Source organism: Panicum virgatum, chromosome 9N (assembly GCF_016808335.1).
Source record: "Panicum virgatum strain AP13 chromosome 9N, P.virgatum_v5, whole genome shotgun sequence".
In the NCBI taxonomy this organism is placed as follows: Eukaryota; Viridiplantae; Streptophyta; class Magnoliopsida; order Poales; family Poaceae; genus Panicum; species Panicum virgatum.
In genome coordinates, this window is record NC_053153.1 from 64,254,703 (window position 1) to 64,396,681 (window position 141,979).

Consider the following 141,979-nt stretch of genomic DNA (forward strand, 5'->3'; position numbering starts at 1 on the left):
TGCCTCGAATAGACAAAATAGTTGATGACGCTGCGAACAGTCAGATGATGTCACTTCTGGACTGCTTCTCCGGCTATCACCAGATTTGGATGAGAGCGGAGGATGAGGAAAAAACAAGTTTCATTACCCCCTTCGGCACTTACTGTTTCATAAGAATGCCCGAAGGTCTGAAAAATGCCGGACAATCATTCTCAAGAATGACCTCGAAGGTCCTAGAACTGCAATTAAGAAGAAACATCCTCGCATACGTTGATGATATCGTTGTCATCAGCGCAGCTCGACAAGATCACATATCAAATCTTGCAGAGACCTTCGCTAACCTTCGAAAGGCCAACCTAAGCCTTAATCCCGAGAAATGTGTGTTTGGAGTGCACAAAGGCAAGGTTTTAGGATGCCTGGTCTCCACCAAGGGCATTGAAGCTAATCCAGACAAGATTGCAGCTCTTCACAACATGCAAGAGCCACAGTCAGTAAAGGACGTCCAAAAACTTACAGGCAGAATTGCGGCACTAAACAGATTCATCCCGTGCTCAGCGGACCGAAGCTTACCATTCTTCAAAGTCCTCCGAAACTCTTAGATGTTCGAGTGGGGGGAACAGCAAAGAGAAGCTTTCAGCTCCCTTAAAGCATACCTTCGGAACATGACCAAGTTAACCTCACCAGAACCAAAGGAAGAACTCCTACTCTACACCTCCGCTTCTCCAAAAGCTGTCAGCGCAGCCCTCGTCGCCGAGAGGGAAATCGATGGCGCTCGCAAACAATGCCCTATGTACTTTGCATCAGAGGCACTGGCTGGCTCCAAGCTGCACTACTTAGAGCTCGAAAAAATTGCTTATGCTGTCATCATGGCCTCCCGTAAGCTTCGGCATTATTTCGAAGCTCATAAGATTATCGCTATCCCAGATCAACCACTACACGACTTATTTCACAATAGAGAAGCTTCGCACAGAATCTCGAAATGGGCATCAGAACTATCAGAACTGGTGGTAGACTTCGAAAAGAGAACGGCAATCAAGTCTCAGGTCTTGGCAGACTTCATTGTAGATTGGACATCACCCGAACCCCGAGAGGAAACACCTATCGAAACCTGGACAGTACACTGCGACGGAGCCTGGCAAAATGAGGGTGTCGGGATTGCAGCAATCCTCACTTCACCTTCGGGAGCAAAAATAAGATACGCGGCCTGTCTAAGCTTCGATCAGTCGACACCTTCGACAAACAACACCACCGAGTACGAAGCTCTTCTGCTTGGCCTTCGCAAAATGAAGGCACTAGGGCACCAGAATTGTGTCATCAAGACAGACTCGAAGGTCATCACTTATCACATTGAGAAAGAGTCCGAAGCCAGAAAACCTAAACTCATCCAGTATTTGGAAACAGTGAGATCAATGGAAAAACACTTCAAGGGCTTCACAATTGTGCACATCCCTCGTGCCCAAAACGATGAAGCTGACAGGCTAGCCAAAGCAGTGGCTAGAAAGCAACAACTCCCTCCAGATGTTTTCTTCGAGGAAATCTACACACCTTCGGCCAAACAGAAGAGGGAAAGTAGAATCAATGCAATCTTCAGCGAAGATTGGAGGGCGCCAATAATGGCGTACCTTCGGGGGGACTATGAGCCCACCGATGAAGCAGAGGAAAAAAGGCTCTCTCAAAGAGCAAGGGGCTACATCATATCACAAGGCGAGCTATACAAGTCGGGGGTAGTAACCCCCTGGCTAAAATGCATCACAGTGGCCCAAGGCATCGAGCTCCTGAGAGAAATACACGCGGGAACTTGCGGGTCACACATAGGCATCAGACCTCTTGTGGCAAAGGCATTCAGGCAGGGTTTCTTCTGGCCCTCTGCACTAAAAAACGCCGGAAAAATTGTCAAGACCTGCGAAGCTTGTCAGAAACTTGGCCCTAAATCAAACAGTCCTTCGGAGCCCCTACAACTGATACCTCCTGCCTGGCCACTCCAGCGCTGGGGAATGGACCTTGTAGGCCCTCTACCAACAGCCCAGGGAAACTACAAATTTGCAGTTGTAGCTGTTGAGTACTTCACCAAATTGGTCGAAGCCAAACCCCTAGTGAACATCACCTCCGAAGCCGTCAGAAAGTTCTTCTGGCAAAACATCATTTGCAGATTCGGTGTACCGAAGGAATTGACCGTAGATAATGGCAAGCAATTCGACTCTCAAGCCTTCAAAGATTTCTGCAGAACCATCGGGACCAAGCTAATGTTTGCTTCGGTCTATCACCCTCAGTCCAACGGCGCCGTCGAGCGCGCCAATGGCATCATCTTCACAGGCATCAAGAAATGCCTATTTGACCAAAAGAAAGGAAAATGGGTGGATGAGCTCCCGAAGGTCATTTGGTCTCACAACACCTCCGAGACAAGATCCACCAAATTTACACCATTCAGATTATTGTACGGCGCAGAAGCCATGAGCCCAGAAGAACTCAAGAACAAAAGCTTAAGGGCAACCTCTGCTCCCGAAGGCGACGAACCTTCGGCTGACTCGGATCTCATAGAACTCGACATCTTGCAAGCAGCTAACAACTTAACCAAATACCAAAAAGAAACTACCAAGTGGAGGGACAAAAAAACCGTCAAGAGGAACATCTCTGTAGGAGACTGGGTCCTCAAACGCAAACCAAATGCAGAAAACACTGGAAAGCTGGAGCCAAAATGGGAAGGCCCATACCTCGTCGTCTCAAGCAAAAGACCGGGTTCATACCACCTAGCCGACCCCGAAGGCAACGAGCTGTCACATTCGTGGAATGCAGACAGTCTCAAAAAATACTACCTCTAGGAAAACTGTAAAAAGAGTCGGACTGCGAGAGTATAAGCAGGTCCAGACTCGTTAGAATTTTTTTTGTATTTCTTTTCATGTTTCTTTCAACCTTCGGGCCGTACTCTTTTCCTCACAGGGAAACTCCTTCTCGGAGGTGAGGTTTTTAATGAGGCGGACCCTTGTAAATTTCATCATATGAATGAAACATTTTCCCCCAAAATCCCGAGGCTCCCGATAGTCGAAGCAACATTCAAGTTGCGAACTTCGACGATCGCTCGAATCGAATCCGAAACATTTTTAAGTCAGCAAGGCTCGCTTCAATCTCGAGCCTAGCATACTTATCTAGGGCAAAGTTACGACCCCCGCCCAAAAAGCAAAAACAGTGCAATAAGCACCAAAAGGCAAGGGGCTAATGGCTCAAAGCCGAAGCCAAAACACCTTCGCCCCAAAAAAATAAAAAGAGTGCAATAAGCACCAAAAGGCAAGGGGCTAACGGCTCAAAGCCGAAGCCAAAACACCTTCGCCCCAAAAAACAAAAAGACTGCAATAAGCACCAAAAGGCAAGAGGCTAACAGCTCAAAGCCGAAGCCAAAACACCTTCGCCCCAAAAAACAAAAAGAGTGCAATAAGCACCAAAAGGCAAGGGGCTAACGGCTCAAAGCCGAAGCCAAAACACCTTCGCCCAAAAAGCAAAAGAGTGCAATAAGCACTAAAAGGCAAGGGGCTAACGGCTCAAAGCCGAAGCCAAAACACCCTCGCCCAAAAAACAAAAAGAGCGCAATAAGCACTAAAAGGCAAAGGGCTAACGGCTCAAAACCGAAGCCAAAACACCTTCGCCCAAAAAGCAAAAACAGTGCAATAAGCACTAAACGGCAAGAGGCTAATGGCTCAAAGCCGAAGCCAAAACACCTCCGCATAAAGCAAAACAATTCCCCACCAAACCTTCGCATGCTTCAAGCAGCACGTGCAAGGTGGGGGGAGACGTTTTTTCTTTCCCCATAAGCGAAACCGCCCATGCTTATCAAAGCGTGAGGCTATCTAGCCAAAGCAAAACAACTATCCACCAAACCTTCGCATGCTTCAAGTAACATGTGCAAGGTGGGGGGGAGACGTTTTCCTCTAAACAAAATATGCACACGCTACCCGAAGCATGAGGCTATTTAAAAAAAATCGCGCGCTCTAAGCGATGAGTGCGAGGTGGGGGGAGACATTTTTCTTAAAACAAGGTTCGCCCGCATCACTTAGAACACATTGGCAAAAATTACAAGATCAACACCCTCGTATAATACCTGCAAGGTTACTGACAAACAGTTCTTTACAAGGTTCTTTACAAGCTCAAGCAGAACCTTCGCACATGGTTCAATCACAGCAATTAAGAACAGTATCGCGAACATTACAACATTTCACGACAGGCAAAAACACAGATTGTTATCGAAGTTTAGATGCTTCTAGCACCACTAGCATTCAAAAACTCGGCAACACTCGCACCAGGGTTCTCGAAGCTAAACCGTTCCCAATCTGTCCACAGCGCAGCAATCCCATCGCGCCCAACCCGAAGCGGCGCCACAAAAATTGTTTCACCTGCCGGCACGATAGCCTGGCCAGGGTAGGAATATGTACATCAGAGTTAAGTTCACCAAAGCATCAAGTTCATCACTCAAAGGCCACGTTCCTAAACCTGCGGGTTTTCGTCATTCTCCTGCTGATTCTCCTCTTCGTGAAGGATTACTTCTTCTTCATCATCTTTGCGCCCACCATGGCCCGAAGATCCCGCGATCTCCCCCGGCTCCAAACCTTCATGGACGACACCCTTCGAGGCTTCGCGGGCCCTCTTTGACTACAAAGATAAAAAGTCACAAACAACCAAAGAACGAAACAAATAAACAAGCAGTCCCTCATACCAACCTCCTCGAGTCGCTGGCGAGCGGCATCACGCAAAGTCTGACGACCAATTGTCAACCAGAACTTCTTCAAGAAAGACTTTTTTACTGCCTTTACTTTGCTCACACAAGATTCCAGCTCCGAAGCTTCGGGCAATTGATAATCAGGCTCAGCAACCTTGCTCAGGTCCTGGCAACCTTCGTGCTCGAGCAAAGCAAAAGCATTCTCACAGGAGACAACTACTGAGTTATCTGAAACATCAGTCAAGATACTTCCCAAAGCATCAAACTCCTGCAACAGCCAGTCCAAAAGCCCGCTCAGGCCAAGATCATCAGTTAGCACCAAGGGCTCAGGTTCTGAGCCGAAGGTTGCAAGAGCATCTTTGTAAGCTTCGAAGATCATCGAACTTTTCTCAGCAATTTCTTTAGTTGCATCTTCCAGCAACTGAGCATTCTCCTGGTCCTCTTTCTCCAGCCTCTCAATGGTCTTCTCCTTCTTGAGGCATTCGGCCGTCAGGTCCACAGCAACCTTCTCTGCATCTCTCAACTTGTTTACAGATTTCTCGACCTCCGACCTCAGACCTTCGATCACCGCATCTTTCTTATCCAGTTCCTTCTGCATCTCCTTTACAACAACATCATGACGACGAGCCCGCTCCTCTAGCTCCTCATTTTGCTTCTGGCGAGATTCATTGAGGGACTGAAGCAAGGACAACTCCTTCTTCAACCTTTCATTCTCCATAACGAGCTGAAGCCTCTCCGCGGAACCTTTGAGCATATTATCGGCATCCATCTTCGCTCACTTCAGAAGGGCTCCCCTGGCCAGAAAAGCTTTGATGTTCATGGCTTCAACCACCCGGCCAAGGTCCCCGGTCCCGTAACCTTCGAGTTCCTCTTTGAAACCTGCAAAAACCACATCCATCACAACTAAAACCCTTGAGCAATGCTCACCAATAAATCGAAAAACTAACCTTCCACGTCAAAAAACTCCTTCTCTAGGTCGCGACCTTCGGCGGACGACGAGGTCCCCCGCGAAGGTACGGCAACCGTCATTGGAATCGAATCAATCTCGCGGCTCAGCTCCGCCATCATCTCTGCGACTTCTACTTCACGAATCCAAGGAAGATAAGGATCAATATCCGGACCTTGAAAACTAAGGGGGCGGGGTAGAAGAATCACACCTTGCTCACCAAAACGACGATCCTCGCGACGTGCAGCGTCACCCGCAAAATCGGCAGGCACCCTGGTAGCAAGGGCACTCAGTTCACCTCCGTCAGCCCCGTCGACATTCGAAGCATGAGCATTCTCGTCTCCCACATCTCCCAAAGGCTCCGAAGCAACAACCTTCGGGGCATCATCTTCCTCGTGAACCGACTCCAGGATTTCTTTCTCAGGAGCAGCAGCCGGCTCAGCCTCGGGCCTTGGCATGGCCTCAATAGGGTCAACAGTCACAACCTCGTCTTCCTCAAGGTCAATCAAACTCACACTTCGAGCACTAGCTTTCTTCGAAGGATTCAATTTCACTACAACATCCCCGATGTTGTCCGGTACTGAAAGCAAGGACCCAAATTGGTCAAGGTAAAGCTCCATAGGCTCCCCTCGAAGAGGGGAGTTGCTTATTGTATCCTCTAGCTCTTGCAAAAAAGATGAGCTACACATCTCACTTCTAGAAATTCCACGAAGGTAACGAGAAAAGCAGTTACCTCTCTGCGACGAAACCCTTGGGGAAGGTCGTGGTGGCTTTGTCGCGCCAACCTTCGGGGCGGCCTTCGAGGTCCCAACCTCCGTCGAAGAAATCTTCCTCTTCTTGGCAGCAGGCTCCTCACTCGGCGCACTTCTTCCCCTTCTCTCTGGCTTCTTGGGCTCGATGCGATTTTTGTATCGAACTCCCATCACAACCAAAGAACGGTTGATGCGAACGTTCTCCAAATTACATACAGCGAGAGAATCATACTCCTTAGACAAGTATGGCCCCGCAATTTCCTTAGCCTTGCGCTCAACCTCCGCCACAATTGCGGCGTCGCTGCGACCAGGCGGCTTCATGAACTCCATCCTCGGGAACGGTAATGGTTCCCCCGAAGCTCGAACCCCAACCTTGGTAAAAGACTTAGACTCCCAACCAGCAGACAAGGGCCAGATTTTGGCACAAACGAACTCCTCGATCAAGTCCCTTCCGCAGATCGTCCCAGCAGCTGTAGTGAATGCGTTCAGGCATTCCTTGTACCCCTCCACCGACCTCCGAAAGTCAACTTTGCTCACCTGCTCAAGGTGGCCAATCTTCGAGGCCAAAGGATAGCTAACCTCCGACAGGTTCTCGCCCGAAGGAAATGCAACCTTCGCGTAGAACCAATATTGTGCCCAGTCGTCGTCCCACCGAATCTTCTGAGCCTTGTTGGTCCTTCACGGTACGAAGGTACAACACCCGCTCTGTGCACTGAAAGCGTCATCTTCATCTTCAAACCTAACCTTCCGCCCCTGTGGGTGGAGCTCATGCAGACGACAGAAAGCCTCCACAGAAATGGGCCCTCTGAAAGATTTCGCAGCCCAGTAGAACTTGGATAGCATAACAAAGGCGTTGGGCGTTAACTGGTGAATCTTAACCTTGAACCAAGAAAGAATCTCTGGAACCTTCGAGTCAACTGGGAACAGGAGCCCAGCAACAAAGAAATCACGAAACACCACACATTCCCCCTCCTGGGGATCGGGTGTCTCTTCCCCCTTAGGTGCGCGACCAACCCCAGAGGGGAAGTATCCTCGCTCAACATATGGGGTAACGAGCGAAGGTCCAAACCTCAAGGTAGGGGGAGGTTTCCCTTTCCCCATCAACTCAGATGGGTCAGCGCCAACCCCAGATAGTGATTCTTCCTCTTCCCCCCCAGAATGAACCTCTTCCTCTTCGTGCGAAGCTGCAGCTTCGGTGTGGTCTTTCGCAGTTTGCCTAACTCTGGCCATCCCTGCAGAAACGAGACACCTTCATAAAAAAAACTTACTTACAATCTATGCAAACGGTGCAGAAGACTCCTGCTCCAACGATCACAAATTCAAAAGCTGAAGCAAAGAGCTCGAAGCTTTCAGAAAACAAAAGCAGCAGAGCTTCGCTACCAGTGAGTGGGGTGAAAACGACACTACCCCCCACCTTATATAGTGAGGTAAAAGTAAACAGTACCACCAACGGTAAGTTCGAGAAGAATACCAAGAGTCATCCAATAAAAACTCGACACGTATTAAAAAATTACCTTCGGCTTGTCCCAACCTCCGACGGAGGGAGACGTTTTTCGTGGTCGCAGGTGATGAATGCTTCGAGGGATCGGCCCGTCGGAGTCGGCTCTCGCCCGCAAGGGGCTACTGTTGGGGATCACTACCGCGACAGACGAAGGTACCGCGAAGCAGTGACAAGCCAAAGGTGAACCGAAAAGCTCCAAGTAGTGCAGCACGCCGGAGATAGAGAGGCATGCCCAGAGGTTCGCCAAGCCCACCGAAGGTTCGGGGCACCCGAAGGTCTCAAGCACCAGGGGTCTGCCGAAGGTCCGAGGAAGCCCCCAGAGGTTCTGCGCTACGCCGAAGGTCAAATAGGACCTTCAGGGAAGCGTACCGATCACGAATCGGATAGAGTAGACAAATTGTACATTCCAACATGTAAAAAGACCTCCGGCCCAGAATATTCGAGGAATATTCTGGGTAGGTAGGGGTATTACCGTCACTATATAACAAAGGTTGGGGGTATAAATACCCCCTAACCAACATGTACTCGACACGTGTTATAACATAAAGGCAAGACACTGCTAGTTTGCAGTTTGGTTTACCTTCGTGTATGCACATTGTTTGGGCTACTAAGAGAACTCGATCCCAACATTCACCATCTATGAAATTAAGGTGTCGATTAAACTGATATCGTATTTTGTGGCGTCAAAGCAAAAAATATTGTGGACCAAACATATTTTTCTTTTACAAATCCATTCTTGTACCTCTCAGCCATGCGGATGCGCAGATTTGGTTGCGCACTTGCGCTCAGGGGTGTGAGTGATGCGTGCTTAAATTCAGATATTATAGCTTTGTACTCAAATGGTTAGTGCATAAGAAAATAAAAAAGCACATTACTCTTAATTGGCTCACTTTGCTCGTTGAAGCCCTTATGTTATGGTGGTGAGGTCCCACTGCAAAAATGGTTGTCAAAGTGAAATAAGAAACGGAAAGTAGAAAGGAAAATAAAATGAAAACTTTACCCGCGATATGGTCCTGGCGTGCTAGGTTCACTCAACACGTATAGCGTCGTAGGGCATGGGCATGTACAATACAGGGGCTGGGGCTCGTGCAGATGGATGCTTAAAGAGATAACATAAGCTACCTCAAGACGAAGCATCTAAGCTTCTAAAGAGACTAGGTGATCCCCGCGCGTTGCTGCGGGATTTAAGAGAATTTTTTAATAAATTTATGAGAGGATGTGTATTTTTTATAGTTGCGGGAAGGGAGCAGAGAAGTCAGACGATGAGTTGAAAAGCCATCAGTAGTGGTATTTGAGTTATGATCATTATGAATGATGCTAATGGAAGATTATGATCATTATGGTTAATGCTAGTGGAGGATGAGGGGATGATACATGGACAGATGGATTTTAGAGGACACTTATAATCTGACGGTAATGAAAATAGAAGTGATGTGGCTTAACGTAATCGCAGAGAAATAAGAGTAAATGACGCTTAATGGATTCCGTCTATATAAAATATATAGATTACCATGCAATTTTTTCCGCACTTGTTTGAAGCGCCGAACTCAACTCAGGGATTTGCTAGGCTGCAGCTTAAGCCCCGGCCGGCTGCTACTCAACAGTCATAGGTCCCGTTTAAATCATCTAGAATTATTAATTAAACTTTAGGTGGCTAAACTTTGATGGCTAATCTATTTTTATTTGGATCCGTAGACTGAACATTAGGTGGACATATTGAAATATAGAAATGTTCTTTTTACTCTTTTATTGTATTGTTTATGTGTCTTTTTTTCTGTACGTGTATAGTGAGAGGTAGTTTTGTCTTATTGTAGTTTGCGGGTCAGCTTAGTCGTTAGGCGGATTTTAAGAACTAATGGATTAAATTTTAGTTAAGATGGAACTAAACTTAATCTATATTTTAGTCCATCTGTTTCGATCATCTGATGTTGCATAGTTAGGCCGTGACACGGAAATGGATAACATCCGATCAGGTTGGCCCGTTTTACTTCTAATCCGGGTGTAATAAAAAATATCACAAAAAACATCTGAATCAACATGACGTGTCATCGTCCTTGGCGAACACTAATCGGCCAATTAATAGACATAAAGCTAAGCGTGCCCATACATTAGCCGTGAAATCAATAGTGGTGATGGTGACTAGAGCACAGCGCCCATGTACATCTACGTGTACCCAGCAGTCAGCATGGGAGGTAACATGGCATCTCCTATTCAAAATGGAAACAGGTTACTCGCGAAAAAATGGAAATAAGTTGACGACTTAGGAAACCAAATTCTAGAAAAGAATAAGTCGACAAATAAAAATAAACGAACGGCCTCATCGTGTGATAGATCGAAATACTTTTTTTATAAGAGACGAGGGAGATATACTTGCGTGGCACATGTTTAAAGTCAAATTGATTAAAAATAATTGGATTGCACAGAAATACTCCTAAAAAAAATTCTCATTTGTTGCATGATAGAGTAACCAATTATATTTTCTATCTAAAAATTTAAAAGAGAGAAACAACATTTAGTGTGTATATATAAAACAATCCTTAATTGAATCTGGAAGCATATTGTTCTCACGTGGATATTTATGGAATAGTTAGTCAACAAAGTAGCGAGGGACAGGGTGAGCCAGCGTTAATAGGAAGGAATGCCAAGCTGATTTGTTACCAATTGAAGTCTACATGAGTTTATTTGGAGCCAACCACATCCATCCATATAGTCAATATTTAATTCCATAAACATGGAGGAAGGGAAGGAACCAAATATTTAATTCCATAAACACAGAGGAAGGAAATGAACCAAATAGAGAGGAATCAGAGAGATTGAAGGCTCATGATTTGAAAAACAACAGACTCTGATTTAGGTCTTGTTTGGGAGGGCTCCGGCTCCTTGAAAAAATGATAGAGCTGGAGCAGGTGGAGCTGGGTTTTGTGGCTCCACCGGCTCCACCTCCTCGCAGACAAAGCTGCAGCTCCATCTTCTCACATGCTATAGTATGGAGCCGCTCCACTTTTGAAGTGTTTGGTAGGGCTCCAGCAGGAGCCACTGAAGAAGCTGGAGCCGAAGCCCTGCCAAACAAGCCCTTACTCCCTTCATAGGCTGACTGACTTGTCTCTGTCCTAACACTCGTACAATCTGGAATTATCAACATTAGGCCAGTCTCAGTGGGAGTTTCATGGGCACAGTTTGTCAGACCCGGGGCAGCGGGACTGCTTATAGCCATAGAATATTCTAGAGTAAGGGATAGTTTATGGATGTACCTTATCTCTCTTGTAACTACCCGACTAGGCGTAGAACTAGCTGCAGTACAAAGGAAACTACCCGATTATGCTGTAGTAGGATTCCAACTGTGCTCGGCTAGGACTTTCCATGTAACCCTGTCCCCCTGGATATATAAGGGCGGGCAGGGACCCCCTCCAGACAATTATCTACACCTAAGGCAATACAAACCACACAGGACGTAGGGTATTACGCAAACTCGCGGCCCGAACCTGTCTAAATCTTTGTGTTCCTTGTACCATCGAGTTCGAGAGCAGTCGACCCCTACCTACAAACCTTACTGCTAAGGGTATCCCTGAGCAGTCTTGGCGGTAAACACCGACAGCTTGCGCGCCAGGTAGGGGAGTCGGCGAGTTCAACAACGAATTCGATGGCCGGATCAAGCGATGCCAACAACGTGCCAAAGGGCACAACCCTTGCTTTCGGTTCCTGGGCATGCACGGCTGACGGAATGGGAGGCTTATCTAGCCACCTTGTCACGTCCGACTCCCCTAAACCGAAAACCAGCTCCCAACTCGCCGATGTTCGCAATTCTGCAGACCTCGGCGAAAAGAAAGTTCTAGACGAACTCAACTCGGATAAACCAGAAAACGTGCCAATTCAAAACCAAGCTCCTAGCTTGGAAGAGTTTGGCACAAACTCTGACTCCGAAAAGCCTCACTTTTCCGAAACCCTCGGAAAATACGTGGCTCATCTCAAAACGAGCAAACGCCCGAGGGTCAAGAACTCGAAACTACTCGCTGGAGTAGATCGAGTCTCTCGATCAATCGAGGGTTGCATCAAACTTGCAGAAACAGGACTCGGCTCATCTTCGCACAACCCTGAAGCATCAAAACCAGCACAAAAAAAATTGGGTGATTTGCTCTCAGGGATTGATCGAGTTGATTCCAAACTCGCTGACTGCACTAAGATGGCTGAAGCTACTCTACAGAATAAGGAGCAGAAACCGGGAGGAGGAATATGTGGGGGAGCTGGTGAGACAAACCCCCGGCTTGTTCGGTTGGGACCGTCTACCTCCAGAATACCCCAGAACCCTTCACCGAAACCTGTTCAAACAAGGACTCCAACACTAGCCGAGTCCAAGTTCGATCAGGACATTGATCGATTCATGAACGCCCTCGACAACTTTGAACCATTCGACGATCTCGAAGATTGGTCAGACAACGTCGATCTGTTCATGGAAGCAATAGCCTATCCAACAGAACGTGCTGACGTTCTTTGGAAATTGGCTAAAGGGAAAGCCAAGGTTCAAGAACTAGCAAGTCAGTTTATGACAAACCCTGGATCAAGGAACCTGAAGGGCTTACTCCTGCCCAATCATGGTTGCATGGATGAACGAGAACGCTCTTCGTGTTGAGATGGGCTTCCCACTTCTCGCGCACCCAAAAGCACACATACTCTAAAATCGGTGGGTTTACTGATTCGGAATCCGAGTACTCATCCAGCTCGGAGGACCACCTGGATGACCTAATCCAGTACAGCAAACAAGTCGAGTCCAACTCGGCTAACTACCATAAGTCCGACCAGGACTCTTTACCAAACCTGGTTATATATGCGATGCCACAAGGATGGACGGTACACCTCAGAAAAAATGCAAGATCCTCAGCCAACGGATCTGTCATATACACAGAGTACTCCCGTAGACCCGTCCTCAAGCAAGCAAGCCAAGGAAGTTCAAGACCTCTGTCGGGAAATCCTCATGGTCCGCATCTCTGAAGAACCGGAGGGTGACGCCACAGAGCGCCTCAATCTTGAGGATTACAACTCTGAAGATTTTGACGAGTACCTTTCCGACAACATGGAAACTACTCCCCCTGGGACTCCTGAACCTCAAGTCGCTGCCAAGGAGGCACTACCCGCTCCACCTCCTCCTCCGGCGGTGACCGTCACCGTCCAGCTAGACGAGCAGCAGCCGGCAGATGACCTCTATGAGCATCGTCGTCAACTCAATCAGAAAAGGGCGTTCAGACGACAACGCCTCGCCAACAGCCTGAGAACTAGGTAACTGTGCCAGATGTGTTTCATGGTGATGAAACTCTCCTCATATCCCATGAAACCCCATCCTTCTCTCTCCTTCTCTTTTCTTGTCGTGTCAGCAAAAGTGAAGGTATTTAATGTCATGAAACCCTCCATGAAACTCCCATTGAGACTGGCCTTAGCACATCGGCTGCAATATTTTCCATGGTGGAAAAAAGGAGGATCCAAATTGATGGGTAAAATAACTAAATAAATATTATTTCCCAATATATTTTGTATATACCCAACAATCATGATCAAAATGACACGAGGGGATTAGAATAGATGACTGCTGCTGATTGCCGACCGCTAGGATAACGGGCGCTAGTTCCGACGACCACTTAATGTGCAACGGGGAATGCCGCCAGTGACGACCAAGGAAACACGAATGATGTGAGACACCGATGACCTAAGGTATGATTTTCAAAACTCTGATGAACAACACCTCCTTGCTAACTAACAAAATAAAACTGCTATCACAACAAATATTGCAACATGGGCAGGAGACATACCTTGGTGTTGGATGCGATGTCCCGTTGCTTGTTGGTGTAAGATACCCTTCATGGTGAACCGATATCACAACAGCCCTGTTCATGGAGGGTGAAGCCTCGAAGGGAAAATGACAACCGGAACAAAGGCACGAAAATCAAAGCATGATCAATAACTCTCAGTATTCAATGTCCCATCACAGGCAGTTACATGTGTATTTATAGCCGGTGGCTCAACTACCCGTCGGCGTGAATTCTCCGTAATGCCCCCTAACGGCTACATTTCTGGAATATATCGTGGGCACTAAAGTAACATTACACAAAAGACACCGATAGTGGGTTACAGCTGGACTGGCAAGTGGGCCTTTCCGCGGGTTCCTCCGTCCCTCACCCTTCGGGCTGGGCCTCCTCAGACGCACGCCTTCGTCCGCGGTCCTTCGCCGTCCGATCTTCGTCTGTCTTGCCTTGGGATGAGTCCTGCTGTTCGCGTCTTCGGTGCTTCGCTTGTGGGCTTCGCTCACTTGCTTCGCCGGGCTTCGCTCACGTGCTTCGCCGGGCTTCGCTCCCTTGCTTTGCGGGGCTTCGCTCGCTTGCTTCGCACGATTGCCCTTATCTAAGGATCTGGACTCTTCGCGCACCACACCTTCGCTTGCCACCCGAAGGTGGCTCCCCCAACATTGCTCTTGTGGCATCAGATGTTTGGCGTAGGTTAAGCCTCTTCCGATCGGTGGAAAAATTCTGCCTTGTAAGAAGAAATCATATGGTTGCATCTCCTTGACGTGGCAACGGTAGGGTGAATGATTAACCGTAGAGGTGTACGACTTTATAGATGCGGTAATGGAAAGAAAGGATACATCATGCTTTTAGAAAGATTTCCTGCGGCAATCAAGGCACCCCTAATTAGCCGTTGGATTGATTGATAGAATATCTTGATTTATTTAGTATGGAAATAATTTATAATAATTAATTTATACCCTCCATTTATCATTGTGCATCTGAGCCCACCGGGTGGATACGTAGAAGGTTTTGGTGAAAAACATTTTAGCTTTTGGGTGGAAATATGTTTTTTCCTTGGATCTCCACCCCCCTTCAAATCTTTAGATCTAGCAAGTGGATCTAATCTTAATGAGAAGCATCAAGTGCTTGATTGGTTAGTTACCAAAATATGGGTGTACCAAAATGTAAGTATACTAATCCTTTTTACCAAAATGTTGCAAGTTTAGAAGGTGAACTACTTTTTAGATTCCAACCAAAATGGAGTAAGTGCTAAATGTGTTTTTGGTATGTCTACATATTTTATATGGTAAATTTTAGTAGACAACCAATCAGACGCTAAAGTCTCAGACAGGACGGTGAAATGAAATAAGTTCGAGCCCAGTTCTCTCCGAAAACTCCACCAGAAACAAGTCGGTTCGCGCCGTGCCACGCGATAATGAGCTCTCCGGTTGGGTCTGGGCATTATCGCACGAGGAGAGGAGGCGCCGCGCCCCTCCTATCGACTGGACAGCACAGTCTCACCTGTCGCGGCGCCACCGTGCGATTGGTGGTCGCGGCGGCCGCCTTATTATTATATTCCGCCTCGGCCCCCCGGCTAATTGCCATACTAATCCAACGAATCCTTCGGTTTTGTATTCTTCTCCGCTTCCTTTCGTCTTCCTCCTCGCCTTTCTCTCTCTCTCTCTCTCTCTCTCTCTCTCTCCTCGCGTTGCCCCCCGCCCCCCTCGCGTGTTCTCGCGTCGCCGTCGGAGATGGTGGAGACGAGGCGGAGCGCCGCGGCGAAGCGCCCCGCGGTCGCGGCGGCGGCCGAGGAGGAGGAGGAGAAGGGCGCGGCGGCGTCGCCGGCGGAGGGCGCGGGAGCGGGGGATGGGGTCGCGTCGTCGTCGCAGACCCCGAAGCGAGCCAAGGTCCGGATCTCCCCCGCCCCCACGTGCATGCGGCCGCTTTGGGTCTCGGGGTTCTGGCCTCCGGTATTGATCTGGTTGGTTCTCGTTGTTGTGTGTGGCCGCTTCGGTGGCGGTAGGTTGCGGGCGCGGAGGCGGATATCGCGAAGCCGTCGGCGGCCGAGGCCGGGGCGGCCGCGGCCGGCGCCGTGGCGGGGCCGCTGCCGGACACGGCTGGGCTGCAGGCGCTGACCGGCGCCATGGACAAGCTGGAGGCCCTCCTGAGGTCCAGGGAGGCGCAGTCCAACTCGGCCGGTACGAGCCTTCTCCCTCCGATGTGCGCAGCACAGGTCCTGGTTGGGGCCCTGGGGTATGACGAGTTTCCCTGTTGCTGCAGGGCATAAACGGGGTGCCAATGACAAGGATTTATCGGCGAAGATAAAGAAAGCCAAAGAATTGAAGGATTTGTCGGAGAAGATGGCGGGGATGCTGAATAAGCGCCAGGTTGTGGCCACCAGCAGGCGGCAGGAGCCCTGGTGCAGGCTGATTTCCCAATATGCCTCGGTACTCCTTTTCCCATGTTCTTTCACTTTTCTTTCGATCAGTACAGATCAGACCTTAGCTGCCAATTATTCAGTGTAACTACTAAAAAATCTCATCTTCTAACTCAGAATATGTGACCTAGAACTATACTAACCTACTACGCTATTATGTTGCTGTTCCCAAGTCTTCCAATCTTAAACTAGAAAGCATCCTCAAACTCAGATTCATTTGCAATGTATGCTTTTGTCTAACAGACCTAATCGCGGAAAAGTAATTTCATATGTAAATCATCTTACAACCAATGTTATTATGTTATAAAGCAAAGTCACCAGAGGGCTGACTTTCCAACTAGTAGACAGGCTAGTACTAATTTTAGTCATAGTTAAGCACACATATCTGTTGCACAGCATTGAATCCAGAGGATAACAACATGAGTAACTATTCAGTTTGTTAGTTACTTGTCTTGGGCCCAACATTTGGTTCTTGTATGGAAGCAACAACAGTCCACTTGTTCAAGGACTCACGATTAGTCGCATCGCCCTAGTTAATAATTTGGTCACTCGGGTCAGTTAAATGATCAACATTTACTTCTTGTATGGAAGCAACAACAAGCCACTTGTTCCTAACAGAATGAAATACGCCTTGTAAAAAAACCTGGTGGAAATTATATTCTGGCCATTGAATGACCCTTGATCATTTAACAAGTCACATAGCAATTCAAATCTCAAGCCGTATGTCATAAGAAACTGTTTGCGTTTTGTGTTCGTTTTTTCTTTATTTGCTAGGTTATATGTGATGTGATGGTTGGCTAGATTATTTGGGAAATTTTAACGTTCCATTGTTTGTGCTTGTGTGTGTATGCTGTTGTATATACATGTTTAAGCTTGTCCTTCAGTGAGATAACTAACTCTGTTATTGCTCTTAGGTGCAGCTAAAATGATTGAAATGTTTCATCAGACTGATGTCTCTTTGTTTAATTTATTGGTTTTGCCGCAGCACCCTACCCTTCCAATTTATGGATCACATTTCACTATTGGTCATGGAGCGCATCATGATTTGAGACTGGGCGAGTCATCCACTGCCTCACCTGTTTGTAGACTGAAGCAGGCTAAGGTATTGTGAAGGTTTTTGTCCTTCCCTCCATTTGTACTCATTATATTGTTTCCATTCTAACATATTGTATTAGCGAGGTGCACTCCTTGAAATCTTTGACTCCAAAGTTGTTCGTGTAAATGGGAAATCTTTGGACAAGGTTGCCAAAGTTACTTTGAATGGGGGAGATGAAATTATCTTTCGTTCACCCGTGAGGCATGCTTATGTATCCTTTTCTATTGCGTACTGCTTTATCTAACAAATAAGTTATGTTTGCAGCTAACCACAGATGAAGAAGCATGGTTTATATCAGATTTGTTCGTAATAGATATAATGTATAAATAATGGTTAGACATGTAAACATTTGACATTGAAGGTCCTTAATGTGATGGTAGATATTTGAGCAACTTCAGCAGGAGAAATCGAGTGCTTCAACATTATCCTCTACTTGCAGTAGCATCCAGCAGGGGCAACATTCACACTTCAAAGATGTCCAGGATCATTTAGCATCTAAAGGTCGCAAAGTCTCAACCTTTTACTTTGGAAAAGGCCGGTCTTCATTGATTCCTAGTGGTGAGACCAATTTATATTTATCATCTTTGCGTCTTTTTAAACTTTTACTTGCTAGCCTTTATATCTGTCAATCTTCTTTTTAAACTTCTACTTGCTAGCCCTGACCTATTAAGATCACAACTGTTTAGATGATTACATATACAGGCTGGTCCAAGCATAGTGCCGTTTTCTCTCATTGTTCTCCTTTCATGCTTACCGAAGAGTATTTTTTGTACGTATTTGATTAACATTTCATATTTAAACACTATTGCAGGATCATCAACAGACCCAGTTCTACTTAATTTATGTAAAACAATGGATGAGCAGAGCCAGTTGAACTCTGAAGATAATATATCTTTTGGTCGGTCGCAACTACTGAAGGAGGATCTGGTAAATGCAATGGTTGATCCGAGTAACATCTCTGAGTCATTTGATAATTGCCCCTATTATCTAAGGTAAGCATGCATTCAGCAATCTCATAGTCTCATGTGAGTGTTTTTGATTTGTTGTAACTGGTTTGGCTAAGAGATGTGATACTAGTCTTCCCTGCATAGGGGCATTGAGTTGGTGAATAATGTGTCATGTGCGCACCATAATTTGCACTCTTGACAAGATGGTTGGTCATTCAGCACTTATGTTTTAATCTTGCATAGTTTTTATCGTTTCTTCTTGGAAGTCATAAGCCTCTACCTGAAAATTGCACAGCCAATATATTCTGAACAATCTTTGTGATGATGTTCTGTTTGGGAGTACAAGTGCAACTTGAAGATCTTAGTTCTTTTTTGTTTGAGTTGCCTTTTCTCTTTAGGAAATGACTATTATTCATGCTATTGTCTTCTGAACAAAAAATCGTACACTCAACTCATGGCTCCGTTCTATTTCACACTATTGGCTTCCCCAATCCTGTATTTCATTTGTAGAAAATATTTTGTGGACAGTTATTTTATTGTGAACTGAGCTTATTCCAATTCCTTTATGCATCTGAAATTTGTAAGTGTAATGCTCAAAATTATAGTCGTACTTAATATCACTGTGTAACTGCTGGTCATGGCAGCAGACGAGTAGTAGTTTACTGTCTATTGTCTGATTTACTTTTGATTTAGGATACTGACATTATTCTAGATATTACTAAACTATATGTAATTAAAATAAAAATAATCAAAATCACAATGATATGTAAGTTTGCTTTTGATGATAAATCTACAATATTGTCCTCATGTGATATGTCTAAATACTGTGATATTAGAACTTTACTGTTTACACTCTAGGACTAACCTTTTTCCAGTCTTTCAGTTTGATGGGTGATTCTCCACTTGTTAAGAATTGTTTTCTAATAACCTTTTGTCCTCACAGCGAGCATAGCAAATGTGCTCTCCTGTCATCAGCATATTTACATTTAGAATGCAAGAACTACTTCAAGTTTACAAAAGATATATCTTCTCTTAGTCAACGAGTGCTGCTATCTGGCCCAGCAGGTATTTGCGTGTAAACACTGTATGCTATTGCAACTTTAAAACCCACAATTATTATGGCTATTTTTTATTGAGTGTGGTTTATGTTTCTATAGGAACTGAGATCTATCAAGAATATCTGGTGAAAGCACTTGCAAAGTATTTTGGTGCTAGGTTGCTCACGGTGGATTCTTCCATGCTGTTTGGTGTAAGACCCTGAACAACCACCTCCGTTTTTTCTCTCTATTTTCCACTTCTTATGACAAAAACTAATATGTTTCCCAAGGTTTTAAACATCACACCGCTGCTGTATTTTCTGTATTTGACCACTCTATCTATACATCAGTCTTTCTCATCTTCATCTATTTCATTTTTAAAATAAAAAACTTGTTTTGAATGTGCACTCTAAGAGGACTTTGGATATTTACTTGTATTTGGTACTCATTTATATTTTGTTGTTCAGGGGCAGGCTTCCAAGGAATCAGAGTCATACAAAAAAGGCAAGAACATTGATATTATGCGACTTTAAAGGCTGATCTGAAATTTAAGTTTCTCCAGTTAGAATTTCAGCAATGTTCTTTTAGTTTTAAAATGCATTTTATCCACAACACTGACCAGTGTACCAGTGGCAATGCAGAAAACAGCTGATTGAATTTATATGTTTGTCCACAAACTAGCGTAGTAGATGCAGTGATAAGGTTTTAATTTTTGCTATGGTGTTGTTCTTGTCATTATTTTCTTTCAGGTGATAGAGTGAGATACATTGGTTCGTTACAGTCAGCAGGCATTATTCTTGATGGACAGAGGTACAACTCGCTGCCTACGATTGATTCTATATGTGCTTATCACAGTGTTAATAAGCCATTTATTTTAAATGAAATTGCCTGAATTTAAATGTTATTGCCATGTAGAAGAAAAAGGGGTTATCGTTTTATCTGATTTAGTTGTCTGACATATGACTTTTGAGACTTATAATTTGTGTGTTCGCCAAAGATATGAGTCATTTTGTTGCTGAAATCAAATAAACTTTCTTATTGTTCATCTTACAACTATTTTGATGTATTAATATCTGCTTCTGGGTTTTGTTAAATTGTTCAATCTGCAGCCCTCCAGATTTTGGTTCACAGGGTGAAATATGTCTTCCTTTTGAAGAAAATAGATTATCAAAGGTTGGTGTAAGGTTTGATAAACAAATTCAAGGAGGTAATGATCTTGGAGGCAATTGTGAAGTTGATCATGGTTTATTTTGTCCAGGTTAGTACTTTGCTGATATCGTGAATAAATGATGTTATGAAAATAAACTGCATGTTTATTATTTATGCAGCTATGCCCAATTGTTTCATGGTTATTGCCACACTTCAATTGTTAAGATAATGTTCCTACCTGTTGCTTTTCCAGTTGATTCGTTATGCCCTGATAGTCCAGGATGGGAAGTTAGATCCAAACATCCATTTGACGTGATAGTTGAGGTATTTACCAGTTGTGTTCGTTTTTTTCCAGGGTTTGTTATATATTATGCTATTTTTGTTTTCCTTACACTTACTGTGTTTGCTGTACAGTTTATCTCTGAAGAAGTTCAGCATGGCCCTTTAATCCTTTTTCTGAAGGACACAGAGAAAATTTGTGGGAATAATGACTCCTACCATGGTCTGAAGGGCAAGCTTAAGCATTTTTCAGCCGGTGCTTTTATTATTGGATCTCAAATCCAGCCTGACAATCGTAAAGATAAGGTATGTTTTATAATTTAAACGATACTAGACTTGATGCTACATTAAGCCTGTCATGTTGTTTACTTAACGCTTGTACCTAACAAAGTGCAAGCTCCGTGTTGCAGGCAAATGCCAGTTCTCTTTTTCTTTCAAAGTTCCCGTACAGCCAGGCTATACTTGACCTTGCATTACAGGTAACTTTTAATTATACCAACTAACCCTCCATTCAAAACAGTTGGCATTCTGGACTTGGCATGGTTCTTGTCTTTTTAATCCAATCAAGTTGTGAGATTATATCCATTCAAAAGTAGTTGGTGTTCTGAACTGTGCATGGTTCTTGTATTTTTAATCCTGTACAGTCCATAATAAATTACAGAAGTTTTTTAAAAGAAAACTCCACATATTCCAAACTAAATATTTGAATAAAATGCCGGTAGTCAAAGTTCCAAAAGTTTGAACGGATTTGTTCATAACGTGAAACATTTTTTACTGGTGGTAGTATTTCATTAGTTATAAGGTTTCTGACGAACCATCTACTTCTACCAATTTAGTTACGATCTTATGCTTGCATATGGGTACTGTATGATCATTGACTAGTCTGGGTTACGTGTTAATGAATTATGCATGACAACTGTTGGTATACTAGTCTTACAATCTAAGTACTATTTTATACCATCAGATGTCAAAACTGCAACATTTTTTTTCATGTTGTACTCAAACAATCATTTTTCCACTCCCTACTTAGGGTTTATATTCTTATTTTTCAGTTGTCTTCTCTATCTTCCACTGTTTTTTACTGTTAAACTAGAGTTGCAGTATTGTTATTTTCACTAATCATATGTTGTCCACTTTACTGGTGCATTTTCTTGATACAACCTAATGTAAGGAAATGCAGGACATTGATGCGATAAATGATAAAAGTAAAGAAGCTTCAAAGGCATTGAAGCATCTAACCAAACTTTTCCCAAATAAAGTGACGCTCCAGGCACCACAAGTATGTTATTTGGAAGTACTTCCAAAAGGATGATTAATTTTAAGTATCTTCTGGCATTTATTGTGAATATATGTGGGACAAATGTTACAGGATGAAATGGAGCTTTCACAGTGGAACGAGATGTTAAACCGAGATATCGAAGTTCTTAAAGGAAATGCCAACATTTCAAAAATACGCTCTGTAAGTATTTGTGCTAAAACCAATTGCTTATTTAAACAATTTATGCATTATATATTTATCAACATTTATGAATTCGAGTAATTTGTGGTTTACATGGTTGTTCTAGGCAATGCGCAACACTTTCTTTCATGGGTTTGGACATAAATTTTATGTTATTATCTGTGTTTTATAATAAAATACAGTATATCTGTGAGCTACCGTCCGGTCACGAATACTTTACATATGGATATGATTCTGTCAATTTTTGAATCATAGGTGTAGATTTGTCTTGAAAAGTACTTTAACCACATCATCGATTTATTAGAAAAGTACTCCATAACCTCATTAATTTGTTAGATATATCCTAATAGAAAATAATGGTCAAAGTTGCACCTAACACACTACAAAAAATAAAAATGTAAAATATTGTTGATACGTGGGATTAGTCCAATGTGTTATATTTTTTCTTTGCCTATTTGTGTTGTACATGTGCAAGCTCTATTAACTCTATGAAGGACCAGAGGAATTTGACTTATTGATGGAATCCTTGACTGAGAAAGTTCCTATTTTGAAGTGCATATTTATAGATATGTAACAGAGCTTGACTCTAGTTACACCTTGGACTTGTTACTGCATTGCACTTGTCATATTATTATCTCAACTAATCCTTCTGCCATTGCTCTCAGTTTCTAACGAAGATTGGATTGGAATGCCCTGACCTTGAGGCGATATTGGTTAAGGATCGGATTCTTACAAATGAGTGTGAGTGCCATTTTATATTGATGAAATATATCAAATTTGCCCAATGTCATGATGGCCTCATTGTTATTTTTTAGGTATTGATAAAATAATTGGTTTCGCTTTGAGCCATCAACTTAAGAGCTGTACTATTCCAGACCCTTCAAGTAGTGTGCAGTTTACCCTATCCAGTGAAAGGTTTCAGATCTTATCCATTGCTTCAGCAGCTTGTCAATAAATTATTTCATCCGCGCAAAAATGTTTATTGTTTTATTATTTACATTGCAGTCTTAAATATGGAGTTGACATGTTGGAAAGTATCCAATCAGGATCAAAGAGCAGCTCTAAAAGGAAATCTCTCAAGGTTGCCACTCTTTTGATATATTACATCCAGCTCAATTTCTGTTGCAACTGTAACTGTAACCACCCAGCGAAAAAATATGAAACTATAAATTATTTCTGACCATGTTCTTTCAAAATTTACATTGCATACAGCTTACTATTCTTGCCTCGCATTCTCAGGATATTGCTACGGAAAACGAATTTGAAAAGAGGCTCCTTGCTGATGTTATCCCCCCACATGAAATTGGTGTTACCTTCGAGGACATTGGAGCTTTGGAGAGTGTCAAGGATACTCTGAAGGAGTTAGTGATGCTTCCATTGCAAAGACCTGAACTTTTCAACCGAGGACAACTTATGAAGGTAGATAGTTGGATACTACCTGTTATAATTAGCTGCGCTATTTGTGAGCAACATTTTTGAATGATTCTTTTTTCTGTAATGCTTCTATATATTGCACTACTTTTCCATCTTGTTCGCTTGAATCATACAATCCAATCGTTGCTTACAATTAACAAATGAGGCAAATTTGACCATGTCTCGCAACTGTTAACCCATTTGGGGTGGGACAGTTAAAACTGACACATCTTTAATCATCCTATGACCTTCATTTTAGCATGCATCAGATGAACCTCATAAATGCTGCACTGTACCAAGTTGGATTGAAAAAAAAGGAATAGCAAATGCTTTTTCTTTCATGTTACTTATTACCAGTTATTTTTCTGTTGGTTGTGGGGGAAGAATTTTTTTTAATGTTATGCCAGCAATGCTGGAACACTAAGCCAATAGGAAGCTGACTTTTTTTTTGGTTTGTATTCCACCAGCCATGTAAAGGAATTTTGCTATTCGGCCCTCCTGGTACGGGAAAGACGATGCTTGCTAAGGCTGTGGCAACTGAGGCTGGTGCTAACTTCATAAACATATCGATGTCGAGTATTTCTTCGAAGGTACTTATCATCAGATAGCCTGCTATGTTTTTTTGGGGGGAAATTTTGGGTATCTGCATTATTGCATCTAAATCACCAATTTTCCAGTGGCTTGGTGAAGGAGAAAAATTCGTGAAAGCTGTGTTTACATTGGCAAGTAAAATAGCTCCAAGTGTGATTTTTGTTGACGAGGTAAGAATGTTCTGTTAAACAACATTTTTGATTGATTTCTACATATGGGGGCACCCTCTCTGTAGTTCGCAACTTCAATGTCAATACTCATAGTGGTCCATGCTTTCCTGCTTATCTTCTGCCCTTTTTTTAGGTTGATGGCATGTTGGGAAGGCGTGAGAACCCCGGAGAGCATGAAGCCATGCGTAAGATGAAAAATGAGTTTATGGTGAACTGGGATGGTCTAAGAACAAAGGAGAAAGAACGTGTATTAGTACTTGCTGCAACTAACCGGCCATTTGATCTTGATGAGGCGGTTGTTAGGAGGCTTCCCAGGAGGTGATTACCAATTTTTTATAATCTAATAGAACATCTGTAAATAGTTTGTTAGCTGCAGTCTTATGGGTTAATTTTTTTCTAGGCTGATGGTGAATTTACCAGATGCATCAAATAGGAGAAAAATCCTTAGCGTGATACTAGCCAAGGAAGAATTGGCAGATGATGTTGATCTTGAAGTTATAGCTAACTTGACAGAAGGGTACTCGGGTAGTGATCTCAAGGTATGTTACTACAAATGTTACGGATTTCTTATCATACTTATTCTTAAAATCAAATATTCATTGCTGTCTGCAATTAATTTTCAGAATCTGTGTGTTACTGCTGCTCATCGTCCTATTAGAGAGATTCTTGAAAAGGAGAAGAAGGTTTGTTTTAACCACCTGCGTTTCTGTAGTTTTTTCCTATCTGTTGTGGTCTCTAGTCCTTCAGGTTCTTATATATCAAAAGTAATAAAATCAACATAACATTTGATACTGGTGGAGTGGTGGTGTCTGTTATAAACTGATGGATGGTTTGCTTAATATGAAATGAGTTCATGTGCATTGTCCACCTACAGGAGAGAGCAGCAGCAGAAGCAGCAAATAGGCCGGTGCCTCCATCGCACTCGAGCAATGATGTGCGTGCATTAAGAATAAGTGATTTCATACATGCGCATGAACAGGTATGTCCTCATTTTTTGTTGGTTCTTTATTTTGATACACTAGGATGTGCTTCTGTCACTAGTAATGCTTTATTTTCATAAAAATGCTGCTCCCTCTGTTCCAAAATGTAAGTCATTTAAGTTTTGTTTATAGTCAAACCACTCTAACTTTGACCAAATTTATAGAAAAATGCACCAGCATCTACAATTCAAATCAGTTTTGTTAAATCCTTGTTAGTGCATTTATTTGGTATTATAGATGTTTTAACATGCTTTTCTATAGTTTTGTTTAAAGTTAGAGAGATTTGACTTAGGACAAAACTAAAGCTGTTCAAAGCTGACTTAGTGCATTTCAATCTCTGCTCTCCTCTCAAAGCTGTTCCGATGGTTCATTGTGTCTAATAACATTGCTCACAACAAATGTGGTGTCTTTTTCCTGTAGGTCTGTGCAAGTGTCTCCTCAGATTCCATAAACATGAGCGAGCTTGTGCAATGGAATGATCTCTATGGGGACGGGGGATCAAGGAAAAAGACAACGCTAAGCTATTTTATGTAGCTGATGTTGTGCATATATCATGAGCCATGGTGCAAAGCACAAAGGCTGGAGGCTACATGTCGTGCAGGTTCAGCGCAGTTCGAAAACAGCAGTGAGAGAGCCATCCATATCCAGATAATAGAATCGATGGTTCAGGTGGAGCACAGTGGCGAAAGTACATATCTGGTTGCTGCCTTCACGCTGGCCATGCATCGTGGATTTAGACAGACCAGCTGGTCTGTGGTTAGTAGTAGCCCTGCTGCAGTTTTGACTGCAGCGGATCTCCATCAGAAAAAAAAAGAACTAAAAATAGATCGCATTTGTTGTACTGCCCCCTTGAAGCCTGGAGATGACCTAGGGTCTGGCTTGGCCTACCATTTTCCATCATTAAAAAAATCATTATTAGATTGTAAGGTATAGAGCCTATGTGTGCAAGTGTACAGTATGAGCACCAGGCCTATTAACTTATCGTTGCGGTCAGTGTCTAATTCAATTTATTAATCATAATTACTGTAGAATCGTTTTGTAAATGGATTTAGTATCACCTTTTTGAGGATTAGAGTGCTGTCGACCTACCAAAGACACTCTTAATCTATCGTAGTAAAATTGTTACTCCAGGTAGCATGGTCAACATGAATTGTGCTTTGTTCCTGGCAGCTTCTTCACTTATTTGCAAGTTCTGACCTTTCGTTCTGAATATCTTGGCATTATCCGGTCGGTCCAAGCTTTACGTTCGGACTAGGGAACGGACTACCGGATTTTGTATGGTGTTAAGACACTCTTAATCTATCGTAGTAAAATTGTTACTCCAGGTAGCATGGTCAACATGAATTGTGCTTTGTTCCTGGCAGCTTCTTCACTCATTTGCAAGTTCTGACCTTTCGTTCTGAATGTCTTGGCATTATCCGGTCGGTCCACGCTTTACGTTCGGACTAGTGAACGGACTACCAGATTTTGTATGGTGTTAGTTATAATACTGCGTTATTCTTGCTGGCGTTTGTCGGGGGAAACGACTAAACGAGCATGACCTAATGGTTCGTTTGGTTTGGGGACAAGGTTGGATAGAAGTATACCGTTCATGTTTATAGGGAGCCATCCTGTAGAGTGCCCCGTATTATCTCAATCAATTCATGTGCTTACATTACCATAGGGCATTTTAAATCTGCAAATTTTAAGCCAATAGTTCTAGAAAAATGGAGTGTTGAAATGTAGTGGATCACTAAGGTCAATTTCAATGGGAGGTCATAAGCATTAAATTTGGTGAAGAGGGAGTATTATGGGATGTGAGAGTAATGTCATCATAATGATACTCTCCCGACTCGATTATCTAGTTCACGGTACAAGATAGTTATTAGGAGAGGCTTTCTTCTACCTTTAAACAGTTTTAGCATCTCCTCGTATTGTATTTATGTCAAAAATTTATAGGAGGGTTTAGGAGGGGCTCTATGAATCCAGCGGAGATAGGAAGGACTGGAGTCCCTCCAGACCCACCGCTGATTCGCCCCTGTTTACAATCTTGTAATTGTACGATGACACTCCTCTCTCTGAGATTGGCCTACTCAAAATTCTAAAATAAACCGGGTGGACAAGACTTATCTCTGCTTAAGAGGCTAATTACACAGAATCACTCATCTCTCCGTAGTTACCATGTAGCTAGTCCCTCACAAACTAAGGTAAAAACGCAGTGTATTAGGAAGAACAAAATCGATCGAGGGCAGTCTCCTCTTCTGATGCTTATATACTGTAGTAGTTAGTAACGTTCATCCAGCTGATCATCTTCTCGATCGTCGGTGCCTCACATGGCGCGGTTGATGAGGCCATGCACGAGCACGAGCCCCATGATGATGGAGCGGTCGACGCCGGGCTCCACCGCCAGGGTCAGCACGTCGGCGCCCAGCGCCACCCCCGCGGGCGTCGTCTTCCGCTTCACCTCGGCCACGGCGAGCCCCGTGGCGCCGTCCACGATCCTGGCGCCGCGAGACGGCGCGATCCTCCCGTCGTCCATCCTGTAGCGCACGGTCGCCGCCGCCGCGTCGCCCCTGAGCTCGCAGGTGCAGCGCGAGGGCCCGCGCCACGCCCACGCCCTGGCCACCTTGAACCACGGCCGCCGCTCCTGCTCCTGGCCGCTCCACCTGTACCCCTCCCACCTCCTCCCGAACCCAAGCTTCTGCAGTGCGTGCAGGCCACCACGACCAGATCGATGAAGGACAACCAAAAGATGAAGCTCGATCGCGTGCCAGATTAGCAAGCTTGCTAGCTGTTCCGTTCGTGGAGACTAGTAATAATTAATTCTCTAATGATGAAGAGATCAATCGCTTACTACCTTCTTGAGTATCTGGAGGACGACGTTGCCGGCGAGGTCCATGAGGCAGACGTCGGCGGCGCGGCGGGCGCCGTAGTTGTCGACGCGGTAGACGATGCTCCCGGCGGAGTCGTAGACGGTGCAGCCGCTGCCGTTGAGCACCAGCGACTTCATCCAGATGGTGAACACCTCCGGCTGCTCGCTCCCCGCCAGCTGGGGCGACCGCGCCGCCGCCGCCGCCGCCGTCGCTGGCTGATCAGAGGAGGAAGCAACGGCCGCGTCGAGCCCCTGCGACGACGCGGAGTGCACCCTCACCATCGCCCCCCACAGCTTGAAGCTGCTACTACAACACATCGATCGATCGCTCCTCCAAAACTAGCTACTAATAAACGCGGTCGATTGTATTGTACCGCGCGCACCACTTCTTGTTCTTCTAACAGCTGATTACGCCGGGCGCCTTTGCAACTATTTGTGTGTGTGTGTGTGTGTGTGTGTGTGTGTGTATATATATATATATATATATATATATATATATATATATAAGCAGGAGACGAGAAGACCGAGAGCTTTTGCACTTTGCATACGCACGCTTACTTTGCGCGCTTGATTAAAGTGTAGTTGCAGCCTTGTAGGAGATGACGACGGCGGCGGCGTTCACGTACGTCGACATGTTAAAAGAACGTGTTCTTTTTTTGGGTAGCTAGGGGATCGCTCTCAATCTCATGGGCGTACCTTCAGATTAAATATGCATAACCTGAATTACCGCATCTGATTAGGCATTGCTCGTTCCATGCATGCTTATCAAGTTGGCTCTAGTCAAAGCTTGTGCAGTTTTGGCTGCTTCGCGCAATCTCGTTGGCTGAGCGAGAGGCATATGAAACCATGCGTCCAATGGCGCTGGCCATTCAGAGAACGATGTGTGTGCATAGCATTATATTATTTGCATAGATGTATGCCGCCATTGCCGCCTTTTCTCTCTTCAGTTTTTTTTTTTCTGAAGAGCCAACTGAGAGCAAGGTGACTGCCCGCGCGCTCTCTCTATCCACACCATATATATATATATATATATATATATATATATATATATATATATATATATATATATATATATATATATATATATATATATATATATGGCAACATATATATGTGTGATACAAAAGCCCAAGAACACGATTTGCTTGCTTTCCGTCTTTACATCAGATCTCGACGACAGTCTCAGTAAAGTTATTTTCATAAACAATTACTATTTTCATAAACAATTACTATTTCCATAAACGTTGCATTTATGGAAACGTATGTATGTTTTGTTTTTATAAGATTATCAAATGGAAGCAAGTGATCAAACATATGATCAACAACAGCAATTGTGTTTTGTCACTTGTGGGAGCTAGTGTTTTTTCGATAGCGTGAATGGCCAAAACGTGGGTTCAGTTACCTAGGAGTACCTAACATGTCCACTTATAATTCTGGTATGCATGGGGTAAGGCGCGCGTGGGTGCTCACAGTTACATCATAAAGCAAGCGTCAGCTACGAGCACCGGCCGGCAAGCACCAATGTAACTGTGCAGAGCATTGCTTGTCCATCGGGGGGAACTAAAACTTCTTTATGAAGAAACTAAAATTACTCATGATGTATGGACATTAGATCCTTACAGAAACTAAAAACACTTCTTATATAATGTCCATTGATCGACTCAAAAGGATGAAAAATGTGATTTCATTTATGCATAGTGTGTGAATGAAATATGTAATGCGCTAATATACGTTGTGCTAATTCAGTGGGTTCACGGCTTTATGTAGTAGATTAGTACTCTGGTAGTCTGGCACGTATCTTCATCTGGGTACATCAAACTTAAACTAGAGCAACAGGGGAGCTTGGGACGTTGACGAACTGAACAGTCCAATGTCAGCTGCCAAGTTATATTAGTTACTCTTATCCGAGCAGAATGGGACAAAAACCGCTGAAACCATTGGTTATTGTCTGATCACGTCACACCCTACTAAACTCTCACGCTTTTGATCATCAGATGGGCCATGAGAAAGGACAAGAAAAGGTACTTGTGTGCGCTATGACCCTTTTCAGGGACTCTTTTTTGCACTTTTGCGCATTAAAATATGTATGCTCACAAAGTGAAGCAGCCAAGTGGATCCGATTAGAGGGTGTCTGATTCTGATCCAGTACGACACAGCAGGATAATAATGAGAATAAGCAAAGCCGTACGGCGACCTAACACTAAAAATGAATGGAGGGTACTCTCGAATAGACATGTATATCCATGTCGTCACCATGCATGCATGCCACATCTACAAATGCGGTACAATATATCCAAGAACCTAACCGTGCGAGCTTTTCGTACCATTCCTTCCACTTTCTCGTCACCATAGATCAGCTGCTAGCTAGTGTCCCTTTTGTTTTTTTGCTATTATTATTCTACCTATTTTTGTGCTTTTTTAGTTTGTTGAGGCCTAACATAACTCTTGTGCTTTTTTCCCCCTTGTGATCTGGATACACGATAATGTATACATTCTCTCAGTGCTCTAGGTACAAATTAAATCAGTTTGTTTATATCCTAGCAGTATTCAATTATTAAGCGCGCTGCTTAGTTGGTAAACTTGGGAGTTGTGGAAGGAAAGAAAAACGTGCAGATCTTCCAGCGATCGACATCACTCCTCATGCGGTGATCAAGGAGAGGAGGCTACAGCTTGGTGTGTGTAATAATACCAAGCGCTCCCTTTAATTAATGGCTAGCTTGAGAGTGGGGTGTGTTCTTTTGTTTGCCCATTGTGGGATATTTTTTGTCTTTAATTTGTCGTTCCCGCTCCTTTTCTATTAATAATTCAAATGCCAGTCAGAGGAGAGCTCTTGCCCGGTGCTTTCAAAAAAAAAAAAAAGTCAAGCTTTGCTTCACTCATCACTCGGGTCATCGGCCGGACAGGCAGCTCCAGAAAATCGATTTATTCAGCAACGCGTGGACGGACACATGTGAAATCGTGGGCTTTGCGAAAAATAATAATAAGAAAAGCGAAAATCAGTAGCCTGATATATATACTGATGATGCTCCAGAAAAAGGCAGGAACAGACAGCAATAACGAACTGTATTATGCATCAGGTGAACTGCTCAACGTGGGGACGCGAGATAAATAATCTAGGATGATCCAAATAGGGGAATTAGGCAGGCTAGAGAGAAGTAGCACTGCTTAGGCCTAAAAGTATTGGGCCCCGAAAGTACCCTCAAACAAAAAAAAAGACGGTCCACCACTGCAAAAGAACAGGCCCAAAAGCGGAGAGTGATCTTTCTTTATCTTTTTCCCTTTTTGTTCATTTCCAATTCAGATAGTTAACTGAATGTGCTACAAAAATCAATAATCATATTTTCACATCCCCTCTTTCCCACCTCACAACTAAAATGATGATTGGGTTCGCTCGTGAAGAGATCCAACATGGCGTTCACAAACCTTGCGGTCTCAATTATCGGAACCGAACTTTAATTACTCCGTCAAGCAAAATTTTTTAACCCTACATGTATTTGTCTTTTTATAAACACAACGTATGCTATGCAAACCAGTTTGCTGTGAAAACTCATGCAAACCATAGCCAAAAAGCCGTCTAAATTTACCAAAAAAATCACACATGCAGATGATATGATAATACACAATTTTATAAAATATCTTGTCCAAACTCGACTTCGTTTGTAAGATATAAAAATAACAAATTTCAAACCAGAAAGTTTGTTAGAAATTTGTTAGAAACGAAGTATTTTGTAAGATGATATGATAACAAATTTGTCAGATGATTTGTTAGAAATTTATTATTTTTATATCTCACAAACAAAGTACGACTGTACCCCTGTTGACGATCTGTCTGCGTTCACATGGTAGGTCGGTTCGTAGTTTTTTTGTTGTCTAGCATATTTGTTTTGTCTTTTCTTGTCCGTGGGCTGGTATATGTGAGTCCAACTCGCTTGGAGAGCAGACAGCGCCGCCGTCGAAGAGGTGATGTGTTGCTAGGGTTTTGTCAGGTCAGAGAGTTGCATGATCGAGGGCTTGTCCATGGAGGAGCTTGGGGGCACTGCTGGATGTTCCGTTCCAGCAAAAATTAGGAGCGCCGGATGTACATCGAGGTCGATGCAGTGCGCGCGGGAGTTGCAAGCGACCAATTACTGTTTTTTTAGGAACCCGTTTGTAATGTGAGCCTTGTTTTTTCTCGTAGCCAAATTTTCATGTAGACTGGCAGGTGGTGATGTAGACCAGTGAGAGGTTTAACAAGGTTTGTAATTGTATCTGTTCAAAAGATAATGGGTTGTCGGACATGGTGGATATATTATCAATGTTTTTGTACATCTCTAAAGTTTGGGTTCGCATTATACTTGTATGTAGGAGGCACTATTTGTTCTCTCCTCCATCTCAGCGAGTCTTAGATGGTACTCCCTCCGTCCCAAATTATTGGTCGTTTTGGCTTTTCTAGATACATTAATTTTATTATGCACATAGACATAATATATATCTAGATGCATAGCCAAAACTACGTATCTAAAAAATCCAAAACCAAAACGACCAATAATTTGGGACGGAGGGAGTATTATCCTTTTTCCCCCCTATATGGTACCGTGTACTGCTTCCATATTACTCGGTATATTCAACTAGGTACCTAAATCGAAAGTATGGTATGGATAAAACTCAAAACGAGTTTTGCTCAGTTGGACCCTTCCATAAAAATTGCACAAATTTAAAGCAAGAAAATAATTAATTTAATTAATTTTGATATGGGTCTGGGCCCGGCCTTATGGATGCCATGCCCGGTCGCTCTTGAGTCTTGCCTGGCGCGCGGGGCGTCCGACCCGCCGACAGGGAGGCTGCTGCTGCTCCAGGCGCGAGTTCGTGGCAGCACACAGGGCGAGGCAGGGGTTCACATTGTCGCGCGGTAGTGGCAAGGCAAAATTTGTTGTATTTGTGGGGAGTAATGTTTATGAATTTGTGGAGTTCCAATATGGATTTTCAGGTTCCATTGCATAATCAACACAAATAACCACGATCTTTGTAGGAATAAATCAGAATCATTCGCTAATCTCCAACACTCTAATCCTAAAAAATTCCAATGCAAGTCTCATATGTTTAATTAATTAAATTTAGTTATATGTTTGCTTTAAGATGTGTGCAATTCTAATGGAAGAGACCACCGGAGCAAAACTCAAAACGAAAAGCCTAGAGGTTTTTATCGACGGCCAAAAAAAAGAAACAGTATTGGAGGCGCACTACTTTCTGTGATATTATTTAACATTCAGTGAGTAGCAGGTAATACCAGTTAACTCCAGCTAGCACCACACTTTTTCGGTTGCGACCTTGCTTTTGCATGCCTATGATTTCTTTTATTCAGTGCGTAGCAGTAGCATCACTGTCCTGTCTGCAATGTCACCTGCTCCACGTCAGTAGTGGCGATTTGGTTGAGATGACGAGCGGTGGTGTTTGGATCTAGGGACTTTTTTTAAATCTGTGTCACATCAGATATTTGTATATCAATTAGAGGGACTAAATATGATCTAACTATAAAACTAATTACATAAATAGAAACTAATTCACGAGATGAATCTATTAAACCTAATTAATCCATCATTAGCACATGTTTACTGTAGCACAACATTGTCTAATCACGGTCTAATTAGGCTCATTAGATTCGTCTCGTCAATTAGCATCCATTATGAAATGGGTTTTATAATTAGTCTATATTTAATACTTCTAATTGTTGTCCAAATATCCGATGTGACAGGGATTTAAAAAAAGTCCTATAATCCGAAGAAAAAAGGATGGGCAGGCTGCCGACTTATTGTCTTTCTAGATACAAATATACAGTTAATTTCCAGATAGAAATGTATCATATATGCTGTCCTTAGCTTTAGATTTGACAATGTAAAGCTTGTCCACTAATCTCAAATGCTGAATTTGATTCCATCTCTATCAGACGACCTATCTGTATTCTGAACTTCACCAGGAGAACACATTTCCAGTCCCAGCCGATTCTTGTATGCAGAGCCGCTAGTGTTACTTGTATGCCTGCTGATGATATCTATTCTGTGCCTGCAGAGCTGATTCTTATTTCTTCTGATCAGTTGATGATTAATTGTTATTCTATTGGTTGCTCTTGTTCTATAATTATTTTGGGTGGGATCTCTGAAAATGAAGGTAGTTGTTGGTCAAATACCTCAGGGTGTCCCTGTGGTCAAATGACGGAGTGCAAATTGCGCATAAATAAGTGCACTTCAGGCTTTAATTACAGCGATTACACAGTTCCATGGTGGCAACATGATTACAATACGTTTAGTAGAGTACGATAGTTCTACAACCTTCATATCAGTTCACGTATTATAGATGTCTATTACAATACAATTAGTAGAGCCCGGGATCAACAGGAGCCTTTTTTCTGGTTCATGCTTGCTCCTCAACCCCTCTTCCAGCATGCTGGCTCTCGATCCCAAAGTTCCTCGCTGTCGGTGTCCGAATTGACGCACCCTGCTCTGTAGAAGCCTTTGGATGTACTCGCCGATGTGCATGTATTGAAAGTTGCTCGTTAGTTGTCTGTATGAGATTACGAGAATTCATTAATGATCAGATTGACAACATACAAATATATAAGAATGGTAGCAAAGTGTGTAAGTTAAGGTCTTACAGTCATAGTCCACCATGCTCGTGTCTCCACCGCTGCTGTTTGTTGACTTCTTATATATTCCATTCGTTTCATCCTCCTCTGTGTGTTATATTTTTTCAACCTTAGTTATTTGTATTTGATGTTTATGCATTATTTTCATTTCTTTTTATTGCATTTAAGAAAAACGATTCTAATGTAAGACATGATCTTTTGGGTTTACCTCTTGCTGCCTGTGAAGCTCTTCCAGGACGTCAATGTCTAATCCAGTCTGTAAAGCTGCAAATCAGGATTCAATGTAACACCCTCTTTTGTTTATTTGCCTTGATCAATAAATTATATGCAGGTCTGGTTAACGAAGTGTACAAGCATGTAGTGTCGTACCTGTGTCGACGAGGCTGGGATGGTATCCATAGGAGATGTAGTCTGCCGCGGTCATTGGTGGTGGGTCTATGAATTCTGCTGTACTAATATCAACTGATACTATCTGTGGTGTGCTGTTTTGGTTTTCTTGTGGTTCAATTGCGATCCTCACTCCTGTAGTTGGCACAGCTTCTATCTCAGATGTGTACGCAGTAATGCGGCATGTACTGGTGCAAGTGTCGTATTTAAAACCTCTAACGTCACAGTAAGCACCCAGGAGAGGGTTCAGGACGTCTGGTCCGACCGATCTCTCTGGGATCCCAGTTATGATCATTTTAACCTTGAGGTTCCATGGTTTACTGTGGTTTTTGTAGTATGGTGTCCATTTTGACAGGCCAAGTCTGTAGGTTGGTGTGATAATTGCACTCTGATGGTACACTATTTCTTGATCATTTGCAGTTTCGAACTGCAAGATGTAGTCAGGTGGGTCCTCATAAATTCGACTAGGTAAGGATTTCTCTGTGCAAATATTTGCTAGGACTAGGTAAATGTCCTTTAATTTTGGCCTTGCCAATAGTCGGCCTATGTGTGTGGCTACCAGTGACAGTTCCATATTCGCCGCTGCAGCTGCTATTCGCTTGCCTGCATGATTATGTTTTCTTCCTGCAATTTGTAGTCGCTGATGCCTGCCTTTTGCGACGGATGCTACTCGTGTATATTATATTTTCCTGCTGGTCACATGAACATTGTTACTCTGGTTGGGATTCTGGTGCGAGTGTGAATTTCGACGCTTTTGGATTAAATTACAGAGCCGAATCATCAATCAATATAATTTAATTTGGGCGCTACTTTTTTGTTGCCTTGAGCTTTTTGTCATCATGGCTGGTATCATGTACTTTTTTGATGCTGTACTTTTCTTGTTTAACTATAATAATAATGTCATATGGCGTACTAATGATACTATCAATGACAAGTAAATCATTCTATTTTCCTAATTCTCTTGCTGTCAGGTTCCTTATTTTTGATAGGATGTATTTTCTAATCATGATGCGCACACTGACTTTGGATCTATAGCATCTACTTTCGGTGAAACATCCAAACTGTAGCTGTCTTAGAATTTTACAAAATAATCATTGCTCTGGTTACTCATTCTATTTCGATACGGAACAGTTTAGGATATTCAAAATGTCACCACATGGAATTAATAATCCATCACGCCCCCACAAGTGCCTTGTATATGGTACGGCTGAATTTTGGGGAGACGCTGAATGATTCGATATCGTAATGTTCTTTTTACGCAAAAAATTATCAGGTATGCAACTTCGTAGCTTTTTTGCATTACGAGAGTTGAAATGGTAATGGGAGAGTGCTCTCGAATGCCGGGATTAGGGTGGACTAACATATTAGTGCAGGGGAAGGAAGTTGGTAGAGCATGCTGATGATTTTCCAGCGGTTGGGAATGTCGATGCCGCCTAGGTGCTTGTTCTTCGCAACAGATTTTGAACTCTTTCCGGCGGCCGCAGCAACAGTTCTGCTGCGCAGCAAACATCGAATCCAGTGAGTTGCGGAACTCATCAAGAATCGCAGTTTTTACGCGAATCGAATCGATGTTGTGTGATGGAGTTTTGCTGGACGCACCTTTCATCCATCGCGGCGGAAGACTGCGCCGGCCGCAGCTGCTGATTCAATGGTGACCCATTGCCGTCGAGACTCAACTGGACGGATCTAGAAGGGGATTGCATGGATCTTGAGGCAATGGACCTAGATGGGAGGGGAGAGAGGACAGAGGAGGTATCGTTCGCCGCCTGCCCTCCACTGTCGGTGGAGAAGAGGAACAGTGCGTCGGTGGGATGGGGGTGGGGTGGGGGGCGACGCGGCGCAGGCTGGGCTCAGAATGAACAGTATGTTTGACTGGAACTGTAATTGCAGCTTCAATTAATCACAATCCGCTGTGTTTAGTTCCAAATTTCAAAGTTTGAAATTTGGGAATCTTACAATTTTGGAGTATTAAATAAATTAATTTACAAAACTAATTACATGAACGGGTTGCAAATCGCGAGACGAATCTAATAATGGTAATTAATCCATAATTAGTACATAATTAGTGGACGGTTACTGTAGTATCATTGTTACAAATTATAGATTAAGTAGTCTCATTAAATTCATCTTGCGACTAGCCAATAATCCATTGAATTGGTTTTTTTTCTCGCACATTTAATACCTCATGCATGGATCCAAACATTGATGTGATAGTTTTTTTTGAAAAAAGTAGGGATCTAAACATGACCTTATTTTTGCCCCTTTGGAACTGTACGCAACCCTATAAAGAGAGCGTTGCCTGCATGAATCACGACATATAACCAACCCATCCGGAGCGTCGGTGGGTGTGGGTACGTCTCACTGCGGTTACTGTATCCGCGTCGGAGCCAGCAGCTATTGCGGTCGGTGTGGCGAAGCTCTATTAAGGTGTGCGGAAGCTCGTGTTGGATTCATTTTTCAGCTATAGTAACATCAAGCTAACAGGGATGGTAGATTGCTATGACGGAGGAAACTTTTAATGCTAGTATTTTAAAACTGAAACTTTCAATGGTATTTTTCTAATTTTTGGTTCTTTCGAGTTAACAGTGGTATCATTTTAGGAATGAAAAATGAAGTGTGTGTTAAATAAGGAAGCAAAATTTTTTAAGTGCACAATAGTATAAGTTATGTTAATTGTCACTTATATTGATTGAATAAATATAAATTATGTACACAATAGTATATTACGTGCGTGTCGCATGTATATTTTACTAGTAAATATAAAATATTCAATCAATTTTTTTAAATATGTACGTGCCGTACGTATATTTTACTAGTAGAGTAGAGGTAAATGATTTTTTTTAATGAGACTTATCCGTTTTGTGAGATTTGGAAAAAAAGTTTGGTCAACGAGCCCAATAGTTGAGGGGGTTTTAATGGACTTTGTTCCATTTGTTAACAGGCCATGAGTTCTGCCACTGACGAGTAGGAGTGGTAATGGGCTATGGCCATAGTAATTTCTTCACAATCCAATTCAGTCCTTATAAATTATTAGTTAAAAATGAATAAAATTAGAGCCCAATGTTTTTAAGATCCGGCCCTTTGATTAGATTACGTAAGTAAGAAAACAAGGCCCTTTACCACCGGTGACGAGCAGCCCATGAGGTCCACCTGGTCACCGGGAATTGCCTAGGCTTGCCTCCCTTTATAATCCATCCCTTCGCCGCCTCCGCCGCCTCCCACTCAGCCTCTACCGCTGCCGCCGCTTCCTAGGTGCGTGCCTGCGATTTCCTCCTTTCCTCTGTTGCCATGGATTCAGATTCGGGTTGTCGGGTTGATTTTCAGTAGATGGGAGGATTGAACCTGGTTGATTTTTATTTGACAATCAATTCTTCTTCGAATTCAAATCGCAGGAATCAGATCTACGAGTAATCCAGGAAAAATTGGGTCTTTGTGCGCTGGTTGTTAACTGAGAACAAGAAGGGCGACGAGCAAGGAACGAGGATGCCAAAGCGGCGGTGCGATGAACGTTACGGCAGCTGTACGGAAGAGCCTCGGCAGCAGCAGCACCTTTACCTTGTCCTTGATGACTGGAGATATGGATACACCATCCGCAAGGTAGAGTTGCCGCTCCACTCAGGAGAAGACGCTGAGCAGAGCTTGCCTCGTCCTTTCTTTCGCTTCGTGGCGAAGCATGAGTTGCCCCACTTCTTCACGTCCGCCTTCGGCACCAGGATCATTGCGATGCATACCATGGATTCCACCGGCGCCGTCCCGGTCATTGATATCAGCACGCGGAGCGTCATCTTTGGCCCTCAGTACAACTACCCGGTTAAACCCATCTACTTCCCCATCGGCAACAAGCTCTTTGCTTTGGACTCCGGGACCTTCGAGTTCTGCCGCTGCCCGCGTGGCGATGGCTTGCCACTGGGACAACCTCATGCTGAAAGTGGTGGCATGTTCTTTGATGGTGACGACGAGTGGTCATGGGTTCAGATTCGGATGCCATTCCATAGGCGGCACGTCACCTCCTATGCTGTGCACTCTGATGGACAGACAATCCTCATCAGCACCAAGAGCGATGCTGCCGCGGCCACATTTACCTTTGACACGGTGAAGCGTGAGTGGAAATGTCTTGGCGATTGGGCACCACCATTCACCGGCCGCGGGCACTACGACGGCAAGCTGGAAGCCTTGGTGGGGCTTTCTGAAGACCCGAAGACCCTTGGGTGCCTCTACTCCTGCAAGCTGCCCGGAGCCAACAGTGGCAGCAGACAGTGCCCTGCCCCTGCTTGGAAGCTCAGCAAGGAGAGGGTGTTCAGCACGAACCCAGCTGAAAGGCATGTAGGTGCTACCCTCGTCTACATGGGACGCAGAGCCAGGTTCTGCCTTGTGGAGTGCGTCTGTCTTGAGGTCAAGGCAGAAGACAACTCTGGGGAGGCCAGCTCTGATCAGGTGCTGCTTAAGGGAGACAACTCTGGGGAGGGCAACTCTGATCAGGTGCTGCTCAAGAAGTCGGGAGGTGGGCCTGAACGCAGTCGCTATATGTATCGTCTGATGACCTTCGTCCTCAAGTATGACAAGATGGAAGATTTGAGGGTTAAATGCTGTCGGGTTCGTTACTACAATGTGCCTAAGAAAGCATCACCTGAGTTTGGTGAGAATCCTGCGGCATTTTGGCTGTAGAATGCTAAAATCATGTCATGGGGTGGGTTCCTATGTTTTCACTCAGCTGTGACTGTTGCTTTTCTATGTTTTAATTTAGTGTTATTATCAAACTGTTATTATGTGGACCCCTTGCTATGTTTTAATGTGTAATATCAACTGGTGATTCTGTGTGTGTTGGTTTTCTGTGTTTTAATTTAGTTTGATGTGTAATCTCAACTGTGATTCTGTGAATCCCTGTTTTCTTGTGTATGCTACCTCAACAACAATGAGGATTACATGCATCAGTTATGACTTCTAGGGTGAGCGTAAGTTATACAGCTAGCTAAAGTTCATTATGAGGGGAGCTGATTTGATGGTTCAGTCAGCCAGCCCTCTAATCATTTAAACATGTTTCTTTAGTGAGGTGATATTGCTACATCGTATTTGATCTTACCATTACATGTGTTTCTTCCCTCCTATCGGTATATGTGTTCTCAGAATGAGTGCAGGTGGTTGGACATGAAATAGCTTGAGACCTGAAAACGTTGGACTAAAATTTGCTCTTGCACATTCAAGCAGTTGCTGTGTGTCTTTTTAATTGTAAGTCAATCAAGACAACTATGTAGTTGTGCTTTGCTGAACATCAGTCATGGTCTTGTATATATTATTCAGTGATTTCATTGTGAACATCTGACTGTTTAGTGCTCAAATCATCATGTTTTGTATGTTCCAGTATATTGCTAAGATTAGTTGTAAAATTGGATCAGATTTGTTTATAAATTGGAGTAATATGAAAGGAACACATACACATGGGCACGCAGACTCAAATGATACAGATTAGTGCTCCATTTGAGGCTACTAGCTCACATAGAAAAGCAGCACGAAACGAGGCCGCTGAGCACTAAGCAGCACGACTGCACGAGCTAGCTAGCCGATGTGTCATACCTCATGCGCGTAAGTGGATGAAGGAAGAAGACGTGGGCAGAAACGGCATTCACTTCGCACAATAGAGAGGAAAATCCCCAGTTCACTGCAGAAGTTAACGGTATCGTATTTTCCAGAATGGATCGATTCTTTTGATGGTATATTATTTTCCAGAATGGATCCATTCTTTTGATGGTATATTATTTTCTAGAGTAAAGTCCATTTTTGACCATCCAACTCTTGCCTCGGTCTGGTTTTGGTCATTGAACTCTAAAACCGGGTATCTTCGGCCACTCAACTATGAAAACCGTTTATTTTTTACCATCGGGCTGTTTTGGGGGCCGGTTTTGCTGACGTGGACTCCACGTGGCAGTGGGGCCCACTTGTCAGCACCATCTCCCTCTCCTCTCCCTCTCCTCTGCTCCCTCCCGCCGGCGCTCCGCACCCTCCCCTGCTCGCTCCCGCCGGCGAGCCGCGGGGCCACGCCGCCCCCTCACCTGCTCCCTCCTGCCGACACTGGCTGCGCCGCCCCCTCCCTGCTTCCTCCACGCACGACATGGCGTGCGGCGGCCATGGAGCTTGGGCTCATCGGCGACGGCGAGGGCGGCGGCTGGGTGGCTAAGGGCGCCAGCTAGGGAGCTTCAGCAAGGCTGGGCGCATCATGTGCGCCCCCGTCGGCGTCCAGGCACACGGTCTGCAGGTGGCCGGCAACGAGCTCGGCAGCTCATCCATGGCGGCCGCGGTGGGTGGATGGCCGGTGGGTGGCGGCTCAGCGCATGGCCGGCCGGGATGAGTCAGGGACGAGGTCGGGGAGGCCACGAGGAAGCTCCACGCGCGAGTAATTGGAAGAGGGCGAGGTGGTTTAGGTGAATTTGGCCGGAGGGCAGCGGGGTGAGATTGTGGCGGCGGCGGCGCTCGCATGTGTGTGCTCGACGGGGTGAGGCGACGAGTCTTGCTCTCCCACCTCCGACAGCAGGCGCGTCGCGGTCTCGCTCCGGCTCCGCACGGGCAGTGGCGGCGCAACCTTCTTCCCCACCGCCGGCCGCCCTCAATTCGTCGTCTCCGGTGAGGCTCCCTTCAATTCCGTGCGCAGGGAGCTTACCCGTCCTCTCCTCGACCGATTCCGGTCCTCACCCGGTCGATTCCCCTTCCGCAGGTCCTCCTCGGCGAAGCTCCATCGTCACCGCCGCCGGACGTCGTCGCCGAGCCTCCTCGCCGCGGCTCCCCACGCTGCACTTGGCCGGTGAGCTTCGCCGCGCCCTTGGCCAGCTGGTGCGCGCGCGCGCCCGACCTCCACTTGGCTCCTGGCCGCCTACCCCCGCCGGCCGCCGCGCCGAGCCGCCGCGCGCGCATCACGCCGCTGGCATGGGCGCTGCGCCACGGGCCAGCGTCGGCAGGAGGGAGCAGGGGAGGGGGCGGCGCAGCCAGCGTCGGCAGGAGGGAGCAGGGAGGAGGCGGCGTGGCCCCGCGGCTCGCCGGCGGGAGCGAGCAGGGGAGGGTGCGGAGCGCCGGCGGGAGGGAGCAGAGGAGAGGGAGAGGAGAAAAGAGAGAGGAGAGGGAGATGGTGCTGACAAGTGGGCCCCACTGCCACGTGGAGTCCACGTCAGCAAAACCGGCCCCCAAAACAGCCCGATGGTCAAAAATAAACGGTTTTTATAGTTGCGTGGCCGAAGATACCCGGTTTTAGAGTTCAATGGCCAAAACCAGACCGAGGCAAGAGTTGGATGGTCAAAAATGAACTTTACTCTATTTTCTAGAATGGATCGGTTTTTTTGATGGTATATTATGTAATGACCATCTTCCAATGGTGACCAATGGTATTTTCTGTGCGTGGTTGTAGAACAAATTTTCCCAACATATTTCCACCAGACACTGCATTTTGTTGAGGGGACATGTATAGAACAAATATGAAACCTGTAATTTCATCATTTCCTCCTGATTACTTCATTGTGTCATCTCTTCTCTACAACTAAAAAGAATGAAAGAGGGAAAAAATTTTGGTGCGACCTTAGACTATGCTGCATTCTTATCTCTACAACTAAAAAGTAAGAGCCTATGCTGCATTCTTATCTTGATTCTGTGATGGGATTGCTGCATCTACAGATGATAGATGCAACCGGATTTTGAACCAGCACCAGCACCTAAATCTGTTCCAGTATCTTGCACCTGCAATGCCTCCAATCAGATCGGCTCCATCCCCCTCAGGTATGTCTGTTAGTTTCCAATTTATCAGGCTTTTGGTTCACTAGCAAATTCCATAATCTATTTATCAGGTTTCGATTTGTAGATCAGAATGCAGCAGCCCACTGATTTGTGCCAATTTGGAGGCTTCACATTTCTGCTTTACATGGTCAGCCACTTATCATTCCTTTTTAATGAAACATGGTTTGCTTGGACCATGTTTGGCTTAATGTTAAGTTTATGGCATATGCATCACTTGGCAAGGTTTAGGAAATCACATCACAAGCACATTTTCACTGGTTCTTTTGGACAACTTTTTTATGTCCTCCAATATTATTGCAAGATCCTGGTTGTTTGCCGTCATATGTATGAGACAAATATACTAAGTTCCAATCTATGAGCATCAATCTATTTATCTATGAGCATCCTGGTTCAATCTGAAATTTCAGAGAAGTCTAACAATGATGGCCGATAGATAGAGCATGAACAGAAGGAGCTTTCTGAATATACGTTGTTAGTTTGCTGCATATTCTGACATGCTTGTGATTATTAAACTTTGCACCGATGCATGCTTCTAATCTGGTTATTAGTGGCGCCAGACAGCAATAGAGATTGATAGTAGCAGATCAGAAAGCATCTATTAATATGAATTGGATCATCCCTAGAGTGTTAACTCATGGTTAATATGTGGTGGAAATTCTCTCTTCTTTAAATCAGTTGAAGCCACAACATGTTTTGTAAAATGGCAGTTCTTTTTAGAAAAGTTCAGCATCCTAACAGGTGATCAGTTGTAGCTGTTTGTTAGCATCTGTGTATCAACACAGTTGGTGAGCTCAACCTACTAGAGGTCACATCAATTTCTTTTCCCAATGGCCGCTTTTGCTGCCAGTGAATTGATTTGCCAAAACAATCTATTCGTTGTTCTCTGTCGATATACCAAATTGAATAGATCATTTTGTTCACTCCAAATTGGCAGCTGATAATGTTAGATACTAACTGTTGTTGAGGCAAAAAAAAAGATATATCTTTCCTACTGAATTGATGAGTGTTTCATAGTGTTGCATGATAGATGCAATAGATGCATTTCCTTGGAACTTGACACCCAGCAGTTTGGACTGATTGCAATTTCTGATAATGTTACTATTCTGAACATGTTCAGGTTCTGATAAGCTTGCTCTGATGTTAGCAGTTTGGTTTCATTAGAATGTGCCAATCTGAAAATGCAGCTATGTCTGAAATTGTAAAGGTTCTTTTTTTTTATTCAAAATTGTAAAGGTTCTGGTAGTTAGAGAAAATTACTTTGATCATATTAGTAAAAGATCTGATCAGGTTGTGGTAGTTAGAGAAAATTTTCTAGCTGTTTCATGTGTTCCATCACAACCATTTTCTTGGATCTTGCAATCAGTTCGGATTCTAAAAAATGTTGCATGACTGGATTTGCTCAGGTTTACGTCCATTGGATCAATCTTGCGTAGCCACCTTGCATCAATATTTGATGGGGATGGGATCTCAAAAATTTTTCTTGGACTTTGCTTTAATTCTCCTATGTTTTGCTTTAATTCTCCTATGGTTTGCAGTTCCGGTGGACTTGCCAGAAGCACATAGTGGATTTTTTTTGCTACGGTTGCTGTACATGGATAGATGAGCACAGATGTATCCTTTTCTTTTGATCAAGAATTTTATTTCATGTCACTAGAAAGGTTGGGATTGTGGAGAACCTGGACCTGCTTGAGTTTAGTGTACCGCAGAAGCTCCTCGGTGTCACCATGGTGATTGACACTTCTCATGGTATGATGAACAACAGCAATCTTCCACTTTGCAGTTGATTTCTTCATTGCCTTATCCAAATCCTACACGGAAAAATTCATGAAAGAAAAATAAATTAATTCTCTCTCTCTCTCTCTCTCTCTCTCTCTATATATATATATATATATATATATATATATATATATATATTCGAGCCAGAAGTCGGCAAGATCTTCGATTCTCCACAAGAAGCTTTTGAGTTTTACAACATGTATTCGTGGGAGCTTGGTTTTGGGCGTAGTCGTAGCAGTTTGTCTGGCCGTCGTACACGACAGGATATAGTTTGCGCCTGTGAGGTAAGTATACTTTTGTTTGAGCCCCTCTTGTTTTGTTCATCTTTTTGTTGTAGGAATTTCCATTAGTCATTTATTTTTTCCATTTTGCAGGGACGCGACTCGTCCTCTGTAGCTAAATCTGCTCGTTGTGGTTGCCACGCAATGATTAGGCTCCTTAGAAAGGGTGATGACTCCTGGTTCATTAGTCGTTTTATCCACTATAAAAAATATATTGATACATGACGAATAAATTTTGTCATAGGTCACTAAAAACCCGTCATAAAATAATATCTATGATGATCTCAAATTGCGTCATGTATTGAGCGTCACAGATCACACCTCATGACGTTCCTTAAAAATTTGTCACAGATTGCTTAATCCATGACGTTTTGAAACCGTCATAAAATATCCCCGGACCCCCAAAGCCCAACCCATATCTATTTTTTATGACGAAAGTTAAGTCACAAATTCAATTGCCATGTCACAAACTAATGATATGGAAGATGACATGGCTGATGACATGGCGATGATGTGGATGGCAATAATGACGTCATGATTGCTGACATGGCAATGACGTGGAAAATAGTGCTGATGAGGCAAGGGACTTGGCGAGCGACATGGTAGATGACGGGGATGATGATGTCAGCAGCACAGCCCATTAGTGGATAGGCCCATATAACAATTCAGCCCACCAATTTTCATATAGCCCCTAATTGAAACCAACACATGTAGCTCATAAACCACAGCAAAAAAAAAAACTAGATCATAATATTCCATCTTCCATCCAGAATGACATCAAAATAAGGGATCACATACATTCTTTCCAACCAGTAGCACTAGCAGCCCAACATTCTAGGATCAGAAACAATAAAAAAGTTTAGGACAAAAGACAACAAAAAGGAGCAGAAACAACTAAAGGTACATGAAGCTGCAACAGCAAAGTCTTGTTCCTGCAAAAGGTTGAAGTTCCACCAAAAGCAAACATACCACCTTGTTGCTTAGCTTTGGCTTAGCAAAAGCATGTGTTTTGTTTCCAACTCAGCTTGCTTACTTCAATCACAGTGATTTCTGCAGGTGTTTCTATTTCAAGCTCGTCACAAAGTACCTACAAAACAGAGGCATATGCATATCAATACTATTGCTTTGCTCTTAAGAGGTTGGCTCAGTTTCAGAGAAAGTAGTTACACCATATGGTATAGAAGTTGGATAAACTACCTGATAAGAGCCTAGACCATGGCTCGCTCGCGTTTAGCTACAACTTCCTGCCACTTTAAAAGTTTTGTTTGGATATCTTCAACAGAACCAATACTATCACACCAGTCATCCTGTAATTTAAGACAATGCTAAAAGTTCACAAACAAACTAAATTGTTGCACGGCCATATCAGTTATTTTCTAATGAGAAGAGCAAGATACATTTCTATAGGAAAATATGGTAATTCGTAATCAAATCATGTCCCAGCCTAACCAGCCCTTTTAAAATGGCTTGAAGCCTAACCAGCCCTTTGGTTTCAATCATCAACTGAGAATGCAATAGATCAATGCACCACCATATTTCTTTTAGAACCATAATATCATGCAATAGACATTCAGAGCTGAACATACGCATGAAGCAAACAGATCCCACATTTATTTATGAGCCTAGTTATTAAATTTCCAAGGAGCATGCATCCTTAAATTAGATAGCAAGATTTAGCAAGATTTATTCTTTTACCAATGTGCACTTATTTTACAAATAGGAAAAGCATGGGTTAGATTAAATGGTAAAAACCATTATTGTTACTCTTCTCCTTATTCACACTGAAATGTGATGCCCTGCAAGTCAGATAAAAGAATACAAAGAGTCAGCTTCTAGGGAACAGGGAGCTGTGCAAAAGCTAGATATACTGTTAAATTGCAACAAGCTACCTGCACAAATGAGTCTAGGTAGTATGCACGACTAATTACTGCCAAACTAATGGAATAATGTGCAAACTATTAGTAATATCATTTATATCCTATGTAGGCATTTCCATGAACAGTTGATGCATAGATGTGCTATGGAAAACAGAGCACCTGGACCATGAATCCAATTAAATCATGCACTTTCTTGGTCTACCCAGGTGCTCAGAAGCTACAGATTAAATCATGCCACGATTATGTTCGCCAGCGTATAAGCAAGGGATTGAACAATAACAATAAGGGAGATGGAGGAGGATAGATGGATCCAACGGCTCATCACCTGGAGAGAGGGCCTGCATGCCTCCGTTGGCAAGGGAGGCCTCGCAGCCCACCAACCTCGCCCTCCCGGACGCCTGCTCATCGCTCATTCGCAGGCTGCTAACCGCGTTGCACAAATATGCGACGGCCCTCCCCACCTTTGGTGCCATCCAGCTGACCATGGCCGGGCACAGAGCGGTGAGGCGTCAGGGGAATGCAGGATGGGCCACTTCAGGAGGGGGCCGCACCGACGGAGGTTCGACCTCCTCGATCCGATGACGACGCCAGGTGCGGGTCACCGAGCCCGTGGATCTGAGGATGCGCGAGGGGAGGCCCCGTGACTGCCCCAGGCTAGCAGCGCCATGGATCTGAGGATGAGAAAGGAGGTGGAGGATGCCCCAGGCTAGCAGCACCATGGATCGGGAGGTTGAGACGGACGGGAGGAGTGGATCTGAGGGGAGGAGGGGAGCGGCGCACGGGGAGAGGGGGACGATGGAGAGAAGTGATTTTCGGGCCGCGTGCGGGCCACTGGGCAGGGATGCCGGCTGCTGGTGACGGCTGAGGGGAGGCGAGGGAGGAAAGGGCTAGGGCGGTGGACGGCGGCCCGGACGGAATCGGCCTCTCGTACTCGGGGAGCCACTAGCCGCCGACCCCGTGCTCAAGGAGCTTGGGACAAGCGGCCCCGAGGCCAGCAGGGAGAAGGGCAGAGGGAGGCATACCCGTGGCCACGTCTCGCCGCCGCATGGGAACGGAGAGGGGTGGCGGCGCCTCTCACGGGGGAGGAGCGACGAGATCCACTTAGGGGCGAGAGGAGGCGGAGGGTAGAGTGGATCTGTGAGGACGGAGCTAGGGGTTTCAAGGAGACAACAGCTGATTTTATAACCCGTGAACGCAATTAGAGCCATACGATCAGCAATCAACGGCTAGAATTTGTTGTGCTATATGGGCTGAAACGGGCCTTTTTATTCTTTCTCTGTTTAACGTTTTTTTATTGTATCATGTGAAGTAACATCTAAAAATAATTGTCATATAGACATTAATATAACTTTTATATATAATAAACTACATATAAGTTGTTGTGTAGGAGTTTCAAGAATTTTTGAATAGGTTTGCCATTTTCTATTATTTAAGTGAATTTCTGCATGCTTATCTTCCGAGTTGAACTATGTTTACCTCTAATAAAATTGAAAAAATTGCAAAAAATAATATATTTAGGTTCATATGTTCTATTCTACCCATGCTCTTGAGATAGATGAAAAACTCAATTATTCTTCTATAGACAATTCAAATTACTATCTCCAAATTACAACACGGTAATTACAAAATATATAAATTTGGTCAGAAAAAAACTAAAAATTGACGTGGCGACATATTTTTGGTCCACGAGCTTGCCATAAAAAAGGTAAATGATTTTAATAAAATGAGACCATACGTTGTGCACAAACGGATACATCTCTCAAAGAGTTTCTTATAACTCAAGTCAATCTATGAGATTAAACTACTTGATAACATTTTCAAACTCGTATGGATCTCAAATTTGGACAGAACGTTATGTTGACCATAATAATAGAAATTATGAAGTTAAATTAGCTATTGTTATGTAAAAATATGTATTTCTATTCTATGCTTAAATGAAAGAAAACAAGTTATATGAAGAAGATTCAAGAAATCATAATTGACTTACAAAAAAAATGCAATTACATGATAGAACATGATTTTAGAAAAATTTAGGAAAAAGAATCATCAAATTTAGAGTTCATACGAGGGAGAAATACTAGTTACAAATTTTAATTCCGAATTAAAAAGAGAAAGACCAATCATAGTTGTGTTCTTCGCATCGCCCACGTAGTACAACAATACAAAAAACTCTAACGTCCGGCATAGTTACAAATGATGGTGTAGTGCGGTGGTAGTGCCTGGTCTTTATTTCAGCCAGGTTGCTGTTTCTATTCCCTAGGGGCGCAGGTTTTGTTTTTATTTTCTAGAAAAACGACGACAACTTTATAAAACATTCCAACCATGCATGTGACATCATATGAAATAGTGGCCTAGTGGTTTGGCCTTTTGCTTGTGCAGAAGTAGATCACGAGTTCCATTCTCATCCATAACGTCTTTTTCATTGATTTTTTATGATTTATTAATAAAAATGTCTAAAGCTATTTTTCCCATGTCTAAAGCTATTATTTTCATCATTGACGCAACACAGATAATTTCTTACACGGATGTGATGCTTTTATCTTTGCGGTTCTATTAGTTCTTGGGTCATGTGTTTTGCGAACAATAATAAAAGAAATAGATTACCTTTCTCAAATAACACACGAACAGACCAGTAACGTTGTGGTAGGGCTGCAAACCTTGTAGCACAAGGTGTGTCAGGTTCGATCCTCAAGGGCGCAGCTATTTTTTGATTAATACTCGGCGCAACAACTGACAGATGGGCTCTAGACGACCAGGCCTCCCGCATGCTGACTGGGTCTGAGTCTGACTGATGGGCCTAAAATTACTAGTCCAGACACATCAGCATGCCACATCGCGAACATACGACACAACTGAACTAGTGTTTAATCTAGACACAATCACACAACTCAACAAGTGGCGTGGTGGTATGTGCTAGAGTAGGTCGTAGGTTCAATTCTCCAAATTGATAAAAAAAATTGTAAAAATTTTTGTGGTCACATTTATTTTCTCTTGTAGATAAAACTCTGCGCCATATACTATAGATAGATAAAAAAGGATTATCATAATTTTTAATTCATTGATCATGATGAATTTGCTGAAACGTCATTGTCTTTTGGGACGGATCGTGACGAAATCGATAAAACGTCATTAAGTTTTAGGCCTAGAACCCACAACTTCAAATTCATGACAAAAACTACAGAATCGTCATAGATGGTGTGTCACTATGACAGTTTTTTAAAATGTCACAAAAAATTCGTCATAGATCAACGTATTTATTGTAGTGATCTCAGAACATGTGCATCCTTTGTCGGTTGTGGCGAGCGTAGGCAGTGGAAGTCCCACAGCCGTATTGACCAGATGACAAGGGATTTGGTCAAGAATCTCAGGGCTAACAATGTGCAGATATCTCGTGTTTGTTCTATGCTCGGTAGCTTGCACGGCTCTAACCAGTACGTGCCTTTTAGCCGCCAGTCTGTGAGGTCTTTGTGCGGTAGGCTGGCTCAAGAATCTATAGAGGGGGATACGAGCAAGACGCTAGCTTTGTTTGCTGCTATGAAAGAGGCTGACCCTGCGTTTGTTCTGAGGCTGCAAGTGGATGAGAAAAAAAGGGTCAAAACTCTGTTCTGGTGTCATGGTTCTAGCCGGTTTAACTATTCTTGTTTTGGCGATGCTATCACCTTTGATACAACCTACCGCACGAACCTTTACAACCTTCCGTTTGGCTTGTTTGTTGGTGCTAACCATCACTTTCAGACAGTTATCTTTGGAGCTGTGTTGCTCACGGAAGAAACTACTGATGCCTTTCATCATCAGTGGGTGGAAGAGGAGCGGGTGTGTATGTATACTTGCAAGCGTGCGATTGGCCGGTTTGCAAAAAAAATCGTTTTCTTCGTGAAGTGTGGATCGTGGGAAGGAAGAAAACAGAGGAAAAAATATTTCTTGTGCGGTACGTAAAACGGGCGAGCGGGCTTAAAATTACTTCAAAGAAATTGGGAAAATGGAAAAAGATAAGCGTTCGATTGATGATGCTACGTGGCACGACACTTAAATTACAAAGAGTGGATAGTTTTAGGACCCATGAACTGACAAAGCCATGGCTTAGGAAAACACGATTTTAGCCTGATGCGCTCAAACAGAAAGGGTAGCTACATAGACGCGAACGGTAATGTAGCATCCTAACTTGTCAAACTGGAAAATGCACTCGCCGCCCCCGGACAACGACTGCCTCTCCGCGAACTCGCCCCATCCGTCGCTTATTGTAGCTCTGTAATCGAATCCGACTGCGAGCTTAGCTGGCACAACATCGTCTTTGCCGCATGCCAAGTATACGGTCTGATCCCATGCTCTTCCAAGAAGTGGCTTTATGTGCGCCATCGTGTAGGATCTCCTGAATTTCTGCCAAAAAACTTGTTTAAGTAAGCTCGTAGCTGTGGCATGGTTTATCAAGTTTAGTACGTACCATCCATGATGATGCTTGGTGTGCAGTTAGCTTGCAGAAATACAATGGGGCTTTGGGTTTGACATCCGCGCGGAGGTCCTCTAAGAACTCGTGCATGACATCGTCAATTTCACCACCCGAATATCTGACCTCCGAAACCTGTTTAAAGGCTTTCATGCCGTCAGTGTGCCGATTGTTGCAGGGGGGGTGTGTGTGTGTGGTGGTGGTGTGGGGGGGGGGGGGGGGGGGGCACGCCACAGCACCTTGGTAGCAGGAAAGAGCGGATGGCGGGCTCTGGTCTCCTATAGTTGCAGGACGTGATGGTTTCGTGCAGGGTCCAGCTTTGATTGCAGTTTCCGGGCAGTACACCTCCGGCCAATTGTGATCTGCATAAAAAAGAGGGTTTCGGGATGTTTTTTGTGTTGTTGCAGTGTATAGAAAAGGGAAAAAGGGCCATCTATGTCGGTTTTACCTGAGTTTTTAGGGTGCAGCAACTTTGGCATGAGGTCTGCCTCCAAAGGTGGGTATTTCTGCACTCCGTCACGGCCGAAGACAGCCACCTTGCACTGCCTAGTGTTCTTGAATTCAAACATCATAAAATTGCAACACTAGCTTTGCTCCAAGGGCGCTGAGAAATTCAGACCATCCTTCAGCCAGGTAGTGCGAGTATGCCGCCTTGCTGACGTGCCGCTTCTACTCCCTGCTGCTTCAGCGACACCAAGCACCGCCAGCACGCGCCGCCTGCTCTGGATCTGCGGGTGTAGATGTCCTGGCTATTTAAAACCATGCATCATAAATGCGTGAGAAAAAAAGGACAACAAAATCCACGGGTACATGTTGGTCCGTACAGTGTGCCGGCCCCTGTGTACTTCCTTTTGCTACCCCTATAAGTCATTAGGAGAGTACTAGGCCTGCGCTCGATTTAATCATGATGGTGTCCCGGCTGCTATCCCATCTCGTAGCTTCCCAACGATATGCATCCAACGGCGGAGGCGCATGTGGGCAGCTACCCACGTGTCTAGCCAGCAATTTCCGATGTGTGTGTCTATATATATATATATATGACTGGTCTATTTAGCATGCGGAGTGTTGAATAGCTATTTAACACCCACGGCGAGTAAATGGCCAACTCCGACAAGTGCAACAGAATCGAGATTACGGTGCGTTAGAGCAACTCCAGCGGAGAGACTAAATTTGAGCCCCTATATTGCTTTTAGGAGCAAGCCTATAAAAATTTAGGGGCTTCAAACTCCAGCAGGGTGACTAAATTTAGAGGGCCTCCAGTTCTAGGGACTCTGGATCAAAATTTAGTGGCCTCCCCAAAATGGGGGCTCATATAGGGGCCCGGTTGGAGATGTTTTTTCTACTGGGAGACTAAAACAAGAGATAGAGTCCCATTTAAGGGCCCGGCTGGAGTTGCTCTAAGTTCCTGGGGAGTAAAATCTCAGCACTAGTGTAATGAATGGATTAAATGGACCTACGACTCTTGATTGACGCGGACCTCGTATTAGTAATTCAAAAAATTCCGAATGACCAATGAAAATGGTAATTGAACTGTTATCCGTAAGGAGGTACGAGATAGTAGGAAATGGTTGCAAGTAAAAAGTGGAAAGTAGGAAGTAAAAACTTACTGGTTCGTCGTGGTGCATTAGTATGCTAGTAGTAAATTCTCAGGGTGGGTGTATTTAATGGAATAAATGGACGTGGAGACCCTTGTTTGTTGCGGTTGTGGTCTCTATTATTATATTAAAGCAGTATTGAATGAGTAGCACTTCAAAAAACATCAAATGACCAGTGAACATGAGACCATGCGATGGTAGTTGAGCTGTTATCACATCAGGGTTTACGGGATAGTAGGAAATGATAGTAAAAATTGAATAACCGGAGATTCGGGTGCAGTAATTTGCATGTAAACCGGAGATAGATTATAGGCTGCAATTACTTGCATGTATGCAGGCGCTAAACGTGCGATGCGTCAGGCAGGAATATACTGATGTGTGGTGCAGAGAGATATAAAACATATGGAAGGAGTAATTTTCTATTCCTTTTGCTCTCCGCTATGGAGTACTTAACCAAAATTGTTATTCCTTTGGTATGTGGTCGTCAATCACTCTATTTGTGTCTATGAATATGAATTATGAATATTTTTTGTTGTTATACGATAACTCCTAGTCTCCAAAATTATATTCCTTCTGTGTTTGGCCAATTATTCCCTAGATGTGTTTTCAATATTTTGCAAGTCATTTCTATTTTTCGAACAATCCCAAGAAGTAATTTTCATTTTTGGTAAAGTAATTATTTTGAGAAGTAAGTTTTTTAGTAGAAATTTAAATTTGAAGAAGTAATTCATATTTACTACATCATCTTTATAATAATTTTGAGTTTTTTGATGTCCTTATTTTTCAAAGAAGTAATTTCAAAACAGGAAGAAGTAACATGCACAATAACTTTAAGGAAGTAATTTCAAAAAATTAGATCAATATTTTCATGGTGACTCAAATTGTAATAATCCATTATATGTAGTCGCAGATCTTACAAATCAGTATGAGATGTAAGTCTTTGACGTAGTAATTTCAAATTTGAAAAATAATTCATATTTAATACATCATATTTATAATGACTTTGACATCTTTATTTTTCAAAGAAGTAATTTCAAAACAGAAAGAAGTAATATGCTCAGCAACGGCAAGGTAGTAATATCAAAACATTAGAGTAGTATTTTCATGATGACTCAACAATAATAATCCATTGTATGTAGTCACAGATCTCACAAATCACTAGCTGCTCAGCGATCACACGTAATTTGATTCACTAGAATTTATGCGATGTACAAGCTGATCACGCAAACATAATGCAGTTGTCCAATTTTTCCTAGAAAGATGATGCCCCATTAATACAGTGGTAATGCGTATAAGCTCTCTTGCACGAGAGCTCCACCATGAATCCATCACCCAGCTAGCTGGCTTCTGTTCTGTGCTCCACCATGACCAAACTAGCAGCGGTGCGTCCTCACTTGCTTTTCTTCAATGGCGAGCCGGATTTGCAAGAGACATGCTTTATTTTTTGAACCGTAAATATATGCAAGGTTATTTGCATGGCACTAGAAATAAAGAGGTCAGCCTGCACAAATACTTTGGCAAACAAAAATATCAGCAATTGACACACTAATGAAGTTGTAAATTACTCCTGAGCAAATTTAAATTTACTTATATCTTACGATTTCCAAATATCCACGTGAAACAAAGTTTAGAACTGTATTGGTTTAAAATTGAAGACTAATTTAAAACACAAAAGAATTGTTCTCAAACAGGCCCCAAAAGCAATTGAGATTTGCTTTCAGATCTAGAAAAATGTTCGTTACTTGCTTTCCATCGGACGTTGCAGCATCCAAATTTCTCTCTCTCCGTAAAGACATTTCAGTGAAAAAATCATTGTTCAAATCGATCCTAAATGGGCAAGAGATGGGTTTGGAATGGGAGGGGGAAAACTACCAGAGATGAGATTGGGAATGGGAAGGAAAAAAACTACAGGATCAACAATTGGTTGGTGTTGATAAGAGATTGATACCTGGAATCACCACGGCAAGATCCAATCGATTGGGCCTGCTGCTCTAGGCACACGCAGGTGCCGGCGGCTTGGATGCTTGTGTTGCATCTTGCCGTGAGGCCGTGCTGCCGGTGACTTGAGCCATCGCACGGCGCCACCGCACGGCGCCACCGCCGCACTCTGCTCTATGAGAGAAAGAAGGGAGCAGAGAACGTGACATTAATGTGCACTAATTTGGGTAGGAAATATAATGCAAAATTATTGTGTGGTATTTATTGTCCCACGACCTTTAGTCTGGTAGTAAATATGTTGACAATTTTACTCTTTCACTATTAAACCAATTGGTCGGATGACAGGTGGGGCTCCGTCGGTGTGTTGAATAGACAATATATATAGGGCAGCACTATTTGATCCCCGGGTTCCAAATAGGCATTTGGTCCCCAGCATCCAATCTCCACCGAGGAGAACGAGCCCTCGAGCCGTCCACATGGAGCCGGTCCCGACCCCTCCCCCCTACCCCGAGCCGAAAAGGCTCCTCAGTCCGCGCTCCCTCCGGCCACGATTCGCTGCGGCAGTTCGTGGACTCCGCCTGTCCGGTTTCACCGGTAACACACGAACTTTTTTTTTCATGCCAACCTGGTTTTCCACACGTTTTATCCCCACGCTTGTTTTGCACGCACGCCTGATTCCTTGAAAACCTTGAAAACTACAGAGTTTTGCATTCGCGCACAAGGCATTCCCAAGTGAATCTTTGTAAACTGTTTATTACTTGTGTGCTGGTGCTGAGCTCAACAAATTAAGTATTTTATTCCCATTCCATAGAGCAGTGCAGGTACTATATTTTCAATCATGTCATACGTATTTTGCAAATAGATTTGTTGCCAGATGAGTCAAGGAACACAAATTGAACAATAAATCTAATTTATTCTCTGTATGTCTCAAGGTCCATCTTGTCCATTGTAGTCTTTCAGCTAGCTTCCAATCTCGTACACATTGGCATTTGTAGACTAAGTCGTTTTCAGAAGAAAACAAAATGCTGAATGTGTACACCAAAATGATACAGTGTTTATCCTCGTAGTCAGAGACATATCATGCTGAGCTCGCTGCAATCTAAGCCCGTGTATTCACTCTTGCAGTTTCCTTCTGACCTCATCTTAGCCACTGCCTGCAATAGGAACACTATAACAGTAGAACATTTCACACATATGTCATATGTGAATAGAAAAATGAACTATATGGAACATATCTTGGAGTTTGTTTCTTCATCACAAATAATGACATACATAGATGCAAAAATGTAGCTACATTCTAAAATGGAGTGAACCATAAAAACCAGTCTCAAATATTCCCATGTGAATGGAGCAGATGACCACAGCTCAGATCAAAGCATACTTTGTAGGCAAAGATTCAGTAGGATGATAACACATCTAATGTTTAGAAATAAGGAGTCCTTAATTAAAGTACAAATAAGCCATATGATCAAGTATTCAGTGGTACTAGCTGCTGATCGAAAAATACATTACGGGGAACAAATCAGTATTGTCCAATAAAATAAGTTTGCCTATAAGAACCACACAAGCAGTAGTAGGCTAGAAGAACCACACAAACAATAGCAGGCTAGAAGGTAATGTACGACAACCACAATGATTGCAGTAATAATTTATCAATTGTCCAATAAAAATAAGTTGAACTAACAATCAATAAATTCAGAAAAATTAGCCTAATAATTTGCTAGTTGATTTAGCAAAGGGATGTTGACGGTGATCTACAACCACCGATAGAAGTTGAAATCAGGAGTTTTGAAGAATTTTGTTTGTGTGATTCAGACATATGAGATAATCTGTAAACTGCGAGTTGATACAAAAAATGCTTGATACAAGTCGAGGGAGTAACAATTTTTTTTTCACAATGTAGAGACGCACACAACTTAAGCAGATCAGCTAATCAGATCAGCATCTTTTGGTTGATGCCTATCAGATAGTAACAACTAAGAAGTATGCACATATGAACAATTACATATCTGGACAAAAACAAGATGCATATCTTAATTCTTAAACAGGAACTCATCTAGTTATATTCACAAATAAAAGTCATCAATTCGTTTATAAGAAATTAAAGCTCTAGTTATCTGAACAGGTATCTCTCGGCCAACAAATAAACATCTGTCTATGAAGAACAAGTATCATTCAGCCAACAAACTATGGATTCGACACTTTCTAGATCCACCCTTTACTCCAAACTGTAATTAGTAATAAATAAAAAAAATACCAAGAAAACAACAGTTTGCTGGATCGTCTCATGCAAGAGACGAAACAAATGAACATGAGCTAAAGTACAGTCTGATAACAATGGGAAACCAGATAGAAATCTACCTCAGCGCCTGGAAGTTAGCAAGAAGATATCCTGTGGCCAGAATCTTGATGGAGGTGCTCTGCACGCGGCGTTCCCGTGGGAGCTGGACAGGTCTGGGCTTCACGGCACATCTTCGGGCACCTTCTCATCTCCTGCAACTTGTTGGTTGGGGATAGGCGTCAACTGCTGAATGTTACCATCATCCTGCAGAGACAACATAAATCCCATGTGTGTGAGCATATTGGAAGAAATCCCATATGCGACTACGAGATTACAATAATTTATGGCCAACAATGCAGGAAATCAATCAAAATCAACAGAAATACAGCAGCACAGCGGAGACAGGGTGGCTGAGGGCGGGTGAGTTGAGGATGCGTCGCAGCGGAGACAGGGTACCACCGTGGAGGGCAACGGCACCCGGCGCTGCAGCTCGCCGGAGCAGCACAGGACGAAGAATCGACGCGTTGACCAAAGAGTCGAGGGCGCAGGGGCTCGCTGTAGGAGAAAAGAAGAGCACCGCCTGACCAAAGAATCGACGGCGGGAGGACGAGTCGCGAGGAATTGAGGAGAAGGCGCTGCAGCTCGCCGGGGCGGCACGGGAGCCGGCGGCGCAGGGAGTCGGGGAGGCCGGCGGTGCAGGGACGGGCGGGCACTGGCAGCGCGGGAGGGCATTAGAGCGGGCGGCGCAGGGCGGCACGGCAGCCGGCGGCGCAGAACCTGGCCGGGACGACAAGGATTAGGCGCCCGCCTGACCAAAGAATCGACGGCGGGGGCCCGAGTCGCGAGGAATTAGGGAGCAGCCGCTGCAGCTCGCCGGGGCGGCACGGGATCCGGCGGTGCAGGGCGTGACGGGATCCGGCGGCGCAGCAGCGGATGGGGGCGGGTGGCACGGGTCGGAGGGGAGCCGGCGGCGCACGATCTGTGACGAGCTGGAAGAAAAAAACCGTCAGCAGGAGGGAACCGCCGAGGACAGAAAACTAGACCGGGGGAGGTGGGCTCGGGAGGGAGACGCCGGCGGTGAACTCGGGATGGCGACGCTGGCAGTGAACTCGAGATGGCGACGCGACGAAATGCTCCCGGCCTCGCGAAGCAATTGGAGCAGCGGGGTCGATGGGGGAGCTGCGGAGCGGCATGTCAGGAGGAGGAGCTGGTAACCGCCGGGAGGTGGGGGAGGTGGCGGGTGGCGGTGTGGGGATTGGAGAACGGCGACCGCGAAACCGCCGGCCTGTGGGAGCTAGGTGGGAGGCTGGGAGCACGGACGAATCGAACGGGCTCCCAGCCGGTGCTCCCTGTACGCGGGCGGCCTCAAGCCGATGGGTCGGCTTCTCCTTTCCCCTGTCCGCGTTCGGCTCGCTGGGACTGAATCGTATTTGGACCCCGGGGTCCATATATCAATACTATATATATATATATATCGTGAGGCACCACTCCTCTCCAGTCGTAATGATTTTCTTTTGGGTGAGTCCAATACTTCAGTTGAAATGGGGTGGTGTCAATAAAGAAAAAATCCAGGATCATATCATTGTTAGCCCTCTTTCTCAGATTCTTGAATTCTTCACAAACCTTGCAAGTTTAAGTACAAATTTGTACCTGCGTTCCCGATGAATGATCTCATGCAAATAAATCGGCTGTCGATTTTCCGCAGGACCGGGCTGAACTGTGCCGAGGCATCACCCCTGTAGTCATGATTTCCCAGAACTGAAACAATGCGCAAGCGTTAGTGCACGTACACACAGAGGCAGTAATATCAATATAACAAAGCAAACACAAGTTTCAGTCACCACATATTCAACTCCGACGAACAGCAACTGGATCCTACTGGCGCCTTTTTTTTACCTGCTCGGCGACCCTGGACTGGTTTTGTACGTGCCCATGTGGTCCCATTCCCCGACGACGAGCAGGCTGAGCGACCCGTCGCCCTTGGCCGGGTGCGCCAGCCGGGGCAGCGCGGCCACGGCTAGGAGGGCGAGGGATGTCCGGCCGTGGCGCCGCCTGCCCTTCGCCATAGCGCGTCGCATTCGGAGCAAGAGGAAATATACAAATTAAGAACTATGTGCTCTCTTGTGTTTCTATGAGCAAGCAAGACAGAGGTGCACGATAGTTTTGGCAAGAGTAAAATGCACTGAGGGTCCTTAAACTAGTTGACCTGTTCTGTTTAGGTCCATGAATTTCGAAAGTGCATTTTTAGGTCCATGATCTATTTAAGTGTGTCAATTGAGGTCCAAAACATCTTTGACCAGTGTTGACCGCCTACGTGGACCGCCACGTCGGATCTAACGTGGACTGGGCCTGTTGCGAGAGCGGGGCATATATGCAAATCACCCCCTCTCCTCCCCGCCGCGCTCCGCCGTCCGCACTAGCCGCCGAGGGAGCAGGGGAGGGTCGCCGCCCCGCGCTCGCGCACGGAGGAGGATGGGGAGCAGAAGGCCACCGCCGGAGCTTGGGAGGGAGGCGGCGCAGGGGAGGGGGAAGGAGGCCGCCGTGCCTGGCCCCCGCCGGCCCGGCGCAGCCCCGCGAGGCCCGCCGCGGAGCTCCATGGGTGGACGGAGCCTGGCGCAGCCCTCCGTGGCTCCATGGGCGGACGGAGTTGCGGTGCTGGGGAGATGGAGCTGCGGCGGCCCCTCCCTCCTCTCCTCCCCTGCGCCGGCTCCGCCCCATCCCCTATTCCATCTGTCGCCGCCCCCTGCAGCTCGCGCGGGGCCATGGCGGCGGCGGCCGGAGCCGAGCGTGGCTATGGCGGGGTTCACCGCGTGCGAGGGCGAGCGGGAGCGCAGGGGAGGAAGAGCAGCCGGAGCCACTGCTCTGTGCTGCCGCTGCCTGGACGCGCGCCCCCACAAGCCCGCGAGTCTGCACCGGCCTCCCGCGCGCCACCGATCTTGCGCTGGCCCACCTGGATTCGCGCACGCCTCCCTAGCTCCTTGCGCGCGCCGCTCCCCTACTACAGGGATGGTAGATTGCTATAACGGAGGAAACTTTTAATGCTAGTATTTTAAAACTGAAACTTTCAATGGTATTTTTCTAATTTTTGGTTCTTTCGAGTTAACAGTGGTATCATTTTAGGAATGAAAAATGAAGTGTGTGTTAAATAAGGAAGCAAAATTTTTTAAGTGCACAATAGTATAAGTTATGTTAATTGTCACTTATATTGATTGAATAAATATAAATTATGTACACAATAGTATATTAAGTGCGTGTTGCATGTACATTTTACTAGTAAATATAAAATATTTAATCAATTTTTCAATTTTTTTAAATATGTACGTGCCGTACGTATATTTTACTAGTAGAGTAGAGGTAAATGACTTTTTTTAATGGGACTTGTCCGTTTTGTGAGATTTGGAAAAGAAGTTTGGTCAACGAGCCAATAGTTGAGGGGGTTTAATGGACTTTGTTCCATTTATTAACGGGCCATGAGTTCTGCCACTGACGAGTAGGAGTGGTAATGGGCCATGACCATAATGATTTCTTCACAATCCAATTCAGTCCTTATAAATTATTAGCTAAAAATAAATAAAATTAGAGCCGACCCTTTTAGGGTCCGGCCCTTAGATTAGATTATGTAAGTAAGAAAACAAGGCCCTTTAGGCTATTTCCAGCAAATAGCGGATGCGGATGCAGAAAAAAGCTTCGTATACGCATCGGGCCCACCACTCGCTAGGTGATAGGAGAAGGCCCGTTCCAACAGCGGTGCGGATGCGGACGCGCAAACAACAAGCAGGCCGCCGGCCGCCGTGCGCGGGCCCACGGAGATCACAGACGACGACTGATGCGGTGAAAAGAGAGAATGTGTAGATATGCGGTGCGCATTCGGCCTTCTCGTATTTTTCGCGTCCGCATCCGGGAGCTGCTGGAGCGTGCTACAGTACCCTGGTAGTGCGCTTTTTCCGCGTCGGGGATGCGATGCGAGCGCTGCTGGAAACAGCCTTACCACCGGTGACGAGCAGCCCATGAGGTCCACCTGGTCACCGGGAATTGCCTAGGGTTTCCTCCCTTTATAATCCATCCCTTCGCCGCCTCCGCCGCCTCCCACTCAGCCTCTACCGCTGCCGCCGCTTCCTAGGTGCGTGTCTGCGATTTCCTCCTTTCCTCTGTTGCCATGGATTCAGATTCGGGTTGTCGGGTTGATTTTCAGTAGATGGGAGGATTGAACCTGGTTGATTTTTATTTGACAATCAATTCTTCTTCGAATTCAAATCGCAGGAATCAGATCTACGAGTAATCCAGGAAAAATTGGGTCTTTGTGCGCTGGTTGTTAACTGAGAACAAGAAGGGCGACGAGCAAGGAACGAGGATGCCAAAGCGGCGGTGCGATGAACGTTACGGCAGCTGTACGGAAGAGCCTCGGCAGCAGCAGCACCTTTACCTTGTCCTTGATGACTGGAGATATGGATACACCATCCGCAAGGTAGAGTTGCCGCTCCACTCAGGAGAAGACGCTGAGCAGAGCTTGCCTCGTCCTTTCTTTCGCTTCGTGGCGAAGCATGAGTTGCCCCACTTCTTCACGTCCGCCTTCGGCACCAGGATCATTGCGATGCATACCATGGATTCCACCGGCGCCGTCCCGGTCATTGATATCAGCACGCGGAGCGTCATCTTTGGCCCTCAGTACAACTACCCGGTTAAACCCATCTACTTCCCCATCGGCAACAAGCTCTTTGCTTTGGACTCCGGGACCTTCGAGTTCTGCCGCTGCCCGCGTGGCGATGGCTTGCCACTGGGACAACCTCATGCTGAAAGTGGTGGCATGTTCTTTGATGGTGACGACGAGTGGTCATGGGTTCAGATTCGGATGCCATTCCATAGGCGGCACGTCACCTCCTATGCTGTGCACTCTGATGGACAGACAATCCTCATCAGCACCAAGAGCGATGCTGCCGCGGCCACATTTACCTTTGACACGGTGAAGCGTGAGTGGAAATGTCTTGGCGATTGGGCACTACCATTCACCGGCCGCGGGCACTACGACGGCAAGCTGGAAGCCTTGGTGGGGCTTTCTGAAGACCCGAAGACCCTTGGGTGGCTCTACTCCTGCAAGCTGCCCGGAGCCAACAGTGGCAGCAGACAGTGCCCTGCCCCTGCTTGGAAGCTCAACAAGGAGAGGGTGTTCAGCACGAACCCAGCTGAAAGGCATGTAGGTGCTACCCTCGTCTACATGGGACGCAGAGCCAGGTTCTGCCTTGTGGAGTGCGTCTGTCTTGAGGTCAAGGCAGAAGACAACTCTGGGGAGGCCAGCTCTGATCAGGTGCTGCTTAAGGGAGACAACTCTGGGGAGGGCAACTCTGATCAGGTGCTGCTCAAGAAGTCGGGAGGTGGGCCTGAACGCAGTCGCTATATGTATCGTCTGATGACCTTCGTCCTCAAGTATGACAAGATGGAAGATTTGAGGGTTAAATGCTGTCGGGTTCGTTACTACAATGTGCCTAAGAAAGCATCACCTGAGTTTGGTGAGAATCCTGCGGCATTTTGGCTGTAGAATGCTAAAATCATGTCATGGGGTGGGTTCCTATGTTTTCACTCAGCTGTGACTGTTGCTTTTCTATGTTTTAATTTAGTGTTATTATCAAACTGTTATTATGTGGACCCCTTGCTATGTTTTAATGTGTAATATCAACTGGTGATTCTGTGTGTGTTGGTTTTCTGTGTTTTAATTTAGTTTGATGTGTAATCTCAACTGTGATTCTGTGAATCCCTGTTTTCTTGTGTATGCTACCTCAACAACAATGAGGATTACATGCATCAGTTATGACTTCTAGGGTGAGCGTAAGTTATACAGCTAGCTAAAGTTCATTATGAGGGGAGCTGATTTGATGGTTCAGTCAGCCAGCCCTCTAATCATTTAAACATGTTTCTTTAGTGAGGTGATATTGCTACATCGTATTTGATCTTACCATTACATGTGTTTCTTCCCTCCTATCGGTATATGTGTTCTCAGAATGAGTGCAGGTGGTTGGACATGAAATAGCTTGAGACCTGAAAACGTTGGACTAAAACTTGCTCTTGCACATTCAAGCAGTTGCTGTGTGTCTTTTTAATTGTAAGTCAATCAAGACCACTGTGTAGTTGTGCTTTGCTGAACATCAGTCATGGTCTTGTATATATTATTCAGTGATTTCATTGTGAACATCTGACTGTTTAGTGCTCAAATCATCATGTTTTGTATGTTCCAGTATATTGCTAAGATTAGTTATAAAATTGGATCAGATTTGTTTATAAATTGGAGTAATATGAAAGGAACACATACACATGGGCACGCAGACTCAAATGATACAGATTAGTGCTCCATTGGAGGCTACTAGCTCACATAGAAAAGCAGCACGAAACGAGGCCGCTGAGCACTAAGCAGCACGACTGCACGAGCTAGCTAGCCGATGTGTCATACCTCATGCGCGTAAGTGGATGAAGGAAGAAGACGTGGGCAGAAACGGCATTCACTTCGCACAATAGAGAGGAAAATCCCCAGTTCACTGCAGAAGTTAACGGTATCGTATTTTCCAGAATGGATCGATTCTTTTGATGGTATATTATTTTCCAGAATGGATCGATTCTTTTGATGGTATATTATTTTCTAGAATGGATCGGTTCTTTTGATGGTATATTATATAATGACCATCTTCCAATGGTGACCAATGGTATTTTCTGTGCGTGGTTGTAGAACAAATTTTCCCAACATATTTCCACCAGACACTGCATTTTGTTGAGGGGACATGTATAGAACAAATATGAAACCTGTAATTTCATCATTTCCTCCTGATTACTTCATTGTGTCATCTCTTCTCTACAACTAAAAAGAATGAAAGAGGGAAAAAAATTTTGGTGCGACCTTAGACTATGCTGCATTCTTATCTCTACAACTAAAAAGTAAGAGCCTATGCTGCATTCTTATCTTGATTCTGTGATGGGATTGCTGCATCTACAGATGATAGATGCAACCGGATTTTGAACCAGCACCAGCACCTAAATCTGTTCCAGTATCTTGCACCTGCAATGCCTCCAATCAGATCGGCTCCATCCCCCTCAGGTATGTCTGTTAGTTTCCAATTTATCAGGCTTTTGGTTCACTAGCAAATTCCATAATCTATTTATCAGGTTTCGATTTGTAGATCAGAATGCAGCAGCCCACTGATTTGTGCCAATTTGGAGGCTTCACATTTCTGCTTTACATGGTCAGCCACTTATCATTCCTTTTTAATGAAACATGGTTTGCTTGGACCATGTTTGGCTTAATGTTAAGTTTATGGCATATGCATCACTTGGCAAGGTTTAGGAAATCACATCACAAGCACATTTTCACTGGTTCTTTTGGACAACTTTTTTATGTCCTCCAATATTATTGCAAGATCCTGGTTGTTTGCCGTCATATGTATGAGACAAATATACTAAGTTCCAATCTATGAGCATCAATCTATTTATCTATGAGCATCCTGGTTCAATCTGAAATTTCAGAGAAGTCTAACAATGATGGCCGATAGATAGAGCATGAACAGGAGCTTTCTGAATATACGTATTTTTCCCAGCTACATTCCGTCAAAGTTAACAGATTACCAATGGAATTGGCACTGAAGGAACTTCTGAAAATTTTGGTGGCACTGAGGGAAGAATGAAAATTTTCATGGCAGTGAGGGAATTCTCTCTTATTTTTTTATTCCTCCCTCAAATAGCCCAAATAACCCTATAAGGAGCCAAACATGTGGGTTATTTTGTGGCTATTTGAAAATAGGCCACCCAAAAAACTATCCCTCCCAAGTGGTGCTATTTGGGTTATTTTGAGTGGGGTCCATTACAACAAGAGTGTTGGGGATTGAACCTTCGGGTCAAGCCCTCGCCCTCAGAAATGCTCCCTAACCTGTTTGCAGGGCCACTACGAGATGGAGCCAAGCATACCCAAAGGTATCAGATGAACACTAAGAAGCGCAAGCTCAAAAACCATGACCTTCGGACCGAAGGATATCACCTTCGGTAGGCCGAAGGTAACGGATGGCTGCCCAGAAGCGCAAGCGCAGACACCAAAACCCTCGTTACGAAGGATACCGCTTCCGTCGTGCCGAAGGTGACGAAGTGTTGCACAGAAGCACAAGTCCGAAGACCAGGACCTTCGGGTCAGGTGATCAACCTCGGGAATGAAGGTGGCGGCTGATTGCTCGTTGATGGAACTTTCATGGCTCAAACTCCCGGAGGTACCCGAAGGTTGTTGTAACCTTCGTCGGTTGTAGACATGTGAGTAAAACGTGAATATGTGAGAAGGTCGGATTTGTACACCTCCCGAATACGTGAGAAGGTCGGATTTGTAAACCTCTCACCTTGTAATTTTACCCCGGAGCTGGCTAAGAGTGAGCTGTAAATGAGTTGGGAGGGGGCAATTTAGGAAAACCTGGCCGAGGGCTAGCGGTATAAATAGCCCCCTCTCTCCACAGTGTAAAGGGTTGATTTTTCCAATCATTATTGGGGAGTTTGACACCTAATTTCATTGTCATCTTTCCTACTGTTCATGCTCCCTGTCTGGCCATCTAAGAAGCAAAGATCCCAACAGCGGCGCCCACCGTTCCAGCACGTAAGACAACCCTCGATGGCCCCAGCGAAGAAGAAAGCCACCGCCGGCACCACAATCACCTCCACTGAGTCTAGCCGCATCCTCGACGGCCCTCAACCGCAGCACGAAGGAGCCAACCCACAAATGGAAGACATCACCAACGAAGCTGCCCATGGAGACCTGATTCATAACACTGAAAACACCGAAGCTCATCAACTCACAGAAGCAGCACTCAAGCTAAAAGCCCTTGAAATGAAGAAAAAGAACATCGAAGCCCAGCTTGCCACCAAAAAGAGGGCACTGGACCAAGCAAACAAACTAGCCGAGGGCAGGCGCAGGCTAGCAGAGATGGAGGCAGAAGTTGAGAGCTTGCAGAGGGCATACCAAGAAATGCCCGAAGGTTCCTCCCAGCAAGAAAACCGCGTCATCCTCCAGACAGCCTTCGCTCATAATGAGAACCAAAGGCTACCGCCGGTCAACCTCCCATTTGACCCGACCTCGCCACTCTCAGTCGCTCTTCAGCAAACTTTATGGCCGCTTGGCTACAAGCCAACACAGCTCCCCAAGTACAACGCTACAACAGATCCAATTCAGTTCCTCATGGCCTACGAAGCAACCATCGCTTCGGCCGGAGGTGACGACTCCACCATGGCCAAGTCCTTCGTCATGGCCTGCGAAGGTTCTGTGGCCAACTGGTACTCGTACTTGCCTCCGCAATCAATCAACAACTGGTATCAGCTGAAAGGAAGGCTCCTACAGGACTTCCAAGGCTTCAGAAGGCTCAACGCCAACACTGTAAAAGACTTCAAATGCCCCCAGCATGACCGTGGGCCTCTCTATGACTACTTCCGGAGGTTCGTCCAAAAGAAGGCTCAAATCCCAAACTTTCCAGAGAAAGATGCGATAGAGAAATGCATCGAGGGTCTCCTGCCTGGCCAGCTTGCTTCCCACCTCATAAGAGAACCTCCGAGGACTCTAGAGCAGCTTTATTCAGAAGCAGAAAAGTATGCAAAGTCAGACGCCGACCACCGCAGAAGGGTCGAGCAAAGAAGAATCATGCGTCAGGCAGAGAAATACAACCAACAAACATGGCAACAAGAAAAGCAGCCAGCTCACCAGCTCATCTTACCTCTGGAACCTTCGCATGAAGATGAGGATCAGATAACCTTCGATCCATTCATGACACCACCAGAGTCGGAACCCCAACGCTCAAACGACAAGCAACCTTCGTCCGGGGCACGGGGCAGAGGTCGCGGCAGAGGAAGGGGCCGAGGTCATGGACCTTCGCGTGATCCCAAAAAATTCTTCTGTCACTTCCATGGGTCTGACTCCGACCACAGAACAAACTAGTGCCCGGAGAAGAAGAAGACCCTTGACAGAATGAAGGCCGAGAAAAAAATCAAGCTAGTTGGGCACACTACATGGCCACAGACCCAACAACCTCAACAAATACAGTACACGCAACCTTCGTTCGTTCCACCTCCACCATTTACACAAGCATACTGCCCACCCATGTTTAACTACAACTACAATCACAATTGGCAGCCGCAACCAAACTCACAAACGCAAACCATTCAACCCACAACCCAAGCTCAACCGACTCAGGAGCAGCTACCTCCACCCCCAGCTCACCCACCAAAACAAGAAAACCAAACCACAAATAGCCAACCCGCGGCACTACCATCCTTCGGCATGATCATGCCCATCTCCGGAGGTTCCACCCTAGACTTCGAAAACAAGAGGCAGCGCAGGGACTACTTCAGGCAAGTCCATTGCATCGTCTCCGAAGGTCCAACCAAGAGAACCCAGTGGTCACACTCTCTGATCACCTTCTCCAAAGAAGATGTCAACCTCATCAGCTACCCACACACAGATGCCCTCGTCATCGAGGCAAACATTCAAGGCTGGAGGATTGGCAAGATACTAGTTGACACTGGCAGCTCTGCAGACATCATATTTTCTGACACCTTTGATAAGATGGGTATTGACCGAAGCCTGCTTCAGCCCTCGGATATCCCCTTAATGGGATTCGGAGGAAAAAGAGTGAACGCCATCGGCAAACTAGCACTACCCGTGTCCTTTGGAGACACAGCTAACGCAAGAACAGAACATATCACCTTCGATGTTGTAGAGATGCCCTACCCGTACAGAGCAATCCTAGGAAGGGGGACAATCAACAAGTTCGAAGCTATCGTTCATCAGTTGTACTTGTGCATGAAGATTCCAGCCCCCGCGGGGGTCATCACCATCCGCGGAGACCAGCAACTTGCACGGGACATAGAGCGGGGATACACCTCAGGCCAAAAAAATGTCCACAACTTTCGGACTGAATCTAAGCCTGATACCTTCAAAGAGCAGCAGAGAGACAGCGAGAAAACAACCTTCAAGGCTGCGAAGTCAAGAAGGTTCCCCTTGACGTGCATCTACCCGACAAGATGGTAACCATCAATGCAACTCTCGAGCCCGAGGAGGAAAAAGAACTCCTTGAGTTCCTCCGCAAGAACCAAGATGTTTTTGCATGGTCAGCAAGTGACCTACGGGGCGTCAGCAGAGACATCATTGAGCACCGTTTGGACATCAACCCAAACATCAAGCCAAAGAAGCAAAAGCTTCACAAAATGGCAGGCAAAAAAGTTGCAGTGGTCAAAGCCGAAGTCCAGAGACTGCTAGATGCAAATGTTATTCGAGAAGTCAAATACCCAACATGGCTGGCAAACACTGTGCCGGTCAAAAAGAAGAATGGCAAATGGTGCATGTGCATTGATTTCACTGACCTCAATAAAGCCTGCCCGAAGGATGATTTCCCACTGCCAAGAATCGACAGAGTCGTCGATGATGCGGCAAACAGTCAACTGATGTCTCTACTGGATTGTTTCTCCGGATACCATCAGATTTGGATGAGGAAAGAGGACGAAGAAAAAACAAGTTTCATAACCCCCTTCGGCTCCTACTGCTTCGTGAGGATGCCCGAAGGACTAAAGAATGCAGGACAGTCTTTTTCAAGAAAGTCTTCTGTAGTTTTAGAGCACCAACTTAGAAGGAATGTCCTGGCTTATGTTGATGACATTGTTGTAACCAGTTCAATAAGAAGCAACCATGTGGCAGACCTGGCCGAAACCTTCGCAAGCTTAAGAAAAGCAGGACTGTCCTTGAACCCCAACAAGTGCATCTTCGGAGTTCACTAAGGAAAGGTTCTAGGATGCCTAGTGTCCACCAAAGGCAACGAAGCAAACCCTGACAAAGTAAAAGCTCTTTGGAACATGGAGGAGCCAAAGTCCATCAGGGACGTACAGAAACTCACAGGGCGGATAGCAGCCCTAAACAGATTCATCCCCCGCTCTGCAGACCAAAGCCTACCATTCTTTAAGGTCCTTCGCAATGCAAACAAATTTGAGTGGGGCCCCGAGCAAAGCGAAGCCCTCCAGGCGCTCAAAAACCACCTACAGAACATGATCAAAATGACCTCACCTGACCCGAAAGATGTGTGGCTCCTGTACATCGCAGCATCCTACTCCGCCGTCAGTGCAGCGCTCGTGCTCGAGAGAGAGAGCGAAGGAAAAAAAGAAGCAACTACCTATTTATTTCGTATCAGAAGCTCTCGCAGGCTCGAAGCTCCTGTACTCAGAACTAGAAAAAATCGTATATGCAGTAGTCATGTCTGCCCAGAAGCTTCGACACTATTTCGAAGCTCACAAGATAATAGTGGTCACAGATCAACATTTGCATGATTTGTTCAGTAACAGAGAGGCTTCAGTTAGAATTGCCAAATGGGCTTCGGAACTTTCTGAGTTTTACATAGACTTCGAAAAAAGAACAGCCATCAAGTCGCAAGTATTGGCAGATTTCATTGCGGATTGGACATCCCCAACCTTCAGGGAGGAACCTTTGACTGAAACCTGGATCATGCACTGCGACGGAGCTTGGTGCAACGACGGAGCCGGTATTGCTGCAATCATAGAGTCTCCTTCGGGAGCAAAAACAAGATACGCAGTACGGCTGACCTTCGGCAACCTCGACTCATCAACCAACAACACCACCGAGTACGAAGCCTTGCTGTTGGGCCTTCGCAAAATGAAAGCCCTCGGCTATCAAAATTTCATAGTCAGAACAGATTCGAAGGTTGTCAGAGATCACATCGAAAAGGACTCAGAGGCAAGAAAACCAGAGCTCATCGAGTACCTCGATGCCGTCAGATCCATGGAGAAGTATTTTAAGGGCTTCGACATCGTTCACATCCCGAGGCACATGAACGACAAAGCCGACAAGCTGGCAAAAGCAGCATCAAGAAAAGAGCAGTTACCTTCGGATGTATTTTTCGAAGAAATCACACAACCTTCTGTCAAACCGAAAAAAGAAAAACAAGTTTCAAACATCTCATTCGAAGATTGGAGAAAAACTATAATGGAATACCTTCTGGGAAACATCGAGCTGCCAGATGAGAAAGAGGAGAAGAAAATGTTCCTGAGAACGAGGGGCTATGTTATCTCCGAGGGAGAGTTGTTCAAGTCAGGTGTAACCAGCCCATGGTTAAAATGCATCTCGATAGCCGAAGGAATCGAGCTCCTCAAGGAAATTCACTCAAGGTTTTGCGGTTCACACATTGGCTTCAGACAACTTGTATCCAAAGCATTCAGGCAAGGATTCTTCTGGCCAGCGGCGCTGAAGGATGCTCGGCACATAGTGAAAACCTGCAAAGCATGCCAAATGATGGGTCCAAAGTCCTCAAAACCTTCGGAGCCAACTCAGCTGATACCTCCGACCTGACCCCTTCAAAGATGGGGAATTGACCTAGTGGGACCTCTATCCACAGCTCAGGGCAACTACAAGTACGCAGCAGTTGCTGTCGAGTACTTTACAAAGTGGATCGAAGCCAAGCCACTAATCAACATAACCTCAGAAACAATCAAAAAATTCTTTTGGCAGAACATCATCTGCAGGTTTGGGGTCCCAAGGGAGATAACCGTAGATAACGGCAAACAATTTGATTCACAGATCTTCAGAGAATTCTGTTACAACGTGGGCACGAAGGTAATCTTTGCCTCGGTGTATCACCCGCAATCCAATGGTGCCGTCGAAAGAGCCAATGGCATCATCTTCGGCAGCATCAAAAAGTGCCTGTTCGAACAGAAAAAAGGAAAATGGGCCGATGAACTCCCGAAGGTCATCTGGTCCCACAACACCTCAGAATCAAGAACCACCAAGTTCACCCCATTTAGGCTACTCTACGGTGCCAAAGCAATGACACCGGAGGAACTTAAAAACTGAAGCCTAAGGGTGACTCACCAAGTTGAGGCAGTCCCCTCGGATGACAAAGACCTCATGGAACTGGACATCCTACAAGCTTCGGAAAACCTAGAGAAGTATCAACAAGAAACCACAAAATGGAGAGACAAGAAGATCATGAAAAAGGGCATCACAATCGGAGACTGGGTCCTAAAAAGGAAGCCAAATGCCGAAACCTCCGGCAAACTTCAACCCAAGTGGGAAGGACCATTTCTAGTAATCAAAAGCAACAGGCCAGGGTCATATCACTTGTCTGACGGCGAAGGCAATGAGCTGCAGCATCCTTGGAACGCCGACAGCCTCAAAAAGTTCTACATTTAAGCTTGTAAAAAGGTTGCATCGTGAAGATATAAGCGATCGCGGACCTTCGCATCTATTTTCAGTTATTTCTTACATTGTAAATGGGCCGTACTCTTTTCCTCACAAGGGAAAACTCCGTACAGGGGGTGAGGTTTTTGACGAGGCGGACCCAGTGTAAACAATCTCAATACAATGAATTTTCCCCAAACAGTGTCACTCTCGCCTAAGCAGCCAAAATGGCAAGCTTCGGCAAGCATCTGCATGCTAAACAAAAAAGTAAGTTAGCAAAGTACGCAGAGTCCGCAAACTTTGCATACTTATCAAAACAAATGCACAATAAGTGCAAAAACGCCAAGGGGCTTCGACCTTTTAAAAGGTCCGAACCAAAAAAAACTTCGGCACAAACGCACAACAAGTGCAAAAACGCCAAGGGGCTTCGACCTTTCAAAAGGTCCGAACCAAAAACCTTCGGCACAAACGCACAACAAGTGCAAAAACGCCAAGGGGCTTCGACCTTTCAAAAGGTCTGAACCAAAAAATCTTCGGCACAAACGCAAAACAAGCGCAAAAACGCCAAGGGGCTTCGACCTTTCAAAAGGTCCGAACCAAAAAATCTTCGGCACAAGCGCAAAACAAGCGCAAAAACGCCAAGGGGCTTCGACCTTTCAAAAGATCCGAACCAAAAAACCTTCGGCACAAGCGCAAAACAAGCGCAAAAACGCCAAAGGGCTTCGAACTTTCAAAAGGTCCAAACCAAAAAACCTTCGGCACAAGCGCAAAACAAGCGCAAAAACGCCAAGGGGCTTCGATCTTTCAAAAGGTCCGAACCAAAAAACCTTCGGCACAAACGCACAACAAGTGCAAAAATGCCAAGGGGCTACGACCTCTAAAAAGGTCCAAACCAAAAAAACCTTCGGCACAAGCGCAAAAACGCCAAGGGGCTTCGACCTTTCAAAATGTCCGAACCAAAAAACCTTCGGCACAAGCGCACAACAAGCGCAAAAACGCCAAGGGCATTCAACCTTTCAAAGGGTACGAACCAAAAACCAACGACAAAAAGGGTAAAATAAGTGCAAAGCGAAGGCCAACAGGCTACCTCAGAAAAATCGAAAGATGGATGCCAGAAAGGGGGGGACGTTTTTTTTCCACAAGAACCTTCGACACCCATCATTCGATCTACCCGAAATAAAAAGAACTAAGCCCTTCAAGGACAACAACGCGCAAGAAAGGGGGGAGACGTTTTTTCACAAAAAACAAAGTTTCCGCACATTGCCTCGTTGGCAAACAAATCATATATCGAAATACCAAACACTTCTTCACAAAATACTTCCGGGCAACGACTCGTTAGGAAGGGGGGGAGACGTTTTTTCAAGAACCACCCTAACAAGCGTCGCCCGGACAACAACAAATTACATCCAAAAAGGTCCTTCGGCAAGAAAAAATGAAGGCTGGAGGGGGAGACGTTTTTCTCCAAGAGCCCCACGACAGTACTAATCTGCAAACCTCAGGTGCAAATATGCCTAACACATCACACAACAAGGCACCTCGAAGGATGCACAACACAAGACACCTCGAAGGATGCACAAAAACAGCACCTAGAAGGATGCACACCACAAGGTACCTCGAAGGATGCACATCGCAAGGCACCTCGAAGGATGCACATCACAACACCTCGAAGGATGCACGCATAAAGGAAACCCGAAGGATACGCAATAAGAATCCTTTACAAAGGCAATCGCGAAGGTCACATTTAGACAAAGGGGCAAAACATGTTACAATGAATTTCTACCGGACCAGCTTAAATATTCCGCAACGCTGCATCCAGGATGAGCAAGGCTAAAAGCCTCCCAGCTTATCAATACCATAGCATTATTCACATCCTGCACCATGGCAATATTTACAGACCAAAGTGCCAGAAAACTACCAAAGTAAACTACAAACCAATCTCTACACCTGAGCCCCCGAAGAACCAGCAGCGTCATTCCCCGAAGGAGACCTCCGATCCTCGGACATTCGATTGTCCTCCGAAGGCCGATCAGGAGTCGCCCCCTGCACCAAATAGACGAAATCAATTAAAAACAAACAAAAGAAAAAATGAAAGGTTGATAGAACCAACCCTACCTCAGCAGCTGCGGCCGCCAGAGTCCGAACGGCAACTTTGCCAGAAGTTTCCCAGAACCGCTCAAAAAACGCAGCCTTCACCTCTTGAATTCTTCCCACCTCCGCTGCCAAGCCTTCGTAGGTACATACTGAAAACCATCAAGTCGGGCAAGATCAACTGCGCCGGCACGAAGAAGATTTCCAACAAGCCCCTCGAAGGAGACAGAGGCCGCATTGTCATTTGCAACGCTCATCACCTCACCGAGGCCCTCGAATTCTGACAGCAACCAGTCCAAAAGAAGAAAGAAAACTTGGGGACCTTCGACTGTCTCAGGCAAGGGCAAAGGCTCCGCTCCAAGGGCAGCAAGAGCCTTCTTGTACTCTTGGTACACTCTATTGGCTCGTCTAGCGACCTCGGGTAAGATCCGCTCGAGTTCAATAATTTTAGCCTGAACCCACTCCAGCTCGGTGATCCTACTCTTGAGGGCAGCCTTCTCGTTCGCATCCCCCTCAACGGTCCTCCGAAGGCTCTCTAGAACCTTCTCGTTATCCGAAGCAGTCGACTCCAGCTTCGAGCACTTAACCTTCAGTTGCTGGTTCTCCTCTCTCAGAGCGAGAACCTCCGCCTCAGCTCGCCGCAGTTTGTCAGCCAGACCTAATCTCTCGGTGACGCTTTTCACCCGAAGGTCCGCATCTGCCTTAGCCTTTTGCAATAACATTCGGCTGGCATGGGCAAGCTTCTTGCTCAACTCGGCAACGATAAAGGCAGCGTCGGAGGTAGACGTCTCTGCCACGGCTGCATTAAACTCTGAAACAAAAACAAAATCACCTTCGGGAACACTAAAGATTGATCAAAAGCTAAAAATAAAACTAGGCCCCACACCTTTCTCGGGAGGGAGAATCCCAGTCGTGCCAAGCCCGTGCATCACGGCCAAGAGCTACTGCATCGACGCCGACACAGCTGCAAAAAGTAACATAAGAAAAAACCCCTTCGAGAATGGCGAACAAGTTAGGTAATTAGGAAAAGCCAAGTAGGTGAAACTTACCAGACTCGTCGAAGGCCATCCCTTCCAAAGCCTCCACCTCTTTGTCCGAAGGTGGAGCAGAGGAACCACCAGGAGCCTCTCCACCTCTGAGCGCCATCAGTGTCTCACCTACCAAGATTTCCTCCTCCTCGATGTTCACCGCAAGAACAGGCTGCGCATCCTTCGGCGCCGGAGCCGGATCCTTCAGGACATCAGCCGTCGAGGCAATCCCCCTCGTCATGGGTGGCTTCGGAAGGTCCGTGGGCCTGGACCCAGTCTTAACGAGGCTTTGAATCCTCTTCCTCTTCGTCGTACCTTCGGAGGAACAATGAAGATTAATCAGCGCTTTCGCCACCTCAACCCGACGGCCAGAACCGAAAAGCATGGTCCCGTACTCATCGCTGAGATCATAACGGGATCTAAAAAGCCTCCCCTCGGGAACTACGATCTCCCCTCCCACCGTCCCCATGAGCTTTTCCATGAATGAGGGCGTACCGCTATCGCCCGAAGAAACCTCCTCATCCCGCGCCTTCCTCTTGGCGCTCTCAGCCCTCGCAACAGAAACCTTCGTGCTCGAAGGTTTTCGACCACGCCCGCGTCCCCGCGCGCCAGCAGCCCCAGAGCTCCCCGCCTCCTCCACCTTAGCCTTGCCCCTAGATTTCGACTCAGGAACCTCCGAACCAACGTTCCCCGGCGGAGTCATTCTTGGAATGGCGTTCGCCGGAACCGGACGAGGCTCGTAAGCGACACCCATCTCAGCCAAGCAACGGTTCAACCGAAGGTTCCCTCCGCACACCTCCACCAAAGAAAGATACTCATTTTTGTTCCAAGGGCCCAGTATCTCCGCAGCCTGCCGCTCCAGCTCATCCACAATAACTTCGTCACTGGAACCCTCGGGCCTCCGAAGCCCAAAAACCGGAGAAGTCACATCATACTTCAAACCAACAAAGCGCTTACGCTCGAACCTCAACGGAGACCAGCCAGCAGCTAGCGGCCAAACCTTCGCAGCCAGAAATTCCTCGACAGCATCCCTGCCACCACAAACTTGGCAAGCCGTCATGAATGCCTCCAAACACGATTTGAAACATGGCCCGCACTTGCTGAAGGCAGGCTGATAGACGTGATCGAACATCTCAATGTACGAAGCTAGCAGATACTTCTCCTCACCAGAACCTTCGGGATCAGGGAAGCCAATCTTGGCGTAAAACCAATATCCTAACCAGTTCCCCTCCCACTTGTTCTTGTAAGCTGTCGAGAGCATAACCTTTAATAGACCGGTCCTTTTGTTCGGCTTACGAGGAACGAAGGTGCAGCAGCCGTTCTGAACCTCGCTAAGCTCCGAATCATCATCTACATAGACCTTACGAGGCTGGCAGTGCAGCTGGAAAAGCCTACAAAAGGCATCCACAGACACTTCCCCTCCGAAGCTCCGCACCACCCACAGAAATTTGGCCAATGCAACAATCCCATTAGGGGTAAAGTGGTGTAGCTTCACGTTGAATGGCTCCAAAAGCTTCAGCACAATTGGATCCATCGGAAGTCTAAGCCTCGCTGTAAAAAAATCCTTAAAGACCACAACCTCGCCGGTCTCCGGTACATGAATCAATTCTGCCCCCGGAGGTCGACAAACCCCCTCGGCGAAATAGCCCTTCGTAACGTAGAAGTCTATCATGCTCTGAGATGCGACAGATGGCTCGAAAAGCAAAGTCTTACGTTTCTCCGGACCCATCAGTTCCGACACGTCCGCAGACACCGCCGAAAGACTCTCGTTGGATTGCTGCTGCTGCTGAGACGGCTGCGAACCACCAACCTCTCCTTCGGGAGCTGGACCTGAGTCTGCACGAAGAACCGCCCTCTTAATGAATGTCATATCTACAAAAAACAAAGTCAAATTAGAAACAAAGGCTCAAACGAACCTTCGATCAACCTCGCTATTTGTTTAGTGCGAGCCATGAGCCGCAAAGCTACTTACACCAAAGAAAACAAGCAGCCTGATTCGCACGAAAGAAAAACCTTCGGAAAAAGCGCTTTATAGCCGAAAGCGTCGAAGGTAAGCCAAGATCGAGAGGGCACATGCTTTACCCCCCCACCACCTCCGTTTTTATAGGCGGTGAAAAGCAACAGTACCAACGGTAAAACCGAGGAGATGGCCAACCAAGCGGCGCAATCAGAGCCCGACACATACACAACAAAAACCAACTGTTGCAGTCGACGGTTCGGGAGACGTTTTTCCTCGGGAGCTTACCGAAGGTCACGCGCAATCTTCTTCATTAACAAGGGTTCGGACCGTCGGCTTCGGACCTCGCCCTCGAGGGGCTACTATTGGGGATTGGACCTTCGGGTCAAGCCCTCGTCCTCAGAAATGCTCCCTAACCTGTTTGCAGGGCCACTACGAGATGGAGCCAAGCATACCCGAAGGTATCAGATGAACACTAAGAAGCGCAAGCTCAAAAACCATGACCTTCAGACCGAAGGATATCACCTTCGGTAGGCCGAAGGTAACGGATGGCTGCCCAGAAGCGCAAGCGCAGACACCAAAACCCTCATTACGAAGGATACCACTTCTGTCGTGCCGAAGCTGACGAAGTGTTGCACAGAAGCACAAGTCCGAAGACCAGGACCTTCGGGTCAGGTGATCAACCTCGGGAACGAAGGTGGCGGCTGATTGCTCGTTGATGGAACCTTCATGGCTCAAACTCCCGGAGGTACCCGAAGGTTGTTGTAACCTTCGTCGGTTGTAGACATGTGAGTAAAACGTGAATATGTGAGAAGGTCGGATTTGTACACCTCCCGAATACGTGAGAAGGTCGGATTTGTAAACCTCTCACCTTGTAATTTTACCCCGGAGCCGGCTAAGAGTGAGCTGTAAATGAGTTGGAAGGGGGCAATTTAGGAAAACCTGGCTGAGGGCTAGGGGTATAAATAGCCCCCTCTCTCCACAGTGTAAAGGGTTGAATTTTTCAATCATTATTGGATTGGGGAGTTCGACACCTAATTTCATTGTCATCTTTCCTACTGTTCATGCTCCCTGTCTAGGCATCTAAGAAGCAAAGATCCCAACAAAGAGAGAGATAATGGGGCTCCAATGATTAAAAAGTGCATTAAATGCCAAATAACCCTTGGATCCAAATAGCTCAAGAGTTATTTTGATGGAGAGCTATTTCTATGGGCTAAAGAATAGCCTAAAAAATAAACTTGGGTTACTTCTCCAAACAGGGCCATAAATTCATTTGTAATAGAAGAGAGCGTTGTGGGATATTTGCTGTTTTCCACTTTTATGCTATTCATATTTCTGCCTAAAGTGTAGAGATCACCCTTTTTTTTGGCATCTCACATCTTCGAAGGCCCAAAATATTGTACGAAGTCAAACACTTTTATTTTTAACCAACAAAACCTTAAGACTAATTAATTTTAAATAGAAAGAGTTATATGTTAGTTAGTTTTATGATAAATCAACTAATATAATTTTGTTTTGTCAATCTTTATAATTTTTTTGTTCTGTCAACAAAATCTTTATGCTTTTTCCTTCGTATATATGTTTTGTAATAGAAGAGAGCATTGTGAGAAGTTCACCCTTTTTTTGGCATCTCACATCTTCGAAGGCCCAACATATTGTCCGAAGTCAAACACTTTTTAACTTTTATTGTTCGCAAATATATCTTTAGACATATTTATTTTTAATAGAAAAAGTTACATGTTAGTTTCACAATAAATCAACTAATATAATTTTGTCGATCTTTAAGATTTTTTATCAAGAGTTAAAAGTTTAAAAGATTTGACTTACTATAAATCTAAACATGTAGAATATTTTGGGATAGAGAGAGTACGATGTTATGGTAAAAAAATTGGCTTAGGCTTTTGCTGTTTAATTTCCTGTAAATATGGGAGATATACTCTCGTGATACCATGTAAAGTCTCGCGATATGAAAATGAAAACCACTTGACTCCACCGTTTCTTTAGTTTTCCTCTTATGCTTAATTATGTCTCTTTATAACAAGACACACTCACAGGATAGAGATTCCATCCTTACACTTTGGTTGCTGGAACACGCTTAACTAAACTATAGTAAAGGCATGCATGGCTGCAATTAATAGTTACGAACACTAGGAACTGGTGTTATTATATATAGTACGTCATGTCATAGTTTGCAGATTCCAGAATATCCCTTGAGGAGGTTTTGCCTAGGGATGGAAATGGTAAGAAACCGGAAAATGGATATCCGGGATATCCGAATCCATTTCAATACGTATCCGATCCGTTTCCATCCTAGAGGGTGGAAAGTGGAAGGAAACAGAAAACCGGATACCTGAGATATCTGAATCTGTTTCCATCCTTAGTTTTAATTACCCACTTCATCCTGCTTAATTTTGTTAGGAATAAGAAGCCCACATCACAAAATAGTCTATGCATGTGGAGTACTGGAGTGTAGAAAGATCGCAGTCCTACCTTCTTTTTTAACTTGAAAGATCGCTGTCCTACTCATGTACCTTTCTAATAGGCATTATTGGGGCCGCATAATGCAGGGTACAGTAGCTTAGACGGGAGTAGCGGAGAAACTCGCATGTAAACGGACGTGGGCATATGGCATTTTCGTACGACGAATATACTACGTACGTACTATTAAACTTTTGGAATATTAACCTAAGCAGTACACATAAAGTGGCGTGTTACCACTGATTAATTGGGGTGTTACGTACCGTGTTTCCAACTGACACGGTTGCACCATCTAAACATGTATAAAAAGTTCCACTAAAATACAGATTGATAATAATGCATGCTTGGCTTGCTATCATCATGCATCTATATTTACTGATCTTTTGATAACTGATCTTCTTGTTTCCTATATATTGATCAAGGAATGAACTACGATAAATATACTGGATCTTGATGCGCGTGTAGTGTTAGACTGTTAGTCCTTCCCACACATGCATGCATCATTGGCAGTAGTGTGCGCTACTGGTGAATCTGTGATTTGGCGCCTAGTAACAAAGCGACACGATGCAAAGGTGTGGTCGTCCACGACAAACCAATGCGGGAACTCGTTCGGCTGTTTCTGAAATCTAAACTAGTACATATACAAAGGCACGGCCGCAGGACAAGGAAAGCTACGTGTCCACCGTAGTATCGACAAATATATGGGGACAAACAGGCCTCTCTGGTCCAAGGCAAGCCAACTAACAGCAAATATCCGTTTACCAGCTAGTTCATATATTTTATCTAAAAAAAGTCAGTGCACGCGTATATAATATATACAGTACATATGGTGGTGCATAGGCCACATGTAGCAAGCAATAACCAGATCTACCTAGTGGTTAATTAGCTTAATTCTAGCACCTGATATTATAACTTGTCTGGGTCCAACGTTAAGATTGGTGGCTGGTGCTGATTTGTTATGAGAGAAAATTATTGCTGGCTGGCTGATGCCTGATACTGATTTGGTATGAGAGAAAAATATTGCTGGCTAGTTGGCTGACAAGCCAAGCAAATAGAGTGACAATTCATGATATTCCTTTTTCAAAAAAGAAAAAAGATGACTCATGGTATCTCTAAGCACTGCGTCCCATGCATCGACAGTACGGCTAGTTGTATTCCCTACCCTTCACAACCGCATAACAATTTAATGAAGGAAATATATCTGGTGCGCGGAAACTATAAGTCCATGAAAATCCGTGTAAATTACGGCAAAAAGTTGTCTAAATATACCAAAAAATCACACATGTGGATGATATGATGATACACAACTTTGTAAAATATCTTGTTCAAACTCGACTTCATTTTTGAGATATAAAAATAACAATTTTCAAGCCAGAAAGTTGTCCAAACGATTTATTAAAAATTTGTTATTTTTATATCTCAGAAATGAAGTCGAGTTTGAGCAAGATATTTTATAAAATTGTGTAGCATCATATCATCTAAATATGTGATTTTTTTGTTGAATTTAGACGACTTTTTGTCGTGGTTTGCTCGTGCTTTCACAAAAGTTGCGGTTTCCACCAAATATGTTCCCTTTAATGAATGCATGATTTAGAAAAGTATAATCTTCCACGGTGTATATGAGCATTCCCGCACCCTGTGAAACATTCTGAGTAGAATTCTTTTGTCTTGAATATATGCCCTTTTTGGTTCATTCATTCCTGAGTTCTCGCTTCACTTTGGAGAAAAACCAAACTCAAACTTTTCCAGTTAGCGGAATTCCTAGTAAAAAAAAGTCTCGAAAGAAAGATAGGGAGCCGCGTCGAGGGTGGGATCCGTGTGAGTAAGGCAGGAACTTCCAGCAAGGTCGTCTGCAGCCACTACTCAGAAAATAGGAATTGAGAATAAAAAAAATTACTCCGACAACACTACTACTAGAAAAATAAGCTTCCATCACGCACGTTAGTATTAGTTATTAACTTTTGATCTGGTACTAAAGTTGACACGGAGCTATTTTAGTATTGGATTCAAATTTAAAAGCCCCCGAAGCCATTTTAATACCGGGCTAAAACATCAACTGGTACTACAGTTGGTGCTTTGGTCTACTATTAAAATAAAACTATCTAGATATGTTTTTTAATATTCAACAGATTTTGTTAAGCATATAGTAACTCCAAACTTTGATTCAAATATGGCTAGAGAAATGATGTCGTATTGCCATTTACATTTACTGGACAAAAAATCCAATACTACCAAATATATATTATATAATGTTTAATATATATTTTGAATACTGTGTGCCGCATGTACAGTTTGCTAATGCAAATGAAAAGGTCCACAAATTATTGCCGTGTTGTCATGTGCGTATGAGACATTTGATGTGATGTTAGACCCATCCCAGTTGTACAGTCCGGAGTCTGTTGGTCCTATATACATACAGCCCATGCCAATGGCTAAAGTTTAGCCATGTGACACTGGATATTTTGATACCAATTAGAAGGATTAAATATGAGTTAATTATAAAACTAAGTACGGCTCCATCCAATTGTACGGATCCGGAGTCTGCTGGTGGTCATGTTTGGAGAAGTAGCCTTAATTAGGTTAATAATTTGAGGACTAAAGTTTAGCCATTGAATTTGGTCTAAAGTTTAGCTCAGAGTTGTTTGGATCCATAGGCTACTTTGAGGACTGAAATACATATCCCAACATTGACTCTATCTCATGCATGGGGTGAGGAGAAAAGTGACTTTTTCGGTGAAACCGAGGTAGAAATAACTCCAATAAGTATTTCTTGGAGGGGCTAATTTTTGGAAAGAGACTAATTCACTTTAGCCCTAAATACACTCGTTTGAATCCTCTCGGGATAAAAGGGAGAGGGCTAAAGTGAATTAGTCTCATCAAAATATTAGCCCCTCCAGTGTTTATTGGGGCTATTTCTAGATGGACCCCATCAAAAAATTACTTTTCTCCTCACCCCATCCATGAAGGTACAGGCAATGATTAGGATATATATATTCGTTCTCAAATTAGCCCTTGGATCCAAACAATTTTAGGGGCAAAACTTTAGAGGCCTAATTCAAAGACTAAACTTTAGTCCTCAAATTAGTCTAAAAGCTAAAGAACCACAGGGTCTAGTGTCAAGCTTATTGATTCACACAGGGCCTAGTGTCAAGCTTTGATTGATACAGGGAAACTGATACATTAAATTCAACGTATGCCTTTTTCTTGGGAACTATTGTGTACACACCCCTACTTTGAACTCCACAGTTGCCTCTCCCTTCCCCCCCCCCCTCCCCTCTCCCTCCCTCCCTCCCCCTCTCTAGAGAACCACACCGGGTCTAGTGCCAAGCTTATTGATTGATACAGAGAAACTGATACAATAAATTCAATTTATGTCGTTTCCTTGGAAACTACTCCCTCCGTTCTCTATTAATAGTCCTATTTCACCTTAACACAATGACTAAGAAAAAGTAACATTGCTTATCATCTATTTAATGTAACACAAGGCTTTTTTCTAGTCTCCAATGTCTTTGCTAGAAACTCCTTGTTACTGGTGCTATTTATTGCCATAGTTCTTATCAATAGCAAATATGACTATCATTTATGAATATTTAAGTTTTGGAAATAGGACTATCAAAAGAGAACGGAGGAAGTATTGTGTACAAGCCCCTACTTTGAACTCCACAGTTGCCCCCTCTCTCCCTCTCCCTCTCCCTCTCCCTCTCGCTCTCGCTCTCCCTCCCTCCCTCCCTCCCCTCCCTCCCTCCCTCCCTCTCTGGCAGTGGCAGAGCGTGCAACAAAGTGTAGGGGGGCATTTTCCAAGATTTGAGCCAGCATGTACAAGAGTGGTGTAGAAATAAGTCTTGATCCTAAACTACTCTACTGATAATTAAGGTCACAATTTACAAAATACGAATGGCATCGCCCGATCGCCGGCCGCCGCCGTTGACGGTAGTTTGACGGTATGATGGTTGAGGTCTGACTGAGGATACGAGGAGTCGACGTTGAGTTGAGTTGGCTTCTGGTTGAGGCGACAGTCAATAGGTCATGGCTCATGGGCTGTAGGATCAAGAACACCGACTAGAGGGGGGTGAATAGGCGGTTTAAAAACTAAAAACCACAAACACTAAAGAAATTTAATTAGTAACACAAGAGAGTCCTATGTCATGCTACTACTAACTCTAGTTTGGGTGTGCAACCTGGGGTGACAAGTATCAAGATAAGCTCTAGTAAAGTAAATGCTCGAGAGTAAATGTAAGAATTGAAAAGAGCAAAGATATAGCCAAGATTGACACAAGTGTTTATCCCGTGGTGTCGATGACTTGCCGGTCACCCCTAATCCACGTTGAGGTGGATTCCAAGAATCAACCGCTCCTCTATCAAGAACCTCTTGATCTTGAGCCGGCTTGACACAAGGAACCGCTCCACACCTCGATTCCACTAGCGTTGCTCTTCACCACTCCGGTGAGGTGAGCACAAACCTCTCACAAACAAGATCGGGGCTCCTCAACAATCTCCTTGGAGGAGCTCCACAAAATCCTCTTCTCCAAGCCGTCTAGGGAGCGGCAACTCACAAGAGTAACAAGTCGATGACGCTTGCTTGAAGTTTCCCTAATGCCACAAAGCTCAAACTCTTAATGCAATGCACTAGGATGCTCTCACACTCTCAAGGATGCAATCTCTATGCAAGTATGACTGAGAGATAGGTGTCTCAGCTCTAAAGAGTCAAGTATGCAGTCCAAATGGCCAAGAGACCCTCCCAATGGCCGGGCATTGGGTATATATAGACACCCCTTCAAAAACTAACCGTTACACTCTTTTCTGCGAAGTCGCGGACTGTTCGCGGTTCAAAAACCGGACTGTCCGCCGTTATAAAACAATGTGTCAGAGTGTACTGACTATGTGTCAGAACTAGCCATTGGAACCCTGGCGGACCATCCGCGCCCCAGGGGCGGACCGTCCGCGGTTATGAGATCTGACTCCCCAGAGAAAAACATGCTCTCTGGTACAAATTCGAATTAGCCTGCGGACCGTCCGCACCCCAAGGGCGGACCGTCCGCAGTTCACTTTTCAGCCCAAATCAGAGAAACAACCTCTCTGGTACAATCTGAGATTAGCCGGCGGACCGTCCGCGCCCCATGGGCGGACTGTCCGCCGTTCAACTTTGAAGCCCACCAGAGAGACACCCTATCTGGTACATTTTTGAAATATAGTGGCGGACCGTCCGCCCACCTAGGCCGGACCGTCCACCAGCCCACCAAAGCCTCTGCAAGCTCTCTGGAACGGGCGCAGGCTGTCTGCCCCTTGGGTGCAGACTGTCCGCCGTTACTCAGTCAGCTCTCAAACTTAGTCTTTTTCTAATCTTTTCAAAATGCCGTTAGCCCTCATGCATGCAATTAGACATTTTGAGCAAAATGGCACTAAGGACCCGTCAAGCACGAGTACACGACCCCTCTTGATAGTACGGCTATCTATCCAATCAAATCCGGTCACTTTTCATCCGCTAAACACCGTGTGACCGGTAAAATGCAAAAGCCCTATTTGATACCTTTGCCTTGAGCCCGAGCTTTGCACATCATCTCCAAAACTCCACATATTCACAATCAATTTCTTTTCATCCGCGGATCAACCTATACTCATCATCTCAAATGAAATCGTTAATCCACAATCAGTTGTCATTAATTACCAAAACTCGAATTAGGGGCCTAGATGCTTTCATGGGCTAATGTGGAACTGAGCTGAATAAGCTGGGCTGCAAAACATGATGTGTTTAGAAATTTTTGGGAGGCAAGGGGGGCCGGAGCCCAGTATGGCCCCTACAGGGCTCCGCCACTGCTCTCTGGCTCTCTCTCTCTCTAACTTTACACAAAGATATAATGATGAAACTGTAATAATATTACTGAAGCATTGCCATAATAATTCCCATAAGAAAATAAATGTAGTATGAAATATATGATGTATAAATAAAATTCACTAAGATGTCAAGTAAAACAGAATGAGAGTAATTAGTATCCAAACAAGCTAAGATAGGTGTGAAAAAGGTATGAGCATCATCTTTCAATTGCAATCGATTAGAAGAATAAATAATTACTGCATGTTGTGCCTGATTTTTCTCATATGAATTCACGCAAGACTAGCTAGCATTCGATGGTTTAGCTGACAAGATTAACTGTATTGGTGATAACATAAAAAAAACTAAAAAAATGCGTTCGCTGTAGAACACTGGATGCGTTCGTTGAGAGTAGGATTAATTCAGTATTTTTTGGATTAAGTAGGATAATCCAGTTAGCACACGTTAGTCCGAAAGGTGCAATTGCAAATTGCAACTCGAATAACAAAAGACAAGGAGAGAAATTCCAGTTTGATCAGTAGGCTAGAAGACAAGGTATGGGCCGTCTCATGGCCCAAAGACATCTTTAATGTCACGCTCCTTTGAGGTGGACCTTAACAGATTCTATATTTTTTATTAACTTCAGCTATACCCTTCCACTCTCAAGAAATAAAGTACAGTCCTCCCCCCTCTCAAGAAATAAAGGACCTACACATAACCTAGACCAAACAACCCAGTCAGCTACAACACGCATATTGATATTCAAGGTAACCACTGTTGGACCAAAATCGCAAGACCTGAAGTTCTTTTCCTGAACTCTGTTGCTGTAAAGCAGGAAGCCAGGAAGGCAACAGGGCATGCACAAAACAGTTTCATAATATTATCCATACGACCACAGCAGCTCAGATGCATTTAGAGGTTCACCATCGGGTACAACAGAACAAAGAGGTTGGCTTTACACTAGTAGGACCGCATTGATGCAACCATCATTCTCTGGATTGTTAGTAACTTGCGCATATTTACCTGCACCATGGCAAACAGCAATTACCGAAGCTGACAAGGTAACACAAAATAAACAGATCGCAGCAATGATGTCTTACCCCAAACAACTTTTCCAGCAGGGGTCACAAGACCAAGTTCACTCACATTAACCTGAAAGTTAATTCTGTGAGCTAGGCATATGCAACTAAAGAACAATTTTGACACCACGAAGTATGCAAAATGCACGACATACCTCGATGATGGTACCCCTCGTCATAACTCCAAGAGATGTATACATTGGACCATTAGGATTTTTCTTTACTGAGATGATATCAAGGTTAAATGTGCACTTCAATTCAGGATGCGTAACATGAGCTTTGGTGAAACGCAAGCCAGTCGGCCGGATAAACCGCTCATACTTTGGAGGCTTCCTTGTAAATCCAGGTCCAACAAATGTTGCTTTTGTGACCATTCTCTTCCACTGCTTAGCTGCAGTTGAAAAATAAGTTCAGACATTATTTAGTTTTCTGTGACCATAATTTTCTTCGAGGTTTTCATGTTTGTTCAGCATGCCAAAGTCCAAATGAAAATTGATTGCAGGGCTACACCTCTAGAAATGATAATGGCTACCATTATTTTCAGGATGAGATGATGGCCTACCATGCGTCGTAGTTAATTTAGCTAGTGGAAATTCGGCATCTTGTTTCCATGCAGAATACACTTTGTCACAAAAGAAGTTCATACGAAAGGCATATAGATGCTCAAAAAAATTACAAACAAACTTCATAAAAGTTACTCTACAAATGATTAATATTTTTGCAGACATTAGCAAAGTTCATCAGCAATACGAAGTTAATACAACAATACTTACTTTTCCGTTTGCCAGTCCGCATGACTTTGAACATCTCTTCTTCTGCCACAGGTCTGACCTGAACATTAATTTTAATTGCCATGAGTCAATAAAGGAATTGCAGATTGCTTGTATTCTTTTAACTCTTTTATTTCTTCTGATAATATCAAGACATGCTTTATTTCTTGAAGATTTTACATAAGACTATCTTGATATATATTGAAGAGGGTGTTCTTTAAAAAAAAACTGACCTTTGGCAAAGGAACATCCCATTTACCAGCTTTCTCCTTCCTTTTTTGCTTAATAGTGTTACTAAGAACCTGCATGCCATGAAACAGAAGTGTTCAAGTATACTTCTTAAAAGTGAATATAAGAGGAATACAAGGATTAAGCAATCACTTTTGCACGTTGTGTCTGATCACGATCAAGTAGATATGGAGGGAGAGCTCCTTCCTGAACATCCTCAACCTTATCCCTCTTAGTTGACTCATCATGCATCTTCAGACTGCAGAAAATTTGTCGCCGGTAAGCACAGCATGTAGTCAGCATGACAGAGTAAATTGTTTTAACACACCATATAAATTTACATAATCCCAGCAACACCATAAAGAAGCAACCTATGTCTGTAGCCTAAATACTGCGCTCATCAAACAAATTAGTACCTATATACTAATTTGAATTCGGCAGATCAATGAATCTGGTGCCACATATACAGTTTGAGCTTCCAAATAGAATATTAAATCATCAAACATCTGTAAATTCCAGTAATCAGGAGCAACTATGAAAAACTAAGCAGCTTAAGGTGCACATTGAAATTGAATGGATTAAAAAAGATTTTGGAAATTCCTGCTCAGAAACTTAAATGCTCCATCTTAATCCCGTCAATTCTCAAATGTTTCACTCAATACTCATAATTACGAGAGAAAATAGGACCGCTTACGTCTTCTTCATCTGTGCCTTCTCGGCATACCGCTTCTTGGCAAACCTCTTGGCCTTGGCACCCAGCAGCTGCAGCACAGCGAAATTGAACAGACACAAGCGCAAGCATCAGTACAAAACAGAACACCAAAAGAATGGCAGAAGAGGGGGGCACAGTTTCTCCAATTGGGGGCCACCCGCTACCCACCTTCCGGGCCTGCTCCGACCGCTTGTGAACCTCGCGCGCCACGCGCTTGCGCTTGCGCTCCTCATAGTCCGGGCGCCGCCCATGGTGCTTCTGGTGCAGCTCTATGTAGTCTCCCTGCGGCTGCAGCGCGATACACGGCACATGAAAATTCAGCAAAGCATCGGGAAAAATCAACCAAAGAAGTGAGAGGGACCAGCGCATTCATATTTCGCAACGACACAGGAAAATTCAGCAAAGCACGGGAATCGAGAGGATTTCGGTCGCAGGCTGTAAGGACTGGAGGAGGGGCCTTCGCACTTACCATGGCGGTGAAACCCTAGCGGCGCCCGGTCCAGGGGAGGGGGGAAGGGAAGAGAGAAGGAGCCGTTGCGGCTTGGCTATTTATATGGGGAGCGTCTATTCCTCGCTCGCGCGAGCTCGCGCCGAGCTGTCGCAGCTACACTCCGCCCCCGCTCCCCCGCCTTCCTCTGCCTCCCAGGCTCCGGCGCCGCCCTCGGCACCTCCGCCGCCGCCCTCCGCCGCCGCCTTCCCTAACCGAGCTTGCTGCCGCGCGCCGCCGCCTTCTCCTCGCCCCCGCCGCCGGCTCCGCCCACCGGTTGTCCGGCCCCGCCCGGCCGGCGGCGCTCCCGCGCCGCCGAGCCCTCCGCCGGACGATCCGCCGCCACCGCCTGGCCGCCGCCGCCCCCGACCCCTCCTCTATGGCCGGCGGCCATGGAGCCGTCCCGCCCCCAGCAACCCGGAATGATAAGGCCGTCACCGCCTTCCACCACCCCGGCCGCCGGCGACCTCGCGCCTTCCACCACCCCGGCCGCCGGCGACCTCGCCGGCGGCCGCTCCGCCCACCTACCACCCCTCCCCTTCCCCTAGCTCGCAACCCCCGCCGGCGGCCGCTCTCCCCTCCCCTGCTCGAGGAAGACGATGAACAGGGCGAGCCGGGGGCTTCTGCGATGCGGCGCGATGAAATCGCGCGCGCTATGAATAGATTTCCCGATTTATATGTGCCTGTGCCATTCGGGCTGTGCGCGATCGGCATCGGGCATCGGCTCGAGAGGCGCTTTTTTTCTTTTTTATATTTAAAAAAATTAAAATTTCAAAAATATATGTCCGTTTTGAAAAATATAAAAAATCCCTCCCGGTCGCCCCCATAGGGCGACAGACCCTAAGTGTAATTTTTTTTTTCTTCAAATTCGCAATGAGGTCCCTGGCCAAAAAAAAATAGAGGGGGGCCTGTCGGCCCCAATGGGCGACAGGGGGGGCCTGTCGCCCCCCCCCACGGGTGACAGGGGTACCCACCCCTATATAAGCATCCGACCCTTATTCCCTCCTCATTTGAGCCCGAAAATTTCACCAAAAATCCAGAAAAAAGAGAGGGGGTGAGGAGAAGGAAAGCGGTGAAGCCCTGCCGGATTCAGCACTTGTGATCTGCAGGTTAGTACATTTAGTTTATGTATTTTTCCATTGGTATTGTAGAGTAATTTAATTTAATTAGTTCTATAGTAGAACCATTTAAGTAGGAGTTTAATGATACTTTAGTTTTTAGTTATAGAAAATTAGTACTACGCATTTATTATTACAATTGCAGTACTATTAGAGACGTGTTTATAAATTAATTATAATTTAGAATAGAATTTGGCATATGCAGTATAGAATTTGAGTGTCATCACGTAGTTATGAATACTTATACGTTGTAGTTGAATTTCATAATTAGTTTTTACGGATTATTGAATAAGGTAGTGAAGTAAAGAGTATAACTCGATAAGTATTCTGTGATATACAGATATGTCGAGCAAGATGCAGTTTCAAGTATTTTATGTTGACTACAATATTTTGTATGGGCTAAATGGAGTAGATCTTTCTGCCTTTAAGTGCACATCTAGTGCCATAGATAAACATCTGGAAAGAAGTTTTGGTTCCATATGTAAGTGGCTGCAACGTGGGTTCCTTGTTGTTCCGTTGACACATGTGATCACCGTCCAGTCTCTTGTTAATTGGGAGGTAGAAAGTGATTTATGGGAATTGATGATGATACACAGCACTGATGACTGGTACATGCAAGCAGCTCTAGGGCGTGGGTGGCCTCTGGCCATTCTTGTCCAAATCCGGGAGAAGACACAAAATGAAATCCAACATGGTGCAGATCAAGCAACTCCGAGTATTCGAAGAGAGACCAATTATGTTGAGCAAGATGAGTCAGAAGAGACAGAGAACCAAAGCATGGGACCACAGGGCCTTGCTGATGAGGGAGAGAGGATACATAGCATTGTGGACGAGATAGAGGCAGAAGACCAAACCGCAATAGAGATGGAAGAATATGAGGGCTCATCTGATGACGAGCAGTACTCATTGCCAAAAGAGTGGAAGGAGCATGATTTTGGCAGTCATGTCGCAGAAGACGTACGAAATCAGGAGTGGGAGTACAGAGGGAATGAGGTAGTGCAAGGTGCAACATATCCAAACATTGAAGCCGTAAAAGATGCTGTGAGACTATGGTCAATATCATTGAAACGAGAATTCAGAGTCGTAAAGTCTGGCAGTAAAGAATATGAGGTGAAGTGTGTGAATGATGGATGTCCATGGCGAGTACATGCATTCAAGGGAAAATGGAAGTCGAACTGGAAATATTCCATTGTGACAGAGACACTTGTTTGCTGTCAGAAGTTCTTCCCTCGCATCGCAATATATCATGCGACTTTGTTGCAAAGCAAATGTATGGGTTGATTATGGACAACCTAAATTATGAGCCAAAAATGATTGTTCGACACATTGAGCAGACTTACCAGTACACCATTAGTTATTTGAAGGCATGGCGGGCTAAACAAAGGGTGTTCGAGATGCGGTTCGGCACATACGAGGCATCATATAATAACCTACCTCGTATGTTATCCCAGGTTGCTGCTAGAAATCCTGAAAGCTTTTATGACACATACCTCGTACCAGCCGTGACTAGGGGCAAAGAATTATGCAACGAGCCTTCTTTTGCATAGGTGCTTATGTTAGAGCATTTCAGTGTTGTCTTCCGGTGATCTGCATTGATGGCACATTTCTGACTGGAATTTATAAAGGTCAGATACTCACCGCAATCGGGGTAGATTGCAACAACCAAATAGTTCTGCTCGCATTTGCATTTGTTGAGAATAAGAACTTAGACAGTTGGTATTGGTTCCTTGAACGAGTGAAGGTTCATGTTGTTGCTGCACGTCCAGATGTGTGCTTTATTAGTGATAGGCATGCAGGTCTGCTGCAATCAATACTGAAATTACAATGTGGAACTGCGACAACGCCTCCAGTGTAGCCCGATGTCCAAAACAGGTGGTGCATTAGGCATATGGGTGCAAACTTCTATGACCACTTCAAGAACAAGGATCTTAAGAACCTGTTTAAGAGGTTGTGCACCCAAAATCAACAGAGAAAATTCAATGCATTATGGCAGATGCTTGATCAGTTGACTGCAGAGCTAGTGAAGGTAAGGGCATCAGGAACAGGCACGAGTCAGGCTGCAGAGGCTAGGGATTCAATGGAGAAGCTATTTTCACACTGGATTCGAGGTGCACCTAAGGAGAAATGGTCATTTCTTTATGATACCAACGAAATATGGTATGGTATTCAGACAACGAACCATGTGGAGTGTTTCAATATGGTTATGCGTTCTTGTCGTGCCTTTCCTCTTGTGGGAATTGTTGAGTTCATCATGTATGGGTGCATGAAGTATTTCAGAGAGCGTTACATGGCTGCGAGCATAAACTTCAGCAACTCCCAAATTCAGTTTTGCACAAGAGTGACACAATATATGCAAGAGAAGATTGAAAAGGCCAAACTGCACCGCGTCATATCGACAGGTACAATGGAGTATAGATTTGAGGTTCTATGCAAGGATAGATCTGGTCGTGGTATCCGTAGAGATAGGGTGGTACAGGAGAGTTTGATTACAGTAGATGGCAAAGCCTTCTGCACCTGCATGAAGCCTAAGTTATTGCATTTGCCATACTCGCATCTCATTGCGGCATGTGCAGAGTCTGGGTTGCAGTCAGGAGTATTTGTTTCACCTTACTTCAGCAAGAAAGCAGCTGTATCCACCTGGGGACATGAGGTATACGGGATTGAAATAGTGGGGCCTTTCATTCAGGATAATGAGAATAAGATGTTTATTCCTGATCTAGCCACTAAGAAAGGCAAAGACCGCCGTCAGACACGTCGTATTCGGAATGGTATGGACGAGTCCGAAGCAAGCAAGGCACAAAAGCATTGCAGCCAATGTGGAGCATTGGGTCACAACTACAAGAAGTGTCCTCAGAATGCACTTCACGATGCTGCTGACGTCGGTCCTTCCGGAAATCCCAGAGATGGAGCACCTCCTACGTTCAGACGACCATCGGCGAGAATTGCTCGTGGAAGGCATTCGGTGTCATGATCCACAATTGTATCGAACATATTTGTAATATGTAGTAATCGTGCGTACAGTTTGTATGGAACATATCTGTAATGTATAAATATCGTGTGTGGAGTTTGTATCGAACCTATCTGCAATTTATAGTAATTGTGCGTGGAGTTTGTATTGAACCTATCTGTAATGTATAAATATTACGCGTCCAGTTTGTATGAAACATATATGTATCTATGTGTTCTCATATATTTTTGAATGCAGGTATGGAGATGGACTCGAGCCACAGGTCTTACTTTGCAGCAGTTGAGCACCGAGCCCTATAGGTGCTACGTCCTCTCCACCCGGGGAGGCGATCTCTATACACCACGATTGGTGTGACAGGTATGTAATAAAATATTATTGTTTATCACTTATGTATTCGTCGGTATTCCTTTGTTTCAACAATTTTGTTTATTGCAGGTTACATGAGGCCGGTCTACTGACTCTGAGCCGTCTTGTCGAGGTTGGGCCTATTCAGCTCGACCGATCCCTCCTGACGGCGCTCGTTAACAGATAGAGGCCGGAGACACACACGTTCCACCTCCCGTGTGGGGAGATGACTCCTACGCTGCAGGACGAGGCCTACCTCCTCGGCCTCCCTATCGTCGGGGAGGCCGTAGGTCCGCGTGTGGTGGCGGCCTCGTGGAAGGATGACCTGGAGGCCCGTTTTGCCCTGGTTGACCGCGTGGAAGAAGTAGGTCCGATCAACCCGCACCCGCGAGAAGCAGGTCCTTCGAAGACCTGGTTCCTACAGTTTACAGTACGTATTCATTCCATATTTAAATTCAATTATTACAATTCACATGTTCCATTGTCAGTTGAAACCATTAATCTTAATTGTTTATGCAGCCTTCGCTGTTGGCTGCGGATGCCGACAAGTACAGTGTGACCAGATCGCTGGAGGCGTATCTACTTTGGTTGTTTGGTTACATCATGTTCAACACAACTCATGGCAACTCGGTCGATAGGATTCTCCTTCCGTATGCACGGGAGATTGCGGATGGGGACGAGGACGTACCGCCCTACAGCTGGGGTGAGGCGGTACACAGGTTAGTTTATGTTTCGTATTTCGGTTTGTACATGTCATGACGAAAGACACGAGCGTACGCTAACATCCGCATTTTATGCATAGGATTCTACCCCGATGCGGGCGCCGGACCTTCTTCTTCCAACTTTCGACCAGATAACGAGGGCTTCACCTTAGACGACCTCGACAGCTTGACTCCAGAAGAGCCTACCGCGCAAGGTGACCCCGATGTCTTGGGGTATTCACAGCTAGGAGGATCACCACTTGGGATCTCTCAGCAGCAGACACCGCAGCCCCTTGCGCGTCCTGAGCGACAGGTGAGGTCTTCGGATGTTCTCACCTACGCCGAGGGCCATGTCCGTGCCCAGCAGAGTGCTAAGAGAGTCCGACACCCTAGGGGTGGTTAGATATATCTGATGTTTGTATCTCTGATATTTATTTGTAATGAGATAGCTGTGGACCGCTTATTTGTATCCAATGTTTATGATTGTGCTAGTTTATTTGTCATTTGTTTCTATAGATACTATTGATATGAACTTGTTATGTTTGTGGGTTCCATAATGCTCGTGAAATAACGGAAGTTCTTGAAAAAATTTTCCGTGATTTAATAAGGGACAAGTTAGGTGCGGTAGGAGTTAGCGGCCGAGATCCTGCCGACGATAATGACGACTACACGCTCGAATAGCTCAAAATAAGAACCATAGTGTATCTAGCTGCGAGTACGAGATTACAGGTTGGCACTGCTCAGCACGGCGATCACGGGTTTCTCAAATGTCGCATTCTTTGCCCAGACATACGTGACAAAAGACGACAACCCAATAGCAGTGCCCTTCCACCATTTCAAAAAGATGTGACAACACGGCAACCACACCATCTCACCTTCAAAGCAGTCTCTCTAGCGAGGACGACGGACCTGTCATTCTACAGCGAAGGTCTGTGGCGTGTAGTGGGGAAGACGGCATCTAGGCGCGATCGACCGAGCGGCAGCAATGCAGTGCTGTGAGTCCGCATGCACAGAGATGCATCGAGTAGTCATTTCGAGAATCGAATCTAGCCTTTTCAGTGTTAGGTTAACTAGCTTCTTCACTGTGTTGTCATGTAGGCTTTTTAGGTGCATTTACACTCCACACTCCGGGTATCAGACCTTTGTGCGCCTATAAATACTTCGAAATTTGTGAACTCCCAGCAGCACTCAAACACCAAAGCTCATTGTATACCTAATGTTTGGAGGTGGGTCTAGCGGGAAGAATTACTACGGTTTTGGGAAAGGAAAAGGGGGAAGAAAGGGAGACCCCATAATATGGGTGGGGCATCTTGGACTTGATTCCTTTCCGGAACCAGTGTTTGAGTTTCCGCCACAGCACAAGAGTGAATTTACCAATGAAACTCCTCTTCGACAATACGATAACCGTAGAGAACTGTGGCCAAAATGCAGACATGGTGAGGACTGCTTAGTGCAGATGTGCACCGACGGGATGGATGGCGGTCGGCGTTTCTTTAAATGTCCACACGCATGGGTAATACTCGGTTCTTTCATTTCTTTATCTTCAATGAGACACCTTACATGAAATTTGTTTTGCAGTCTTCCGATACTCCAGAAAACTGTGGTTTTACTAGGTGGGTCGATCCTGCACAAATTGATTCTGTTCAGGAGTTCATCGAGTACCTCCAGATAAAAATCTTTGATCTGGAATGCAAGGTGAACCATTATGAGGAAGTGAGCGAGGGTAACAAAGACGACGAAGATGATGATACCAGCAATGCTGCCGGTTCACAGGATGAACCATGCACTATTACTTACTGCAACTGCCCTTGTCACAAGAAGAAGGGCCCTGCGCCTCCGGCACCACCGCCTGCACCACCTGCAATGGGTGGATACTGCGGAGAAGACTTAACTCAGTTTGCTACGTGGGGGTACGGCTACTAGGACTACCCTAATGCTAGTGGCATGCTGTATCATTGTGTTTGTTGTGTTTTTTTTAAATTATCTAAGACATGTTAGGTTAGTCCGGAATATGTTTACCGTAGTTTGCAACGGGTTCTGCCATGCCACTGCATGTGTGATGTGTGTTTCTTTATCGTTGTATTATGATGTAAAATTTGATGGTTCACATTATGTAATGCATTTCTTAGTTCTTATTTCTTATCGTTATATTAATTAAATGTGTGATTTTTAGTATTCTAGTGACATGAAAAGCTCCGAAAATATTAAGGACAAGTTCAAACATTTCATAGATTCTCGGCTACAACTGCAAATTAATAGTAAAAGTTACAACACACAGAGTCAAGCTCTTAACTGAAAACATAAACAACTAATTGCAGTGGCATGTGCATGCGACAAGGTAATTTCTTGTTGCATTTAAATCTACCATGCCATATGGAATGTAAAATGCTGGGATTACATGGTACAACTCTACTGAGTGCACCGAGGATATTTGCCCTTCCTAATTGCTTCGGGGCCGGCTTCCTTCGCACGGCATGCCCTGTCTCGCTTTCTCTCCCTGTCAACTTCACGTTCGGCCGCCGCCTTACGATCCACCTCCTCCATCCTCTTGCGGATCTCTTCTTGCTTTTTCTTGTGCTTCTCCTCTTGCTGTTCCTCGTGCTTCATTCGGCGCCAACGTTCTGCAGCCCACCTTGCTTGTTGTTCCACAAAGTCCTTTGCCTGTTGCGACTGCACGGTGTCGAACCACTGCATAAAATCACAAAGAGGCGGATGAGACTTTGTCCAACAAAAGCTAGAATCATAACTCAATGTTAGGTCACAAAGAAAAATAGTGTATGTTGTCCTGCTACCTTGGCCCGGTCTTTGCCGTATCGCTTAGGTGGATTATATTTGTAGTTCTCACACATAAAGAACCTCATGCCGTAGTCATCTCCTAAAACCTCAGATTGCATGAACTTGCATAACGAACCGCAGAAGCACATTGGCACATCAATTCCTTCAGGTACGGTGGCTACACACTTGCTCCATGGAATGTAGGTTGATCCTGACGAAGACATTGGCGCTATAGTGTGGTGCGCCAAATGACGAACAATGATTTAAATAATTCACATATCGTATACCAAATCGATGCGTGAAAATATAGGTACTGTCATAATTCTATTGTCTCATGTTGCAATATCAATAAGGTACTGTCATAATTCTATTCTAATGCATAATTAATTTAAAAACAAGTCTGTAATAATACTCAAATTGTAATACTAATCAAGTGTTTTAAAGCACCAAATCTAATTCAGCAAATCCGCTAATTAAATAAAATTGTTATACAACATCAACGGATTCATACGGAAGTTACCGGTAGATCACAAGTGCGGAATTCGGCAGAGCTTCGCCGCTTTTCTTCTCCTCACCCCTCTCTTTTTTCCTAAATTTTTAGGCTCAAATGAAAAGGGAATGACGATCAGGGATTATATATATAGGGGGGAGGGACCCTGTCGCCCCTGGGGTGGGCGACAGGCCCTTGTCGCCCCTGGGGGGCGACAGGCCCCTTTCATTTTTTTTCGGCCATGGACCTCGTTGCAAATTTGAAGAAAAAAAATTACAACTACGGCCTGTCGCCCCCTACCTGTCGCCCTATGGGGGGCAACCGGGAGGTATTTTTGAAATTTTTCAAAACAGATATATATTTTTGAAATTTTGATTTTTTTTATATAAAAAAGAAAAAAAGCGCGCTCGTGAGAGTCGCCTGATGTGATGCATGGGCCGGGCCTCACGGGCCGTGAAGCAAAAGCTCTTTCGTCTGTCCTCTCCGAAACGAGGATCTATTTGCAATTTCTAAATTTGTCGAGGGGAAAAGAAACATCGGGCCGCCGTCCCCTCCGCTTCCTCTCCCCCGCCGGTCGCCGTGCCCACTCCCCTACGAGCTCAAACCCCTGCTAGGGTTTGCGCTCCGGGCATGCTCCCCTCATAGACACCACCTCCCATGGCCCTAGCCCCCTCCTCCTGGCCAAGAACGCCGCTCGCCCTTTCCCCCAACCGCCGCAAGCGCCGCCCCGACGCCTCCTCCCCGCCCCATCACTTCCACGGCCCGCAAAGCCACAGCCGCCTAAGTCAGCGCCTCCGCCGCTGGTTCCCGCTCCCGCCGCAGGCGAGGTCCTTCGCATTCGACATGGGCAACTTCGTCTCCGGCCTCATCGGCGGGCGGCGGCCCAAGGACGATGGGCTGGGGCTGTTCAAGAGCTGGTATGCGCGGTCGCGGGATCTCACGGTGGTTACGGATGAGGAGACAGGGACGGCGCCGCGCTTGCTGGACCGGAGGGTTAAGGATTCGAGGAAGGCTGCGTTGGAGGCGGCGAAGCCCCAGCAGCGGCAGAAGAGCGATCCGTACTACAAGAAGGAGCTCAAGGAGGCGAGACGGAACGACGGTAGGTTGGAGGAGATAGGGATCGAGGTGAAGCTCATTGAGGAAAAGCTTGCTGAGATACGGAAGTTAGACAAGGCTGTCAAGGAGGTAATTTGATCTTTTTTTTTCCTTTTTTTTACCCTCATGCTTTGCTAGTGTCATGGTCGGTGGATTGGAAGAAAGTCACTAAATCAGTGATCAAGTTTGTGTCTTGCACTGAATTGATGGGGCTTTCATGGAATCTGTGCTCTAGAACAGAATAGTCTTAAGTTAGGGGTTGTTTAGTTCAAAAAAAAATTCTACATTACCCATCACATCGAATCTTCGAACACATGCATGAAGCATTAAATGCAGTTGAAAGAATTAACTAATTACACAGTTCAACTGTAAATGACGAGACGAATCTTTTAAACCTAATTACTCTATGATTGGATATTAATTGCCAAATAACAACGAAAACGCTACAGTACCCAAATCCAAAAAATTTTGGGAACTAAACAGCCCCTTAGTTGATATGAAATTCTTTCAGTTGCAAGCCTCAAACAATTTTATGATTCCTGCTTTGCATTAGAATTTTGGCTCTGCCGAAAGTATCACCCAGCTAGAGCCGTTTTCAATTCTCTACCATAGGGGTGTGATGTGTTAGGGCTTTCTTTTACCAAAACAACCCAGATTTACTATGTTACAGTGACATTTTAAGATATTATATTTACAGGTGAGAGACACGTATCTAGCAAATTAAAAATGAAAAAGGATTTGTTATGGATTAGGGAACTTAACTATTTGGTTCGTTAAGCCAATTTTTAATTGAAGAAAACTTAAAAGAGGTCCGAGTGATTTTTTTTCTTAAAAAACGAATAACTTGGATAAAAGCTGCATGCCTGTCCAAAGAGCTATATTCCCATTTTATGACATGATTGATGGCAGCCCTGCACCAACTAACTGTTGGTTTGCTTGCATTCATCTTTCCCTATTCAAGGATTTCTCGGAACTATTTGAGCGTCTCACTGAGGAGGAGCAAAATGAAGTTAATAACTGTTTCAATGCTAGAGGTCCAAGGTACTTTTGACCACTCTTCTTGCAGCTTGCATGTCATTTAAAGCTTTCTATATACCATGTAAGCTTAACTGAGCGCTTGTTTTCCCATACCAGTAGCAAAGTCCTAGTGCTGCATGAACCGTCGAACATTGAGATTAGCAAAGAGAAATTCCAGTGCTTTAGACCCGGTCGCTGGTTAAATGATGAGGTAACTCTTGCTGAATATGCTGAACAGACTTCTGTGATTCTCTCTTTTACAAGGATGAGTGACTACATATCCGTGCATGACGATGATAAATATATCTTATTTGTAGGTTATTAACCTATACCTAGAATTGTTGAAGGAGAGGGAAAAAAGAGAGCCGAAAAGGTTTTTGAAATGCCATTTCTTTAATACATTCTTTTATAAGAAGGTTAGATTGTAAGCTTCTTTATCCTTCAACTATTAGTCTATTACATCTGTAGCATGTTTATATCTCTTTTCTGTACATAAGTTGTCGTGTTTTTTGCATGTATTCTCCCTGGAGCTGTTCTTTCGTTTTGTTCCTTCAGTAACCAGTCAATGTTGATTTGGATTTTCTGTATCTTATAAGAAATTTATATGCAGTGGTGAAAATTTGCATGATAGCATATGATAGTTTAGTTTTATAGTGCTTTATGTACATGCATCACATCGTACATCGTCATTTGGATTTTCTTTTATAGTGTTTTGTTCCTTCAGTAACCAGTCAATATTGTAGCACTGCTAATCCTGCTTAATTATATATCAGTTAATACATATTATCTTGTTACTGTTTAGGAAAATGACTTACTTCTACAGTCGTAATGCGACAATCTGCAATGGTATATGGTCCTATAATTTGGAAAATTTGATTGCATGATAACATATATTTGTAGGCATAGGAATTAGCTATTGCGCTCCTGAATTTTTTGGGAGTTTGCCTTCTTGATTCCCTTAGATTGTATTGTTTTTTTTTTCAAACACCTTACTGTGGTAATGTTCACAGATATATTAGGCTGACTCTGTTTGTTCACTTTTTTTTCTTTCTTTTAGTTAGTTGGGTGTATGCTAATTGTGTTTAATGAAATCAGTGTCTTTGCTAACTTCACTGATGGTGTGGACTTTTACATTGCATTTATGCCTTTGGTTTTCATTCACATGAAATAAATTATTACCATATGAACATCCTTACTGACTTCCTGTATTGTTGCTCAGCTTGCTTGCGGGAAAAATGGTTATGACTACAAATCTGTTAAAAGGTGGACTACCCATAGGAAGTTGGGATATGAGCTCATTGAATGTGATAAAGTAAAGTGAATGTTTTATTCTTTATTCTATATATCATTAGCTCTTTCCACCCTTTGGCTTGCTTTTTCTCATGGGACTTTCTCAATTTCTTTGTAGATCTTTTTCCCTGTGCATAAAGATGTGCATTGGTGCTTAGCAATTATAAACATGAAGGAAAATACGTTTCAGTATCTTGATTCTCTTGGCGGCACGGATCATAATGTACTAAACATGCTGGTAAGCATATGTGATGTGTCCAGAATAAAGGTTGACCTAAAAAAGAATTAAATTCCAGCGTTTGCTGCTAGAAAACTATGCCTGTTAGCTCTCTTTTTTTTTCCAAGCTAATTTTTGTGAGCACTTCATATTAATACCTTTCCAGTCCTCGTTAGGATTGGTGAAATAGTAGATGGCTGTGGGCTTTGGCATATCTGTTATACCCTTTCACATGGTCCTTGAGACCTCTAGTCCTTATTCTCTAACCCAATCTACTATAAACGACCGAAAGAAAAATAACTGGGTATGTTGGTAGGCTTGTTTAAGTCGAGATGCTTCTGAATTAATGGGGCTTAATGAGTTAAATATGGTGATATACATCTGTTTTCCACATGCAGGCTCGATATATTGCCGAGGAAGTGAATGACAAAAGTAACAAAGTAATTGACACTAGTTCGTGGCATGAAGAGATAGTTGATGATATTCCTTTGCAACAGAATGGGTATGTCTTGTTTATAGCAGGATTCTATCCTTCATAAATCATGTGCCATTTAGTAGACTAGGTAGCCCCCCCTCCCTCCCCCTCTCCCAGTTGGCTATTTAAATAACTTGTACCATATCCCCCCCTGCGCACAGTTCTTATTAAAACACCTGCATCGTCTTGAGATATGGAAGGTTTAGGCCTAAAATAAACATAAAAGTTATTGATGCAGTTGGGAGTTTTGTAGCATGCTTATGTGTTAGAAGCAACAAGAAGGATAGTTTTAAATGAATAAAAACTTTTCCCTTTCAGTTTTACTTTTGCTTTATCATTTCTCAGAAATTTCTCATTTTCAGTACTGTCAGCATAAATTGTTTGAACTTGAAGGGTTTTTTTTTGCATGGCTCATTAAATTGGGAGGTGAATGTGCCCCTACGTTTTATTTTTGAAGTTGTTCATACTAACATGTTCCCCTACCTCCACTGAATGTGTTTTCCACTAGACAATGTGTTTTCTGTTCGAAATCCTCATTTGTGGTGGTAGAAAAAAGACCAAAAATATAATTTGTTTTTGTGACTAAGACCAAAAATATAATTGTAGCTGCCTCAAGCATTTCTTTTCATTGTAACAAGTGATGAAAATATATTGTGTTATTGTTGTAACAGGTGGGACTGTGGTATGTTTATGCTCAAGTACATTGATTTCCACAGCAGAGGATTGAACCTATCTTTTAATCAGGTGGGTATACATGCTTGCCCAACTTTTTTTCGGACTTTGTATCCTGCAGGCAAGCGTTTAGCTAAGTGCTCTTTTGATTGCATGAAGCTGCTTGTTTTAGTCATCAGGGTTTAGTATAATAATGTGATTACCTGAGATAATCTGCCTGTTTGGGTGTGATTACACAGAATGATACTTATCCAAAAGAGTTGCTTCTTCTCTGCAGGAAGACATGGAATATTTTAGGAAGAGAATAGCGAAGGAAATCTTAAAATTAAGAGCTGACTGAATAACTGATGGATAGCACATCCTTCTCTTTATGAAATAGAAGCTGACTTTTTGTAGTGTGTTTCGGGAACTAGAATAGAAGCTGATTGACACGTCACTGTGCATCGTTGAGCCTAATTCGAACCTGTAAATCCTTTATTGGATGTTTGTCGCATGACAGCCTCAGCTTCTTTGGGTGCTGACGGCCAATGATGTAAAGGCTACCGATTTTCTGTAAAGCTATTGTCTAGGGATTTTGTTTGAAGAAACACCAAGGGAAAAGTTAGATATAGGTACACTGATATTTGTCTGTGGTTATAGTTATGTGCTAGGATTATTCTTTTTCGTGCATAAATGGTTATAAGTTTGAACTTAAGACCTCTGTGGCTTCTGTTGATTGCGAATAAGTTCCTCAAGAGTTGTGCCCAACTGACAAAACTAAGAAAAACAAATAGAATCAGAGCACATGCCGATGAAAACCGGAGCAAAGATAGTCATCAGTCGGTATAGGTAGCCAACCATAAGAAGCTATGGGCACAAAAGCAAACATAACCATTTCCAAACATAACCAAACACCTCGATAACAATAAAATGTTTAAAAAAAGTTTGTACAGTAAACGATTCATATGTAAAACCTTATAAACCTACTATCTAATTGAATCTACTTATACCCTACTGTACTAATAAACTAGTCCTACGTAGTCGAGCAACCTTATAAACCTACTACCTAATTGAATCTACTTATACCCTACTGTACTAATAAACTAGTCCTACGTAGTCGAGCTCCGCGTTTTTTTATTTTTATATTTTCAAAAATATTTTTTATAGAAATATATTTTCGATTTCACAATTTACAGTTTTATACCCCTATCGCCCGGCAGGGGTGGCAGGGACTTATATGTAAATAAAAATAATTTTTATTTGCGCGGAGGCCCTTGGCGGGAGCCTGCCGCCCCTCCACTGGGCGGCAGGCTCCCCCTCCCCGCAAAATTGCAGCAGTGGGCCATTAGATGAGGTTTTAGATATTTTGGATACCTAATCCGTAGCCCGAATTTATCATGTTCTTATTTCTATGAATATTTTAAATAATTTGAACGGTTTACAGGATCGCACCACCAGCTTCCTGATATGGGTCCTTTTTCGTATGCACCACCAACAGGTACGTATGATGAATATGTACCCAAATATATGACTTATAAGACGATGATTAAGATATCTTAATTGCTACTGTATAGGCCCCACACAGGATATCTTTGAGGTGAACTTCGAAGATTAGAGTCGGTTATTTTCTACACCTAACCAGCAGGCCGATCCTACCTTCCAGACACCTGTGGCCACCGGACGTCCAGGTAGAGACGTAGGGCCTCCAGAGTGACACACCTACTCTACAGACCACGTCCACGCTCAGCGTAAAAGAGGTCGACATGGCCGGGGTGGCCGGGGTGGTTAGGAGGTGCTTCTAGCTGTTTCTGTATTTTTGTTATGGACATGTCGTCATGTTATACTTATTTCGTTCTCATGCATTACCTATTTCGTTCTCATTTGCGTATGTGTATGAATTGCTAACTTATACTTTTCATATTCATGTTCTTTACTAATGGTTTTTATTTGTATCCAAAATATCTAAAACCTCATCTAATTGCCCACTGCTGCAATTTTGCGGGGAGGGGGAGCCTGCCACCCCCTGCCGGGCAGCACCCCTGCAGGGCGATAGAGGTATAAAACTGTAAATTGTGAAATCGAAAATATATTTCTGTAAAAAATGTTTTCGAAAAATATAAAAATAAAAAAGACGCGTCGAGCTCCACCGACCCCAGCCACAGCTTGTTGTCCTTCTCCGCGATGTCGCCTCCCCTGGCGTCGCGCCTCACGTTGTCCGGGTACCCGGCAGCATCGGCTGTCGGTGAAGTAGACATCGCCGGTGGCTTGGTCGACGTCCAGCCCGTTGACGAAGTGGAACGGCACGCCGTCGGCTTGGGTCACCAGCACCTCTGCCTCGCCGCCGTCGGGCCCCACCTTCGTTAGCCTACGCGTCGGCGATGTAGAGGTCACCGGTCTTGGCAAAGAACTGCAGCCCCAGCGGGCGGCCGCACATGCTCTCCGTCTGCTCCGATGGCACCACGGACGCCGTGCACAGCGGGATCTTCCGGTAGTTGGCGCTGTGCGCGAACGTGGTCCAGCCGACCGCGCTGCCGCCCCACTTGAGGACGCGGCCGTCGGAGACGCCGGCGTAGGGGCCCTGGCCCCGCCGGTCGAACGCGAGGCTCTCGGCGCCGCCGACGCCGTCGGGGAGCGGGAGGTGGAAGCTGAAACGCGTGGGCGTGGTCTTGATCTGCTCGGCGGTGCAGAGCGACGACGGCGAGCACCAGCTACCCCGCCGACACGTTGATGCGCCGCGCCATCTCGATTACGCTGTTCTCGTCGATGGAGCTGATCAGCTTTGATTTGATGGGACGGCGTGGCGGGCGGGTAGGCGCGTTTTATTGGCCAGGGTGTGCCGGCGGCCGAGCCGACTCGGAGACGCGGGCACGCGGCCTTGCGTGGGACTCGAATTCTTTTTCCTTTCCCCTGTCTGTCCGAATCAGTTCGGATCAAACACTGGCCGGTACGTGTCGCGCGTTTTTGCTCGTTCCTCTTCTGACGGTCTCGGTTGGGAGTTGGGACTACGGTCTGGTTCCTCTTCGCGCGGAGATCGACAGATACACGGTGCCCAAGGGCGCCGTGGTGAGCTTCGGTTCACGATGGTGTTTCGAGGCGAGGGGTGCGACGTGGACAACTGGACATCACACGGGGTGAAGGGAGATCAATATGATGCCTTTGGATGCCGGGCGACCGATGTACCTCCGGCTCCGGGTAGTCGGGTACAACTGTACAAGGTGAGGATGCTGCAGCCTGCAGGTGTTCTTCGTGGCGAGCCTCGTGAGGCAGCTGAGTGGTTGCCGGTGGGCGGTGGCGGAGAGGGAGGCCGTCGACATGACGGAGGAGCTGGATTTCACCATCACTTCCACGTCCCACAAAGCCACAGCTGCCTAAGTCAGCGCCTCCGCCGCTGGCTCCCGCTCCCGCCGCGGGCGAGGTCCTTCGCATTCGACATGGGCAACTTCGTCTCCAGCCTCTCCGCCCTCTTCGAAGGGCGGCGGCCCAAGGTCTGCTACCTTGTGGACTATCTGGAAACTAAGGAATGAAATCTGATTTCAGGGGTTGCAGTGGAGAGGGACACAGGAGGTTATTATATTGTGATCCAAATTCTGATGGGGGATTGTTGGAATTTGGGCTTGACTTATTAAGTACCATGTGGTGCAAACTTTTAATCCCACATTGCTGGTAGAAGTTGAGGAGACCACGTGACTCTCATATATATCTAACCCATAGGCTTTACCGGAGAATATCAATTTTATTATTCCTCTTGTAAGCCGCCGCTAGGCGTTGTACACAAACACCCGATATAGTGAAGTTCTTACTGGCTGGCGCCCGTGGTTTTTACCCTTCGCATTGGAGGGGTTTTCCACATTAAATCCTCGTGTCTTTCTACGGTTTGATCTTTCTATTTTTCATCGTTTTGTTCGCCGTCGCTTCTAACAAGTGGTATTAGAGCCCATGGGCCAACAATCTCTTTCACACGTTGACGGAGGAGCCCGTTATCTCCGTTCAATAGTCACGTCTTTGTGACATTGGAGATAAAATTACTCTTGTGACGGGAGAACTCGTTCGGATCCACATTTGGAGAGTTTAACAAAAAATTGGCATATCCGTTCGGATCTAAAAAAACTTAAGGCCCGTGATGATGCCTTCTAATAAAAGATTTGAGCCCAATGTGTGACCGGTGGAGATTGTTGGGTTTAGTCCCACATTAGAAATTAATGTAGGGGGAGTACAACATATAAACCAAGCAATCCTCACCTATCAGACTAGTCTTTTGGGTTGAGTTAGGCCCATTATCTTAATCCGTTGTGCTCCGTTATGTCTGGGCCTCCATATAATTTCTAACAGAGGTGATGAGATGGGTGGCCAGCACTTTTGGAGCGTGGCGGGTGCTGCTCGGAGGAAATGAAGCCGGCGAGTTGCTGTTTAAGATGGAGGCAATGAGCAGGCGGCCGGAAAGACTGACCGGAGGGAGTTCTGGAACGTTTTGGGGACAATCGACACAAGTGCTTCAGCGTCATATTTTGTATAGCTCAGCTGGAGCTTTAACATCAGGTGTGGATAATTTGCATACCACGGCAGTGTTAGGTCCTGTTGCTGCCGATAACGCGCAGGTTGCTGGTAGCTTTAGAGCAGGTATTATGGAGCCACGTTAGCCGGCGAAATGGAGATCCACATCAGCTCGATCCGACGTGGGAGAGAGAGAAATCAAGAGAGAGAATGAAGTCGGCGATTCACTCTACGCCAGCTGAAGCGGGCGATTTGCACTGTGCGCCTGCCAATGACCTCTCCCGTTGCTCCACGTTGCCGGCAGACTCTGCAGAGGATTGAATGGTACGTGGGATCCACCACCACCGCACCTTGCGTGAGCTGATCTGGCGTTTGAGACGCCGACGAGCGGGCGTAACCATAAGCCCTGCTCTTAGTGCTTTATAGATTGGTATAAGATTGTAGATATAGATATAGAGGTATAGAATATATTAAATAAGGAGTTGGTGGGGGTGTGGGGGGGCGTGAACGATCTTCACCGTGCTTTATAGATTGGTATAGATATAGATATAGAGGTATAGAATAGATAGATTAAGGCCGAGCTTTGGTTGTTACATAAGGGATTACAGAGCAGAGGATAGTGAGTGGAGCCAGAAGTCTACTACATGACGGTCGGAGACCGGTAGCCGACAACGCCATAGAACCGCTGCATCTTTGCAAGCTCTTAGAAGGCGCACGAGAGAAGGCGCGGCTCTGAGTTGAACACGCACACATTGCGGTGTTTCCACAGGTGCGCCAGCAACAGAGAATGATGAAGCAGTCGTAATGGGCAGCACCACGGGGTGGTCGTTGTGGCGCCGGTGGTGTCGAAGCCGACGGCGAGCCAGAAGGAGGCGGCGAAGGAGCAGTCGAAGATGAGGTGCTGTGGAGTTTCCGCCGTGTTGCTGCAAATGTCGTAGTGGTCTTCGTCAACAACGCGCTTGCGGAGCAGGGTGGACTTAAACTGGATGCGTTCTCGGCAGAGGAGGCAGGCAAAGAACCGCGCTTGCGGCTGTGCCCGGTTTTTCCATGCAAACTTGGCGAAGGGACTTGGCGAAGGGGCAGGCGGAGTCTGAAGCTGCGTGGTGGCGCGGTAAATCGGAGCCGACCATAGGTTGCCGCGCGCGTCGAGGAACGGGCTTCGGCGCTCGTCCGCGGGCTGCCGTAGGTGGACGAAGGAGAGGATGTTGTGGGACTCCTGAAGTTCCAGCGCCGTGGCGCCAGGTGCGAGACTAGCCTGACACGGAGCACGTCGCGCGCAGCTGCTTTTGGGTGGCAGCATGGCTGTGCATTGCCGGGTAGGCCTCCAAGAGAGCGCCCCCTGGGAACTCAATGACACTCATGTCTAGAATCCATGTACAACAAACTACCCAAAATACCTACAAAACAATCTCACAATAATTGTCTAATATAAGATTTACCTAGTTCATGGATGGATCAGTTCGGTTCAACGAAGCAAACATAGGGACGCTGTCAGATCCAGGACAGATCCATCCATGAACGAGTTGATCCTAGAACCAAACACTACCTAAAACAATGGCAGAGATCGTTCATCTTTAAGCAGCGATTCCGTGTTATATATAACCAACACCGAGACTCAGCTAAGGTTACAGATAAACTCAATGACAATCATGTCTAGACACTACCGGAAACCCGACATTTGCCGAGTGCTGAAGGCGTTGCCGAGAGCAATATATCGAGCACTCGGCAAAGTTACAAATTGCCGAGTGCCTACCGAAAGACACTCGGCAACAAAACGACACTAGGCAAAGATTTGCTTTGCCGAGTGCCTGTTTACAGACACTCGGCAAACCTGCCTTTGCCGAGTGCCACGCGGGCAGCACTCGGCACACAGCCTCATGTGTACGCGTACGCTCGCCGCGCCCGTATGGCCGTTATTGTTTGCCGAGTGCCCGCAAGGGGACACTCGGCAAACACTATCACGTCACGCGGCCGTTACCGTTATCGTTTGCCGAGTGCCAGGTTGTGGCACTCGGCAAAGATTTATTAATGCCGAGTGTAATTATAATGGCACTCGGCATTCAGACTCTTTGCCGAGTGTCCGCTTTAGCTCTCGGCGAAACAACAAAAAAAATTTCCCCAACACAGTCCAAACTTTTTCCTTAGCTACTATACTATACAAAATACTGCATATTAGAATTTGGTACATTTTTTTGTTATGTTTACTATATTTAGTTAATTTATTTCATTAAAAGGATATTTTGGGGATAATACAATTTTGAACTGCAAAATATAGTATAAATGAACTATAATGAATGGAAAAATGATTTTTATGTTATTTAGTCTAATTTGAGACATTTTCAAATAAATGAATGGGAAAGTTGAACATCTTGATCCTGAAATGGGACAAAGTGTGCTATGGACAAATTGGTTTTTAATTTATAAAATTCAAATGTAATCAGAAATTCTTGAAATTTGTCATGACATCATGGCTTCATACAGGGAGTCTATGCTAAAAATTTGAAATGGTTTTGGAAAAGTTGTCATGTATGTAGTTTATCAAACGAGGCATCTCCGAAGAAGTTTCAGAGAACTCAGAAGGATTCTTTGAGATTTTGAGTCAGAGTGATGTTCGAGTTGGAGTTTTACTTGCATTTTTTTTGTAGTCATAAGATATGAAGAATTGTGTAATGTTAAATTTTGGAGATTTTTTGAATTCATTTGACAATTTTTATTTTTTTTTCTCCGAACTAGAGTATTTAAATTAAATTTGAACTAAAAGTGCATGAAATAATGCCATTTTTTTTGCTGTAGCATGCTAATTTTTTTGTATATGCAATAGACTGCATAAATTGGTTAATGTTAAATTTTGGTTATTTTTCAAATTTGTTTTGTAATTTTTATTTTTTTTGTGATGTAAAGAATTAGTTCATATAAATTGAAATATAGCTAATAATTGTGATTGAAATAATGGGAAAAAATTTCGGTAAAACATGAGTAAGAATTGTTGTGTGAAATAGGCAATGAAAATTTCCATGATTTGAAAAAAATTGTGAAAATTTAAATTGTATTCAAACAAATTTCTGAAAATAAATTCAAAAAGGCCACTTTGCCGAGTGTCCAGTCGGGGCACTCGGCAAAGGCCACTTTGCCGAGTGTCCAGTCAGGGCACTCGGCAAAAGTTTAGTATGCCGAGTGCCCAGATCTGGCACTCGGCGAGCTTTCTCTTTGCCGAGTGCCAGATAAAGAGAAAAAGAGGAAGGCTAATCATGCAATGCAAGTATTCGTAAATTACTTGTTCACAACTCAGCTAGGTCAGAGTAGAAGCTTGAACTGCGATGATGCAAGTATTCGTAAATTCATTGTGATTGTTTGTTACTAAAATCCTTGAAACAGAAAGTGCAGTATGATGAGACTGATTTCCCTATATCCAAATAATACGTAACACTTATTAGCCCTCACATGCATGCATGAGCCTTAAGAGGTGGATATTATGTCAACAGAGAAAGTCGTGTTCAATGTGCCCTAAATGCTTTAGTAGTTTCCGCTGATGATTTTGCTTTCTTGCTAGTCATGATGCTTAACCTTTTATTTGTTCTGACTGCACAAAATATAGGCTGGTAGCGGCGTCCGCCTGCGACGTGCTCGACGAGAAGCTTGAACTGCGAGTCCACACCAAGCCGGCCACGCGTACACCGCCGACCAGTTGTAAGCACCGCCACCGTCTTTGCATATCTAGCACCGCCACCGTCTTTGCATATCTAGCACCTCGTAGTTCATGTAACCTAGTTAGGCGTCTCCCGTTCGGAAGAGATACAATTGAGATATGCGGATCTTTGCATATCTATAATTGTATCTCTTTCGAATTGTCCATGTTATTTGGGCAGCCCGAGGATGCGTAGATACGGATAGTTACCATGATCAACTCCCATCCGAGACAGAGTCTCGGCATCACCTCCCCGTTGTTCTCCGGATACACAATCTCCCTTTCGGGATGTGTATCTGGAGAACAGCGGGGAGGTGCTGCCGAAATTTTGTCTCGGATGGTAGTGGACCATGAAAACTGACCGTATGTACGCATCCTCGGGTGGGATTAGGACCTACCTTCACCTATTAGAATGTAGGGACAACACGTAGATGCATTTGATTTTTATTCTCACTCCGGTTTAGAGGATGGATGACCGTCATTGGATGTACACGGGCCGTCCAAGTCAGGCTACCATGACCGATGAATGGATTCGAAAGACCAATGATTTTTTGGAAGCCGCGTGGAGTCAGGCTGAAGGATCGAGTTTCTTGTGGTGTCCGTGCAACATATGTGGAAATAAGAAACGAAAAACGAAGAAGGTTATGGGCCAACATCTTTGCAAGTATGGATTTACGCCGGACTATACCCGGTGGATCTTTCATGGTGAAGGCCACCGTGTGAGGGACGAGGTCGTGAGGCAACGCATCGATGATTGTGATGCTGATGGTGGGGTTGGAGACATGTTACATGACTATCTTGAAGCACATTTCGGTGAAGGACTGCAGGAGGAGGAGCCAGAGGCATCCGCAAAGGCGTATTTCGAGATGTTGGAGGCTGCACAGAAACCACTCCACGGTCATACAAAGGTTTCTCAGCTGGACGGCATCGGACGGCTAATGGCCTTGAAGTCTCAGTTTAGCCTGAGGCGAGACGCCTTCGATAGTCTGTTGACCGTGTTTGGAAGCATGCTTCCAGAAAATCACATTATGCCAAAGTCAATGTATCAGGCACAGAAAATTCTCGGTGCACTTAAGATGCCATATGAGCAGATACATTCTTATCCAAATGGGTGTATCTTATTTAGGAAGGAGCATGAGAAAGATGCTTACTGTCCGAAATGTAAAGCCTCTAGGTTCCTCGAAGTGGACTCTAGTGATGGTCAGCCTAAGAAGCAGCTCACGATTCCCGTGAAAATCCTACGCTACCTTCCTTTCATTCCGAGGATCCAACGATGACCTGGCACAAGAAAGGTGTTCGATACAACCCTGACAAGATGGTGCATCCATCCGATGGTGAGTCATGGAAGAATTTTGATAAGATTCATCGTGACAAGGCTAATGAAGCTCGTAATGTACGTATTGCACTTGCAACAGATGGGTTCAATCCTTATGGGATGGTGGCCGCCTCGTACTCATGCTGGCCTGTGTTTGTTATCCCTCTGAATCTCCCTCCAGGGGTCCTATTTCAACGACAATCCATATTCGTGTCGTTGATTATTCCAGAGCACCCGGGGAATAAAATGAGTGTTTACATGGAGCCTCTGATTGATGATTTGGTCAAGGCATGGGACGAAGGGGTGTGGACCTATGATCCAGCAACAAAGACAAATTTTAGAATGTATGTTTGGTACCAATTCTCCCTGCATGACTTACCCGCGTATGGCATATTCTGCGGCTGGTGTACTCACGGGAAGTTCCCATGTCCCACATGCAAGGCAGCTCTGCAGTTCATCTGGTTGAGGAAGGGGGGTAAGTATTCGTCGTTTGACAAACATCGACAATTTCTCCCCGCTGACCATCCTTTTAGACAAGACGTTAAGAACTTCACGAAAGGTGTAAAAATTACAGAAATTGCACCGCCGATCATGACGGGTGCTGCGATTCATGCTCAGATAGACGCTCTCCGAGTCAACGATGGCGGTGGTTTTGTTGGGTACGATGAGGAACATGCTTGGACTCAGAAGTCTGGCCTGTGGAGGCTCCCTTATATTGATGATATTCTGCTACCACACAACATTGATGTGATGTATACTGAAAAGAATTGGGGGGAGGCACTTTTTGGAACAGTCATGGATATTTCTGATAAGACAAAGGACAACGTAAAGGCAAGAGTGGATCTGGCAATGTTGTGCGATAGACCAAGATACGAAATGAGGACTCCTGGACCCGGGAGGAAATGGAAGAAGACACAGGCCGACTTCGTCCTCACGAGGGCCCAGAAGAAAGAAGCACTAGAGTGGATCCAAAAGTTACAATTTCCCGATGGATATGCAGCGAATCTTAGGAGGGGTATGAACTTGACTACCCTGAACCATGAAGAGTGGCGTCGTATCATGCTTTATTTGTTGACCAACCTTTCTGAGGTGGAGCCGTACATAGGGTAAGTTCTCATTAAACGTGTTCACAATGTTCCACAATTTAGCATCTCATTTAACATCTTCTTGCGTTTGCACTAAGCAGCATCCAACCCCTTGATCATATTTCACACATGCAATTTGTTCGTCAATTCTGGCGTCGCTCAAGGTCGCCGACCCAGAACAAATCAGAGTCTCTTCTAAAAAATGGCGCCGGAAATTCTCAGCCCGATTTCATTTATTGGTTGCAACAAAAGGTAAACTCCGGTTCACAGGATCTTTGCTATAGCTATAGGTTCAAGTCATTTAACATTTCGAACAATATGACGAACTTTGTCCCTTTCGCTTTCAGGGGCAAACCGATTCGTCCATGAGTACCGAGTTGAGACAAGTGGCTGATGGATTTAGCTATAGGGTTAGGTCATTTAACGTTTATGACGTGAATGGATATCGCTTTCACACAACAGGATACGAGCAAAGTCGGCCCAATCGAAAAACCACTAATACTGGAGTATTTATGCCAGGCCAAGATGGGGTTGAGTATTATGGAAGACTTGAAGAAATATACGAACTCAAGTTTCGAGGTTCCGTACCACTGACTCCTGTTATTTTCAAATGCCATTGGTTTGATCCTACATTAACCAGGCGGACCCCAAATGTTGGCCTAGTCGAAATTCGTCAGGATTCAAAGTTACCAGGCGACGATGTCTACATTGTGGCTCAACAGGCCACACAAGTTTATTATCTCTCATATCCGTGCCAAACCGACAAACGTCTTCAGGGTTGGGATGTTGTGTATAAGGTATCGCCACACGGCAAACTTCCTGTCCCAAACAATGATGACTACAACAATGGCAGAGAGTTCTTTCAAGAAGAAGGACTAGAAGGGAGTTTCGAGATAGACTTAAGTGACGTGATGGGAATGGAAGTGGACAATCAAAGGATTGCTGACGAGGAAGCTGGAGACGAGGTTGAAAATGCTCATGATTTAGAATTACTCGAGCGGCTGCGTTTGGGCAGAGACAGTGAAGATGACATTCCTCCTTCGAATTATGCTGATTACGTCGAGGAGCCAAATAGTGATGATGAGGATTATGATCCAGCTAATCCCGATTATGATGACTATTTCTAATACATGTATGAACTGAATTATTTAATTCTATATATATATTATTTTATTTTGCTTAATTTGCTATGAACCGAATTGTTTAATTCTATGAACTGATTTTGCATATTTGTAGATATATTTATTGTTTATTTTGCATAATTTGTTAAGTACATATTGTTCATTTTTGCTGATTCATTTACAATTATTGATTGCAGGTTATTGATTCGAAATGCCAGGCGGGGGCAAGATTGGTTTCCTGAGCGCCTTGTACAGGAGTAGTGGTGGAGAGCAAGAGGCTCCTGAGGGGTCCAGTGCAGCAGGGGGGTCCAATGTCTCAGAGGGGTCCAGGAGGCGTTGGGGACGAGGGCCAGGGAGAACGAGAGGAGGTAAGACAGGTGGTGGAGACCAGGGGAGGACGAGAAGGAGCAGGAGGGAGAGGACACCTCCAGATTTGACGGCAGCGGCGACGGAGGAGGAGGAGGAGGAGGAGGAGGAGGAGGAGGAGCGGGAGCAGGAGGAGCCGAGACAGGCGGAGGACCAGGAGGAGGAGGAGGAGGCAGCAGGAGATACGAGGGCGGTGTGGTTGCGAGGACCGTCGCAACTGCCGCAGCGGCCGATACCTCTTGCGAGACGCCCGATCATTCGACCGGTACCGACAGGTAATATTTTATGTTATACACAATGGCATTTATTTTTCAATTCATATGTTCAAAATGACAAGATACTAATACTTTATGTTATACACTTTTACAGGTATTGGATGCTCGTGCAGGCGGGTGCCCACAAAAGGAAGCCCAACGGCATCCTGGGAACCCTATGCAGGGAGCTCTTCCCTGGGCTGGAGATGCATGCCGGGAACCTGGAGCCGGCATACACGTGGGACCACTACATCGCCGTCCCAGATGCAGAAGATCGGGAAGGGAGGTCCTTCGGCAACAAGGCGAGACGGGTGGTGGGAGAATTTTGGGTAAGTCGTCGCACTATATTGGTGAATAGTTACCATATATTTGAAACTCTTTGAATATTGACTGCAATTATCGAGTCTATGCAGGATTTCTACAGGTGCGAGCCAGGATACGAGGCCATAGCGGCTCAGGTGGCTGACACAGCATGTCGCAAACTAGTGAAGGACATGCACTACGAGGCGCGTGTTTAGGCCGTAATTACCTACTGCGCCGATGTGGAAAAAAGGAAGGTCGGCAAAGACGTAGCAAGAAATATGTTTCTCACGCGGGTACAATACTTGAGGGTAAATGACGAAATCACTACTCATTTCTTTTGAATTTCATTTTCGGAAATGTCATCCACTTTGCTTCATTACGTGTAGGTGCCTCCGAACTGGTGTGCTGGCAAGGGCGCGTGCTGGGAAATGATGGTGGACATGTGGCTTAGCGAGGAGTGGATTCAGCAGCACAACTTATGCCGGGAGCACCGCTTGTTGATGCAAGGTGCGCCACACCATCAAGGCAGTCGAGGCCTTCCCGAGTACAGGGATGCTTGGGTAAGTCATTACACTTTTTGGTACTTTCAAACTCTAAATTCTGCATTCTCACTAATCATTGTATTCTTTCGCTTTGCTTGCAGTTGGGGTCACATGAAGACCAGGAATGCAACGACTTCCAGGCATACTGTATGGCGCACAAGGGCAGGGCGACGTCCGACGTCTCCTACAACCCGGCGGATCCACCCGAGGCGTACAGCAACCCAAGCGTCCACACGCGCATCACTGAGTACACGGAGATGGGAAAGGCACTCCATGGGGACACATGGGATCCGGCCACCCAGCCCCTTTCTGGAGAAGCCATCATGAGGGTAGGAGGAGGGAAGAAGCACGGCCGTTACTGGATCGCCAACAGCCTTGTCGACACAGCCAGTACGCCGACTCTCTCCCAGCTTCGGGCACGGACCACCGACTCGACTCCGCCAATACGCCCACGGCCTGAGACTTTAGTGGCCAGCGTGAGTGCAATCCAGGTTATTTCTGCTCCATTTGTCGTTCGTTGCTTTTAGTTATATTTTGTTCGCATTGTAACATTTGGGTGAAATCTTATAGGCCCGGATGGACGAAGAGACAAAGAGGCGGGAGGAGATCGAGGCGAGGCTGGAGGAGGAGCGGACGCTAAGGCAGGAGCAAGAGCGCAGGTGGCAGGAAGAGCGGATGCAGGAGCGGCAGAGGATGGAGCAGGCGCTTCTTGCTGAGCGACAGGCCGCGCAACAACAGATGCAGACCATGTTCTCATATCTCCAAGGCCTTGGCGCGACAATCAACTATCAACCGCCGCCAACGATGCCCTGGCCTCCACCACCGCTGCCACCGCTAGGCATTCCGTCTATCTTTCCTCCATCTGGCGCTACAGGCACTCCTGTGAGTATGATATATAGATTTACTTTGCTTGCACATATATATTCAAATTTTGAGATACTTTATGTCAATATATCATGTGCTATATCTGAAAGAACATCTAGACTCACTTAGGAGGCACCAGGACTGATCTTTCAGCCACACATTGTATATTAGTGGAAGTTTAGAACGATCGTACATGATGGACAAGTAGTGACAGGGTTCAGGCGTTCTTGCGTATTTGCCCAATTCTGAATTATTGTATTTTGTGCAAATAATAGAAACACATTAAATACGAATCTGCAGTATTTGCGCTTTAGTGCTCGAGTTTTAGTTGTAGTATAATCTCAGTACTCCTTTTATTTTTTCCTTCTTTTATCAAGCTAATACTGGTTCAGATGCATTGCAAATAATACTTGTGTTTGATGCAATATATACAGCCTCAGATAGTGGCTCTATGCATCACCATGCCAAAAGTTAAAATATTTTTTTTTTGCAGAATCAATCGATTGGAGGGTCAAATGAGCCTCCGGACGAGCATTCACCGGCACGTGCAGCGTCGTAGTGGCCACATAGCTGATTTAGAGTTGTTTATGATATTTGTTCTACGGGCTTGTTGTTGTTGGACTAGACTTGTTTAATTAGTTGGACTTGTGCTTGTTGAACGTTACACTTATGGCATCGATGTTGGACTTATGCTATTTGTAATATTCATGCGACAGAGCGTGAGATATTTGCGTTATTATGTGATGGATGTGCCATATATATACTGTAACGCTTGTCTGGAATGTATATATGTTTTTTTGTGATGATGAATGTGGTTAATACATAAAAAAACAGAAAAAATACAAAAAAACAGCAAGCTTTGCCGAGTGTTTTTACCCTGACACTCGGCAAAGCAACCATTTTTCTATTTCCTGGAAAACGTATTTGCCGAGTGTAATTACCTTGGCACTCGGCGAAGTTTCAAACTTCGCCGAGTGCCAGACGCCTGACACTCGGCAAAGACCCAAACTTCGCCGAGTGCCAGACGCCTGACACTCGGCAAAGATCCAAACTTCGCCGAGTGCGGCCAGCTTGGCACTCGGCGAAGTTTGAATCTTTGCCGAGTGCTGAGCATCTGGCACTCGGCAAAGTTTTCGACCCGTCCTGTTCGGCCGTCCCGTTCGCCAGTTCACCTGTCCGTCTGTCCCGTTTCAACTTTTTTGCCGAGTGCGGCATGGCACACGGCAAAAGTTTGCCGAGTGCCCGAGAAAAGGCACTCGGCAAAGCCGGCTTCGCCGGTAGAAGAAAGGCCGTGTGCGCTTCGCCGAGTGCTACACTCGGCCAACAATTTGCCGAGTGTTTTTCGGCCTTTGCCGAGTGTCTGTGACACTCGGCAAAGTACGCGAGTCCGGTAGTGAGAATCCATGTACAACCACCAACATATCTATAAAACAATCTCACTCGTCTAATATCAGATTCACTTGAAATGTTTCAAAGGCACACGGAAGCAACTACAAGAAAGTAGACAAATTCAGACACTACTCGGCCGGACTGTTAACACACTAAGGACTGATGCGGGTTACCCCTGATAAATAACTCGAAAAAAGCTAACAAAAGAGGGCAACAAATGTTGTCTGAGTTAATAGTAGGGTCTTACCCCCGCAGGCCGAGTTTCGTATAGTACTTCCTCTGTTCCAAAATGATGTACACAGTAACGAATTAGAAGAAACCAAAGAACAACCCATGTAAAATGATGTAAGGCAAAAACGAATACCTGCCGTGAACAAGTAATTGATTCAGAGTAAAGCCAACTCAGATTATCCAGGGTCAATGAGGTCAGCCGATCAGCAATAATTACTTATTAAGACTGCATCAAGGTACAGATCAAAGCCTCTTTCCAAAGAAGCCCACTAGAATCATCTCCTACACGGAAGTTCATCGGTTGCTGGTACCATATCTGTGAAGCAGATCTCCAATCATGCATGGAGTGTATACAAATGATTTGTCGATACCATTCGTATAGTTGAGATAGTAACATTTTGGACATGCGTAACCTAAATACTGAAACTTTGAGCTATCTAAATGGTAGGCTGCTATGTCGAACAACTTCGCTAAAAACACAACTTTCTTGGAAGGATGAAATCCAACAATATCAACCTTTCTTAAAAAGGTATCTTCATCATCGGCTTCAAGGGTGACAATATCGTCGTTGTCGGAGTCCCACTCATCTTTACCCTTATTATCAGCAGGTATAAGAATGTTAGAGCCATCATATTCATCATTATCACTGCTACTGTCACCTTCATCTACCGTCCAAGATCCCTCCAAATCCCTCCCATTTATATCAAGGAGGGGACGATTATGAGCATAGAGTCCAACGTCAACGTCATAACTCAAGACCCACTCAGTACGCGCGCATGATTCGTCGAGCATCCAAATCCGTAAGTGACGGCCGTACACCATTCCATAATGCACCCTGTTCTTCAATCTCCCGAGGTACGGTTTTGCACCCTTGAGGTCTGTCGTCGGTATTTTGATCTTCTTTACTCTCCCCCGACGTGCTTTTAGACCGTCGATGTAATTCACCGGTGTTTTGAGTAGCCGATACTTGCCTCCGGACAACACAAGCCTGGAAACCATTACGTTCTTTATTTTTTTTTATTATGTACGTAGTACTCAACTAAGACAAGAAGTATTATGCAAACTTAGCTAGCAGGACTGACAGGGCATTAGATTCTTTTTCATTTTTACTAGGATAAAAACATATTTCCTCCTATTCTTTTTTGTTGTCACAACAAACTAAAAGTGTATGTTGTTCTAAACAACAACAACAAAAAAGTACGAAGGTAGCAGTTATTAGTTAAATAACTAGTGTAGATGCATAAGCACGCATACCTCAAGATAAAAGAGCCTCGACAATGCACATAGAGCACACCCTGGGAGTAGGCTGCATAGCCTTGTCGTGGCTCACAGCAGCTTGGTTGGAGACGATCCAGCCGGATATCTTGGACCGTCCCTGCTGGCTCCCCTTTGCGGACGAAGGCTCTCTCCTCCCACTTACCCGTTCTGGAGGAGAAGACGTTCATCTTCCACATCGATGGTGGCCACTCTTGCTCCTCCGTTATTAGATCATCATCGGCTTGGGGCAGGTCTGGGATAAGGATCACTTCATAGTGCGGCGACACAGCCGGATCGAACGCAAGGTATGCACCAGCGTAACGTGCTGCTACACTTGCACGCCCGGGAAGAATCGTCCAGCGCTGAGTCGCAGGATTGCAGACGCACAGCTTCTCCTCCCAACCGTCAGTAGCGTAGAGGAGGAGGCCGTTGCAGTGATCCAGGACCAACCACCAGCCGAGGTCGTCCTTGGTCAAGAACATCCTGCCGTCAACACTTGGAATTGGTCCGCTGATGGAGGGCGGCGGTGGCCGGTGGAAGAGGTGCGGGCGGTAGTGGTCGGCGTAGTTGATGACGACGCCGTAGACCTTGTGCGGAAGAAGGGGCCGGTACGGGAGCCCCCAGTAGCAACGACGACGAGCGGGTGCGGCAGCGCTGATGATGTGCGGCCGAGGCGAGATCGGCCGCAAGCTCCGTCTCCACAAATAATGGATGGATGCGCTGCCGCCGCGCCATCGATGCATCTTAGGTTTTGCCTAGCGGGTAGCGGCGCGGCCGATCACCGTATATATGTGTGATCTGCTACGTACGGGTGCGCTGCTGGTGGTGGGCCGATCACAGTATGGAACTTGACGTAGGCCCAAACGCGGGGTGGAGAACATGACGTACGCCGATCACAGTATTTGTTTCAAGTCTGGCCTGTTAACTGTCCATCACGTGATGGTGCGGTTTGACGCCTGGTAACTGGCCTGTTAACTGAAACACGGAGGCACGCGAAGAAGAAGACGTAAACTACAGAAGCAAGAGTTGTTCTTGTTAATTACTACTACTGTCACGAACGAAGAGGACATAACCTAGTACTCTTAATCAGGCACTGCTCGTGTGAGCCATGAGCAGCTGCGTCATGATGGTGCGGTTTGACGCCGACGACGGCGAGCGCCTGGTCCAAGGTGCCGATGCCGGCCATCTCTGCGAGCAGCTCGGTGAATGGCCCGTCCCAGACGCCGCCGTCGTTCCTGATCGCGCGGATGATCTCGTAGCAGATGGTGTCCCAGTGCTCGATGTACGGCAGGTGCTCCGCGGCCGTCGCCGCTCTCCCAGGCCCTGGTCACCGTCTCCTTGATCGGCGCCAGCTTCAGCGCCTCGCTCGTGGACACCGTGAGCGTGGCCAGCGTCCTCCTCGTCGGCAGTGGCGGCAGTTGCCGGGTCGCGGACGGAGTGAGCCATGGGGTCCATGCCCAGGGGGAGGGTGGGCAGGTTCGCGAGGCCGCCGATGAGGTCGCGGTAGGTGTTGCCGAAGGGGACTGGGAGCGGCGTGGAGCCGGCGAGGCGGTCTGCGTGCTCCGGCCGGGAACGCGTACCAGTGGTCGGTCCCGTTGGCGAAGCCGGCGACGGAGAGGTCGTAGGAGTTGGGGGCCAGCTTCGCTCTGTCCCGGACACGGGACACCCTTGCCGGCCTTCAAGGTGAGGACCACCAGCTGCACCCTGTCGTCGTCGTTGTGGGAGGAGGACGAGGCTGGCAGATGCTTCTGCTGCACCACCGCAACGATGCTCCCGGCGGAGAGCGCCAGCACCAGAGCGCAGAGCGCCGCGGATGTGAATGACCGTACCAGTTGCTGTTTCTCCTCATCACTCTTGTTGGTCCAGCCATGGTTGGGACTTGTGAGTTGGGACTGTGGTTGGGAAGGAGATAGGCCGGCGCAGTAGCAGTATATATGAACGAGATCGAAGCAGAGAAGAATTCACAAACTAGCTACTCCCTCCGCTTTGTGTCGGCTTGAATTTTGTCCCCGTGAATGTGTCGCTCTTGCCGTGCTTGCTTCGCTCGTAACTGTAAGGCCCACCGGCAGGAGCTAAAAAAACGAGAAAAACACATGGACCGAGGACACTCCACAACCACAACCACAAGAGGGCGGCCGTTGACATGACGGAGGAGCTGGATTTCACCACCGTCACTGAAGCACCCGCTCCGGGCTCGCATCATCATAACGACGAATTGAAATCGTCGAGGCCTGTTATCTTGCAGCCTGTGTTGAGCTCAACTTTCATAGTATGTCCATACATAAATAAGTAGAGTTGTCTACTTTTCTCATAACAGATTTATGCCACTAAAATATACTCCCTCCATTGTTAAATGTAGGATATTTTAGTTTTGTTTTAAATCAAACTTTTTGAATTGTGACCATTTTTTTCAAAAAAAACTATATTAACATTTATAAAATACCAAATAAAAGAACTATCAATACATTTCATGATGGATTTAATGAAACTTATTTGATTTTGTAGATGTCAATCAAAATAAGGAAGTTTGACTCCAAAAACAAAAATAAAAAGTTTCACATTTTTTGAAACAAATGGAGTATCAGATTTTTGCCCCTTGGATCCAACAACTCATATCGGCTTGTGTAAATCATATACAAGCTCCTTGTAAGTCATAACCTCCAAAATCTAGACTCCTGGTTCTTTCACAAGTTTGGCAAAGATGCAACTTGTGGTAAAAGAGGTACCAAACCAAGCCATCTCCAACATATTGTGGTTCTCTTAAATCATGCACGAGCTTTAATAAACATAAAGCGTCTACATTTGGAACAAAAAGTACTTGATTCCTCTTTACCGATTTGGACTATTATAAATCCCTCCCCTTAATACATGTTAATTCCAACTCTGGGGAAGCAAAGGGTGCAGATGTTACATCAGAATTTGCCTATTTGCCTGTACTGAAGGTAAGGTCTAAACAAGGATGCTCACATCAAAACCTCATGTAACTACTGTCTCCTGAAAGGGAAAGAGCCACGGTCAGCTATAAACAAGAGGAAGTAGCTAGGGGCGGTAACAGAAAGCCTGAAGCCACCTCCTGCTAACTACTAGTGGTCAGATTTGATGTTATTTTTCCTCACTGTCCTATGATGTATAACCCACTGGGGTTAAAGGTTAACTAACCCCTCAGTTGGTCAAAATTAAAATCAATTAGCCCACCAACACTGGTTGCTAGAACCATCCGCGCAATCTGGACTCAAATGACCTCCGGGGCCTATTAGAGTTCCTGTTGTACCTTGTCTTAGCTAATCCGCTGTCACTAACACTACCACCCACAACATGATCATGAGCTTCTGAAAATTCCTCTGACCATGGTTCTAGGGGAATAAGATGACTGTCATCCTTTGCCTTCTTCTTTTGCTTCTCAAGCTGCTTGACATTTTCAGAGATTTGATGAATTGTCTTGTTAATCTTTGTAAAACTCCGCTCCATAGGCTCCACGACATGGGAAACTGTATATTTGACATCATCAACCATCTGAAAAGTTGCACCGTAAACAAATTAGTCGACAGTTATCATGGATAGAATGTTAGAATGTCTGGCAAAAGCAACTTGAGTATCAGAAGCATACGATTTCACCGCTCCCCAACACAACATCACGAACACTCTGAGGAAAACTCAACCGCCTGTCTTTAGTACCAGGCATTTGCAAGACTGTTAAGCTGTCAATCCCTCCTCCGACTTCTTCAGGATCTGGAGCTCCCAGAGAGGCATAATCAGACATGACAGCAACATTTGGAACACTTCTTTCCCCAAGTCTGTAAGGTCTAGCTGGAAATACTTTTAGATGAACCACGGCCGCAACCCCCATCTGTCACTCAAGAGAAAAGTGTGTTATGGGTATGGACTTAAACACAAAATTTCTTAACGAATGAAAGAAAAGAAAAGAAAAGAAAATAAGCATCAAGGGTAAAAATATGCCAAAAATGTTTTGAAACAAAACAAATTTCAACAATATTGAGACATGAAACTAAAGGAAAGTTATGGAAACTAATTTACAGGAAAGGTTTGTTGATATGAAGAGATGCCCCAAAATTTTAATAGCTGCACAGCACAGATAATATAAGGATCGCAGCCTAATATAGAGTAACAAAATATTGTGATATCAGAGGATTCAAGATAATACTTATTGTAAGCATACAGAGAAACATACAGAAATTACACAAAATGCAAGCATGCCATTTGATATAGCTGACTAATAGATAGATATAACTTCCTTAGAAACAAAGAATGAAATGTCCTATGGCAAGAAAAGGTTACAAATGTTTTACATTGTATGGATAAGTGAACCAAACAAAAATGGGCATAATCAAAACCATGACAGTGGACAACAAAAATGGCAGATTAAACAAACCTCAAGGCATATAATGTAGTCCTGGATACGTGTTTGCAGTCTTTGTGCCAAATGTCCTTTAAAAATCCCAGTTGAGAAAAGGAATGCAACAGCAACACCTTGCCACCAGGTCAAAAATACAATAGATTTGAAAGTAAGAAACTTAGACAGGGGCTTGATAGGTTCCAGCTTCTCCTTGGTAGCAGTATAGAACTGTATAAGGCAATATAATGCCCATGTCTGGCTGAAATTTAGTACAACAGCCAAATATGGATATCTGCAAATGAATCAATAAAATTCCTGAGGATGCAGAACTGGAAATCAAGGTCATCCATACAGAATTTTGATAATTTTAAGCATGATAATTGACTAGGCATTGATGAAATATACAAGGATCAGTTTTGTTACGTAAAATTCCATAATGAAGTACTCAGAAAAAACAATGGAATAGATTCATACCCATATTTCCATGCAAACTTTCCTTCTCCATAGATTCCCAGAAGTTCCATGAATATTGCCAAGACAGCACAAATAGGCTTAAGGATCATCTAGAATTAGGAAACCACATAATCGATCAGAACAGGTAAAACAGGAAGGAGAAAAGCAGACAAGGGTCACCCATCATGCATATACATACATATTGAACGATGCCGATCTTCACAGCATGGTAGAAGTCAGGACCAAGGTACCAATTTCTCATAAAGCAGTTCAATGGGAAAGGATGCTTCACAATGCCATAATCATAATCAACATCTAGCAGAGGCGAACTCTCACTGATTTGAAGCCGACCCTCCATAAACCTAATGGTACTTTCCTCCCCACCTTAAATGACAAAAAAAAAACTTGTGTCAGATAAACATTACAGATAAAGAAATAAAGAAAACTGAAAGATAGACCCATAGACCAGAAAACAAGGTTGGAGCAAAAAAAAAAAAACTTTCATCCAAATTAAGCAGGGCCAAGCATGACCAAATTAAAACAAAGCCAGAAGTTTCACCAACTTCTAAGACGTTTTTATAATCAATTTTAACTTCAGTAATTTTAACAGTTCATGAGCATAAAATGGTACCATTTCTTTCATGTTTCACCGATATTCAGTTCAGTTACGTTTGTTTGTGATGAGATATATTTATAAACTGGGTCAGTTACTAAGCAAGTAGTTTTTTTCTAGAAAACACTATGCATAGTATGGATGAGAGAGGCAGCACAGTGTTTTGCCTAGCAGGCACTGGAAGGACCGAGATGAAGTGGCTTTGTAGCAGATAGCAACAATAGAACAGGTGCAGCACATTCAGCTATATTTGTTATCTTCCTGGCCGTGCATGTCCTAAGTATTAAGAGTAGGTAATTGAAATGAGCAGGGCCACAATATATGTAATAAAGAACCATAGAAAAATCTGAATGTATATGAAGCTTAACTGCCACTAAACATGAAACATTGTGCCATAGAGGTCACATCAGGACATACGTGCTTTTACAGCAAAGTGGAGAAGCTTGAAAAAAGATTTTAGGGGGGGGCAAACTCAGATAGATATTGCATCTCCTAAGAAATCTCTGTAGTGGCCAGAGTCATACTTAAGGCCTTGATCCACATTAAGATGATAAGATCTGCCTATGGGTACACTACAGCATACCACACCAATTGCTGCTCAGTGGCCATTACCTTCTACCCACAATACTACTTAATACAATCAGATATGATAATCTTCTGCTTATCTGCCAAATCCCTATTTTATTATGCGGCTGAGAGTAGAACTATTGGTATGCGTGACTTCCAACTATTGGTTAACTCAAGATAACTTAACTTTCTAATGGAGAATCAAATACTCACCTAAGCATGCTATCAAATATCTCTCGAAGCAATACATGGCAAATGCCTCGTAACAGTCCCGCATCAGTTCACAGATGAATGCAACATTCGAATTCAGTAATGAGAAGAACTGCAAAAATAAGGACCCTTACATGTTTACAACAGTAAAAAGAATTCCATCAACAATGAAGGAAGAAACTAAAACAAGGTTGTTTCAGAATTTACTACCTCCACTCAGAATCAGGGTTCACGTATCCGACCGGTGACCGGTAACCGCCGGCCTCCGGTTCCGGTATACCGGTCCGGTTTGGCCGGTTACCGGTCGGAACCGGTGGAATTCAAATTTGAATTCAAACTTCCCCGTTCAACCGGTTCCGATCGGTATGCCGGTCGGTTAGACCGGTATACCGGCCGGTTTGGCCGGTATACCGGCCGGTTTGGATGGTAACCGGCCGGTTTGACTGGTACAGGTCAAATTCAAATTTTTTTCTTTTTTTTTTAAATTCAAATGCCCACAAAGTATACTAAATAAATGTTTGTACAACATATTTTAGTCTAAATGAACCCTCCAACTCTTTTTTATACTACTTTTACATTGTATTTGTATACTTTCGTATGCACGTTTTTTTTATTTAACTTATAAATTCCGCAAACCATACTAAATGAACGAATTTTTGAGAAAATTTGACACCATTAGATTCATCACACCTTGAAATATTTTTAGGAATTTTTTGAGAATTTTTCATTTTTTTGAATTCAAATTCAAAATTTGAATTTGGACCGGTTGGGAACCGGTCGGAACCGGAACCGGTCCGGACCGGTTTGACCGGTTACCGGTCAAACCGGACCGGTTCCCACCGGTAAGGTTAACCATGCTCAGAATACATGATGTTTGAGAATTTGAGCAGTAAAAGTTCCAAAAATTTCAACACTTATATAAAGAAACTTATGGGAAATACATTATGTTAATAGTCTGTACCAGCATATTACTATGAAATCCACAGCCAAAGTTGCTTATTAGCGACCATATGTGGTCCGTTCAAGTTAGTAAAATATCAGCACAATATTTCGTAGTTTGCAATAACTTAGTATGAAATTCTAGAACACATGAATACCGTATATAGTTCAAGTTGGTCAAAGCCAAAATAATGTGCAAGAAGGGAATAAAGTATTATAAAGTGTATCAAAGAGGGCATATTTCAAAGACAGAATTGCATATGGCTGAACATTTAAGTAAAAGTTCATGTGCTTTGATCTTAAAGATTATCAAGGAGTTTATAATGCTCCAAATATGAAAGGGATTTATCACATAATAGTATGACTGCCGATCAGTTGAGAACAGAGAAGGGACTTGTGTAGAAAAACACATGAAGGCAATGGACAGAAATTGTAACTTATTTTGTATCGCTGCAATATATTAGGCATTCAGATTCTCACTCTTAAGTATCACAACTATTACATGAAGAGTAAACAAATTTAGGAAGTACAAAGGCAACTTCTTGTGCAGAAACGTTGGGATAAAAAACAAAAGAAGCTGTGCGGCTTGCCTACTTACTGATTGAACAGCATACACTGGAACCATCAGAATAAGACCAATCATGAATTTTTGCTCCTGCAATATGCAAAAGTAAATACTGAATCAGAAAGTGAAATGACTGACAGGATGAAATGGCCAAAAACCCAAAACTCTAGGATAAATGCCACTCAGACCCATATAAATTCTTTAAATCAAACCAAGGTAGGAAAGAAAAGCACCTCAGGTTGATGGTATGCACATAGATGCTCAAAGGTTAGAAACAATGATAGAACCAGAGCAACAGTTACAGATGTTCCTGCACTCAAAATCGGCCAGCTTGGTAATGACTTCGACGCGGAAACAAAGCCAGGAGAGAACATGTTCCCTGATCGAGCCAAACAACTGCTCACATGGGTCAGCATTAAAATGAAAGGGATCACATTTTTCAGTGCCATACTGTTGGAAGAGGTAATGAGGGCTAATGTGTTGTGATTGTCGTCTTTAGTCAAAATTCCTGGCTTTGTTCTTCAGCAGGCTAGAGGATTGAAGGATTCAGAAGCTGAGGGGAAAATCTTTTTTGGTAGTTCTGTAATCTTCCCAAACTCCTTTTAGTCTTCTGCAACACTTCTCTGTAGAGCATGCTGATTCTTCCCTATAAAGAAAAGGAAAATTCTTTAAAATTTCTAAAGCATAACAACAAACAATACATCATATTAGAATGATTTTGCCATTTGCATTAAAGATACTGCAAAATCTTCAGTAAGCAACAGCATAAAATATCGAACAATTCTTTCATTCCATATAGTCTCTCCTATAGGATTTAAGACATATGCATGGGAAACAGAAATGTTGAAAATGCATTATACACCAGTAGAAGCCTATATTTCTCTGGTATCTCCGCTATAATCCCCAATACCTTTACCATAATTTCTCCAATGATTATGGGTTATTCTTCAAACAACCAGAGGTTGGTAGGTGTGCATCTCTCTTCTCCAACAAAAGAAATGCAAGAATTAAGCATAAGAGTTTGCTCTTTTCAGTATCAAAGTCTGTTTGGTTTAGTAAAGGTAACAATAGACCAACTACACACTATTGAATGCTTTGATGGATACATCGATGAAAAAGCTGACCTAACCAATAAATCCTTTCAGTTGATAGAATTTATCAATGTTTCTGGATAAATGTCTACAGAAGACTAGCAGAAAGTTCTGCATTCATGTACTACGAGATGGTAATGAACAAATAATCACTGATGCAGTGTTTCTACTGTAGCTAGGCGACGCAATGGGCACATTCACAAAGGCATATTACTGATCATTGAAGGTTCTGATAGTACAGTTACAAGAGTAAAAAACACTTTACTCTTTCTAAGCAATCATCAGGCACTGAAAAGCAATCGTATGTACACACCAAACAAAACAACTACAGTCACTGATCTACCTGTGTTTTCCACCTTGATTCTACATGAAGATACATAGGAGTTAAATCTGTATCCATTATTAAAAAAAAATAAAAAGAGCATTAGATCTTAGTACTTCAATTCAGACAAGCAATGGCTGACTGCTCAACTACGGCCTCCTCAATAGAATAGAAACTACTGCATTGCCAAATATAGAATACCATGAATATCAACAAAAAACTGGTAGGGGCAGCCAATTGACGTGGGGCATGGGGTTCAGTTAAACCCCCAGTTTTTAGTTTACGGTAATGGCACCCTAATCCGTGAACTCGAAATACTGAGATCGACCTCGCCCTTGCGCACAGAGGAAGAACCGAATCTAACCGTCGACGAATCAAGTAAGCATCCCCAGAACCCCACAACTAACTGGATGCATTGGAACAACCCTCCGCGACGGAAGAATCGGAGTCGACTTCTCGTGGCCAAGCAAAGGAGAGCAAAATCGGAACAAATTAGGACGATCCGAGCGAGTCTGGGGCTCACCGACCAGTCCCGAGGGATCCCCACTCGACGCCGCCGTTGGGTGGAGAGGTGGGGGGAGGAGGTGGCCGGTGGAGGAGGGAGGGCGCGGTGTCGCTCGCGCACGTGAGCGGGGAGGAGGATCCGAGGTGGCGTGCTCGAGCGGAAGGAGACCTGAAGGCGTGTTCCGCGGAACCGGCCGGCGGAAGACGGAATAGGCTGCCGCGTCGCTCTTCTTCCTTCTTGTTTGGTGACGACGACGATGGCGTGTGCGGTGCGGGGGGGCTCGGTTTGTTTGAGTGCTCGGCTTGTTTGAGGAGAGCCCGAGGCGAGGAGGGCGCAGTGCGGGTGGGCCCCGATGGGCTTGGCCCCTGGGCCAGTTGCACGAGTTTGATCCTTGTCTTGTCCGAAACAAATTCAGTTAATGAATGCTTAGCATGGGGGTAAAGCGACCTTTTTCACTATTACTAGTTTTTTTAGAATTACACAATACAATACAAACACTCACAACAACACGCACGCACACTCATCCCTATAAACACATATACGCAAACTATATTCCTATAAGCTCCTTCAAAGAACTGAGCAGCGGCAGATCTAGAGATTCCCAAAGTCACCGCTGGCGCCTCGTCATCGACGGGAACATCACTTACCACTTAATACATAAAGTCGGAAAATCCTGAGAAAATCCTAACAAAAAATGCGAGTACCAAAATTTAAACCCTGGTGGTTAGCGTTCCACTGGATCGTCCTACCATTAGTACAAGCCAATTCACTTTCCATATTAATATTTGACTGAGCTAGTGGGCAGAACTAAGAACAATGTCATTTTTTTACGCTGGATTGGAAATGAAGCCAATACTATGTTGAAAAAAATGCTAAATAAGGAGCTATTTTATTATTATTATTTGAAATTACACGATACAACTCAGACACTCACAACACACGCATACTCACACCCCTATGAACACACGTATGCAAACCCTACCCTTATGAGCATCTTCGAAGACCGAGCTGGCAAATTCTTGAGATTGACGAAGTCACCACAGGCGCCTCGCTATCGAGGGGAACGTCGCCTACCACTTAATGCACAACACCATTAAATTCTAGAATATTCGCTCCCAATGGGAGTCGAACCCAGGACCTCAAGTGCTACCGGAACTCTTATAACCACTAGGCTACATAACTATTTTATTTTCGATGCTAAATAAAGAATCTTCTTGACTTCACACAAGTTATTTTTCTCAAAAGGAAAAATATCATACATAAACAAGTTGACCCTTTGCTCATGTATGCACCGGCCCAGCCAAATAGAGTCTTTTATCTCTATATCATTATAAAAGTTGGTAGTTATTTGTGTGACACTAAAAAATTGAGACGCACATGTATAACATCGTGCGAACTTTCTTTTCCCTGTCTACCATTCCGTCAGTGTTCCGTCCAATTCCTCCGTTAGACAGCCCTGATACGTGGGCTCACCCTCTTTTTTTCCCTTTTCTCTCTCTTAGGCTAGCTCCAACGGTGCCCCCCATCCCTCCCCCCACCCCATATCCGGGGAGCTATAGGGGGAAATCCGATCCAACGGTTCCCCCTATAGCTCCCCGTATATACGGGGGGAGTTGAAACTCCCCCCACATATAGGGTGAGTTCCAACTCCCCCTATATCTCTAATCACACCGTTTCTTCACGATATTAATTTCGTTTGAGCCCCGTAACATAATGATAATGTGTATTATGACAGTACAAGTACTGTATGATTTTTTTTAAATTCAAAAACGTTAAATAAATAGTTAGTTAATGAGTGATAGTATATAGGGGGAATAGATATGGGGGAATGGTAGGAGATAGCCTTATCCTCTTTCTTCAGGAGAACGGAAGCTCTGCTGGTGGTTGAGGAGTTCCAGCGGGAGGACCAAGGGCAGCACTGATGATGAGGCGGGGGAGCCAAGCCGCCCGCCGGCGACTGCGACGGCGGGGATTGCCCTGCTTCCTCGTCCTGTAGGAGGGGCAAGCAAAGCACTTGGCACGACAGCGGCGGCCGGGACCGTCGTAGCGCGCGGAGACCGGGGGCGCGCTGAGGATGGCCGCCGCTGACGGCTTCTTCTCCGCTTAGCTGCTCTCTGTTGACGGCTCTTACGTCAGAAATAAAGCCGTCAACTCCTGCATCTTTTTATAACTTTTGAACACCAAAAGTAATTATATGGCTTATTGCTAACCATTTCCACAAGTTTTGGTGATTATTGTATTGCAGGCACCCATACCTGGAAAAAGGCCAAAACAGATGGAAAACGCGACACATATGCACAGAATACCCGATATTGCGTCACACCATCAAGAAGGGCCCACAAACCAGACCAAACCGACCAAACCAATCCCGGCACCGACCTATCTGACATCAGGACCCACCAAGCAGACACCCAGTAGAAGGCGGTGGCCATTGGCGCTAACCAGGGTTCGGCCGACTTCACCTGGAAGGGACTCGGGCTGAGATTTGGCGGGAAGCACGATCTTATCCTCCAGAAGGCGGTTATCCATGTTTCCATATCAGTTGGTGGCGGGAACCGACCCTTGGAGCTATAAAAGGACCCCCTCACACCCTCTCAAGGCATTCACAATTCCATCATCTCATTCTACCACTTGGGGAGAAGTAGTAGTAGGCCCCCACTTGTATTAGTAGAGTAGAGGGAGTGTGCGGGAGAAGGATCGGAGAAGAGCCGGACGTGTCGGCCTCTCTTCGTCTTGTACCTCGGCGGGTATGAATCATTTGAGTAAGTATCCAAAGTTTATCTTTCGTTAAGTTCTTGGTTCAGTATTCTTAAGTTATTCATTTGTTTACGGGATCATCGCCCGTTCTCGTAACGGTTGCTCTAGTAGAGGGCCCTTGATAAAGACGGGTAACCCTGATCATGCTAGAGTACGTTGTCGAAGGCTTAAGCATGGTGCTTAGGTCCTAGATTACCTTTGTTTGCCTCGTGCTCCACAGTATTGCGGGGTAGACCGCAGGTGGTGACAGCCCTGTCGGTCCGCTACGAAGCTGCTTCATGGTTAGTGCACCCCCCCTGTCCGAGTACAGCGTAGAGCCACAAGCCGAAGGTCCCTAACAGTACCCAGGTCAGACCGGTGCCCGAAGTAAACAAGTGACGAGCCTAAGTTTACCTTGCCTTGACCTTTAACCTTAGATAAACCACACTACCCAAAGCTCGCCTACCTCTTCTTCTCCTGGGTTAAACTAGCTAGAAGGTCGTTACACATCCGTTCCCTGTGGAAATTACGATACCCTGAATACTTCCGGGTGAAGTGCTACAACGGTATCTTCCGTGCGCTTGCGGATTACTCTGTGAACGTTAAGAAATATCAACAAGCATTTCTGGCGCCGTTGCCGGGGAATGGTTGCTGTAATTATCTTGGAACCTAGTTTACCCGTGTATCTTTTCTTTTATCTTTTCTTTTCTTTTATCCTTTTCTTATATCATGGAAAACATTTCTATCCAAAACCTTTCTGCTCCCAAGGGCGAGTTCGTAGAGCCACCCCAATCTTCGAAGCCAATCACAGCTTCCAGCTTCGAACTCCGCCCTGCCTTTATAGCCATGGTTCGGGAACAAACCTTCTCAGGGCATGATAACCAAAATCCCTACCACCACCTACGAGAGTTCGAGCAGTTGTGCTCATGCCTGTCAATCGCAGGCATGGCACAAGAAACACTTCGGTGGAAGTTGTTTCCCTTCTCTCTGAATGAGAGGGCGAGACAATGGTACGCCCATAACGTAGGAAAGGTAAATGGAGAGTGGGAAGAACTACGAGATAGGTTTTGTCTCGCGTTCTTTCCCATTTCTCGCATCGCTTCCCTACGAAAAGAAATCCTCGACTTTCGTCAGGATGAGAAGGAATCCCTAGGTGCAGCCTGGGCCAGGTTTTCACAACTTACACATGCTGGCCCAGACTTGTCAATCCCTAACCATGTGTTGCTCCAACACTTCTGGTTAGGGCTTAACAAGGAATCTGCCCTACAGCTTGACATCTCTGCCGGAGGGTCGTTCACTCATAAAACCACAACCGAAGGAGAAGCTCTCCTGGATCGCATCCTGGAGAACACATCCTTCACAGAAACCCTTCCGACAGTGGAAACCTCAAGCAATGAGGAAGTTCCGTAGGTTGATTCCACAAACCCACCTTTACAACTCGTAGAACCAACCATCGAACCTTCCCCCGAACCAGAAACAATGGAGGAAGAAGAAATTCAACCTCCAGAGTTTCCTTTCAACATCGAAGAGGACGTTTTCCAAAACTTTGGAAACACCTCGATGTATCCATGAGAAAAGAGACCTCCAGTTCCCAAAGAACCCATGACCCCCTCCAGACAAAACTTCCCTGCGAGAAGCAGTTAAGGGGATAACAGCCGTCATGAGCAGTGAATGGGTACAAGAGGGGGAGTTGTTGACCGAAGCAATTCGTTTACAAACTCCCTTATACACCCTTCCCTGTTTCATCCAAGGAACTGCTGTCTCAGCTCATTACAGTCCCACGGTCGGAGCAAACATAATGTCAGCATCTTTTGCGCTTAGCTATCTAGGCGACAAACCATTGCAACCGACCTCAAGATCTCTCTGGAGTGGACCTCGTTCCACCATGGAAGGGATCGGGATCTTACATGACGTACCAGTTTGGTACAATCAAACCGAGCTTGCCCTAGACTTTCATATTTTCGAAGTCCAAGACTTCAATATTTTGATTGGCCACCCCGTCGAGAAGATGTTCCAAAACATCTCTTCCTCAGGAACACTCAACGTCAATCTTGGGGGTAAAGACATCAGCATACCAATCCTTCGGTCAAAGGATTCCATGACCGAACCTGCACCCCAAGAAGAAATAGTTGACGAGGTTGAAGCCATACTTCCCGTAGAAACTCCTGAATCATCCTTGGAAAACGATGCCGAACTTTTCTCTGAGGAAAAAGATGAACAAGATGAAAGGCTTGAGCTGCCTACTCAGGAGCAGCCCGCTCGTCAACCCATAGAATTAAAACCTCTACCAACTGGCCTCCGCTATGCTTTTCTCCATGACAACTCTGAAACTCCCATCATCATTAGCGATAAGCTATCTGACGAAGAGACGGCAAAATTAATTGCCGTTTTGGAAAAGCATAGGGCCGTTTTCGGCTACTCACTCCAGGACCTTAAGGGAATCAGCCCTGCCCTCTGCACGCATCATATTCCAACAGATTCCACAAAACCACCTTCTAGAGAACCTCAGCGTAGGCTCAACCATATGATGCGAGAGGTTGTCAAGAAAGAGGTCCTAAAACTCTTGCATGCCGGGATAATTTATCCCGTACCACATAGTGAGTGGGTTAGCCCGGTCCAGGTAGTGCCAAAGAGGGGAGGAATGACGGTCGTTGAAAACAATAAAAATGAGCTAATCCCTCAACGAACCGTCACGGGATGGAGAATGTGCATAGACTACCGAAAGCTCAACGCAGCCACAAAGAAGGATCATTTTCCGCTCCCGTTCATTGACGAAATGTTAGAACGGCTAGCAAAACATTCCTTCTTTTGTTTTCTCGATGGGTATTCGGGTTATCATCAGATTCCCATCCATTCCGACGACCAGAGTAAGACCACATTTACATGCCCCTACGGAACCTATGCTTATCGTAGGATGTCGTTTGGGCTATGTAATGCTCCTGCATCATTTCATAGATGCATGATGTCTATTTTTTCTGACATGATCGAGGAAATCATGGAAGTTTTCATGGATGACTTCTCCGTCTATGGAAAAACCTTCGATCATTGTCTCGAAAACTTAGACAGGGTCTTACAAAGATGCCGGGATAAGGACCTAGTTCTCAATTGGGAAAAATGCCATTTCATGGTCCGTGAAGGCATCGTCCTCGGACATCTAGTGTCCGAGAGAGGAATCGAGGTGGACAAAGCAAAAATTGAAGTCATAGAACAGCTTCCACCTCCAGTCAATGTCAAGGGGATCCGTAGCTTCCTAGGACATGCGGGGTTCTACAGAAGATTCATAAAAGATTTTTCTCAAACTGCTAGACCCCTCACAAGCCTGTTAGCTAAAGACGCACCCTTTGAGTTCACCGACGATTGTTTAAAAGCCTTTAACACCCTAAAAAAGGCACTCGTCTCGGCTCCGATCATCCAACCTCCGGATTGGAGCCTTCCCTTTGAAATAATGTGTGATGCTAGTGATTTTGCTGTTGGGGCGGTCTTAGGCCAAACCAAAGACAAAAAGCATCATGCAATCGCTTACGCTAGCAAGACACTAACAGGAGCTCAACTAAACTATGCAACTACAGAAAAGGAGCTCCTGACAGTAGTCTTTGCTATAGATAAGTTTAGATCTTACTTGGTTGGAGCAAAGGTCATTGTTTATACTGATCATGCAGCTTTGAAATACCTGCTCACTAAGAAAGATGCTAAACCTCGATTAATAAGATGGATTCTCTTACTCCAAGAATTTGACCTCGAAATAAAAGATAAAAATAGGAGTAGAGAATACTATTGCAGACCATCTATCGTGTATGCAGGTTACTAACTTGTAGGAACCACCAATAAACGACTTTCTACGCGATGACATGCTACTGAAGGTGACGGACTCTACCCCGTGGTATGCAAATATTGTGAACTTCATGGTTGCAGGATATGTGCCACCGGGGGAGAATAAGAAAAGGCTGATTTACGAGAGCCGTCGACACCTTTGGGATGATCCATACCTATATAGGGTATGCTCAGACGGTCTTCTAAGGAGATGTGTACCTGCAGCAGAAGCCATCCAGATCATAGAAAAATGCCACACTACAGCATACGGGGGCCACTATGGAGCGTTTAGAACACAAGCAAAATCTGGCAAAGTGGATTCTTCTGGCCAACGATGTATGAAGACACCAGAGAATTTATTCGAAGGTGTCGCAGATGCCAGATGCATGGTGGCATAACAACTCGCAATGCAATGCCTCTAACAAACAACCTTCAAGTCAAACTTTTCGACGTTTGGGGCATTGACTTCATGGGACCCTTCCCAAAGTCCCAAGATTGCGAGTACATTCTGGTGGCAGTGGAGTACGTCTCCAAGTGGGTAGAGGCATTACCGTGCAGAGCTGTTGATGCCAAACACGCCCGGAAGATGTTCCAAGAAGTCATCTTCCCTCGGTTTGGGACTTCGAGGATGGTCATAAGTGACGGAGGGTCACATTTCATCGACAAGACCTTCCGAAGCTACCTCAGGGAGTTGGGAGCCAAGCACAACATTGCAACTCCATACCACCCGCAAACCAACGGTCAAGCAGAAACGTCCAACAAACAAATCAAAAATATCCTGCAGAAGACCGTCAACGAAATGGGGAAGGGATGGAAGAATAAGTTGCCTGATGCACTCTGGGCATACAGGACAGCTTACAAGACCCCCATCGGAATGTCCCCGTTTCAGCTCGTTTATGGCAAGACATGCCATTTGCCAGTTGAGTTGGAGCATAGAGCCCACTGGGCCATCCGGCAATGGAACATGGATCGGAAACAAGCCGGAAGGAACAGACAGATCCAACTGCCAGAATTGGAGGAATGGAGAGAGAAGGCTTATCACAGTGCCAGGATATACAAAGACAGAACAAAACGATGGCACAACAAGAGGATCAAGCCAAAGGAGTTCAAACCCGGGGATAAGGTATTATTATTTAATTCCAGGGTTAAGCTCTTTGGCGTGGGGAAACTCTGAAGCAAGTGGAAGGGGCCGTACACCGTCGTCAACACATCATCGCACGGAGCCGTAACACTCCAAGATGATGAAGGTACGTTATTCAAGGTAAATGACCAACGCTTAAAAGTTTTTCATATGCCATATAACTCCAGTGATGAGTTTGATGTTATAAACTTAGTAGAATTTGACCTATGTCAAACTCCTCAGCCCAAAAATAAAATCCAAAACCACTTGCATGGGGGCCACCACAAGCCCCCCGACCCCTGACAAAAAGCCGAAGGCCAGAGGGGCCCAAGTGGGGCCGGCCAAACCCCTGGTTCGGCCGCCCCACCTGGCAGCGAAACGACTTCAAATTTCGTATTTGAATCCCCTCAAACGGCCACTTCTTGTTTCCATACGTGCCGGGCTGCGAAAAGGAAAATTTCTCCCGGTTTTGGCTTTAAAATGATCCTCTCCTTCTCCTTTCTCCCTCACCTCCACCTTGATCCTTTTGCTCTCATCCTCTCCACAAACTCTGATCATTCCCATGGCCGGCAAGGCAATCATCCCCTTCAACGAAGCCTCGTCGACGTTTGCCCTCGAGGGAGAACCCTTGCCGGCAAACCTCGCGCTTGCGGCCATGGAAGTCGACCAGGAGGCCGAGCACATCTCCAAAATGCCATTGGCGATCATCCCAGCACCAGCCTCGAAGGAGGAGGCGAGGGGCGCCACCGGGGGGCCGGCCGAACCCCTGGTTCGGCCGAACCATGCTGGCGGCCCCTCGGCCTCCCGTTCGACGCCGCACACCGTCAAGAAGACCCCTGCCAAGAGGGGTAGGTGCCCGGGCTCTGGAGGTTCTGCGCGTCCAACGACAGGGATGCTCGCGCCAAGGGATGTCTCCAAGCACCTCTTCGCCGACCCGCTTCCACCGATGCCGTTAGAGGAGGGGCAAGAGCACGTTTACTCGTTGTACACCAAGAGTGGGGATGTCAATTGTCACAACTATGTAACTACACCCACGCGCACCCCCACGACACCCTCACCTCCACAATGTTTTTGTGTTGTGGGCATCCGTACCCCAGGCGGTGGGTACGGGAAGGGGTTGATGCCCGGACTATCTCCTAAGGATAAAGGAGAAGCTGAGTCCGTGGCATCATCTCCAAAGGGTGCCAAGTGTATCAAGAGGCACATCCCCCCTCCTCCGATTACACGTCCCGGAGGACAGTACGAGAGCGAGGATGAGAAGGTCCTCAAGGGACCTAAGGTCGCCCAGCTCCTTCGCACGATAATCAAATTACGTGATGGGCATAAGGAGCTTAGCGACCGCGTGGCGGAGCTCACTTTGGAGCTCAAGTCCATCAAGGACGATTACGACACGCTCCGCCATGGTCTAGGCGTTAAGATGGAACGCCTAGAGAAGAAGGTTGAGAAGGGCAGCAAGTAGGTTGCGCTTCTCCCTTCGCAGTATCCTTTTGGGCACATTACCATTTACTTCCAGCATTTATTTTCTTATGTATTTCCCTTCCACTTGTAATGTGCCCCAAAATTTGATAATTCAATAAAAAGATCAACTCCCCGGTCTTCAAACCGGCAGAGTTTTTGTTTTGTTTCTTTGTGTCTTTGAATAAGATCGCAGGCAAAAGACCATTGTGGGGGAGCAGCACGCACCTAACTCAGCACACAACACCGAGACGGGCCACACACAAAAAGATCAAGGCCAGAGGGGCCAACCCTGGGCCAGCCGACCCATGGGTTCGGCCGAGCCCAAGGGAGGCCCATCTAGGCCTCACTTCATCCTGAACCTCGGTTTGCATCTCTAATCCTGTTCTCCCTAAGTTCCAACAAGAAATTCCTGCGCAAAGTTTAAATGAAAATTAAAAAGAACCATGCACTCCATGCACTTCAAAATAAAATTTGCATACACTTTATTCCCTGTGTTTGTCTCATTCTTGTGAACCAATTCATGATAGGGACCCCATGCTAATCTAGTAATTGACTCTTGTGATATGGTTAAAACAAATGGAACCTAGTTCTCCCTTGCAAAGTGCTTAGAATCTTCTTTTAAAAATAAAATCTTGATAGCATGGCTCCTCATTTGTTTAATTTCCTATCCAAGGCCATATATTGCTCAAACCTGAAACCTTCTACAAATGCAACTTGTTTTCTCTTTGAGCTTTGTCAAATTGTTGTGACCCTTTTTCGAGATTTATTTCATACTCTCATGATCAAGATCACGTACACATTTCCACCATATGCTATGCTTCTACACTAGAAGTAAGCACATATCCATCCATCCACAAAATAAAACTCCACGTTCATGTATGTCATCACTCTCTCTAAAAAATAAGCCAAGGATATGGGGCTATGCAAAAAGAGAGAATAAAAGATGCATACCCAAAGAAGGTATGCCACATGCTTCGGCATGTCAAAAAAAAGAAGAAAATAAAAGATGCATACCCAAAGAAGGTATGCCACATGCTTAGGCATGTCAAAAAAAGAAAGATAGAAAAAGATAGCCCCTTATCAAAAAAAAAGAGAGAGATGGTGCATACAAAGGAGTTCATACACCATCCACCAAAAATATCCACACATTTGCGCATCTTGATCAAGGTTTATGACTTGTTTCTCCTAAAGGATCCGGTTTTTGACTCTGCAATATAAGAGGAACATGTATGCTTTCATCTTGTCCCTACCCTGAACTCCACATAAGCCTTTTAGAGGTAGGAAGAAAAAGAAGGTATGATCAGCCTTGGTGAGGATTCCAGAAAAGAAAACAAAACGAGAGATTCGAGAGTACAAACTGAGGAGCTGAGCTATGTTTTGGTTTTGAAAACATTCATAAAAAAAACTAAGTACCTAAGTTTGGGAGACTAAGGAACCTGAAGTTTAAACCGTTCCAAGTTTCAATCATCAAGGTAAGCATGGTAGACACTCAAAAAGTTCACAAGTTTGGGAGAAAATTTGGAATAACTTGTATGCAGGTTTCTTCTAAGGAGTTGCATCCACCTTAGTCTTCGCCTCTTTACTCGAGGACGAGCAAAGGCTAAGTGTGGGGGTGTTGTTGGCGGCTCTTACGTCAGAAATAAAGCCGCCAACTCCTGCATCTTTTTATAACTTTTGAACACCAAAAGTAGTTATATGGCTTATTGCTAACCATTTCCACAAGTTTTAGTGATTATTGTATTGCAGGCACCCATACCTGGAAAAAGGCCAAAACAGATGGAAAACGCGACACATATGCACAGAATACCCGATATTGCGTCACACCATCAAGAAGGGCCCACAAACCAGACCAAACCGACCAAACCAACCCCGGCACCGACCTATCTGACATCAGGACCCACCAAGCAGACACCCAGCAGAAGGCGGTGGCCATTGGCGCCAACCAGGGTTCGGCCGACCCCACCTGGAAGGGACTCGGGCTGAGATTTGGCGGGAAGCACGATCTTATCCTCCAGAAGGCGGTTATCCATGTTTCCATATCAGTTGGTGGCGGGAACCGACCCTTGGAGCTATAAAAGGACCCCCTCACACCCTCTCAAGGCATTCACAATTCCATCATCTCATTCTACCACTTGGGGAGAAGTAGTAGTAGGCCCCCACTTGTATTAGTAGAGTAGAGGGAGTGTGCGGGAGAAGGATCGGAGAAGAGCCGGACGTGCCGGCCTCTCTTCGTCTTGTACCTCGGCGGGTACGAATCATTTGAGTAAGTATCCGAAGTTCATCTTTCGTTAAGTTCTTGGTTCAGTATTCTTAAGTTATTCATTTGTTTACGGGATCATCGTCCGTTCTCGTAACGGTTGCTCTAGTAGAGGGCCCTTGATAAAGATGGGTAACCCTGATCATGCTAGAGTACGTTGTCGAAGGCTTAAGCGTGGTGCTTAGGTCCTAGATTAACTTTGTTTGCCTCGTGCTCCACGGTATTGCGGGGTAGACCGCAGGTGGTGACAGCCCTGTCGGTCCGCTACGAAGCTGCTTCGTGGTTAGTGCACCCCCCTGTCCGAGTACGGCGTAGAGCCACAAGCCGGAGGTCCCTAACAGTACCCGGGTCAGACCGGTGCCCGAAGTAAATAAGTGACGAGCCTAAATTTACCTTGCCTTGACCTTTAACCTTAGATAAACCACACTACCCAAAGCTCGCCTACCTCTTCTTCTCCTGGGTTAAACTAGCTAGAAGGTCGTTACACATCCGTTCTCTGTGGAAATACGATACCCTGAATACTTCCGGGTGAAGTGCTACAACGGTATCTTCTGTGCGTTTGCGGATTACTTTGTGACCGTTAAGAAATACAGCACTCGCGAACTTTGTAGGCCGGCCAGCGACGACCGGCAGGGTGTGCTCGCGCCTGCGCAGCGGTCGGAGAGGCCCGCGCGCACGCCCGCAGCAGCGGCCTGCGGCGGCAGCAGCAGCGGCGCCAGCGCGCATGCCCGCGGCCTGTAGCGGCTCTGCTCCACTTTTTTTTGTGGCGGCGTCGGCTCACTACTGTAGCCAATCACTTGTACTAGTATGACGAATTATCGCTAGCTGATGCTGAGATCGAATTGACTAGCTAAAAATATATGTATATGCCTAAATCATGGGTGAATGGTGGAGCAGAGCCGCTACAAGGCTGCGGGCGCCATGGAGGCAATGGCAGCGGCCGGCGGTGCTGATGCATCTCTAGCTGCAGCTCCTCGTCCGTGTCTCCGACCTCCCGCCTCCTCCGCGTGAGCCGACCGCCCACCCCGCCTGGCCTTCCGGGACTCGGGACGACAGAGGAGCACCGCAGGGAGGCTCAAGGTGGCCGCACGGGACGACGCGCCGTGGAAGCTCGAGGTGCGGGCATGCGTGCGGGCGCCGCCACCGCCGCCGGCTGCTGCGGTGGGTGTGCGCGCGGGCCCCTCCGGTCGCCGCGCAGCGCGGGCACGCCTCGCCAGTCGCCGCCGGCCGGCCGCCGGCCACGCCGAGAGCGTGTTTTGGAATAGGGATTTAAAAAAAATCTCAAAATTTTTTTAGTATTTAAAAGTATTAAATAAATATTAATTATAAAACTAACTGTAGAATCTTGGGGCTAAACTACGAGACGAATCTAATGAGGTATCTTAATCAATGATTAGCGAATGGTTAATATAGCATCACTGCAGCAAATTATAAATTAATTAGGCTCATTAGATTTGTCTCGCGAAAAAACACTCAGCTGTCAAAAAATATTTATAAATAAATTTTATTTAACACTATAAAATAATAAAATTCCTTTTGATGTGATAGGGAATTTGAAAAAGTTTGGAACCCTGAGCGGTGAGCGCTGCAGCGTGCCTGCTCCCCTCCGTTTTGATGAGGAAAGAGAGTAAGAGAGAGAAAATAATGAGGACGGGCCCACGTATCAGTGCGCTGAATTGGACGGAAGAGCGACGGGATGGTAGGTAATAGGTAAAAGAAAGTTCACATGATGGTATATAGGTGTGTCTCAATTTTTTAGTGCCATACAGTAACCACTAATTTTTATAATGGTATAGAGATAAAAGATTTTTTTTTCTTCCTCATCTACATCTTGGCGCGGTACTTTTTTTTTGAAACAGAAATCACCCAACTTTTATAGAAAACGAATTACAGAGTGCGGTACCCTTCTTCCTTCCCCTTCTTCCTTCCACTAGCGCTGTCCTGCACAGCTACGGCGTGCGCATCGACGAGCATGACCTGTCGAAGGCAGGGTTCAACTTTTCGGTCGAATTTCGCCGAAATTTCGGTGTTTTTTTCGTTTTCGCTAGTTACCGGGAAGAGAAAATTCGGTATTTTTCGCTATTTTTCGTTTTCAAATTTAAAAATTCAAAAATATTTATAAAAAATTCGAAAAAAATATGATAAAAAACTAGATGTTCTTCTGAGCAAATAGGACTAGAACACACTCAAATCTAAGATCATTTGCTAGGCTAAAATTAACATTTGAAACCGTAATTTGAATGACTCGTCATTTCATGTGCAAAAATTTGTTTTCTCCCCTCGACTTCAACTAGACTTTGGTTTATCATGATGTTGGTGAGGTATCTATTCAATTTCATACGCACATAAACGCTTCTTCTTTATTTGTCAGGAATTTGCTTGTGGTTTGGACATGACATGGGCAGGTGTGCAATACACACGCACGTTTACTCTTTAATTATGTCGCTTCTGCTAGCTATACGCAGAAACCATGAGAAGTTGTAGTAATGTAGAATTAACTCTGACGATGAATCCGTACGTATCATGCATGTGAATTGTTTTTTCCTGTAATAATATCTATATGCATGCTTTTCCTTAAAGTTAGCGACAAAATTTGTGAGAGACCGTAATTATTTTAGGATGGCAAGTAGTAGGAGTAAAACAGATTGGAGTATTTGAGAACTTGAAAATTTTAACCAGCTATTAATATGTTTTTCATGACCGAACTCACACTTTAAAATAAAAATTTGTCTGGAGATTTGACTGCTAGGCTTGTACTATATAGGTTGCTTGCCTTGTACGCACGAATAAAGTATCTTTGTCCTATCAAGGATGGTAAACTACCGAGACAGATTAGATTCGTTTTCTTATTTTACAATGTATGCGCAGTCAACAGAATAATTTCTAACATTGTTACACAAATTAAGCTTCCTTGTCAGATGATGAATATATATAACAATTGGTGTACTCTGTTGTATTTAAATGCAGAGAATATGCTACATGGACTTAGTATGGACTATGCCTTTGCCTCTGTTGTATCTTTGGATTGTAATAATTCTAATATACTTTGGATGTATTATGTTGTAATAATTTATAGGCATATCCG

At 45.0% G+C, this 141,979-nt stretch overlaps 8 protein-coding genes and 2 long non-coding RNA genes across 21 annotated transcripts; 4 read left to right on the forward strand and 6 right to left on the reverse strand.

Annotated features, from left to right (window-relative positions):
- The first annotated feature begins 15,315 nt into the window (after positions 1-15,315).
- On the forward strand, positions 15,316-26,381 carry LOC120687518. Its single transcript, XM_039969532.1, has 28 exons — positions 15,316-15,561; positions 15,678-15,852; positions 15,935-16,101; positions 17,077-17,193; positions 17,267-17,398; positions 17,568-17,745; positions 17,999-18,179; positions 19,078-19,199; positions 19,292-19,383; positions 19,639-19,675; positions 19,921-19,981; positions 20,281-20,429; positions 20,574-20,644; positions 20,735-20,905; positions 21,010-21,078; positions 21,780-21,878; positions 21,969-22,058; positions 22,724-22,799; positions 22,874-22,973; positions 23,064-23,139; positions 23,298-23,477; positions 23,939-24,061; positions 24,149-24,232; positions 24,366-24,550; positions 24,633-24,771; positions 24,856-24,915; positions 25,107-25,211; positions 25,633-26,381. Exons 1-28 carry the CDS (start codon positions 15,406-15,408, stop codon positions 25,744-25,746), a joined length of 3,309 nt encoding a protein of 1,102 aa, XP_039825466.1. The 5' UTR covers positions 15,316-15,405; the 3' UTR covers positions 25,747-26,381.
- A 926-nt stretch (positions 26,382-27,307) lies between these two features.
- On the reverse strand, positions 27,308-28,488 carry LOC120692302 (protein LURP-one-related 11-like). Its single transcript, XM_039975569.1, has 2 exons — positions 28,046-28,488; positions 27,308-27,892 (listed from the first exon to the last, which is right to left on the reverse strand). Exons 1-2 carry the CDS (start codon positions 28,379-28,381, stop codon positions 27,521-27,523), a joined length of 708 nt encoding a protein of 235 aa, XP_039831503.1. The 5' UTR covers positions 28,382-28,488; the 3' UTR covers positions 27,308-27,520.
- A 5,775-nt stretch (positions 28,489-34,263) lies between these two features.
- LOC120692412 lies at positions 34,264-36,918 on the reverse strand. 6 transcript variants are annotated; one of them, XR_005682613.1, is made up of 6 exons: positions 36,669-36,916; positions 36,431-36,561; positions 35,052-35,204; positions 34,891-34,946; positions 34,692-34,769; positions 34,264-34,600 (listed from the first exon to the last, which is right to left on the reverse strand). XR_005682613.1 is itself a non-coding variant. In XM_039975693.1 (5 exons), the coding sequence occupies exons 1-5, from the start codon at positions 36,770-36,772 to the stop codon at positions 34,451-34,453; spliced, it is 519 nt and encodes a 172-aa protein (XP_039831627.1). In that variant the 5' UTR covers positions 36,773-36,918; the 3' UTR covers positions 34,264-34,450. The 6 variants fall into 6 exon arrangements, 4 of the variants coding, with proteins under 4 accessions (XP_039831627.1, XP_039831626.1, XP_039831625.1 ...); XR_005682612.1 differs by having other exon boundaries at positions 36,431-36,564; XM_039975693.1 differs by lacking the exon at positions 35,052-35,204 and having other exon boundaries at positions 36,669-36,918.
- Positions 36,919-38,161: 1,243 nt separating this feature from the next.
- On the forward strand, positions 38,162-39,947 carry LOC120692268. Its single transcript, XM_039975531.1, has 2 exons — positions 38,162-38,321; positions 38,462-39,947. Exon 2 carries the CDS (start codon positions 38,553-38,555, stop codon positions 39,732-39,734), a length of 1,182 nt encoding a protein of 393 aa, XP_039831465.1. The 5' UTR covers positions 38,162-38,321; positions 38,462-38,552; the 3' UTR covers positions 39,735-39,947.
- A 5,681-nt stretch (positions 39,948-45,628) lies between these two features.
- Positions 45,629-47,929, reverse strand: LOC120691676. The gene is made up of 3 exons (XR_005682350.1): positions 47,102-47,929; positions 46,097-46,695; positions 45,629-45,986 (listed from the first exon to the last, which is right to left on the reverse strand). It is a non-coding gene; the product is annotated as an uncharacterized LOC120691676 (long non-coding RNA).
- A 7,754-nt stretch (positions 47,930-55,683) lies between these two features.
- LOC120691684 lies at positions 55,684-58,268 on the reverse strand. 2 transcript variants are annotated; one of them, XR_005682352.1, is made up of 3 exons: positions 58,078-58,268; positions 57,115-57,298; positions 55,684-55,921 (listed from the first exon to the last, which is right to left on the reverse strand). It is a non-coding gene; the product is annotated as an uncharacterized LOC120691684 (long non-coding RNA). The 2 variants fall into 2 exon arrangements; XR_005682353.1 differs by lacking the exon at positions 58,078-58,268 and adding an exon at positions 57,494-57,722.
- Positions 58,269-60,983: 2,715 nt separating this feature from the next.
- Positions 60,984-62,780, forward strand: LOC120692254. The gene is made up of 2 exons (XM_039975515.1): positions 60,984-61,154; positions 61,295-62,780. The coding sequence occupies exon 2, from the start codon at positions 61,386-61,388 to the stop codon at positions 62,565-62,567; it is 1,182 nt and encodes a 393-aa protein (XP_039831449.1). The 5' UTR covers positions 60,984-61,154; positions 61,295-61,385; the 3' UTR covers positions 62,568-62,780.
- A 22,530-nt stretch (positions 62,781-85,310) lies between these two features.
- On the reverse strand, positions 85,311-87,874 carry LOC120691177 (ribosome biogenesis protein NSA2 homolog). Its single transcript, XM_039974183.1, has 9 exons — positions 87,832-87,874; positions 87,531-87,650; positions 87,345-87,412; positions 86,804-86,909; positions 86,656-86,724; positions 86,426-86,483; positions 85,808-86,043; positions 85,674-85,725; positions 85,311-85,596 (listed from the first exon to the last, which is right to left on the reverse strand). Exons 1-9 carry the CDS (start codon positions 87,832-87,834, stop codon positions 85,529-85,531), a joined length of 780 nt encoding a protein of 259 aa, XP_039830117.1. The 5' UTR covers positions 87,835-87,874; the 3' UTR covers positions 85,311-85,528.
- An 8,883-nt stretch (positions 87,875-96,757) lies between these two features.
- LOC120691072 (putative ubiquitin-like-specific protease 1B) lies at positions 96,758-101,706 on the forward strand. Of its 2 annotated transcripts, XM_039974036.1 has the most exons (9): positions 96,761-97,431; positions 98,303-98,382; positions 98,476-98,569; positions 98,676-98,774; positions 99,578-99,670; positions 99,767-99,886; positions 100,264-100,367; positions 101,012-101,084; positions 101,290-101,706. In XM_039974036.1, exons 1-9 carry the CDS (start codon positions 96,904-96,906, stop codon positions 101,350-101,352), a joined length of 1,254 nt encoding a protein of 417 aa, XP_039829970.1. In that variant the 5' UTR covers positions 96,761-96,903; the 3' UTR covers positions 101,353-101,706. The 2 variants fall into 2 exon arrangements, with proteins under 2 accessions (XP_039829971.1, XP_039829970.1); XM_039974037.1 differs by lacking the exon at positions 98,676-98,774 and having other exon boundaries at positions 96,758-97,431.
- Positions 101,707-120,621: 18,915 nt separating this feature from the next.
- LOC120689835 (protein LAZ1 homolog 1-like) lies at positions 120,622-127,792 on the reverse strand. Of its 5 annotated transcripts, XM_039972262.1 has the most exons (10): positions 127,532-127,792; positions 127,030-127,076; positions 125,829-126,241; positions 125,629-125,685; positions 124,095-124,203; positions 122,901-123,085; positions 122,723-122,811; positions 122,285-122,540; positions 121,502-121,741; positions 120,622-121,407 (listed from the first exon to the last, which is right to left on the reverse strand). In XM_039972262.1, the coding sequence occupies exons 3-10, from the start codon at positions 126,042-126,044 to the stop codon at positions 121,102-121,104; spliced, it is 1,458 nt and encodes a 485-aa protein (XP_039828196.1). In that variant the 5' UTR covers positions 126,045-126,241; positions 127,030-127,076; positions 127,532-127,792; the 3' UTR covers positions 120,622-121,101. The 5 variants fall into 5 exon arrangements, with proteins under 5 accessions (XP_039828196.1, XP_039828197.1, XP_039828195.1 ...); XM_039972263.1 differs by lacking the exon at positions 127,030-127,076 and having other exon boundaries at positions 127,682-127,792; XM_039972261.1 differs by having other exon boundaries at positions 125,829-127,076.
- Between the last annotated feature and the right edge of the window lie 14,187 nt (positions 127,793-141,979).

Bases quoted from the DNA above. Each gene is read 5' to 3' on its own strand.
- LOC120692268 (XM_039975531.1), top strand. From the start codon at position 38,553: ATGCCAAAGCGGCGGTGCGATGAACGTTACGGCAGCTGTACGGAAGAG.
- LOC120692302 (XM_039975569.1), bottom strand. From the start codon at position 28,381: ATGTGTTGTAGTAGCAGCTTCAAGCTGTGGGGGGCGATGGTGAGGGTG. The intron at 27,893-28,045 runs GTAAGCGATTGA...CACGCACTGCAG, and splicing joins TCCAGATACTCAAGAAGGTA to AAGCTTGGGTTCGGGAGGAG.
- LOC120692412 (XM_039975691.1), bottom strand. From the start codon at position 35,643: ATGGAACTGTCACTGGTAGCCACACACATAGGCCGACTATTGGCAAGG. The intron at 34,770-34,890 runs GTAAACCCAAAA...TATAACACACAG, and splicing joins AGCTTCACAGGCAGCAAGAG to AGGAGGATGAAACGAATGGA. The intron at 34,601-34,691 runs GTAAGACCTTAA...AATCTCATACAG, and splicing joins GAGCATGGTGGACTATGACT to ACAACTAACGAGCAACTTTC.
- LOC120692254 (XM_039975515.1), top strand. From the start codon at position 61,386: ATGCCAAAGCGGCGGTGCGATGAACGTTACGGCAGCTGTACGGAAGAG.
- LOC120691177 (XM_039974183.1), bottom strand. The intron at 87,413-87,530 runs GTGGGTAGCGGG...GCTGTGCTGCAG, and splicing joins GGTCGGAGCAGGCCCGGAAG to CTGCTGGGTGCCAAGGCCAA. The intron at 86,910-87,344 runs GTAAGCGGTCCT...AATTTTCTGCAG, and splicing joins AAGGCACAGATGAAGAAGAC to TCTGAAGATGCATGATGAGT.
- LOC120687518 (XM_039969532.1), top strand. From the start codon at position 15,406: ATGGTGGAGACGAGGCGGAGCGCCGCGGCGAAGCGCCCCGCGGTCGCG. The intron at 15,562-15,677 runs GTCCGGATCTCC...CGGTGGCGGTAG, and splicing joins AGACCCCGAAGCGAGCCAAG to GTTGCGGGCGCGGAGGCGGA. The intron at 22,800-22,873 runs GTGAGTGCCATT...GTTATTTTTTAG, and splicing joins TCGGATTCTTACAAATGAGT to GTATTGATAAAATAATTGGT.
- LOC120689835 (XM_039972263.1), bottom strand. From the start codon at position 126,044: ATGGCACTGAAAAATGTGATCCCTTTCATTTTAATGCTGACCCATGTG. The intron at 124,204-125,628 runs GTAAGTAGGCAA...TTATTTTTGCAG, and splicing joins CAGTGTATGCTGTTCAATCA to TTCTTCTCATTACTGAATTC. The intron at 122,812-122,900 runs GTATGTATATGC...TCCTAATTCTAG, and splicing joins AGATCGGCATCGTTCAATAT to ATGATCCTTAAGCCTATTTG.
- LOC120691072 (XM_039974036.1), top strand. From the start codon at position 96,904: ATGGCCCTAGCCCCCTCCTCCTGGCCAAGAACGCCGCTCGCCCTTTCC. The intron at 98,383-98,475 runs GTACTTTTGACC...TTCCCATACCAG, and splicing joins TTCAATGCTAGAGGTCCAAG to TAGCAAAGTCCTAGTGCTGC. The intron at 98,775-99,577 runs GTTAGATTGTAA...ATTGTTGCTCAG, and splicing joins ATACATTCTTTTATAAGAAG to CTTGCTTGCGGGAAAAATGG.